The sequence below is a fragment of the Liolophura sinensis genome, unplaced genomic scaffold (assembly GCF_032854445.1).
Source record: "Liolophura sinensis isolate JHLJ2023 unplaced genomic scaffold, CUHK_Ljap_v2 scaffold_99, whole genome shotgun sequence".
Taxonomy (NCBI): Eukaryota; Metazoa; Mollusca; class Polyplacophora; order Chitonida; family Chitonidae; genus Liolophura; species Liolophura sinensis.
The window spans coordinates 1-108,685 of NW_027018038.1; the positions used below are offsets into that span (position 1 = coordinate 1).

At 30.1% G+C, this 108,685-nt stretch overlaps 23 protein-coding genes and 16 pseudogenes across 23 annotated transcripts; 17 read left to right on the plus strand and 22 right to left on the minus strand.

Annotated features, from left to right (window-relative positions):
* Positions 1-191: 191 nt before the first annotated feature.
* On the plus strand, positions 192-1,220 carry LOC135481442 (NADH-ubiquinone oxidoreductase chain 1-like). The gene is given in 1 exon segment (XM_064761262.1): positions 192-1,220. A coding segment is annotated over 1 exon segment (756 nt). The 5' UTR covers positions 192-229; the 3' UTR covers positions 986-1,220.
* A 594-nt stretch (positions 1,221-1,814) lies between these two features.
* LOC135481457 (cytochrome b-like) lies at positions 1,815-2,866 on the plus strand (the record flags this gene model as incomplete). Its single annotated transcript, XM_064761274.1, is given in 1 exon segment — positions 1,815-2,866. A coding segment is annotated over 1 exon segment (723 nt), but the record flags the coding sequence as incomplete, so codon positions are not given.
* A 654-nt stretch (positions 2,867-3,520) lies between these two features.
* On the plus strand, positions 3,521-4,655 carry LOC135481465 (NADH-ubiquinone oxidoreductase chain 4-like; the record flags this gene model as incomplete). Its single annotated transcript, XM_064761280.1, is given in 1 exon segment — positions 3,521-4,655. A coding segment is annotated over 1 exon segment (1,092 nt), but the record flags the coding sequence as incomplete, so codon positions are not given.
* Positions 4,656-4,715: 60 nt separating this feature from the next.
* Positions 4,716-6,436, plus strand: LOC135481435 (NADH-ubiquinone oxidoreductase chain 5-like). Its single transcript, XM_064761259.1, is given in 1 exon segment — positions 4,716-6,436. A coding segment is annotated over 1 exon segment (1,206 nt). The 5' UTR covers positions 4,716-4,718; the 3' UTR covers positions 5,925-6,436.
* Positions 6,437-8,176: 1,740 nt separating this feature from the next.
* Positions 8,177-8,854, minus strand: LOC135481446 (cytochrome c oxidase subunit 1-like; annotated as a pseudogene).
* LOC135481450 (cytochrome c oxidase subunit 1-like) lies at positions 8,177-9,718 on the minus strand. The gene is given in 1 exon segment (XM_064761264.1): positions 8,177-9,718. A coding segment is annotated over 1 exon segment (855 nt). The 3' UTR covers positions 8,177-8,863.
* On the minus strand, positions 8,177-10,642 carry LOC135481466 (NADH-ubiquinone oxidoreductase chain 2-like). Its single transcript, XM_064761281.1, has 2 exons — positions 10,181-10,642; positions 8,177-9,895 (listed from the first exon to the last, which is right to left on the minus strand). The coding sequence occupies exons 1-2, from the start codon at positions 10,272-10,274 to the stop codon at positions 9,819-9,821; spliced, it is 171 nt and encodes a 56-aa protein (XP_064617351.1). The 5' UTR covers positions 10,275-10,642; the 3' UTR covers positions 8,177-9,818.
* An 866-nt stretch (positions 10,643-11,508) lies between these two features.
* Positions 11,509-12,330, minus strand: LOC135481440 (cytochrome c oxidase subunit 3-like; annotated as a pseudogene).
* A 3,397-nt stretch (positions 12,331-15,727) lies between these two features.
* LOC135481441 (NADH-ubiquinone oxidoreductase chain 1-like) lies at positions 15,728-18,403 on the plus strand. The gene is given in 1 exon segment (XM_064761261.1): positions 15,728-18,403. A coding segment is annotated over 1 exon segment (756 nt). The 5' UTR covers positions 15,728-15,766; the 3' UTR covers positions 16,523-18,403.
* LOC135481456 (cytochrome b-like) lies at positions 17,352-18,403 on the plus strand (the record flags this gene model as incomplete). Its single annotated transcript, XM_064761271.1, is given in 1 exon segment — positions 17,352-18,403. A coding segment is annotated over 1 exon segment (723 nt), but the record flags the coding sequence as incomplete, so codon positions are not given.
* Positions 18,404-20,252: 1,849 nt separating this feature from the next.
* On the plus strand, positions 20,253-21,973 carry LOC135481434 (NADH-ubiquinone oxidoreductase chain 5-like). The gene is given in 1 exon segment (XM_064761258.1): positions 20,253-21,973. A coding segment is annotated over 1 exon segment (1,206 nt). The 5' UTR covers positions 20,253-20,255; the 3' UTR covers positions 21,462-21,973.
* A 1,740-nt stretch (positions 21,974-23,713) lies between these two features.
* On the minus strand, positions 23,714-24,391 carry LOC135481445 (cytochrome c oxidase subunit 1-like; annotated as a pseudogene).
* LOC135481452 (cytochrome c oxidase subunit 1-like) lies at positions 23,714-25,255 on the minus strand. The gene is given in 1 exon segment (XM_064761267.1): positions 23,714-25,255. A coding segment is annotated over 1 exon segment (855 nt). The 3' UTR covers positions 23,714-24,400.
* Positions 25,256-27,045: 1,790 nt separating this feature from the next.
* LOC135481438 (cytochrome c oxidase subunit 3-like) lies at positions 27,046-27,867 on the minus strand (annotated as a pseudogene).
* Positions 27,868-28,697: 830 nt separating this feature from the next.
* LOC135481467 (NADH-ubiquinone oxidoreductase chain 1-like) lies at positions 28,698-33,920 on the plus strand (annotated as a pseudogene).
* On the plus strand, positions 32,869-33,920 carry LOC135481455 (cytochrome b-like; the record flags this gene model as incomplete). The annotated part of the gene is given in 1 exon segment (XM_064761270.1): positions 32,869-33,920. A coding segment is annotated over 1 exon segment (723 nt), but the record flags the coding sequence as incomplete, so codon positions are not given.
* Positions 33,921-35,769: 1,849 nt separating this feature from the next.
* Positions 35,770-37,490, plus strand: LOC135481432 (NADH-ubiquinone oxidoreductase chain 5-like). The gene is given in 1 exon segment (XM_064761255.1): positions 35,770-37,490. A coding segment is annotated over 1 exon segment (1,206 nt). The 5' UTR covers positions 35,770-35,772; the 3' UTR covers positions 36,979-37,490.
* Positions 37,491-38,535: 1,045 nt separating this feature from the next.
* Positions 38,536-39,900, minus strand: LOC135481448 (cytochrome c oxidase subunit 1-like; annotated as a pseudogene).
* LOC135481453 (cytochrome c oxidase subunit 1-like) lies at positions 39,231-40,764 on the minus strand. The gene is given in 1 exon segment (XM_064761268.1): positions 39,231-40,764. A coding segment is annotated over 1 exon segment (855 nt). The 3' UTR covers positions 39,231-39,909.
* A 1,790-nt stretch (positions 40,765-42,554) lies between these two features.
* Positions 42,555-43,376, minus strand: LOC135481439 (cytochrome c oxidase subunit 3-like; annotated as a pseudogene).
* Positions 43,377-44,224: 848 nt separating this feature from the next.
* On the plus strand, positions 44,225-49,447 carry LOC135481468 (NADH-ubiquinone oxidoreductase chain 1-like; annotated as a pseudogene).
* Positions 48,396-49,447, plus strand: LOC135481454 (cytochrome b-like; the record flags this gene model as incomplete). The annotated part of the gene is given in 1 exon segment (XM_064761269.1): positions 48,396-49,447. A coding segment is annotated over 1 exon segment (723 nt), but the record flags the coding sequence as incomplete, so codon positions are not given.
* A 1,849-nt stretch (positions 49,448-51,296) lies between these two features.
* Positions 51,297-53,017, plus strand: LOC135481431 (NADH-ubiquinone oxidoreductase chain 5-like). Its single transcript, XM_064761254.1, is given in 1 exon segment — positions 51,297-53,017. A coding segment is annotated over 1 exon segment (1,206 nt). The 5' UTR covers positions 51,297-51,299; the 3' UTR covers positions 52,506-53,017.
* Positions 53,018-54,757: 1,740 nt separating this feature from the next.
* Positions 54,758-55,435, minus strand: LOC135481444 (cytochrome c oxidase subunit 1-like; annotated as a pseudogene).
* LOC135481451 (cytochrome c oxidase subunit 1-like) lies at positions 54,758-56,299 on the minus strand. Its single transcript, XM_064761266.1, is given in 1 exon segment — positions 54,758-56,299. A coding segment is annotated over 1 exon segment (855 nt). The 3' UTR covers positions 54,758-55,444.
* A 1,790-nt stretch (positions 56,300-58,089) lies between these two features.
* LOC135481436 (cytochrome c oxidase subunit 3-like) lies at positions 58,090-58,911 on the minus strand (annotated as a pseudogene).
* Positions 58,912-59,745: 834 nt separating this feature from the next.
* On the plus strand, positions 59,746-63,821 carry LOC135481469 (NADH-ubiquinone oxidoreductase chain 1-like; annotated as a pseudogene).
* Positions 63,822-66,817: 2,996 nt separating this feature from the next.
* On the plus strand, positions 66,818-68,538 carry LOC135481433 (NADH-ubiquinone oxidoreductase chain 5-like). Its single transcript, XM_064761257.1, is given in 1 exon segment — positions 66,818-68,538. A coding segment is annotated over 1 exon segment (1,206 nt). The 5' UTR covers positions 66,818-66,820; the 3' UTR covers positions 68,027-68,538.
* A 1,740-nt stretch (positions 68,539-70,278) lies between these two features.
* Positions 70,279-70,956, minus strand: LOC135481443 (cytochrome c oxidase subunit 1-like; annotated as a pseudogene).
* LOC135481449 (cytochrome c oxidase subunit 1-like) lies at positions 70,279-71,820 on the minus strand. The gene is given in 1 exon segment (XM_064761263.1): positions 70,279-71,820. A coding segment is annotated over 1 exon segment (855 nt). The 3' UTR covers positions 70,279-70,965.
* Positions 71,821-73,610: 1,790 nt separating this feature from the next.
* On the minus strand, positions 73,611-74,432 carry LOC135481437 (cytochrome c oxidase subunit 3-like; annotated as a pseudogene).
* A 7,910-nt stretch (positions 74,433-82,342) lies between these two features.
* On the plus strand, positions 82,343-84,063 carry LOC135481458 (NADH-ubiquinone oxidoreductase chain 5-like). Its single transcript, XM_064761275.1, is given in 1 exon segment — positions 82,343-84,063. A coding segment is annotated over 1 exon segment (1,206 nt). The 5' UTR covers positions 82,343-82,345; the 3' UTR covers positions 83,552-84,063.
* Positions 84,064-85,803: 1,740 nt separating this feature from the next.
* LOC135481460 (cytochrome c oxidase subunit 1-like) lies at positions 85,804-86,481 on the minus strand (annotated as a pseudogene).
* Positions 85,804-87,345, minus strand: LOC135481461 (cytochrome c oxidase subunit 1-like). Its single transcript, XM_064761276.1, is given in 1 exon segment — positions 85,804-87,345. A coding segment is annotated over 1 exon segment (855 nt). The 3' UTR covers positions 85,804-86,490.
* Positions 87,346-89,135: 1,790 nt separating this feature from the next.
* Positions 89,136-89,957, minus strand: LOC135481459 (cytochrome c oxidase subunit 3-like; annotated as a pseudogene).
* A 7,914-nt stretch (positions 89,958-97,871) lies between these two features.
* Positions 97,872-99,592, plus strand: LOC135481462 (NADH-ubiquinone oxidoreductase chain 5-like). The gene is given in 1 exon segment (XM_064761277.1): positions 97,872-99,592. A coding segment is annotated over 1 exon segment (1,206 nt). The 5' UTR covers positions 97,872-97,874; the 3' UTR covers positions 99,081-99,592.
* A 1,740-nt stretch (positions 99,593-101,332) lies between these two features.
* On the minus strand, positions 101,333-102,010 carry LOC135481463 (cytochrome c oxidase subunit 1-like; annotated as a pseudogene).
* Positions 101,333-102,874, minus strand: LOC135481464 (cytochrome c oxidase subunit 1-like). The gene is given in 1 exon segment (XM_064761279.1): positions 101,333-102,874. A coding segment is annotated over 1 exon segment (855 nt). The 3' UTR covers positions 101,333-102,019.
* Positions 102,875-104,703: 1,829 nt separating this feature from the next.
* On the minus strand, positions 104,704-105,235 carry LOC135481470 (cytochrome c oxidase subunit 3-like; the record flags this gene model as incomplete). The annotated part of the gene is given in 2 exon segments (XM_064761282.1): positions 104,704-104,958; positions 104,961-105,235. Coding segments are annotated over 2 exon segments (530 nt in total), but the record flags the coding sequence as incomplete, so codon positions are not given.
* Between the last annotated feature and the right edge of the window lie 3,450 nt (positions 105,236-108,685).

Consider the following 108,685-nt stretch of genomic DNA (forward strand, 5'->3'; position numbering starts at 1 on the left):
TTTGATAAAATATTATTGGTTTTAGTACGAAAGGATTAAGCTGATAAAAATTTTTTATAGATGTCAAGTTAGCAAAATAGTGCAAATAGTTTAGAACTATTATATGAAGGTTAAAATCCATCATTTGATATATTGTTTTATGAACTAAAGTGGCAGAGTAGTGCAATAGAGTTAAGTTCTATAAATAGATTGGGAGATCTCTTTAGTTGTGAAGGTTAGTTTTGTATGAATGGTTGTTTCTTATGTTTGTATTCTTTTAAGTGTAGCTTTTTTTACTCTTTTTGAGCGTAAGGGGTTAGGGTATGTTCAAATTCGCAAAGGGCCTAATAAAGTAGGATATATAGGAGTAATTCAGCCTTTAGCTGATGCTTTGAAGTTATTTTTGAAAGAGGAAAGGGGAATTAGAGTATCAAATAAAGGACCTTATTATGTGGGGCCGGGGTTGAGTTTAGTTTTATCTTTATGTCTTTGATCTTTATATTGAACTAATTTTAGGGTATGGAGGATAGAGCTTAGAGTTATGTTTTTTTTGTGTGTTTCTGCTCTTAATGTTTATGGTACTATGGTTAGGGGGTGAGCTTCTAATTCTAAGTATTCGCTTCTTGGGGCTCTTCGAGCAGTGGCACAGACAATTTCTTATGAAGTGAGGTTATTTTTACTTTTATTATCCGTTATTAGCTTAAGAGGTAGATTAAGTTTTAGTAAGATTGGCTTATTTCAATATTCATTTTGGAACATAGTAATTTTGTTTCCTGTTTTTTTTATATGGCTTGTTGTTTGTGTGGCGGAGACTAATCGGGCTCCTTTTGACTTTGCTGAAGGAGAATCAGAGCTAGTCTCTGGGTTTAATGTAGAATATGGTGGAGGTGTTTTTGCTCTAATTTTTCTTGCTGAATATGCAAGAATTTTGTTTATAAGAATAATAACTTCCATTATTTTTCTAGGGGAACAAAATATAAGGATTTTTAGTCTTTTTTTTTTCTGAAGTAAGGTGGTGATTGTTAGATTTTTCTTTATTTGAATTCGAGGGACTTACCCCCGTTTTCGTTATGATCTTCTAATGAAATTGACTTGGCTGAGTTTGTTGCCAGTTTCTTTGTTTGTGTTAGTTTGAGGAGTTGCTTTTAAATTTTTAGTTGTAGTTTTTGGGATCAGATAGCAAGATATCTTGTTTTTTGACTTCCAATGCCAATGTTTTGTTTTAAACTACTATCTGGACATGACTATGCTATCTTTGTTTTCTTTAATTTTAAGAATTGGATTTATCTTACCCATAGTGTCGCAGCCTTTGTCAATGGGAAGTTTAATTTTGATTAATAGGTTTATAATTAGGATCTGTGTTTTTTTCGAGAGGGGGAGTTGGTTTGGATTTATTTTATTTTTAATTTATATTGGAGGCCTATTAGTAATATTTGCCTATGTCACAGCATTAACTCCTAACTTAGTATTTAAGAAAGGAAGTTTAAAGTTTGGGTTTTTTTTGATATATTTTTTTTGAGTTAGTTTATTCTTATGTAGTAGTGTTGTTGGGATCCCTGGGGAAGTAGAAAGACTTTCACTTCTATGGGAAGGAGGATATCATAAGCAAGGGATATCCTTATTCTCTTTTTTTGGGGGAATGACTGCAAGGGGGTTAGTTCTTATTCTGTTGTTTATTTTGCTATGTGTAGTTAAAGTTTGCTATAAAAGCAAGGGAGCCTTACGTCCTTATAAGTAATATGCTTAAACCTTTGCGTTCTAGTCACCCTATTTTGAAGATTTTTAATGGATCTTTGGTGGACCTTCCTTCTCCTCCTAATCTGTCTATTTGATGAAATTTTGGTTCTTTATTAGGATTTTGTTTAGTTTTACAAATTTTAACTGGGCTGTTTTTAGCAATACATTATGCTACTAGAGTAGATTTAGCTTTTTCATCAGTAGCTCATATTGGTCGGGATGTTAATTTTGGGTGGGTTATTCGAAGGGCTCATGCTAATGGGGCTTCTTGGTTTTTTATTTGTATTTACTTTCATATTGCTCGAGGGCTTTATTATGGTTCTTATGTTAATATTCACACTTGAAATTTAGGAGTGATTCTTTTTTTCCTAACAATAGGAGCAGCTTTTATTGGATATGTCTTACCGTGAGGGCAGATATCTTTTTGAGGAGCTACTGTTATTACTAATCTAGTTTCTGCATTACCCTATATTGGTAAAGATGTAGTACAATGAATTTGGGGGGGATTTGCTGTTGATAATGCTACATTAACTCGATTTTTTACTCTTCATTATTTGGTTCCTTTTATTATTATATTATTTAGAGTATTGCATTTATTGTTTTTGCATGAAACGGGATCTAATAACCCTTTAGGATTAAACAGAGACATGGAAAAGGTTAGTTTGCATTCTTACTACTTATTAAAAGACTTAATTGGATTTCTTTTAGTTAGTTTTTTTCTTGTTATACTTGTCTTATTGGAACCTAATCTATTAACAGACCCGGAGAATTTTATCCCTGCTAACCCCTTGGTTACTCCAGTTCATATTCAGCCGGAATGATATTTTCTTTTTGCTTATGCTATTTTACGATCTATCCCTAATAAGCTAGGAGGAGTTCTTGGGTTACTAATGTCCATTGTAGTTCTTTTTTTTGTTCCCTTACTTCACTTAGGTGAATTTCGTTCATTAAGTTTTTATTTTTTAAATCAAGGGTTATTTTGATCTTTTGTTTCAGTCTTTTTTCTATTAACATGGATTGGTAGTCAGCCCGTGGAAGATCCTTTCATTACGATGGGGCAAATTTTGACTTTATTATATTTTTCTTTTTTTATTTTGAACCCAGTCTTCCAATGAAGAAGAGATTATGTTTTAAAAAAATAATTATTGATTACTATTCTCTTGGGAGTCAGTGTTTTGAAAACACGAAAGAAGTGTTCGAATCACTTAATAGTTTACTAAAAGAATATAATGTATTCAGTCTTTGGTTTACAAGACCAATGCTTATTAAAGCTTTTTTAGCGGATTTATTAAGATATGATAAGACTTTTTAATTCTATTTTTAGTGTTGGGGTAGTAATGAGGATTCTTTCTTTAATAGTTTTTTGTCTACAGCGAAAACACTTACTAAACTCTCTTTTAGCATTAGAAATAATAATGTTATCGATTTTTTTGGTTGTACTAGCTTCTAGCGCTAATATTAGGAGAGAAGGAATTATAGTTTTTGTAATATTAACTTTGGCTGCTTCAGAAGCAGCTTTGGGGTTAAGTTTATTAGTAATTTTAATTCGTAGACATGGGAATGACTACGTTTCTTCTTTATCAATACATAAGTGTTAGCTTCCTTAATTCTATCTTTCTTAGCTGTGTTTTTAACGAGAAATAAAAAGTGGAAGTGATACTATAGGAGATGAAGATTTTTATTGATGTTTCTTTTTATTTTGTTTTATTTTTACTCTTCTATAGGGGTTCCTAAAATTATTGGATTCTTGTTTGCGGATTCTTTATCTATTGTTTTGATTTTACTAAGGTGTTGAATTTCTTCTTTGATAATTTTGAGCAGAGGAGCAATTTTGTTTAAAAATTTTAGTAGTGGGGTTTTCTGTAATTCTGTAATTATTTTAAATCTAATAATTATTTTAGTTTTTATACAAGAAAATTTTATTTTATTTTATATCTTTTTCGAAGGCTCTTTAGTACCTACGCTTTTGTTAATTTTAATTTGAGGGTATCAGCCGGAGCGCCTTCAGGCTGGAATATATATAGTAATTTATACAGTAGCGGGAGCATTGCCTTTCTTGCTTAATTTGGTTTTTTTGTTCAAAGCTAATGGGTCTCTTTCTTTATTAATAAAATGAGGCTTGCCTTTTTTTATAAGAGATTTAATATTTTTTCTATGATGATTCTTTATAATTTTGGTTTTTCTTGTTAAACTTCCTTTATTTGGGGTTCACTTGTGATTACCTAAAGCCCATGTAGAAGCTCCAGTTGCTGGTTCTATAATTTTAGCAGCTCTTTTATTAAAGCTGGGGGGCTACGGCTTAACTCGAATTGTTATAATTTTTCCTAAAATTAATATAACTTTAAGAAGATCTTTATTGATTTTTAGAATTATAGGAGGGGTTTTAAGAAGAATGGTGTGTATTCGTCAAATCGATATAAAAAGGTTAATTGCCTATTCTTCTATTGGTCATATGGGCTTGATGGCTGGGAGAATCTTGAGTGGTAGATTTTGAGGATTATCTGGGGGAGTAATAATAATGGTTGGTCATGCTTTTTCTTCGTCGGGCCTTTTTTTCATAGCCAATATTTTTTATAATAAAAGAGGATCTCGAAGAATCCTAATTTGTAAAGGATTTATTTGTATTTTACCGATTTTAAGACTATCTTTATTTCTATTATGTTCTGCTAATATAGCTGCTCCGCCTTCGTTAAACTTATTGAGAGAAATTATAATAATTATTAGGATTTTAAAAGTATCTCCTTTTCTTTTCTTTCCTTTAGCAATCCTAAGATTTTTAGTAGCTGTTTATAGTTTATTTTTGTACACTAACACTCAGCACGGACAGTTCTCAAGTTTTATTAACCCTTTCAATGGGGTAGGGATTTTAACTTATTTAGTTATCTTTATACATTGAATTCCTGTTCAATTAACTTTATTAATCGGAGGATTATTTTTTTGTTAACTTAGTTTATAAAAACATTAGATTGTGATTCTAAAATAAAGGCTTTACTTAGTTAACAATGAAATTTATTATGAATAGCAGGTTATTTGCTTCGTTATTTCTTTTTTTTTATGTATTTTTAGGGGTAAAGGCGGTAGCTATACTTATATATTACCATAAGAGAGTTTTATTACATATTATTTTTTTCGAATTAAATTCTGTTTTTATAACCTTTCCTGTTATCTTTGATTGAAAAAGAATTATATTTAGAGTTCTAGTTTGTTTTATTTCTAGCTGCGTAATATTTTTCTCTAAAAGTTACATATCTAATGATATTTTTTTATCTCGGTTTGTTTGAATTGTTATATTATTTGTTTTATCCATAAATTTTTTGATTTTTATTCCAAATTTAATTTCTTTATTATTAGGCTGAGATGGGCTAGGGTTAGTTTCATTTTGTTTGGTGATTTATTATCAAAATCCTAAATCATTAGGGGCCGGATTAATAACCGCTTTTATAAATCGGATTGGAGATGTTGGGATTTTAATAAGAGCTGGTTGAATGTTTAGCCAAGGGCATTGAGATGGTACTTTTATTTGAAATTTTGATATAAGATATATAAGAGCTTTTATAATTCTTCTAGCAGGTATAACTAAAAGTGCTCAAATTCCTTTTTGCAGATGACTTCCAGCTGCTATGGCGGCTCCAACCCCTGTCTCAGCTTTAGTTCATTCCTCTACCTTGGTCACAGCCGGGGTTTTTCTTTTAATTCGATTTTTTTCTTTCTTAGACCAGCTTGTATGGTTTAAACCAGCAGTTTTATTCATTTCAGTAAGAACTATATTAATAGCAGGAATTGCAGCCAACTTTGAAATAGATTTAAAAAAAATCATTGCCTTGTCTACTTTAAGCCAGCTAGGAGTAATGATAATAAGGATTGGAATTGGTTATCCTGAGTTAGCTTTGATTCATTTATTTACTCATGCTTTATTCAAGGCCCTTCTCTTCTTGTGTGCCGGAAATATTATTCATCTCCATAATAATAATCAAGACATTCGAAAAATAAGACAGCTTTGGAAACATTTGCCTGTAACTAGAACTTGTTTTAATATTGCTAACCTAGCTTTATGTGGAATTCCATTTTTCGCAGGATTTTATTCTAAAGATTACATTATTGAGATAATAATTTTTGATCAAATAAACTTGGTTACAAGAATAATAGTTTTCTTGGCTACTTTTTTAACTGTAATATACTCTGTCCGTTTGTCAATTCTTGTTTTCTGAAGTTCTATAACTCAAAATCCCTATCTATGCAATAGAGATGAAGATATTTATATTCTTATGCCTCTATTAATATTAACAAGAGGGGCTATCTTAAGAGGGGCGGCTTTTTCTTGATTGATAATAAGACCTGCGCTTATTCCTTTTATTAGTATATTTGACAAAATATTAGTTTTATCTCTAACAGTGGTCAGAGGGGCTATAGGAGGAATTTTATTTAGAAATGCTTTTCACAAAAAAAAGATAATAATCAATGATTTTTTTTCATACATATGATTTATATCTCTTTTAAGCAATAACTTTGTTAGTATTCCGGTTCTAAAGTCAGGACAAATAGCCCTTAAAGTTTTAGACTTAGGTTGGTTAGAAAACATCAGGGGAGAAGGAATTTTTAGATTTTTAATCAACTGTTCTAGTAATAACCAAAAAAGTCAAGGAAATTTATTTAACTCTATTGTTAGATTAAGTCTAATCACTTTAAGATTTTTTCCTCTTTTTTTCTATTTTTTCTAATAGGATATGTAGCTTATTGATAAGAGCGTAGCAGTGAAGTTGCTAAGGAATTATGTTTTAATTATATCTATTAGCGTTATATAACTATATAAATCTAATTATTTATCTATAGTTCAGGGTGATCGTCTGAGTAAAGAGTAATTAATAATGAAAAAATATAAGCTTGAATTAAGCTAACTCCAACTTCGAACATAAAATAAAAAATCTCAATAAAAATTAAAAGTAAAATGATGATTGAAGAGTATCTAAAAATACCTGCTCTTAAATAAGCCCCAATAAGACCTAAAATAATATGGCCAGCTCTTATATTTGCGGTTAACCGAATTGATAAAGTAATAGGTCGAACAGAAATACTAACTGTCTCAACTAGAACTAGAAATGGATTTAAAACCCTAGGGGCTCCTCTTGGTAAAAAATGAGAAATTACTCTTTTTAAATTAAAAAATACTCCCGATAGGATCAAAGCAAATCAAAGAGGAAGCCCAAAAGAAAAAGCAAAGACTAAGTGACTAGTGATTCTAAAAACATAAGGAGATAGGCCCAGAAGATTTATAATAATTAATATTATAAAAATAGAAATAACGGCATTGTTAAAACCACTTATTCTTCCTCCTTTTGTCCGTATTGCCTGTATTATCATAAATCCCTTAATCTTAATTACAAAAGCAGCTCAACGCGAAGATCCTCTTCAATAAAGCCTTTGGATATAATATAACGGCAATGCTCTTATTATTCAAATTAAAGGAATTTTTTTCAGAATAGTAAAGTTTTGTTCATCAAATCTAGAGAAGATATCTATTAACATTTTATTAAAACATATTAAATTATCATATTCAACTTTTATTTTTAGTTTTTCTGGATTTTCTTTCTTTCTTAACATAGTATTCTTTCTTTTTTATTCATCAGATTGAAATTATAATAAAAAAAACTATAGATCAAAAGAGAAAAATCAACAATAATCAATTTAAAGGGGCTAGCTGAGGCATAAAGAAATACTAACTTAGTAGTAACTAAAACTTGACAAGTTTTTATTATGAATTAACTAACTTCTTAATTATCAGAAGTAAATCTTAAAATTCAATTGATAAATGAATTTGTATCTACCACTTCCAATACAATTGGTATAAAAGAATGATTAGCCCCACAAATCTCAGAACACTGTCCATAAAATACTCCGGGGATCTTAGAAATAAATCTGAGTTGATTAAGACGCCCAGGAACAGCATCAGCTTTTATTCCTATTGAAGGAACTGTTCAGGAATGAAGAACGTCAGCTGCTGTAACTAATACCCGAACTTTAGAATTTATAGGAACCACTCTTCGATGATCTACTTCTAATAATCGATAATCCCCCCTATTCAATTCTTCAGTCGGAAGTATATAAGAATCAAATTCCACTGTCAGAAAGTCCGAGTATTCATATCTTCAATATCATTGATGTCCAATAGCTTTTACAGTTAAAACAGGAGATTCAACTTCATCTAGCAGATATAATAATCGTAAAGAAGGAAAAGCTAAAAAAATTAAAATAACCGCTGGAAGAATAGTTCAAATAGTTTCAATTTCCTGCCTTTCTAAAGTAAACCGAGATGTTATTTTGTTAGACATTAATGAAATAGCAGCATATATTAAGAGTCTAATAATTATAATTAGTACTAATATTGCATGATCATGAAAAAAAATTAGTTGCTCCATTATAGGAGATGCCGCATCTTGAAATCCTCATTGTCCTCAAAAAGCCATATCTTAACTTAAGTTACAATCGCCCCTGTTTCATCACTACCATGGAAATCTAAAGGGACAGTGTTATCTCATTCTAAAGCAGAGGACAAATGTCTTCTTCAAATAACTCCTCGCTGAGAAATTAATCTTTCTCAGACAATAAATATGAAAAACAGCACTGCAATAAATGAAATTAAAGAGCCAATAGAAGATACTACATTTCATTTTATATAAGCGTCTGGATAATCTGAATATCGCCGAGGTATTCCTCTTAACCCCAGGAAATGTTGAGGAAAAAAAGTCAAATTTACTCCGATGAACATAATAAAAAAATGGGACTTAGTCCATCGTTCATGTAAAACAAGGCCAGATATTAGTGGATATCAGTAATTAAAAGCTCCGAAGAGAGCAAATACAGCTCCTATTGACAAGACATAGTGAAAATGTGCTACTACATAATAACTGTCATGTAACATAATATCTAAAGAAGAATTAGATAGGACGATTCCTGTTAATCCTCCTACAGTAAATAAGAAAATAAATCCGAGCGCTCATAATATAGCCCTTTCATACTTAATTCGGGAACCATGAACCGTAGCTAATCATCTAAAAATCTTAATTCCGGTTGGAACTGCAATAATTATAGTCGCTGCAGTAAAGTAAGCACGAGTATCTACGTCCATACCAACTACAAACATATGATGAGCTCAAACGATAAATCCTAATAATCCAATAGCTAATATCGCATAAATTATTCCTAGGGTGCCAAAAGTTTCCTTTTTAGACGTATAATGTATTACAATATGGGAGATCATTCCAAATCCTGGAAGGATTAAAATATACACTTCTGGGTGTCCAAAAAACCAAAATAAATGTTGATATAAAATTGGGTCACCGCCTCCTGCTGGGTCAAAAAATGCTGTGTTAAAATTTCGGTCTGTTAACAATATTGTGATTCCCCCTGCTAAAACTGGGAGAGATAGAAGTAAAAGAATAGCTGTGATTTTTACTGACCAAACGAATAGAGGAAGTCGTTCCAGCTGTATTCCTTTTCAACGTATATTAAAAACAGTAGTGATAAAATTTACAGCTCCCAAGATAGAAGAAACTCCAGCTAGATGGAGAGAAAAAATAGCCAAATCAACCGATCCTCCTGCATGGGCGATATTTCCAGCCAAAGGAGGATAAACGGTCCATCCGGTTCCCACACCTCTTTCAACAGCAGCAGAACCTAATAATAGGCATAAAGCAGGAGGAAGAAGTCAAAATCTCATATTATTAAGCCGAGGAAAAGCTATATCTGGAGCACCTAATATTAAAGGAACTAACCAATTACCAAATCCCCCAATCATTATAGGTATTACTAGAAAAAAAATTATTACAAAAGCATGAGCTGTAACAATAACATTATATAATTGGTCATCCCCTAGTAAAGCCCCAGGCTGTCCTAACTCAGCACGAATTAGAAGACTTAGTGCAGTTCCCACTAGCCCTGATCAAATTCCAAATAAAATATATAAAGTTCCAATATCTTTATGATTAGTAGAAAAAAATCATCGCATACTAAATTAAAGCTCCCAAATAATTAATAAAACAAATACCTCCTAAATTTAATACTAAAAATATGCTAATAAAAAAAAATTCTTTTTTATTCATTTTTTTTCAAGAAACAGAACTCCTTAAAATTACAGAGAACCCTAGAATTAAATAATAATATAATCTAATTATTGATCCTAAAATTAAAATAAAAGGCAAAAAAAGAATATTTATAACAATTAGCTTCCTAAGAACCAATCACTTAGAAAAAAATCCTAATAAAGGGGGTATTCCCCCGAGTGAAATAATAGTTACGCAAAAGCACGCTCGTGAGAATTTTCTTCATATAAAAATACTTAAGAATTGTTGACTATTTTTAACTTCCTCTGTTAAAAATAAACTTAGTGCGGAAAATAAGATTAAAGAATACAGAAAAAGGTAAATAAAAGATATTTCTACTCTGATTAAAGATGCAGAGATCATTCAACCATTATGAAGAATTGAAGAATAGGCTAATAATCCTCGAATAGAAGTTTGATTAAGTCCACCAACCCCTCCAAAGAATCTTGATATTAATACCATTATAATTGCTTGGATAGACGAGATATAGAAAAAAAAACAAATGAGAAATAAAGGAGCAACTTTCTGTCAAGTTATTAATAAAGAATTAGATACCCAAGACAAACCGCTGATTACTCCTGGAAGTCAAAAGTGAAAAGGTGCTATCCCCATTTTTAATAGAAGACTTATTATAATAAAACTTCTACTAAAAATTTTCCTTCTTACTATAGATCAATCTCCTTGCTCTCAAAATACTATAGAAGCTAATAAAAGCAGTAAAGCTGAAGCTACTGCTTGAATCAAGAAATACTTAATTGCAGATTCAACCTCTTCACTTAATCCTTTCTGCACTATTATTGGAATAAAACTTATTAAATTTACTTCCAAACCGAGTCAAGCCCCGAATCAATGCGTAGAACACAAGGAAAAAATTCTACTAGAAAACATAATAAGTATAAATATTGTAACAAATGGAAAATTTAACAACTTAAAAAATAAAATGGAGTTGAACCACTTAAGTTATAGTTAGCAGCTACAGCTTGTTCCGAACTATTTTTAACTATTTACCCATTTTAACCTTCCCTGAGCTCATTCATATAAAGTTCCTCCCAATAAAACTAAAATAATAAGAATAGCTGTAATTAACGAAAAAACGTCTGAACTTATGTTACTAGAGATTAAATATGGTAATAAAAGAATAATTTCAACATCAAAAATTAAAAAAATAACAGTAATTAAAAAAAATCGCAGAGAAAAAGGAAGCCGAGAATTTCTTTTTGGGTCAAATCCACATTCAAAAGCTGATCTCTTTTCTCGATTTTCCTTCTTCTTTTTTGTCATAAATAAAGCTACATAAGAAAGAATAAAACTAAGAATTAAATTAAATCTAAAAAATCTTAACAGTAACATCATAAGGCATTAAAGATTATTAATCTTTTAATTTACAACATCAATGTAATCCGTTCTTCCGGCGTAATACCTGAATAGATAATATTTTTATTCCTTTTTAGTTAACAGCTAAATGCTTCATCAGAGCTTCTATTCAGTATATTCAATAATCTTAGAACAGTTCTATTTGTTATTTTATGAGCCGAAATCATAAGGGTTAGCTAAGACAGACAATAGAATGGGATAGAGGATAAAATTCCTATTATTTAAATGCAAATTAAATCTTTTTTTTAAAGTACTGTCCCTAAGGATATAATATTATCATAACTAAATTAAAAGTTTAGTACCTTTCTTAGGTTACTTAGAGTAAATTATTTATCAATATTTTGTTAACTTACGATCCTCATCAGTAAATCGAAATGTAAAGAAATAGTCATACTACATCAACAAAGTGTCAATACCAAGCTGCTGCTTCAAACCCAAAATGATGATTAGCAGAAAAATGATACATCATATTTCGTACTAAGGTAATCAACAAGAATGTACTTCCAATTAAAACATGGAGTCCATGAAATCCTGTAGCAACAAAAAAAGTTGACCCATAACACCTATCTGCAATTGTAAATGAAGTCTCTATGTATTCCCCTGCTTGTAAGAAAGTAAAATAAATACCTAAAAGAACTGTGACCGTCAAAGCATAGTTTGTTCTTTTTCAATTACCCTCAAGTAATCTATGATGAGCCCAAGTTACTCTTACTCCAGAAGCTAATAAGACAGCTGTATTTAATAAAGGGACTTGAAAAGGATTAAGCGGAACGATTCCTCTTGGAGGTCAATTTATACCAATTTCTGGAGTGGGGGCTAGTCTTGAATGAAAATAAGCCCAAAAAAAAGCAAAAAAGAAAAGTACTTCGGAAGTAATAAATAAAATTATTCCTCATCGCAATCCCTGAGATACTTTTAAGGTATGATACCCTTGAAAAGTGCTCTCCCGAATAACATCACGTCATCATTGGATTATCGTTAGTATAATAAGAAGAATTCCTAGAGAGTAAAGTAACACAGAATGCCCGTGAAACCATCTTGCTAATCCTACAGTAAGACAAAAAGCCCCCATTGATCCTGTTAAAGGCCAGGGACTAAACTCAACCAAATGAAATGGGTTTCGAATCATGGCTTGCTAACACTTTGAAACTTTATATCTTCTCTAGAGAAGAAGGAGTGTTTCATGTACTTTTATATAGTTATTTCTATAGTATATATATACATGTGTATATTCATACATACATACATATATACATATATATATATATATATATATATATATATATATACATATATATATATATATATATATATATATATATATATATATATATATATATATATATATATATATATATATATATATATATATATATATATATATATATATATATATATATATATATATATATATATATATATATATATATATATATATATATATATATATATATATATATATATATATATATATATATATATATATATATATATATATATATATATATATATATATATATATATACATATATATATATATATATATATATATATATATATATATATAGATAGATATAAGTAATTAATCAATCTAGGTTTTGCTACAATAGGTTAATCTAATAATTCTACAAAGTAAAAACCTAAGATTAAAGAGATTGTAGTGTAATTTTGCACAATTGATTTTCATTCAATTAGTATATATCTGTTATCTTTCTTATTATGTTTTACTTGTTATCTTAGTATATATAAGTACAGCTATTTTCCACATAGTAAGGTTAACAAAGATGTTAAAGATAATATAAATAGACCACACAAGTAAAATAAAACCCTATATTTTAAATCAAATTAAAAAGTGGTGTAGAGAAAAGCCCGTAGGATTTTGATTCCTAAAGAAAAAATTAAATATTTTTCTTTTTAAAACACTAAGTTAAAAAACTACAGGTCTTCAAAACCTGAAATGAGATATTGATTCTCGTGTTTTGTTATAAAGCAAGATGGCTGAATTGAAGGCGGTAAATTGTAGCTTTGCTAATGAAATATATTTCTCTTGTTGGTTTCGTAGTTGAATTACAATAGTGAATTGCAGGTTCATTGGTGCCTTGCGGCTGAAACTTTAGAATTATTTATTAAAATAGTAAGATAAGCTAAGTTAAGCTATTGGGTTCATACCTCAATTATGAGATAAATCTCTCTTATTAGGAGAATTTGGTTTTGGTTTTGATTTGGCTTGTGCTAGCGATAACACATGATAGTTTTGTTTGAAACTGTAAGTTATGTATCTATCTTTTTGGCTCTTAAAGAGGTTAGTCAGATGGGTTTGTTATTATCAAAGATATTGATGACAGAAATATTTACAACATCAGTGTAGAATATTAATCAAAAAGGGAACTTTGTATTAGGCAGGGCTAATAAAGGTAGCTAAATTTGTGCCAGCAGCTGCGGTTAAACAATAAGCTTAAGTCAAATAAAGGCGGTAAAAAATAGTTATGTGATTAAAAGTCATTTTTTGTATTATATAAAGGTAGAATTTTAATATAAATGCAGAGTTAATTTGTGGCTATGTGCAGAATCTGTGAAGCTTTTAGTTAAAACTGGGATTAGATACCCCATTATTAGGAAATTAAATTTGTTTACCTGGGGATTACGAGCTATAGCTTAAAATCCAAAAGACTTGGCGGTACTTTAATTTCCGTCCAGGGGAGCCTGTCCTTTAAATCGATAATCCACGTTAAACCTTACTTTACTTATTTATTTAATTAGCTTGTATACTGCCGTCATCAGCTTACGCTTGAGGCTAATAAAGTTGGCTTTTTAATTTAGTATTTTTATGTCAGGTCAAAGTGCAGCTTATGGTAAAGTAGTGATGGGTTACAATTTAAATTCGAATTTCTGTAGTTTTATTGCAATAAAGAATGAACGGTGGACTTGGAAGTAATATTTATTTAGAATAATAATATGAATGTGGTTACTAAAGTGTGTACATATCGCCCGTCGCTCTCTTAAAAATAAGAGATAAGTCGTAACATAGTAGGGGTAGCTGAAGCTGTTCCTTAGGATATAGCATAGTAAAATGTTTTTTATTTACACTGAAAAGAGGGTTGATTAAACCTATCCTAAATAGCTAAAAATTTATTTAAATGATATTTGTTAAAAATATTAAAGTTTTTGCGGGCTAGTAGTTTAAACGAAAGTCATAGAGAAAACGAAAGTACTGTAAAGGAAAATATTAAATATATATGATAGTATAAATTAATTTTAGTACCTTTTGCATTATGGTTTAACGAGAAATAAGCTTGTTTTAATGTTTTCTAGAAAGAAGAAGAGTTATATTCAGACGAATGAATAGTGTAGCATAACTATTTTTAGATCTGTTTATGGTAGTGAAACGCTAACGGATTTTCTGATAGCTAGTTGGAAGAGAAAAGCATTTGAGTGCGATTTATAAATGAAAAATAAAGTGTGATTTAGCTTGATTTTTATTTGTAAGTTTTTGTTTTTTAGGTTGAGCTAAAAAATTGATGAAAATTTATGGTTAAATTTAATGTAATGTAGGTTTAATAGTTTCTATCATTTTTACGGTTTTATAACGAAGTTTTATTAGGATTGTATGATTAAAATTTTCTGTTTATATTTTCCCTTAATTTGTAATTATGTTGAATTTAATATTTATGTTGAAATTAGTATTGGTTTATTTCTTGCTTGATGGTTTTGAACTTAAAGCTGAAACTTTTTATATATATTGAAATGAGAAAAAGGAACTCGGCAAATATGAATTTCGCCTGTTTATCAAAAACATCGCTCTTTGTAAATATAAAATAAGGAGTCGTACCTGCCCGGTGAAAAATTTAACGGCCGCAGTACCCTGACTGTGCAAAGGTAGCATAATCATTTGCCTTTTAATTGAAGGCTGGAATGAATGGTTTGACGAAATTCTTCTGTCTCTATCTTATTAAATAGAATTTAATTTTTAGGTGAAGAAGCCTGAATGAAGTCAAAAGACGAAAAGACCCTGTCGAACTTTAGAGTAATTATAAAATTATATGCTTTTTAGAATAAATGTTTTTTAGAATTTCTCTTTTGTTGGGGTGACAGAAGAACAGATAAAGCTTCTTTTAGTTGAGGAAACTTATATGTTGAAAAGATCCATAAAAATTTATGATAGTAAGATAAGTTACCGCAGGGATAACAGCGTTATTTTTCTGGAGAGTTCAAATTGAAGGAAAAGATTGCGACCTCGATGTTGGATTGGAATACCTAATAGGCGGAGAAGCTTGTTGTTGGGGGTCTGTTCGACCTTTAAATTTCCACATGATCTGAGTTCAAACCGGTGTAAGCCAGGTTGGTTTCTATCTTTGATAAAATATTATTGGTTTTAGTACGAAAGGATTAAGCTGATAAAAATTTTTTATAGATGTCAAGTTAGCAAAATAGTGCAAATAGTTTAGAACTATTATATGAAGGTTAAAATCCATCATTTGATATATTGTTTTATGAACTAAAGTGGCAGAGTAGTGCAATAGAGTTAAGTTCTATAAATAGATTGGGAGATCTCTTTAGTTGTGAAGGTTAGTTTTGTATGAATGGTTGTTTCTTATGTTTGTATTCTTTTAAGTGTAGCTTTTTTTACTCTTTTTGAGCGTAAGGGGTTAGGGTATGTTCAAATTCGCAAAGGGCCTAATAAAGTAGGATATATAGGAGTAATTCAGCCTTTAGCTGATGCTTTGAAGTTATTTTTGAAAGAGGAAAGGGGAATTAGAGTATCAAATAAAGGACCTTATTATGTGGGGCCGGGGTTGAGTTTAGTTTTATCTTTATGTCTTTGATCTTTATATTGAACTAATTTTAGGGTATGGAGGATAGAGCTTAGAGTTATGTTTTTTTTGTGTGTTTCTGCTCTTAATGTTTATGGTACTATGGTTAGGGGGTGAGCTTCTAATTCTAAGTATTCGCTTCTTGGGGCTCTTCGAGCAGTGGCACAGACAATTTCTTATGAAGTGAGGTTATTTTTACTTTTATTATCCGTTATTAGCTTAAGAGGTAGATTAAGTTTTAGTAAGATTGGCTTATTTCAATATTCATTTTGGAACATAGTAATTTTGTTTCCTGTTTTTTTTATATGGCTTGTTGTTTGTGTGGCGGAGACTAATCGGGCTCCTTTTGACTTTGCTGAAGGAGAATCAGAGCTAGTCTCTGGGTTTAATGTAGAATATGGTGGAGGTGTTTTTGCTCTAATTTTTCTTGCTGAATATGCAAGAATTTTGTTTATAAGAATAATAACTTCCATTATTTTTCTAGGGGAACAAAATATAAGGATTTTTAGTCTTTTTTTTTTCTGAAGTAAGGTGGTGATTGTTAGATTTTTCTTTATTTGAATTCGAGGGACTTACCCCCGTTTTCGTTATGATCTTCTAATGAAATTGACTTGGCTGAGTTTGTTGCCAGTTTCTTTGTTTGTGTTAGTTTGAGGAGTTGCTTTTAAATTTTTAGTTGTAGTTTTTGGGATCAGATAGCAAGATATCTTGTTTTTTGACTTCCAATGCCAATGTTTTGTTTTAAACTACTATCTGGACATGACTATGCTATCTTTGTTTTCTTTAATTTTAAGAATTGGATTTATCTTACCCATAGTGTCGCAGCCTTTGTCAATGGGAAGTTTAATTTTGATTAATAGGTTTATAATTAGGATCTGTGTTTTTTTCGAGAGGGGGAGTTGGTTTGGATTTATTTTATTTTTAATTTATATTGGAGGCCTATTAGTAATATTTGCCTATGTCACAGCATTAACTCCTAACTTAGTATTTAAGAAAGGAAGTTTAAAGTTTGGGTTTTTTTTGATATATTTTTTTTGAGTTAGTTTATTCTTATGTAGTAGTGTTGTTGGGATCCCTGGGGAAGTAGAAAGACTTTCACTTCTATGGGAAGGAGGATATCATAAGCAAGGGATATCCTTATTCTCTTTTTTTGGGGGAATGACTGCAAGGGGGTTAGTTCTTATTCTGTTGTTTATTTTGCTATGTGTAGTTAAAGTTTGCTATAAAAGCAAGGGAGCCTTACGTCCTTATAAGTAATATGCTTAAACCTTTGCGTTCTAGTCACCCTATTTTGAAGATTTTTAATGGATCTTTGGTGGACCTTCCTTCTCCTCCTAATCTGTCTATTTGATGAAATTTTGGTTCTTTATTAGGATTTTGTTTAGTTTTACAAATTTTAACTGGGCTGTTTTTAGCAATACATTATGCTACTAGAGTAGATTTAGCTTTTTCATCAGTAGCTCATATTGGTCGGGATGTTAATTTTGGGTGGGTTATTCGAAGGGCTCATGCTAATGGGGCTTCTTGGTTTTTTATTTGTATTTACTTTCATATTGCTCGAGGGCTTTATTATGGTTCTTATGTTAATATTCACACTTGAAATTTAGGAGTGATTCTTTTTTTCCTAACAATAGGAGCAGCTTTTATTGGATATGTCTTACCGTGAGGGCAGATATCTTTTTGAGGAGCTACTGTTATTACTAATCTAGTTTCTGCATTACCCTATATTGGTAAAGATGTAGTACAATGAATTTGGGGGGGATTTGCTGTTGATAATGCTACATTAACTCGATTTTTTACTCTTCATTATTTGGTTCCTTTTATTATTATATTATTTAGAGTATTGCATTTATTGTTTTTGCATGAAACGGGATCTAATAACCCTTTAGGATTAAACAGAGACATGGAAAAGGTTAGTTTGCATTCTTACTACTTATTAAAAGACTTAATTGGATTTCTTTTAGTTAGTTTTTTTCTTGTTATACTTGTCTTATTGGAACCTAATCTATTAACAGACCCGGAGAATTTTATCCCTGCTAACCCCTTGGTTACTCCAGTTCATATTCAGCCGGAATGATATTTTCTTTTTGCTTATGCTATTTTACGATCTATCCCTAATAAGCTAGGAGGAGTTCTTGGGTTACTAATGTCCATTGTAGTTCTTTTTTTTGTTCCCTTACTTCACTTAGGTGAATTTCGTTCATTAAGTTTTTATTTTTTAAATCAAGGGTTATTTTGATCTTTTGTTTCAGTCTTTTTTCTATTAACATGGATTGGTAGTCAGCCCGTGGAAGATCCTTTCATTACGATGGGGCAAATTTTGACTTTATTATATTTTTCTTTTTTTATTTTGAACCCAGTCTTCCAATGAAGAAGAGATTATGTTTTAAAAAAATAATTATTGATTACTATTCTCTTGGGAGTCAGTGTTTTGAAAACACGAAAGAAGTGTTCGAATCACTTAATAGTTTACTAAAAGAATATAATGTATTCAGTCTTTGGTTTACAAGACCAATGCTTATTAAAGCTTTTTTAGCGGATTTATTAAGATATGATAAGACTTTTTAATTCTATTTTTAGTGTTGGGGTAGTAATGAGGATTCTTTCTTTAATAGTTTTTTGTCTACAGCGAAAACACTTACTAAACTCTCTTTTAGCATTAGAAATAATAATGTTATCGATTTTTTTGGTTGTACTAGCTTCTAGCGCTAATATTAGGAGAGAAGGAATTATAGTTTTTGTAATATTAACTTTGGCTGCTTCAGAAGCAGCTTTGGGGTTAAGTTTATTAGTAATTTTAATTCGTAGACATGGGAATGACTACGTTTCTTCTTTATCAATACATAAGTGTTAGCTTCCTTAATTCTATCTTTCTTAGCTGTGTTTTTAACGAGAAATAAAAAGTGGAAGTGATACTATAGGAGATGAAGATTTTTATTGATGTTTCTTTTTATTTTGTTTTATTTTTACTCTTCTATAGGGGTTCCTAAAATTATTGGATTCTTGTTTGCGGATTCTTTATCTATTGTTTTGATTTTACTAAGGTGTTGAATTTCTTCTTTGATAATTTTGAGCAGAGGAGCAATTTTGTTTAAAAATTTTAGTAGTGGGGTTTTCTGTAATTCTGTAATTATTTTAAATCTAATAATTATTTTAGTTTTTATACAAGAAAATTTTATTTTATTTTATATCTTTTTCGAAGGCTCTTTAGTACCTACGCTTTTGTTAATTTTAATTTGAGGGTATCAGCCGGAGCGCCTTCAGGCTGGAATATATATAGTAATTTATACAGTAGCGGGAGCATTGCCTTTCTTGCTTAATTTGGTTTTTTTGTTCAAAGCTAATGGGTCTCTTTCTTTATTAATAAAATGAGGCTTGCCTTTTTTTATAAGAGATTTAATATTTTTTCTATGATGATTCTTTATAATTTTGGTTTTTCTTGTTAAACTTCCTTTATTTGGGGTTCACTTGTGATTACCTAAAGCCCATGTAGAAGCTCCAGTTGCTGGTTCTATAATTTTAGCAGCTCTTTTATTAAAGCTGGGGGGCTACGGCTTAACTCGAATTGTTATAATTTTTCCTAAAATTAATATAACTTTAAGAAGATCTTTATTGATTTTTAGAATTATAGGAGGGGTTTTAAGAAGAATGGTGTGTATTCGTCAAATCGATATAAAAAGGTTAATTGCCTATTCTTCTATTGGTCATATGGGCTTGATGGCTGGGAGAATCTTGAGTGGTAGATTTTGAGGATTATCTGGGGGAGTAATAATAATGGTTGGTCATGCTTTTTCTTCGTCGGGCCTTTTTTTCATAGCCAATATTTTTTATAATAAAAGAGGATCTCGAAGAATCCTAATTTGTAAAGGATTTATTTGTATTTTACCGATTTTAAGACTATCTTTATTTCTATTATGTTCTGCTAATATAGCTGCTCCGCCTTCGTTAAACTTATTGAGAGAAATTATAATAATTATTAGGATTTTAAAAGTATCTCCTTTTCTTTTCTTTCCTTTAGCAATCCTAAGATTTTTAGTAGCTGTTTATAGTTTATTTTTGTACACTAACACTCAGCACGGACAGTTCTCAAGTTTTATTAACCCTTTCAATGGGGTAGGGATTTTAACTTATTTAGTTATCTTTATACATTGAATTCCTGTTCAATTAACTTTATTAATCGGAGGATTATTTTTTTGTTAACTTAGTTTATAAAAACATTAGATTGTGATTCTAAAATAAAGGCTTTACTTAGTTAACAATGAAATTTATTATGAATAGCAGGTTATTTGCTTCGTTATTTCTTTTTTTTTATGTATTTTTAGGGGTAAAGGCGGTAGCTATACTTATATATTACCATAAGAGAGTTTTATTACATATTATTTTTTTCGAATTAAATTCTGTTTTTATAACCTTTCCTGTTATCTTTGATTGAAAAAGAATTATATTTAGAGTTCTAGTTTGTTTTATTTCTAGCTGCGTAATATTTTTCTCTAAAAGTTACATATCTAATGATATTTTTTTATCTCGGTTTGTTTGAATTGTTATATTATTTGTTTTATCCATAAATTTTTTGATTTTTATTCCAAATTTAATTTCTTTATTATTAGGCTGAGATGGGCTAGGGTTAGTTTCATTTTGTTTGGTGATTTATTATCAAAATCCTAAATCATTAGGGGCCGGATTAATAACCGCTTTTATAAATCGGATTGGAGATGTTGGGATTTTAATAAGAGCTGGTTGAATGTTTAGCCAAGGGCATTGAGATGGTACTTTTATTTGAAATTTTGATATAAGATATATAAGAGCTTTTATAATTCTTCTAGCAGGTATAACTAAAAGTGCTCAAATTCCTTTTTGCAGATGACTTCCAGCTGCTATGGCGGCTCCAACCCCTGTCTCAGCTTTAGTTCATTCCTCTACCTTGGTCACAGCCGGGGTTTTTCTTTTAATTCGATTTTTTTCTTTCTTAGACCAGCTTGTATGGTTTAAACCAGCAGTTTTATTCATTTCAGTAAGAACTATATTAATAGCAGGAATTGCAGCCAACTTTGAAATAGATTTAAAAAAAATCATTGCCTTGTCTACTTTAAGCCAGCTAGGAGTAATGATAATAAGGATTGGAATTGGTTATCCTGAGTTAGCTTTGATTCATTTATTTACTCATGCTTTATTCAAGGCCCTTCTCTTCTTGTGTGCCGGAAATATTATTCATCTCCATAATAATAATCAAGACATTCGAAAAATAAGACAGCTTTGGAAACATTTGCCTGTAACTAGAACTTGTTTTAATATTGCTAACCTAGCTTTATGTGGAATTCCATTTTTCGCAGGATTTTATTCTAAAGATTACATTATTGAGATAATAATTTTTGATCAAATAAACTTGGTTACAAGAATAATAGTTTTCTTGGCTACTTTTTTAACTGTAATATACTCTGTCCGTTTGTCAATTCTTGTTTTCTGAAGTTCTATAACTCAAAATCCCTATCTATGCAATAGAGATGAAGATATTTATATTCTTATGCCTCTATTAATATTAACAAGAGGGGCTATCTTAAGAGGGGCGGCTTTTTCTTGATTGATAATAAGACCTGCGCTTATTCCTTTTATTAGTATATTTGACAAAATATTAGTTTTATCTCTAACAGTGGTCAGAGGGGCTATAGGAGGAATTTTATTTAGAAATGCTTTTCACAAAAAAAAGATAATAATCAATGATTTTTTTTCATACATATGATTTATATCTCTTTTAAGCAATAACTTTGTTAGTATTCCGGTTCTAAAGTCAGGACAAATAGCCCTTAAAGTTTTAGACTTAGGTTGGTTAGAAAACATCAGGGGAGAAGGAATTTTTAGATTTTTAATCAACTGTTCTAGTAATAACCAAAAAAGTCAAGGAAATTTATTTAACTCTATTGTTAGATTAAGTCTAATCACTTTAAGATTTTTTCCTCTTTTTTTCTATTTTTTCTAATAGGATATGTAGCTTATTGATAAGAGCGTAGCAGTGAAGTTGCTAAGGAATTATGTTTTAATTATATCTATTAGCGTTATATAACTATATAAATCTAATTATTTATCTATAGTTCAGGGTGATCGTCTGAGTAAAGAGTAATTAATAATGAAAAAATATAAGCTTGAATTAAGCTAACTCCAACTTCGAACATAAAATAAAAAATCTCAATAAAAATTAAAAGTAAAATGATGATTGAAGAGTATCTAAAAATACCTGCTCTTAAATAAGCCCCAATAAGACCTAAAATAATATGGCCAGCTCTTATATTTGCGGTTAACCGAATTGATAAAGTAATAGGTCGAACAGAAATACTAACTGTCTCAACTAGAACTAGAAATGGATTTAAAACCCTAGGGGCTCCTCTTGGTAAAAAATGAGAAATTACTCTTTTTAAATTAAAAAATACTCCCGATAGGATCAAAGCAAATCAAAGAGGAAGCCCAAAAGAAAAAGCAAAGACTAAGTGACTAGTGATTCTAAAAACATAAGGAGATAGGCCCAGAAGATTTATAATAATTAATATTATAAAAATAGAAATAACGGCATTGTTAAAACCACTTATTCTTCCTCCTTTTGTCCGTATTGCCTGTATTATCATAAATCCCTTAATCTTAATTACAAAAGCAGCTCAACGCGAAGATCCTCTTCAATAAAGCCTTTGGATATAATATAACGGCAATGCTCTTATTATTCAAATTAAAGGAATTTTTTTCAGAATAGTAAAGTTTTGTTCATCAAATCTAGAGAAGATATCTATTAACATTTTATTAAAACATATTAAATTATCATATTCAACTTTTATTTTTAGTTTTTCTGGATTTTCTTTCTTTCTTAACATAGTATTCTTTCTTTTTTATTCATCAGATTGAAATTATAATAAAAAAAACTATAGATCAAAAGAGAAAAATCAACAATAATCAATTTAAAGGGGCTAGCTGAGGCATAAAGAAATACTAACTTAGTAGTAACTAAAACTTGACAAGTTTTTATTATGAATTAACTAACTTCTTAATTATCAGAAGTAAATCTTAAAATTCAATTGATAAATGAATTTGTATCTACCACTTCCAATACAATTGGTATAAAAGAATGATTAGCCCCACAAATCTCAGAACACTGTCCATAAAATACTCCGGGGATCTTAGAAATAAATCTGAGTTGATTAAGACGCCCAGGAACAGCATCAGCTTTTATTCCTATTGAAGGAACTGTTCAGGAATGAAGAACGTCAGCTGCTGTAACTAATACCCGAACTTTAGAATTTATAGGAACCACTCTTCGATGATCTACTTCTAATAATCGATAATCCCCCCTATTCAATTCTTCAGTCGGAAGTATATAAGAATCAAATTCCACTGTCAGAAAGTCCGAGTATTCATATCTTCAATATCATTGATGTCCAATAGCTTTTACAGTTAAAACAGGAGATTCAACTTCATCTAGCAGATATAATAATCGTAAAGAAGGAAAAGCTAAAAAAATTAAAATAACCGCTGGAAGAATAGTTCAAATAGTTTCAATTTCCTGCCTTTCTAAAGTAAACCGAGATGTTATTTTGTTAGACATTAATGAAATAGCAGCATATATTAAGAGTCTAATAATTATAATTAGTACTAATATTGCATGATCATGAAAAAAAATTAGTTGCTCCATTATAGGAGATGCCGCATCTTGAAATCCTCATTGTCCTCAAAAAGCCATATCTTAACTTAAGTTACAATCGCCCCTGTTTCATCACTACCATGGAAATCTAAAGGGACAGTGTTATCTCATTCTAAAGCAGAGGACAAATGTCTTCTTCAAATAACTCCTCGCTGAGAAATTAATCTTTCTCAGACAATAAATATGAAAAACAGCACTGCAATAAATGAAATTAAAGAGCCAATAGAAGATACTACATTTCATTTTATATAAGCGTCTGGATAATCTGAATATCGCCGAGGTATTCCTCTTAACCCCAGGAAATGTTGAGGAAAAAAAGTCAAATTTACTCCGATGAACATAATAAAAAAATGGGACTTAGTCCATCGTTCATGTAAAACAAGGCCAGATATTAGTGGATATCAGTAATTAAAAGCTCCGAAGAGAGCAAATACAGCTCCTATTGACAAGACATAGTGAAAATGTGCTACTACATAATAACTGTCATGTAACATAATATCTAAAGAAGAATTAGATAGGACGATTCCTGTTAATCCTCCTACAGTAAATAAGAAAATAAATCCGAGCGCTCATAATATAGCCCTTTCATACTTAATTCGGGAACCATGAACCGTAGCTAATCATCTAAAAATCTTAATTCCGGTTGGAACTGCAATAATTATAGTCGCTGCAGTAAAGTAAGCACGAGTATCTACGTCCATACCAACTACAAACATATGATGAGCTCAAACGATAAATCCTAATAATCCAATAGCTAATATCGCATAAATTATTCCTAGGGTGCCAAAAGTTTCCTTTTTAGACGTATAATGTATTACAATATGGGAGATCATTCCAAATCCTGGAAGGATTAAAATATACACTTCTGGGTGTCCAAAAAACCAAAATAAATGTTGATATAAAATTGGGTCACCGCCTCCTGCTGGGTCAAAAAATGCTGTGTTAAAATTTCGGTCTGTTAACAATATTGTGATTCCCCCTGCTAAAACTGGGAGAGATAGAAGTAAAAGAATAGCTGTGATTTTTACTGACCAAACGAATAGAGGAAGTCGTTCCAGCTGTATTCCTTTTCAACGTATATTAAAAACAGTAGTGATAAAATTTACAGCTCCCAAGATAGAAGAAACTCCAGCTAGATGGAGAGAAAAAATAGCCAAATCAACCGATCCTCCTGCATGGGCGATATTTCCAGCCAAAGGAGGATAAACGGTCCATCCGGTTCCCACACCTCTTTCAACAGCAGCAGAACCTAATAATAGGCATAAAGCAGGAGGAAGAAGTCAAAATCTCATATTATTAAGCCGAGGAAAAGCTATATCTGGAGCACCTAATATTAAAGGAACTAACCAATTACCAAATCCCCCAATCATTATAGGTATTACTAGAAAAAAAATTATTACAAAAGCATGAGCTGTAACAATAACATTATATAATTGGTCATCCCCTAGTAAAGCCCCAGGCTGTCCTAACTCAGCACGAATTAGAAGACTTAGTGCAGTTCCCACTAGCCCTGATCAAATTCCAAATAAAATATATAAAGTTCCAATATCTTTATGATTAGTAGAAAAAAATCATCGCATACTAAATTAAAGCTCCCAAATAATTAATAAAACAAATACCTCCTAAATTTAATACTAAAAATATGCTAATAAAAAAAAATTCTTTTTTATTCATTTTTTTTCAAGAAACAGAACTCCTTAAAATTACAGAGAACCCTAGAATTAAATAATAATATAATCTAATTATTGATCCTAAAATTAAAATAAAAGGCAAAAAAAGAATATTTATAACAATTAGCTTCCTAAGAACCAATCACTTAGAAAAAAATCCTAATAAAGGGGGTATTCCCCCGAGTGAAATAATAGTTACGCAAAAGCACGCTCGTGAGAATTTTCTTCATATAAAAATACTTAAGAATTGTTGACTATTTTTAACTTCCTCTGTTAAAAATAAACTTAGTGCGGAAAATAAGATTAAAGAATACAGAAAAAGGTAAATAAAAGATATTTCTACTCTGATTAAAGATGCAGAGATCATTCAACCATTATGAAGAATTGAAGAATAGGCTAATAATCCTCGAATAGAAGTTTGATTAAGTCCACCAACCCCTCCAAAGAATCTTGATATTAATACCATTATAATTGCTTGGATAGACGAGATATAGAAAAAAAAACAAATGAGAAATAAAGGAGCAACTTTCTGTCAAGTTATTAATAAAGAATTAGATACCCAAGACAAACCGCTGATTACTCCTGGAAGTCAAAAGTGAAAAGGTGCTATCCCCATTTTTAATAGAAGACTTATTATAATAAAACTTCTACTAAAAATTTTCCTTCTTACTATAGATCAATCTCCTTGCTCTCAAAATACTATAGAAGCTAATAAAAGCAGTAAAGCTGAAGCTACTGCTTGAATCAAGAAATACTTAATTGCAGATTCAACCTCTTCACTTAATCCTTTCTGCACTATTATTGGAATAAAACTTATTAAATTTACTTCCAAACCGAGTCAAGCCCCGAATCAATGCGTAGAACACAAGGAAAAAATTCTACTAGAAAACATAATAAGTATAAATATTGTAACAAATGGAAAATTTAACAACTTAAAAAATAAAATGGAGTTGAACCACTTAAGTTATAGTTAGCAGCTACAGCTTGTTCCGAACTATTTTTAACTATTTACCCATTTTAACCTTCCCTGAGCTCATTCATATAAAGTTCCTCCCAATAAAACTAAAATAATAAGAATAGCTGTAATTAACGAAAAAACGTCTGAACTTATGTTACTAGAGATTAAATATGGTAATAAAAGAATAATTTCAACATCAAAAATTAAAAAAATAACAGTAATTAAAAAAAATCGCAGAGAAAAAGGAAGCCGAGAATTTCTTTTTGGGTCAAATCCACATTCAAAAGCTGATCTCTTTTCTCGATTTTCCTTCTTCTTTTTTGTCATAAATAAAGCTACATAAGAAAGAATAAAACTAAGAATTAAATTAAATCTAAAAAATCTTAACAGTAACATCATAAGGCATTAAAGATTATTAATCTTTTAATTTACAACATCAATGTAATCCGTTCTTCCGGCGTAATACCTGAATAGATAATATTTTTATTCCTTTTTAGTTAACAGCTAAATGCTTCATCAGAGCTTCTATTCAGTATATTCAATAATCTTAGAACAGTTCTATTTGTTATTTTATGAGCCGAAATCATAAGGGTTAGCTAAGACAGACAATAGAATGGGATAGAGGATAAAATTCCTATTATTTAAATGCAAATTAAATCTTTTTTTTAAAGTACTGTCCCTAAGGATATAATATTATCATAACTAAATTAAAAGTTTAGTACCTTTCTTAGGTTACTTAGAGTAAATTATTTATCAATATTTTGTTAACTTACGATCCTCATCAGTAAATCGAAATGTAAAGAAATAGTCATACTACATCAACAAAGTGTCAATACCAAGCTGCTGCTTCAAACCCAAAATGATGATTAGCAGAAAAATGATACATCATATTTCGTACTAAGGTAATCAACAAGAATGTACTTCCAATTAAAACATGGAGTCCATGAAATCCTGTAGCAACAAAAAAAGTTGACCCATAACACCTATCTGCAATTGTAAATGAAGTCTCTATGTATTCCCCTGCTTGTAAGAAAGTAAAATAAATACCTAAAAGAACTGTGACCGTCAAAGCATAGTTTGTTCTTTTTCAATTACCCTCAAGTAATCTATGATGAGCCCAAGTTACTCTTACTCCAGAAGCTAATAAGACAGCTGTATTTAATAAAGGGACTTGAAAAGGATTAAGCGGAACGATTCCTCTTGGAGGTCAATTTATACCAATTTCTGGAGTGGGGGCTAGTCTTGAATGAAAATAAGCCCAAAAAAAAGCAAAAAAGAAAAGTACTTCGGAAGTAATAAATAAAATTATTCCTCATCGCAATCCCTGAGATACTTTTAAGGTATGATACCCTTGAAAAGTGCTCTCCCGAATAACATCACGTCATCATTGGATTATCGTTAGTATAATAAGAAGAATTCCTAGAGAGTAAAGTAACACAGAATGCCCGTGAAACCATCTTGCTAATCCTACAGTAAGACAAAAAGCCCCCATTGATCCTGTTAAAGGCCAGGGACTAAACTCAACCAAATGAAATGGGTTTCGAATCATGGCTTGCTAACACTTTGAAACTTTATATCTTCTCTAGAGAAGAAGGAGTGTTTCATGTACTTTTATATAGTTATTTCTATAGTATATATATACATGTGTATATTCATACATACATACATATATACATATATATATATATATATATATATATATATATATATACATATATATATATATATATATATATATATATATATATATATATATATATATATATATATATATATATATATATATATATATATATATATATATATATATATATATATATATATATATATATATATATATATATATATACATATATATATATATATATATATATATATATATATATATATATATATATATATATATATATATATATATATATATATACATATATATATATATATATATATATATATATATATATATAGATAGATATAAGTAATTAATCAATCTAGGTTTTGCTACAATAGGTTAATCTAATAATTCTACAAAGTAAAAACCTAAGATTAAAGAGATTGTAGTGTAATTTTGCACAATTGATTTTCATTCAATTAGTATATATCTGTTATCTTTCTTATTATGTTTTACTTGTTATCTTAGTATATATAAGTACAGCTATTTTCCACATAGTAAGGTTAACAAAGATGTTAAAGATAATATAAATAGACCACACAAGTAAAATAAAACCCTATATTTTAAATCAAATTAAAAAGTGGTGTAGAGAAAAGCCCGTAGGATTTTGATTCCTAAAGAAAAAATTAAATATTTTTCTTTTTAAAACACTAAGTTAAAAAACTACAGGTCTTCAAAACCTGAAATGAGATATTGATTCTCGTGTTTTGTTATAAAGCAAGATGGCTGAATTGAAGGCGGTAAATTGTAGCTTTGCTAATGAAATATATTTCTCTTGTTGGTTTCGTAGTTGAATTACAATAGTGAATTGCAGGTTCATTGGTGCCTTGCGGCTGAAACTTTAGAATTATTTATTAAAATAGTAAGATAAGCTAAGTTAAGCTATTGGGTTCATACCTCAATTATGAGATAAATCTCTCTTATTAGGAGAATTTGGTTTTGGTTTTGATTTGGCTTGTGCTAGCGATAACACATGATAGTTTTGTTTGAAACTGTAAGTTATGTATCTATCTTTTTGGCTCTTAAAGAGGTTAGTCAGATGGGTTTGTTATTATCAAAGATATTGATGACAGAAATATTTACAACATCAGTGTAGAATATTAATCAAAAAGGGAACTTTGTATTAGGCAGGGCTAATAAAGGTAGCTAAATTTGTGCCAGCAGCTGCGGTTAAACAATAAGCTTAAGTCAAATAAAGGCGGTAAAAAATAGTTATGTGATTAAAAGTCATTTTTTGTATTATATAAAGGTAGAATTTTAATATAAATGCAGAGTTAATTTGTGGCTATGTGCAGAATCTGTGAAGCTTTTAGTTAAAACTGGGATTAGATACCCCATTATTAGGAAATTAAATTTGTTTACCTGGGGATTACGAGCTATAGCTTAAAATCCAAAAGACTTGGCGGTACTTTAATTTCCGTCCAGGGGAGCCTGTCCTTTAAATCGATAATCCACGTTAAACCTTACTTTACTTATTTATTTAATTAGCTTGTATACTGCCGTCATCAGCTTACGCTTGAGGCTAATAAAGTTGGCTTTTTAATTTAGTATTTTTATGTCAGGTCAAAGTGCAGCTTATGGTAAAGTAGTGATGGGTTACAATTTAAATTCGAATTTCTGTAGTTTTATTGCAATAAAGAATGAACGGTGGACTTGGAAGTAATATTTATTTAGAATAATAATATGAATGTGGTTACTAAAGTGTGTACATATCGCCCGTCGCTCTCTTAAAAATAAGAGATAAGTCGTAACATAGTAGGGGTAGCTGAAGCTGTTCCTTAGGATATAGCATAGTAAAATGTTTTTTATTTACACTGAAAAGAGGGTTGATTAAACCTATCCTAAATAGCTAAAAATTTATTTAAATGATATTTGTTAAAAATATTAAAGTTTTTGCGGGCTAGTAGTTTAAACGAAAGTCATAGAGAAAACGAAAGTACTGTAAAGGAAAATATTAAATATATATGATAGTATAAATTAATTTTAGTACCTTTTGCATTATGGTTTAACGAGAAATAAGCTTGTTTTAATGTTTTCTAGAAAGAAGAAGAGTTATATTCAGACGAATGAATAGTGTAGCATAACTATTTTTAGATCTGTTTATGGTAGTGAAACGCTAACGGATTTTCTGATAGCTAGTTGGAAGAGAAAAGCATTTGAGTGCGATTTATAAATGAAAAATAAAGTGTGATTTAGCTTGATTTTTATTTGTAAGTTTTTGTTTTTTAGGTTGAGCTAAAAAATTGATGAAAATTTATGGTTAAATTTAATGTAATGTAGGTTTAATAGTTTCTATCATTTTTACGGTTTTATAACGAAGTTTTATTAGGATTGTATGATTAAAATTTTCTGTTTATATTTTCCCTTAATTTGTAATTATGTTGAATTTAATATTTATGTTGAAATTAGTATTGGTTTATTTCTTGCTTGATGGTTTTGAACTTAAAGCTGAAACTTTTTATATATATTGAAATGAGAAAAAGGAACTCGGCAAATATGAATTTCGCCTGTTTATCAAAAACATCGCTCTTTGTAAATATAAAATAAGGAGTCGTACCTGCCCGGTGAAAAATTTAACGGCCGCAGTACCCTGACTGTGCAAAGGTAGCATAATCATTTGCCTTTTAATTGAAGGCTGGAATGAATGGTTTGACGAAATTCTTCTGTCTCTATCTTATTAAATAGAATTTAATTTTTAGGTGAAGAAGCCTGAATGAAGTCAAAAGACGAAAAGACCCTGTCGAACTTTAGAGTAATTATAAAATTATATGCTTTTTAGAATAAATGTTTTTTAGAATTTCTCTTTTGTTGGGGTGACAGAAGAACAGATAAAGCTTCTTTTAGTTGAGGAAACTTATATGTTGAAAAGATCCATAAAAATTTATGATAGTAAGATAAGTTACCGCAGGGATAACAGCGTTATTTTTCTGGAGAGTTCAAATTGAAGGAAAAGATTGCGACCTCGATGTTGGATTGGAATACCTAATAGGCGGAGAAGCTTGTTGTTGGGGGTCTGTTCGACCTTTAAATTTCCACATGATCTGAGTTCAAACCGGTGTAAGCCAGGTTGGTTTCTATCTTTGATAAAATATTATTGGTTTTAGTACGAAAGGATTAAGCTGATAAAAATTTTTTATAGATGTCAAGTTAGCAAAATAGTGCAAATAGTTTAGAACTATTATATGAAGGTTAAAATCCATCATTTGATATATTGTTTTATGAACTAAAGTGGCAGAGTAGTGCAATAGAGTTAAGTTCTATAAATAGATTGGGAGATCTCTTTAGTTGTGAAGGTTAGTTTTGTATGAATGGTTGTTTCTTATGTTTGTATTCTTTTAAGTGTAGCTTTTTTTACTCTTTTTGAGCGTAAGGGGTTAGGGTATGTTCAAATTCGCAAAGGGCCTAATAAAGTAGGATATATAGGAGTAATTCAGCCTTTAGCTGATGCTTTGAAGTTATTTTTGAAAGAGGAAAGGGGAATTAGAGTATCAAATAAAGGACCTTATTATGTGGGGCCGGGGTTGAGTTTAGTTTTATCTTTATGTCTTTGATCTTTATATTGAACTAATTTTAGGGTATGGAGGATAGAGCTTAGAGTTATGTTTTTTTTGTGTGTTTCTGCTCTTAATGTTTATGGTACTATGGTTAGGGGGTGAGCTTCTAATTCTAAGTATTCGCTTCTTGGGGCTCTTCGAGCAGTGGCACAGACAATTTCTTATGAAGTGAGGTTATTTTTACTTTTATTATCCGTTATTAGCTTAAGAGGTAGATTAAGTTTTAGTAAGATTGGCTTATTTCAATATTCATTTTGGAACATAGTAATTTTGTTTCCTGTTTTTTTTATATGGCTTGTTGTTTGTGTGGCGGAGACTAATCGGGCTCCTTTTGACTTTGCTGAAGGAGAATCAGAGCTAGTCTCTGGGTTTAATGTAGAATATGGTGGAGGTGTTTTTGCTCTAATTTTTCTTGCTGAATATGCAAGAATTTTGTTTATAAGAATAATAACTTCCATTATTTTTCTAGGGGAACAAAATATAAGGATTTTTAGTCTTTTTTTTTTCTGAAGTAAGGTGGTGATTGTTAGATTTTTCTTTATTTGAATTCGAGGGACTTACCCCCGTTTTCGTTATGATCTTCTAATGAAATTGACTTGGCTGAGTTTGTTGCCAGTTTCTTTGTTTGTGTTAGTTTGAGGAGTTGCTTTTAAATTTTTAGTTGTAGTTTTTGGGATCAGATAGCAAGATATCTTGTTTTTTGACTTCCAATGCCAATGTTTTGTTTTAAACTACTATCTGGACATGACTATGCTATCTTTGTTTTCTTTAATTTTAAGAATTGGATTTATCTTACCCATAGTGTCGCAGCCTTTGTCAATGGGAAGTTTAATTTTGATTAATAGGTTTATAATTAGGATCTGTGTTTTTTTCGAGAGGGGGAGTTGGTTTGGATTTATTTTATTTTTAATTTATATTGGAGGCCTATTAGTAATATTTGCCTATGTCACAGCATTAACTCCTAACTTAGTATTTAAGAAAGGAAGTTTAAAGTTTGGGTTTTTTTTGATATATTTTTTTTGAGTTAGTTTATTCTTATGTAGTAGTGTTGTTGGGATCCCTGGGGAAGTAGAAAGACTTTCACTTCTATGGGAAGGAGGATATCATAAGCAAGGGATATCCTTATTCTCTTTTTTTGGGGGAATGACTGCAAGGGGGTTAGTTCTTATTCTGTTGTTTATTTTGCTATGTGTAGTTAAAGTTTGCTATAAAAGCAAGGGAGCCTTACGTCCTTATAAGTAATATGCTTAAACCTTTGCGTTCTAGTCACCCTATTTTGAAGATTTTTAATGGATCTTTGGTGGACCTTCCTTCTCCTCCTAATCTGTCTATTTGATGAAATTTTGGTTCTTTATTAGGATTTTGTTTAGTTTTACAAATTTTAACTGGGCTGTTTTTAGCAATACATTATGCTACTAGAGTAGATTTAGCTTTTTCATCAGTAGCTCATATTGGTCGGGATGTTAATTTTGGGTGGGTTATTCGAAGGGCTCATGCTAATGGGGCTTCTTGGTTTTTTATTTGTATTTACTTTCATATTGCTCGAGGGCTTTATTATGGTTCTTATGTTAATATTCACACTTGAAATTTAGGAGTGATTCTTTTTTTCCTAACAATAGGAGCAGCTTTTATTGGATATGTCTTACCGTGAGGGCAGATATCTTTTTGAGGAGCTACTGTTATTACTAATCTAGTTTCTGCATTACCCTATATTGGTAAAGATGTAGTACAATGAATTTGGGGGGGATTTGCTGTTGATAATGCTACATTAACTCGATTTTTTACTCTTCATTATTTGGTTCCTTTTATTATTATATTATTTAGAGTATTGCATTTATTGTTTTTGCATGAAACGGGATCTAATAACCCTTTAGGATTAAACAGAGACATGGAAAAGGTTAGTTTGCATTCTTACTACTTATTAAAAGACTTAATTGGATTTCTTTTAGTTAGTTTTTTTCTTGTTATACTTGTCTTATTGGAACCTAATCTATTAACAGACCCGGAGAATTTTATCCCTGCTAACCCCTTGGTTACTCCAGTTCATATTCAGCCGGAATGATATTTTCTTTTTGCTTATGCTATTTTACGATCTATCCCTAATAAGCTAGGAGGAGTTCTTGGGTTACTAATGTCCATTGTAGTTCTTTTTTTTGTTCCCTTACTTCACTTAGGTGAATTTCGTTCATTAAGTTTTTATTTTTTAAATCAAGGGTTATTTTGATCTTTTGTTTCAGTCTTTTTTCTATTAACATGGATTGGTAGTCAGCCCGTGGAAGATCCTTTCATTACGATGGGGCAAATTTTGACTTTATTATATTTTTCTTTTTTTATTTTGAACCCAGTCTTCCAATGAAGAAGAGATTATGTTTTAAAAAAATAATTATTGATTACTATTCTCTTGGGAGTCAGTGTTTTGAAAACACGAAAGAAGTGTTCGAATCACTTAATAGTTTACTAAAAGAATATAATGTATTCAGTCTTTGGTTTACAAGACCAATGCTTATTAAAGCTTTTTTAGCGGATTTATTAAGATATGATAAGACTTTTTAATTCTATTTTTAGTGTTGGGGTAGTAATGAGGATTCTTTCTTTAATAGTTTTTTGTCTACAGCGAAAACACTTACTAAACTCTCTTTTAGCATTAGAAATAATAATGTTATCGATTTTTTTGGTTGTACTAGCTTCTAGCGCTAATATTAGGAGAGAAGGAATTATAGTTTTTGTAATATTAACTTTGGCTGCTTCAGAAGCAGCTTTGGGGTTAAGTTTATTAGTAATTTTAATTCGTAGACATGGGAATGACTACGTTTCTTCTTTATCAATACATAAGTGTTAGCTTCCTTAATTCTATCTTTCTTAGCTGTGTTTTTAACGAGAAATAAAAAGTGGAAGTGATACTATAGGAGATGAAGATTTTTATTGATGTTTCTTTTTATTTTGTTTTATTTTTACTCTTCTATAGGGGTTCCTAAAATTATTGGATTCTTGTTTGCGGATTCTTTATCTATTGTTTTGATTTTACTAAGGTGTTGAATTTCTTCTTTGATAATTTTGAGCAGAGGAGCAATTTTGTTTAAAAATTTTAGTAGTGGGGTTTTCTGTAATTCTGTAATTATTTTAAATCTAATAATTATTTTAGTTTTTATACAAGAAAATTTTATTTTATTTTATATCTTTTTCGAAGGCTCTTTAGTACCTACGCTTTTGTTAATTTTAATTTGAGGGTATCAGCCGGAGCGCCTTCAGGCTGGAATATATATAGTAATTTATACAGTAGCGGGAGCATTGCCTTTCTTGCTTAATTTGGTTTTTTTGTTCAAAGCTAATGGGTCTCTTTCTTTATTAATAAAATGAGGCTTGCCTTTTTTTATAAGAGATTTAATATTTTTTCTATGATGATTCTTTATAATTTTGGTTTTTCTTGTTAAACTTCCTTTATTTGGGGTTCACTTGTGATTACCTAAAGCCCATGTAGAAGCTCCAGTTGCTGGTTCTATAATTTTAGCAGCTCTTTTATTAAAGCTGGGGGGCTACGGCTTAACTCGAATTGTTATAATTTTTCCTAAAATTAATATAACTTTAAGAAGATCTTTATTGATTTTTAGAATTATAGGAGGGGTTTTAAGAAGAATGGTGTGTATTCGTCAAATCGATATAAAAAGGTTAATTGCCTATTCTTCTATTGGTCATATGGGCTTGATGGCTGGGAGAATCTTGAGTGGTAGATTTTGAGGATTATCTGGGGGAGTAATAATAATGGTTGGTCATGCTTTTTCTTCGTCGGGCCTTTTTTTCATAGCCAATATTTTTTATAATAAAAGAGGATCTCGAAGAATCCTAATTTGTAAAGGATTTATTTGTATTTTACCGATTTTAAGACTATCTTTATTTCTATTATGTTCTGCTAATATAGCTGCTCCGCCTTCGTTAAACTTATTGAGAGAAATTATAATAATTATTAGGATTTTAAAAGTATCTCCTTTTCTTTTCTTTCCTTTAGCAATCCTAAGATTTTTAGTAGCTGTTTATAGTTTATTTTTGTACACTAACACTCAGCACGGACAGTTCTCAAGTTTTATTAACCCTTTCAATGGGGTAGGGATTTTAACTTATTTAGTTATCTTTATACATTGAATTCCTGTTCAATTAACTTTATTAATCGGAGGATTATTTTTTTGTTAACTTAGTTTATAAAAACATTAGATTGTGATTCTAAAATAAAGGCTTTACTTAGTTAACAATGAAATTTATTATGAATAGCAGGTTATTTGCTTCGTTATTTCTTTTTTTTTATGTATTTTTAGGGGTAAAGGCGGTAGCTATACTTATATATTACCATAAGAGAGTTTTATTACATATTATTTTTTTCGAATTAAATTCTGTTTTTATAACCTTTCCTGTTATCTTTGATTGAAAAAGAATTATATTTAGAGTTCTAGTTTGTTTTATTTCTAGCTGCGTAATATTTTTCTCTAAAAGTTACATATCTAATGATATTTTTTTATCTCGGTTTGTTTGAATTGTTATATTATTTGTTTTATCCATAAATTTTTTGATTTTTATTCCAAATTTAATTTCTTTATTATTAGGCTGAGATGGGCTAGGGTTAGTTTCATTTTGTTTGGTGATTTATTATCAAAATCCTAAATCATTAGGGGCCGGATTAATAACCGCTTTTATAAATCGGATTGGAGATGTTGGGATTTTAATAAGAGCTGGTTGAATGTTTAGCCAAGGGCATTGAGATGGTACTTTTATTTGAAATTTTGATATAAGATATATAAGAGCTTTTATAATTCTTCTAGCAGGTATAACTAAAAGTGCTCAAATTCCTTTTTGCAGATGACTTCCAGCTGCTATGGCGGCTCCAACCCCTGTCTCAGCTTTAGTTCATTCCTCTACCTTGGTCACAGCCGGGGTTTTTCTTTTAATTCGATTTTTTTCTTTCTTAGACCAGCTTGTATGGTTTAAACCAGCAGTTTTATTCATTTCAGTAAGAACTATATTAATAGCAGGAATTGCAGCCAACTTTGAAATAGATTTAAAAAAAATCATTGCCTTGTCTACTTTAAGCCAGCTAGGAGTAATGATAATAAGGATTGGAATTGGTTATCCTGAGTTAGCTTTGATTCATTTATTTACTCATGCTTTATTCAAGGCCCTTCTCTTCTTGTGTGCCGGAAATATTATTCATCTCCATAATAATAATCAAGACATTCGAAAAATAAGACAGCTTTGGAAACATTTGCCTGTAACTAGAACTTGTTTTAATATTGCTAACCTAGCTTTATGTGGAATTCCATTTTTCGCAGGATTTTATTCTAAAGATTACATTATTGAGATAATAATTTTTGATCAAATAAACTTGGTTACAAGAATAATAGTTTTCTTGGCTACTTTTTTAACTGTAATATACTCTGTCCGTTTGTCAATTCTTGTTTTCTGAAGTTCTATAACTCAAAATCCCTATCTATGCAATAGAGATGAAGATATTTATATTCTTATGCCTCTATTAATATTAACAAGAGGGGCTATCTTAAGAGGGGCGGCTTTTTCTTGATTGATAATAAGACCTGCGCTTATTCCTTTTATTAGTATATTTGACAAAATATTAGTTTTATCTCTAACAGTGGTCAGAGGGGCTATAGGAGGAATTTTATTTAGAAATGCTTTTCACAAAAAAAAGATAATAATCAATGATTTTTTTTCATACATATGATTTATATCTCTTTTAAGCAATAACTTTGTTAGTATTCCGGTTCTAAAGTCAGGACAAATAGCCCTTAAAGTTTTAGACTTAGGTTGGTTAGAAAACATCAGGGGAGAAGGAATTTTTAGATTTTTAATCAACTGTTCTAGTAATAACCAAAAAAGTCAAGGAAATTTATTTAACTCTATTGTTAGATTAAGTCTAATCACTTTAAGATTTTTTCCTCTTTTTTTCTATTTTTTCTAATAGGATATGTAGCTTATTGATAAGAGCGTAGCAGTGAAGTTGCTAAGGAATTATGTTTTAATTATATCTATTAGCGTTATATAACTATATAAATCTAATTATTTATCTATAGTTCAGGGTGATCGTCTGAGTAAAGAGTAATTAATAATGAAAAAATATAAGCTTGAATTAAGCTAACTCCAACTTCGAACATAAAATAAAAAATCTCAATAAAAATTAAAAGTAAAATGATGATTGAAGAGTATCTAAAAATACCTGCTCTTAAATAAGCCCCAATAAGACCTAAAATAATATGGCCAGCTCTTATATTTGCGGTTAACCGAATTGATAAAGTAATAGGTCGAACAGAAATACTAACTGTCTCAACTAGAACTAGAAATGGATTTAAAACCCTAGGGGCTCCTCTTGGTAAAAAATGAGAAATTACTCTTTTTAAATTAAAAAATACTCCCGATAGGATCAAAGCAAATCAAAGAGGAAGCCCAAAAGAAAAAGCAAAGACTAAGTGACTAGTGATTCTAAAAACATAAGGAGATAGGCCCAGAAGATTTATAATAATTAATATTATAAAAATAGAAATAACGGCATTGTTAAAACCACTTATTCTTCCTCCTTTTGTCCGTATTGCCTGTATTATCATAAATCCCTTAATCTTAATTACAAAAGCAGCTCAACGCGAAGATCCTCTTCAATAAAGCCTTTGGATATAATATAACGGCAATGCTCTTATTATTCAAATTAAAGGAATTTTTTTCAGAATAGTAAAGTTTTGTTCATCAAATCTAGAGAAGATATCTATTAACATTTTATTAAAACATATTAAATTATCATATTCAACTTTTATTTTTAGTTTTTCTGGATTTTCTTTCTTTCTTAACATAGTATTCTTTCTTTTTTATTCATCAGATTGAAATTATAATAAAAAAAACTATAGATCAAAAGAGAAAAATCAACAATAATCAATTTAAAGGGGCTAGCTGAGGCATAAAGAAATACTAACTTAGTAGTAACTAAAACTTGACAAGTTTTTATTATGAATTAACTAACTTCTTAATTATCAGAAGTAAATCTTAAAATTCAATTGATAAATGAATTTGTATCTACCACTTCCAATACAATTGGTATAAAAGAATGATTAGCCCCACAAATCTCAGAACACTGTCCATAAAATACTCCGGGGATCTTAGAAATAAATCTGAGTTGATTAAGACGCCCAGGAACAGCATCAGCTTTTATTCCTATTGAAGGAACTGTTCAGGAATGAAGAACGTCAGCTGCTGTAACTAATACCCGAACTTTAGAATTTATAGGAACCACTCTTCGATGATCTACTTCTAATAATCGATAATCCCCCCTATTCAATTCTTCAGTCGGAAGTATATAAGAATCAAATTCCACTGTCAGAAAGTCCGAGTATTCATATCTTCAATATCATTGATGTCCAATAGCTTTTACAGTTAAAACAGGAGATTCAACTTCATCTAGCAGATATAATAATCGTAAAGAAGGAAAAGCTAAAAAAATTAAAATAACCGCTGGAAGAATAGTTCAAATAGTTTCAATTTCCTGCCTTTCTAAAGTAAACCGAGATGTTATTTTGTTAGACATTAATGAAATAGCAGCATATATTAAGAGTCTAATAATTATAATTAGTACTAATATTGCATGATCATGAAAAAAAATTAGTTGCTCCATTATAGGAGATGCCGCATCTTGAAATCCTCATTGTCCTCAAAAAGCCATATCTTAACTTAAGTTACAATCGCCCCTGTTTCATCACTACCATGGAAATCTAAAGGGACAGTGTTATCTCATTCTAAAGCAGAGGACAAATGTCTTCTTCAAATAACTCCTCGCTGAGAAATTAATCTTTCTCAGACAATAAATATGAAAAACAGCACTGCAATAAATGAAATTAAAGAGCCAATAGAAGATACTACATTTCATTTTATATAAGCGTCTGGATAATCTGAATATCGCCGAGGTATTCCTCTTAACCCCAGGAAATGAAAAAGTCAAATTTACTCCGATGAACATAATAAAAAAATGGGACTTAGTCCATCGTTCATGTAAAACAAGGCCAGATATTAGTGGATATCAGTAATTAAAAGCTCCGAAGAGAGCAAATACAGCTCCTATTGACAAGACATAGTGAAAATGTGCTACTACATAATAACTGTCATGTAACATAATATCTAAAGAAGAATTAGATAGGACGATTCCTGTTAATCCTCCTACAGTAAATAAGAAAATAAATCCGAGCGCTCATAATATAGCCCTTTCATACTTAATTCGGGAACCATGAACCGTAGCTAATCATCTAAAAATCTTAATTCCGGTTGGAACTGCAATAATTATAGTCGCTGCAGTAAAGTAAGCACGAGTATCTACGTCCATACCAACTACAAACATATGATGAGCTCAAACGATAAATCCTAATAATCCAATAGCTAATATCGCATAAATTATTCCTAGGGTGCCAAAAGTTTCCTTTTTAGACGTATAATGTATTACAATATGGGAGATCATTCCAAATCCTGGAAGGATTAAAATATACACTTCTGGGTGTCCAAAAAACCAAAATAAATGTTGATATAAAATTGGGTCACCGCCTCCTGCTGGGTCAAAAAATGCTGTGTTAAAATTTCGGTCTGTTAACAATATTGTGATTCCCCCTGCTAAAACTGGGAGAGATAGAAGTAAAAGAATAGCTGTGATTTTTACTGACCAAACGAATAGAGGAAGTCGTTCCAGCTGTATTCCTTTTCAACGTATATTAAAAACAGTAGTGATAAAATTTACAGCTCCCAAGATAGAAGAAACTCCAGCTAGATGGAGAGAAAAAATAGCCAAATCAACCGATCCTCCTGCATGGGCGATATTTCCAGCCAAAGGAGGATAAACGGTCCATCCGGTTCCCACACCTCTTTCAACAGCAGCAGAACCTAATAATAGGCATAAAGCAGGAGGAAGAAGTCAAAATCTCATATTATTAAGCCGAGGAAAAGCTATATCTGGAGCACCTAATATTAAAGGAACTAACCAATTACCAAATCCCCCAATCATTATAGGTATTACTAGAAAAAAAATTATTACAAAAGCATGAGCTGTAACAATAACATTATATAATTGGTCATCCCCTAGTAAAGCCCCAGGCTGTCCTAACTCAGCACGAATTAGAAGACTTAGTGCAGTTCCCACTAGCCCTGATCAAATTCCAAATAAAATATATAAAGTTCCAATATCTTTATGATTAGTAGAAAAAAATCATCGCATACTAAATTAAAGCTCCCAAATAATTAATAAAACAAATACCTCCTAAATTTAATACTAAAAATATGCTAATAAAAAAAAATTCTTTTTTATTCATTTTTTTTCAAGAAACAGAACTCCTTAAAATTACAGAGAACCCTAGAATTAAATAATAATATAATCTAATTATTGATCCTAAAATTAAAATAAAAGGCAAAAAAAGAATATTTATAACAATTAGCTTCCTAAGAACCAATCACTTAGAAAAAAATCCTAATAAAGGGGGTATTCCCCCGAGTGAAATAATAGTTACGCAAAAGCACGCTCGTGAGAATTTTCTTCATATAAAAATACTTAAGAATTGTTGACTATTTTTAACTTCCTCTGTTAAAAATAAACTTAGTGCGGAAAATAAGATTAAAGAATACAGAAAAAGGTAAATAAAAGATATTTCTACTCTGATTAAAGATGCAGAGATCATTCAACCATTATGAAGAATTGAAGAATAGGCTAATAATCCTCGAATAGAAGTTTGATTAAGTCCACCAACCCCTCCAAAGAATCTTGATATTAATACCATTATAATTGCTTGGATAGACGAGATATAGAAAAAAAAACAAATGAGAAATAAAGGAGCAACTTTCTGTCAAGTTATTAATAAAGAATTAGATACCCAAGACAAACCGCTGATTACTCCTGGAAGTCAAAAGTGAAAAGGTGCTATCCCCATTTTTAATAGAAGACTTATTATAATAAAACTTCTACTAAAAATTTTCCTTCTTACTATAGATCAATCTCCTTGCTCTCAAAATACTATAGAAGCTAATAAAAGCAGTAAAGCTGAAGCTACTGCTTGAATCAAGAAATACTTAATTGCAGATTCAACCTCTTCACTTAATCCTTTCTGCACTATTATTGGAATAAAACTTATTAAATTTACTTCCAAACCGAGTCAAGCCCCGAATCAATGCGTAGAACACAAGGAAAAAATTCTACTAGAAAACATAATAAGTATAAATATTGTAACAAATGGAAAATTTAACAACTTAAAAAATAAAATGGAGTTGAACCACTTAAGTTATAGTTAGCAGCTACAGCTTGTTCCGAACTATTTTTAACTATTTACCCATTTTAACCTTCCCTGAGCTCATTCATATAAAGTTCCTCCCAATAAAACTAAAATAATAAGAATAGCTGTAATTAACGAAAAAACGTCTGAACTTATGTTACTAGAGATTAAATATGGTAATAAAAGAATAATTTCAACATCAAAAATTAAAAAAATAACAGTAATTAAAAAAAATCGCAGAGAAAAAGGAAGCCGAGAATTTCTTTTTGGGTCAAATCCACATTCAAAAGCTGATCTCTTTTCTCGATTTTCCTTCTTCTTTTTTGTCATAAATAAAGCTACATAAGAAAGAATAAAACTAAGAATTAAATTAAATCTAAAAAATCTTAACAGTAACATCATAAGGCATTAAAGATTATTAATCTTTTAATTTACAACATCAATGTAATCCGTTCTTCCGGCGTAATACCTGAATAGATAATATTTTTATTCCTTTTTAGTTAACAGCTAAATGCTTCATCAGAGCTTCTATTCAGTATATTCAATAATCTTAGAACAGTTCTATTTGTTATTTTATGAGCCGAAATCATAAGGGTTAGCTAAGACAGACAATAGAATGGGATAGAGGATAAAATTCCTATTATTTAAATGCAAATTAAATCTTTTTTTTAAAGTACTGTCCCTAAGGATATAATATTATCATAACTAAATTAAAAGTTTAGTACCTTTCTTAGGTTACTTAGAGTAAATTATTTATCAATATTTTGTTAACTTACGATCCTCATCAGTAAATCGAAATGTAAAGAAATAGTCATACTACATCAACAAAGTGTCAATACCAAGCTGCTGCTTCAAACCCAAAATGATGATTAGCAGAAAAATGATACATCATATTTCGTACTAAGGTAATCAACAAGAATGTACTTCCAATTAAAACATGGAGTCCATGAAATCCTGTAGCAACAAAAAAAGTTGACCCATAACACCTATCTGCAATTGTAAATGAAGTCTCTATGTATTCCCCTGCTTGTAAGAAAGTAAAATAAATACCTAAAAGAACTGTGACCGTCAAAGCATAGTTTGTTCTTTTTCAATTACCCTCAAGTAATCTATGATGAGCCCAAGTTACTCTTACTCCAGAAGCTAATAAGACAGCTGTATTTAATAAAGGGACTTGAAAAGGATTAAGCGGAACGATTCCTCTTGGAGGTCAATTTATACCAATTTCTGGAGTGGGGGCTAGTCTTGAATGAAAATAAGCCCAAAAAAAAGCAAAAAAGAAAAGTACTTCGGAAGTAATAAATAAAATTATTCCTCATCGCAATCCCTGAGATACTTTTAAGGTATGATACCCTTGAAAAGTGCTCTCCCGAATAACATCACGTCATCATTGGATTATCGTTAGTATAATAAGAAGAATTCCTAGAGAGTAAAGTAACACAGAATGCCCGTGAAACCATCTTGCTAATCCTACAGTAAGACAAAAAGCCCCCATTGATCCTGTTAAAGGCCAGGGACTAAACTCAACCAAATGAAATGGGTTTCGAATCATGGCTTGCTAACACTTTGAAACTTTATATCTTCTCTAGAGAAGAAGGAGTGTTTCATGTACTTTTATATAGTTATTTCTATAGTATATATATACATGTGTATATTCATACATACATACATATATACATATATATATATATATATATATATATATATATATATACATATATATATATATATATATATATATATATATATATATATATATATATATATATATATATATATATATATATATATATATATATATATATATATATATATATATATATATATATATATATATATATATATATATATATATATATACATATATATATATATATATATATATATATATATATATATATATATATATATATATATATATATATATATATATATATATATATATATACATATATATATATATATATATATATATATATATATATATAGATAGATATAAGTAATTAATCAATCTAGGTTTTGCTACAATAGGTTAATCTAATAATTCTACAAAGTAAAAACCTAAGATTAAAGAGATTGTAGTGTAATTTTGCACAATTGATTTTCATTCAATTAGTATATATCTGTTATCTTTCTTATTATGTTTTACTTGTTATCTTAGTATATATAAGTACAGCTATTTTCCACATAGTAAGGTTAACAAAGATGTTAAAGATAATATAAATAGACCACACAAGTAAAATAAAACCCTATATTTTAAATCAAATTAAAAAGTGGTGTAGAGAAAAGCCCGTAGGATTTTGATTCCTAAAGAAAAAATTAAATATTTTTCTTTTTAAAACACTAAGTTAAAAAACTACAGGTCTTCAAAACCTGAAATGAGATATTGATTCTCGTGTTTTGTTATAAAGCAAGATGGCTGAATTGAAGGCGGTAAATTGTAGCTTTGCTAATGAAATATATTTCTCTTGTTGGTTTCGTAGTTGAATTACAATAGTGAATTGCAGGTTCATTGGTGCCTTGCGGCTGAAACTTTAGAATTATTTATTAAAATAGTAAGATAAGCTAAGTTAAGCTATTGGGTTCATACCTCAATTATGAGATAAATCTCTCTTATTAGGAGAATTTGGTTTTGGTTTTGATTTGGCTTGTGCTAGCGATAACACATGATAGTTTTGTTTGAAACTGTAAGTTATGTATCTATCTTTTTGGCTCTTAAAGAGGTTAGTCAGATGGGTTTGTTATTATCAAAGATATTGATGACAGAAATATTTACAACATCAGTGTAGAATATTAATCAAAAAGGGAACTTTGTATTAGGCAGGGCTAATAAAGGTAGCTAAATTTGTGCCAGCAGCTGCGGTTAAACAATAAGCTTAAGTCAAATAAAGGCGGTAAAAAATAGTTATGTGATTAAAAGTCATTTTTTGTATTATATAAAGGTAGAATTTTAATATAAATGCAGAGTTAATTTGTGGCTATGTGCAGAATCTGTGAAGCTTTTAGTTAAAACTGGGATTAGATACCCCATTATTAGGAAATTAAATTTGTTTACCTGGGGATTACGAGCTATAGCTTAAAATCCAAAAGACTTGGCGGTACTTTAATTTCCGTCCAGGGGAGCCTGTCCTTTAAATCGATAATCCACGTTAAACCTTACTTTACTTATTTATTTAATTAGCTTGTATACTGCCGTCATCAGCTTACGCTTGAGGCTAATAAAGTTGGCTTTTTAATTTAGTATTTTTATGTCAGGTCAAAGTGCAGCTTATGGTAAAGTAGTGATGGGTTACAATTTAAATTCGAATTTCTGTAGTTTTATTGCAATAAAGAATGAACGGTGGACTTGGAAGTAATATTTATTTAGAATAATAATATGAATGTGGTTACTAAAGTGTGTACATATCGCCCGTCGCTCTCTTAAAAATAAGAGATAAGTCGTAACATAGTAGGGGTAGCTGAAGCTGTTCCTTAGGATATAGCATAGTAAAATGTTTTTTATTTACACTGAAAAGAGGGTTGATTAAACCTATCCTAAATAGCTAAAAATTTATTTAAATGATATTTGTTAAAAATATTAAAGTTTTTGCGGGCTAGTAGTTTAAACGAAAGTCATAGAGAAAACGAAAGTACTGTAAAGGAAAATATTAAATATATATGATAGTATAAATTAATTTTAGTACCTTTTGCATTATGGTTTAACGAGAAATAAGCTTGTTTTAATGTTTTCTAGAAAGAAGAAGAGTTATATTCAGACGAATGAATAGTGTAGCATAACTATTTTTAGATCTGTTTATGGTAGTGAAACGCTAACGGATTTTCTGATAGCTAGTTGGAAGAGAAAAGCATTTGAGTGCGATTTATAAATGAAAAATAAAGTGTGATTTAGCTTGATTTTTATTTGTAAGTTTTTGTTTTTTAGGTTGAGCTAAAAAATTGATGAAAATTTATGGTTAAATTTAATGTAATGTAGGTTTAATAGTTTCTATCATTTTTACGGTTTTATAACGAAGTTTTATTAGGATTGTATGATTAAAATTTTCTGTTTATATTTTCCCTTAATTTGTAATTATGTTGAATTTAATATTTATGTTGAAATTAGTATTGGTTTATTTCTTGCTTGATGGTTTTGAACTTAAAGCTGAAACTTTTTATATATATTGAAATGAGAAAAAGGAACTCGGCAAATATGAATTTCGCCTGTTTATCAAAAACATCGCTCTTTGTAAATATAAAATAAGGAGTCGTACCTGCCCGGTGAAAAATTTAACGGCCGCAGTACCCTGACTGTGCAAAGGTAGCATAATCATTTGCCTTTTAATTGAAGGCTGGAATGAATGGTTTGACGAAATTCTTCTGTCTCTATCTTATTAAATAGAATTTAATTTTTAGGTGAAGAAGCCTGAATGAAGTCAAAAGACGAAAAGACCCTGTCGAACTTTAGAGTAATTATAAAATTATATGCTTTTTAGAATAAATGTTTTTTAGAATTTCTCTTTTGTTGGGGTGACAGAAGAACAGATAAAGCTTCTTTTAGTTGAGGAAACTTATATGTTGAAAAGATCCATAAAAATTTATGATAGTAAGATAAGTTACCGCAGGGATAACAGCGTTATTTTTCTGGAGAGTTCAAATTGAAGGAAAAGATTGCGACCTCGATGTTGGATTGGAATACCTAATAGGCGGAGAAGCTTGTTGTTGGGGGTCTGTTCGACCTTTAAATTTCCACATGATCTGAGTTCAAACCGGTGTAAGCCAGGTTGGTTTCTATCTTTGATAAAATATTATTGGTTTTAGTACGAAAGGATTAAGCTGATAAAAATTTTTTATAGATGTCAAGTTAGCAAAATAGTGCAAATAGTTTAGAACTATTATATGAAGGTTAAAATCCATCATTTGATATATTGTTTTATGAACTAAAGTGGCAGAGTAGTGCAATAGAGTTAAGTTCTATAAATAGATTGGGAGATCTCTTTAGTTGTGAAGGTTAGTTTTGTATGAATGGTTGTTTCTTATGTTTGTATTCTTTTAAGTGTAGCTTTTTTTACTCTTTTTGAGCGTAAGGGGTTAGGGTATGTTCAAATTCGCAAAGGGCCTAATAAAGTAGGATATATAGGAGTAATTCAGCCTTTAGCTGATGCTTTGAAGTTATTTTTGAAAGAGGAAAGGGGAATTAGAGTATCAAATAAAGGACCTTATTATGTGGGGCCGGGGTTGAGTTTAGTTTTATCTTTATGTCTTTGATCTTTATATTGAACTAATTTTAGGGTATGGAGGATAGAGCTTAGAGTTATGTTTTTTTTGTGTGTTTCTGCTCTTAATGTTTATGGTACTATGGTTAGGGGGTGAGCTTCTAATTCTAAGTATTCGCTTCTTGGGGCTCTTCGAGCAGTGGCACAGACAATTTCTTATGAAGTGAGGTTATTTTTACTTTTATTATCCGTTATTAGCTTAAGAGGTAGATTAAGTTTTAGTAAGATTGGCTTATTTCAATATTCATTTTGGAACATAGTAATTTTGTTTCCTGTTTTTTTTATATGGCTTGTTGTTTGTGTGGCGGAGACTAATCGGGCTCCTTTTGACTTTGCTGAAGGAGAATCAGAGCTAGTCTCTGGGTTTAATGTAGAATATGGTGGAGGTGTTTTTGCTCTAATTTTTCTTGCTGAATATGCAAGAATTTTGTTTATAAGAATAATAACTTCCATTATTTTTCTAGGGGAACAAAATATAAGGATTTTTAGTCTTTTTTTTTTCTGAAGTAAGGTGGTGATTGTTAGATTTTTCTTTATTTGAATTCGAGGGACTTACCCCCGTTTTCGTTATGATCTTCTAATGAAATTGACTTGGCTGAGTTTGTTGCCAGTTTCTTTGTTTGTGTTAGTTTGAGGAGTTGCTTTTAAATTTTTAGTTGTAGTTTTTGGGATCAGATAGCAAGATATCTTGTTTTTTGACTTCCAATGCCAATGTTTTGTTTTAAACTACTATCTGGACATGACTATGCTATCTTTGTTTTCTTTAATTTTAAGAATTGGATTTATCTTACCCATAGTGTCGCAGCCTTTGTCAATGGGAAGTTTAATTTTGATTAATAGGTTTATAATTAGGATCTGTGTTTTTTTCGAGAGGGGGAGTTGGTTTGGATTTATTTTATTTTTAATTTATATTGGAGGCCTATTAGTAATATTTGCCTATGTCACAGCATTAACTCCTAACTTAGTATTTAAGAAAGGAAGTTTAAAGTTTGGGTTTTTTTTGATATATTTTTTTTGAGTTAGTTTATTCTTATGTAGTAGTGTTGTTGGGATCCCTGGGGAAGTAGAAAGACTTTCACTTCTATGGGAAGGAGGATATCATAAGCAAGGGATATCCTTATTCTCTTTTTTTGGGGGAATGACTGCAAGGGGGTTAGTTCTTATTCTGTTGTTTATTTTGCTATGTGTAGTTAAAGTTTGCTATAAAAGCAAGGGAGCCTTACGTCCTTATAAGTAATATGCTTAAACCTTTGCGTTCTAGTCACCCTATTTTGAAGATTTTTAATGGATCTTTGGTGGACCTTCCTTCTCCTCCTAATCTGTCTATTTGATGAAATTTTGGTTCTTTATTAGGATTTTGTTTAGTTTTACAAATTTTAACTGGGCTGTTTTTAGCAATACATTATGCTACTAGAGTAGATTTAGCTTTTTCATCAGTAGCTCATATTGGTCGGGATGTTAATTTTGGGTGGGTTATTCGAAGGGCTCATGCTAATGGGGCTTCTTGGTTTTTTATTTGTATTTACTTTCATATTGCTCGAGGGCTTTATTATGGTTCTTATGTTAATATTCACACTTGAAATTTAGGAGTGATTCTTTTTTTCCTAACAATAGGAGCAGCTTTTATTGGATATGTCTTACCGTGAGGGCAGATATCTTTTTGAGGAGCTACTGTTATTACTAATCTAGTTTCTGCATTACCCTATATTGGTAAAGATGTAGTACAATGAATTTGGGGGGGATTTGCTGTTGATAATGCTACATTAACTCGATTTTTTACTCTTCATTATTTGGTTCCTTTTATTATTATATTATTTAGAGTATTGCATTTATTGTTTTTGCATGAAACGGGATCTAATAACCCTTTAGGATTAAACAGAGACATGGAAAAGGTTAGTTTGCATTCTTACTACTTATTAAAAGACTTAATTGGATTTCTTTTAGTTAGTTTTTTTCTTGTTATACTTGTCTTATTGGAACCTAATCTATTAACAGACCCGGAGAATTTTATCCCTGCTAACCCCTTGGTTACTCCAGTTCATATTCAGCCGGAATGATATTTTCTTTTTGCTTATGCTATTTTACGATCTATCCCTAATAAGCTAGGAGGAGTTCTTGGGTTACTAATGTCCATTGTAGTTCTTTTTTTTGTTCCCTTACTTCACTTAGGTGAATTTCGTTCATTAAGTTTTTATTTTTTAAATCAAGGGTTATTTTGATCTTTTGTTTCAGTCTTTTTTCTATTAACATGGATTGGTAGTCAGCCCGTGGAAGATCCTTTCATTACGATGGGGCAAATTTTGACTTTATTATATTTTTCTTTTTTTATTTTGAACCCAGTCTTCCAATGAAGAAGAGATTATGTTTTAAAAAAATAATTATTGATTACTATTCTCTTGGGAGTCAGTGTTTTGAAAACACGAAAGAAGTGTTCGAATCACTTAATAGTTTACTAAAAGAATATAATGTATTCAGTCTTTGGTTTACAAGACCAATGCTTATTAAAGCTTTTTTAGCGGATTTATTAAGATATGATAAGACTTTTTAATTCTATTTTTAGTGTTGGGGTAGTAATGAGGATTCTTTCTTTAATAGTTTTTTGTCTACAGCGAAAACACTTACTAAACTCTCTTTTAGCATTAGAAATAATAATGTTATCGATTTTTTTGGTTGTACTAGCTTCTAGCGCTAATATTAGGAGAGAAGGAATTATAGTTTTTGTAATATTAACTTTGGCTGCTTCAGAAGCAGCTTTGGGGTTAAGTTTATTAGTAATTTTAATTCGTAGACATGGGAATGACTACGTTTCTTCTTTATCAATACATAAGTGTTAGCTTCCTTAATTCTATCTTTCTTAGCTGTGTTTTTAACGAGAAATAAAAAGTGGAAGTGATACTATAGGAGATGAAGATTTTTATTGATGTTTCTTTTTATTTTGTTTTATTTTTACTCTTCTATAGGGGTTCCTAAAATTATTGGATTCTTGTTTGCGGATTCTTTATCTATTGTTTTGATTTTACTAAGGTGTTGAATTTCTTCTTTGATAATTTTGAGCAGAGGAGCAATTTTGTTTAAAAATTTTAGTAGTGGGGTTTTCTGTAATTCTGTAATTATTTTAAATCTAATAATTATTTTAGTTTTTATACAAGAAAATTTTATTTTATTTTATATCTTTTTCGAAGGCTCTTTAGTACCTACGCTTTTGTTAATTTTAATTTGAGGGTATCAGCCGGAGCGCCTTCAGGCTGGAATATATATAGTAATTTATACAGTAGCGGGAGCATTGCCTTTCTTGCTTAATTTGGTTTTTTTGTTCAAAGCTAATGGGTCTCTTTCTTTATTAATAAAATGAGGCTTGCCTTTTTTTATAAGAGATTTAATATTTTTTCTATGATGATTCTTTATAATTTTGGTTTTTCTTGTTAAACTTCCTTTATTTGGGGTTCACTTGTGATTACCTAAAGCCCATGTAGAAGCTCCAGTTGCTGGTTCTATAATTTTAGCAGCTCTTTTATTAAAGCTGGGGGGCTACGGCTTAACTCGAATTGTTATAATTTTTCCTAAAATTAATATAACTTTAAGAAGATCTTTATTGATTTTTAGAATTATAGGAGGGGTTTTAAGAAGAATGGTGTGTATTCGTCAAATCGATATAAAAAGGTTAATTGCCTATTCTTCTATTGGTCATATGGGCTTGATGGCTGGGAGAATCTTGAGTGGTAGATTTTGAGGATTATCTGGGGGAGTAATAATAATGGTTGGTCATGCTTTTTCTTCGTCGGGCCTTTTTTTCATAGCCAATATTTTTTATAATAAAAGAGGATCTCGAAGAATCCTAATTTGTAAAGGATTTATTTGTATTTTACCGATTTTAAGACTATCTTTATTTCTATTATGTTCTGCTAATATAGCTGCTCCGCCTTCGTTAAACTTATTGAGAGAAATTATAATAATTATTAGGATTTTAAAAGTATCTCCTTTTCTTTTCTTTCCTTTAGCAATCCTAAGATTTTTAGTAGCTGTTTATAGTTTATTTTTGTACACTAACACTCAGCACGGACAGTTCTCAAGTTTTATTAACCCTTTCAATGGGGTAGGGATTTTAACTTATTTAGTTATCTTTATACATTGAATTCCTGTTCAATTAACTTTATTAATCGGAGGATTATTTTTTTGTTAACTTAGTTTATAAAAACATTAGATTGTGATTCTAAAATAAAGGCTTTACTTAGTTAACAATGAAATTTATTATGAATAGCAGGTTATTTGCTTCGTTATTTCTTTTTTTTTATGTATTTTTAGGGGTAAAGGCGGTAGCTATACTTATATATTACCATAAGAGAGTTTTATTACATATTATTTTTTTCGAATTAAATTCTGTTTTTATAACCTTTCCTGTTATCTTTGATTGAAAAAGAATTATATTTAGAGTTCTAGTTTGTTTTATTTCTAGCTGCGTAATATTTTTCTCTAAAAGTTACATATCTAATGATATTTTTTTATCTCGGTTTGTTTGAATTGTTATATTATTTGTTTTATCCATAAATTTTTTGATTTTTATTCCAAATTTAATTTCTTTATTATTAGGCTGAGATGGGCTAGGGTTAGTTTCATTTTGTTTGGTGATTTATTATCAAAATCCTAAATCATTAGGGGCCGGATTAATAACCGCTTTTATAAATCGGATTGGAGATGTTGGGATTTTAATAAGAGCTGGTTGAATGTTTAGCCAAGGGCATTGAGATGGTACTTTTATTTGAAATTTTGATATAAGATATATAAGAGCTTTTATAATTCTTCTAGCAGGTATAACTAAAAGTGCTCAAATTCCTTTTTGCAGATGACTTCCAGCTGCTATGGCGGCTCCAACCCCTGTCTCAGCTTTAGTTCATTCCTCTACCTTGGTCACAGCCGGGGTTTTTCTTTTAATTCGATTTTTTTCTTTCTTAGACCAGCTTGTATGGTTTAAACCAGCAGTTTTATTCATTTCAGTAAGAACTATATTAATAGCAGGAATTGCAGCCAACTTTGAAATAGATTTAAAAAAAATCATTGCCTTGTCTACTTTAAGCCAGCTAGGAGTAATGATAATAAGGATTGGAATTGGTTATCCTGAGTTAGCTTTGATTCATTTATTTACTCATGCTTTATTCAAGGCCCTTCTCTTCTTGTGTGCCGGAAATATTATTCATCTCCATAATAATAATCAAGACATTCGAAAAATAAGACAGCTTTGGAAACATTTGCCTGTAACTAGAACTTGTTTTAATATTGCTAACCTAGCTTTATGTGGAATTCCATTTTTCGCAGGATTTTATTCTAAAGATTACATTATTGAGATAATAATTTTTGATCAAATAAACTTGGTTACAAGAATAATAGTTTTCTTGGCTACTTTTTTAACTGTAATATACTCTGTCCGTTTGTCAATTCTTGTTTTCTGAAGTTCTATAACTCAAAATCCCTATCTATGCAATAGAGATGAAGATATTTATATTCTTATGCCTCTATTAATATTAACAAGAGGGGCTATCTTAAGAGGGGCGGCTTTTTCTTGATTGATAATAAGACCTGCGCTTATTCCTTTTATTAGTATATTTGACAAAATATTAGTTTTATCTCTAACAGTGGTCAGAGGGGCTATAGGAGGAATTTTATTTAGAAATGCTTTTCACAAAAAAAAGATAATAATCAATGATTTTTTTTCATACATATGATTTATATCTCTTTTAAGCAATAACTTTGTTAGTATTCCGGTTCTAAAGTCAGGACAAATAGCCCTTAAAGTTTTAGACTTAGGTTGGTTAGAAAACATCAGGGGAGAAGGAATTTTTAGATTTTTAATCAACTGTTCTAGTAATAACCAAAAAAGTCAAGGAAATTTATTTAACTCTATTGTTAGATTAAGTCTAATCACTTTAAGATTTTTTCCTCTTTTTTTCTATTTTTTCTAATAGGATATGTAGCTTATTGATAAGAGCGTAGCAGTGAAGTTGCTAAGGAATTATGTTTTAATTATATCTATTAGCGTTATATAACTATATAAATCTAATTATTTATCTATAGTTCAGGGTGATCGTCTGAGTAAAGAGTAATTAATAATGAAAAAATATAAGCTTGAATTAAGCTAACTCCAACTTCGAACATAAAATAAAAAATCTCAATAAAAATTAAAAGTAAAATGATGATTGAAGAGTATCTAAAAATACCTGCTCTTAAATAAGCCCCAATAAGACCTAAAATAATATGGCCAGCTCTTATATTTGCGGTTAACCGAATTGATAAAGTAATAGGTCGAACAGAAATACTAACTGTCTCAACTAGAACTAGAAATGGATTTAAAACCCTAGGGGCTCCTCTTGGTAAAAAATGAGAAATTACTCTTTTTAAATTAAAAAATACTCCCGATAGGATCAAAGCAAATCAAAGAGGAAGCCCAAAAGAAAAAGCAAAGACTAAGTGACTAGTGATTCTAAAAACATAAGGAGATAGGCCCAGAAGATTTATAATAATTAATATTATAAAAATAGAAATAACGGCATTGTTAAAACCACTTATTCTTCCTCCTTTTGTCCGTATTGCCTGTATTATCATAAATCCCTTAATCTTAATTACAAAAGCAGCTCAACGCGAAGATCCTCTTCAATAAAGCCTTTGGATATAATATAACGGCAATGCTCTTATTATTCAAATTAAAGGAATTTTTTTCAGAATAGTAAAGTTTTGTTCATCAAATCTAGAGAAGATATCTATTAACATTTTATTAAAACATATTAAATTATCATATTCAACTTTTATTTTTAGTTTTTCTGGATTTTCTTTCTTTCTTAACATAGTATTCTTTCTTTTTTATTCATCAGATTGAAATTATAATAAAAAAAACTATAGATCAAAAGAGAAAAATCAACAATAATCAATTTAAAGGGGCTAGCTGAGGCATAAAGAAATACTAACTTAGTAGTAACTAAAACTTGACAAGTTTTTATTATGAATTAACTAACTTCTTAATTATCAGAAGTAAATCTTAAAATTCAATTGATAAATGAATTTGTATCTACCACTTCCAATACAATTGGTATAAAAGAATGATTAGCCCCACAAATCTCAGAACACTGTCCATAAAATACTCCGGGGATCTTAGAAATAAATCTGAGTTGATTAAGACGCCCAGGAACAGCATCAGCTTTTATTCCTATTGAAGGAACTGTTCAGGAATGAAGAACGTCAGCTGCTGTAACTAATACCCGAACTTTAGAATTTATAGGAACCACTCTTCGATGATCTACTTCTAATAATCGATAATCCCCCCTATTCAATTCTTCAGTCGGAAGTATATAAGAATCAAATTCCACTGTCAGAAAGTCCGAGTATTCATATCTTCAATATCATTGATGTCCAATAGCTTTTACAGTTAAAACAGGAGATTCAACTTCATCTAGCAGATATAATAATCGTAAAGAAGGAAAAGCTAAAAAAATTAAAATAACCGCTGGAAGAATAGTTCAAATAGTTTCAATTTCCTGCCTTTCTAAAGTAAACCGAGATGTTATTTTGTTAGACATTAATGAAATAGCAGCATATATTAAGAGTCTAATAATTATAATTAGTACTAATATTGCATGATCATGAAAAAAAATTAGTTGCTCCATTATAGGAGATGCCGCATCTTGAAATCCTCATTGTCCTCAAAAAGCCATATCTTAACTTAAGTTACAATCGCCCCTGTTTCATCACTACCATGGAAATCTAAAGGGACAGTGTTATCTCATTCTAAAGCAGAGGACAAATGTCTTCTTCAAATAACTCCTCGCTGAGAAATTAATCTTTCTCAGACAATAAATATGAAAAACAGCACTGCAATAAATGAAATTAAAGAGCCAATAGAAGATACTACATTTCATTTTATATAAGCGTCTGGATAATCTGAATATCGCCGAGGTATTCCTCTTAACCCCAGGAAATGTTGAGGAAAAAAAGTCAAATTTACTCCGATGAACATAATAAAAAAATGGGACTTAGTCCATCGTTCATGTAAAACAAGGCCAGATATTAGTGGATATCAGTAATTAAAAGCTCCGAAGAGAGCAAATACAGCTCCTATTGACAAGACATAGTGAAAATGTGCTACTACATAATAACTGTCATGTAACATAATATCTAAAGAAGAATTAGATAGGACGATTCCTGTTAATCCTCCTACAGTAAATAAGAAAATAAATCCGAGCGCTCATAATATAGCCCTTTCATACTTAATTCGGGAACCATGAACCGTAGCTAATCATCTAAAAATCTTAATTCCGGTTGGAACTGCAATAATTATAGTCGCTGCAGTAAAGTAAGCACGAGTATCTACGTCCATACCAACTACAAACATATGATGAGCTCAAACGATAAATCCTAATAATCCAATAGCTAATATCGCATAAATTATTCCTAGGGTGCCAAAAGTTTCCTTTTTAGACGTATAATGTATTACAATATGGGAGATCATTCCAAATCCTGGAAGGATTAAAATATACACTTCTGGGTGTCCAAAAAACCAAAATAAATGTTGATATAAAATTGGGTCACCGCCTCCTGCTGGGTCAAAAAATGCTGTGTTAAAATTTCGGTCTGTTAACAATATTGTGATTCCCCCTGCTAAAACTGGGAGAGATAGAAGTAAAAGAATAGCTGTGATTTTTACTGACCAAACGAATAGAGGAAGTCGTTCCAGCTGTATTCCTTTTCAACGTATATTAAAAACAGTAGTGATAAAATTTACAGCTCCCAAGATAGAAGAAACTCCAGCTAGATGGAGAGAAAAAATAGCCAAATCAACCGATCCTCCTGCATGGGCGATATTTCCAGCCAAAGGAGGATAAACGGTCCATCCGGTTCCCACACCTCTTTCAACAGCAGCAGAACCTAATAATAGGCATAAAGCAGGAGGAAGAAGTCAAAATCTCATATTATTAAGCCGAGGAAAAGCTATATCTGGAGCACCTAATATTAAAGGAACTAACCAATTACCAAATCCCCCAATCATTATAGGTATTACTAGAAAAAAAATTATTACAAAAGCATGAGCTGTAACAATAACATTATATAATTGGTCATCCCCTAGTAAAGCCCCAGGCTGTCCTAACTCAGCACGAATTAGAAGACTTAGTGCAGTTCCCACTAGCCCTGATCAAATTCCAAATAAAATATATAAAGTTCCAATATCTTTATGATTAGTAGAAAAAAATCATCGCATACTAAATTAAAGCTCCCAAATAATTAATAAAACAAATACCTCCTAAATTTAATACTAAAAATATGCTAATAAAAAAAAATTCTTTTTTATTCATTTTTTTTCAAGAAACAGAACTCCTTAAAATTACAGAGAACCCTAGAATTAAATAATAATATAATCTAATTATTGATCCTAAAATTAAAATAAAAGGCAAAAAAAGAATATTTATAACAATTAGCTTCCTAAGAACCAATCACTTAGAAAAAAATCCTAATAAAGGGGGTATTCCCCCGAGTGAAATAATAGTTACGCAAAAGCACGCTCGTGAGAATTTTCTTCATATAAAAATACTTAAGAATTGTTGACTATTTTTAACTTCCTCTGTTAAAAATAAACTTAGTGCGGAAAATAAGATTAAAGAATACAGAAAAAGGTAAATAAAAGATATTTCTACTCTGATTAAAGATGCAGAGATCATTCAACCATTATGAAGAATTGAAGAATAGGCTAATAATCCTCGAATAGAAGTTTGATTAAGTCCACCAACCCCTCCAAAGAATCTTGATATTAATACCATTATAATTGCTTGGATAGACGAGATATAGAAAAAAAAACAAATGAGAAATAAAGGAGCAACTTTCTGTCAAGTTATTAATAAAGAATTAGATACCCAAGACAAACCGCTGATTACTCCTGGAAGTCAAAAGTGAAAAGGTGCTATCCCCATTTTTAATAGAAGACTTATTATAATAAAACTTCTACTAAAAATTTTCCTTCTTACTATAGATCAATCTCCTTGCTCTCAAAATACTATAGAAGCTAATAAAAGCAGTAAAGCTGAAGCTACTGCTTGAATCAAGAAATACTTAATTGCAGATTCAACCTCTTCACTTAATCCTTTCTGCACTATTATTGGAATAAAACTTATTAAATTTACTTCCAAACCGAGTCAAGCCCCGAATCAATGCGTAGAACACAAGGAAAAAATTCTACTAGAAAACATAATAAGTATAAATATTGTAACAAATGGAAAATTTAACAACTTAAAAAATAAAATGGAGTTGAACCACTTAAGTTATAGTTAGCAGCTACAGCTTGTTCCGAACTATTTTTAACTATTTACCCATTTTAACCTTCCCTGAGCTCATTCATATAAAGTTCCTCCCAATAAAACTAAAATAATAAGAATAGCTGTAATTAACGAAAAAACGTCTGAACTTATGTTACTAGAGATTAAATATGGTAATAAAAGAATAATTTCAACATCAAAAATTAAAAAAATAACAGTAATTAAAAAAAATCGCAGAGAAAAAGGAAGCCGAGAATTTCTTTTTGGGTCAAATCCACATTCAAAAGCTGATCTCTTTTCTCGATTTTCCTTCTTCTTTTTTGTCATAAATAAAGCTACATAAGAAAGAATAAAACTAAGAATTAAATTAAATCTAAAAAATCTTAACAGTAACATCATAAGGCATTAAAGATTATTAATCTTTTAATTTACAACATCAATGTAATCCGTTCTTCCGGCGTAATACCTGAATAGATAATATTTTTATTCCTTTTTAGTTAACAGCTAAATGCTTCATCAGAGCTTCTATTCAGTATATTCAATAATCTTAGAACAGTTCTATTTGTTATTTTATGAGCCGAAATCATAAGGGTTAGCTAAGACAGACAATAGAATGGGATAGAGGATAAAATTCCTATTATTTAAATGCAAATTAAATCTTTTTTTTAAAGTACTGTCCCTAAGGATATAATATTATCATAACTAAATTAAAAGTTTAGTACCTTTCTTAGGTTACTTAGAGTAAATTATTTATCAATATTTTGTTAACTTACGATCCTCATCAGTAAATCGAAATGTAAAGAAATAGTCATACTACATCAACAAAGTGTCAATACCAAGCTGCTGCTTCAAACCCAAAATGATGATTAGCAGAAAAATGATACATCATATTTCGTACTAAGGTAATCAACAAGAATGTACTTCCAATTAAAACATGGAGTCCATGAAATCCTGTAGCAACAAAAAAAGTTGACCCATAACACCTATCTGCAATTGTAAATGAAGTCTCTATGTATTCCCCTGCTTGTAAGAAAGTAAAATAAATACCTAAAAGAACTGTGACCGTCAAAGCATAGTTTGTTCTTTTTCAATTACCCTCAAGTAATCTATGATGAGCCCAAGTTACTCTTACTCCAGAAGCTAATAAGACAGCTGTATTTAATAAAGGGACTTGAAAAGGATTAAGCGGAACGATTCCTCTTGGAGGTCAATTTATACCAATTTCTGGAGTGGGGGCTAGTCTTGAATGAAAATAAGCCCAAAAAAAAGCAAAAAAGAAAAGTACTTCGGAAGTAATAAATAAAATTATTCCTCATCGCAATCCCTGAGATACTTTTAAGGTATGATACCCTTGAAAAGTGCTCTCCCGAATAACATCACGTCATCATTGGATTATCGTTAGTATAATAAGAAGAATTCCTAGAGAGTAAAGTAACACAGAATGCCCGTGAAACCATCTTGCTAATCCTACAGTAAGACAAAAAGCCCCCATTGATCCTGTTAAAGGCCAGGGACTAAACTCAACCAAATGAAATGGGTTTCGAATCATGGCTTGCTAACACTTTGAAACTTTATATCTTCTCTAGAGAAGAAGGAGTGTTTCATGTACTTTTATATAGTTATTTCTATAGTATATATATACATGTGTATATTCATACATACATACATATATACATATATATATATATATATATATATATATATATATACATATATATATATATATATATATATATATATATATATATATATATATATATATATATATATATATATATATATATATATATATATATATATATATATATATATATATATATATATATATATATATATATATATATATATACATATATATATATATATATATATATATATATATATATATATATATATATATATATATATATATATATATATATATATATATACATATATATATATATATATATATATATATATATATATATAGATAGATATAAGTAATTAATCAATCTAGGTTTTGCTACAATAGGTTAATCTAATAATTCTACAAAGTAAAAACCTAAGATTAAAGAGATTGTAGTGTAATTTTGCACAATTGATTTTCATTCAATTAGTATATATCTGTTATCTTTCTTATTATGTTTTACTTGTTATCTTAGTATATATAAGTACAGCTATTTTCCACATAGTAAGGTTAACAAAGATGTTAAAGATAATATAAATAGACCACACAAGTAAAATAAAACCCTATATTTTAAATCAAATTAAAAAGTGGTGTAGAGAAAAGCCCGTAGGATTTTGATTCCTAAAGAAAAAATTAAATATTTTTCTTTTTAAAACACTAAGTTAAAAAACTACAGGTCTTCAAAACCTGAAATGAGATATTGATTCTCGTGTTTTGTTATAAAGCAAGATGGCTGAATTGAAGGCGGTAAATTGTAGCTTTGCTAATGAAATATATTTCTCTTGTTGGTTTCGTAGTTGAATTACAATAGTGAATTGCAGGTTCATTGGTGCCTTGCGGCTGAAACTTTAGAATTATTTATTAAAATAGTAAGATAAGCTAAGTTAAGCTATTGGGTTCATACCTCAATTATGAGATAAATCTCTCTTATTAGGAGAATTTGGTTTTGGTTTTGATTTGGCTTGTGCTAGCGATAACACATGATAGTTTTGTTTGAAACTGTAAGTTATGTATCTATCTTTTTGGCTCTTAAAGAGGTTAGTCAGATGGGTTTGTTATTATCAAAGATATTGATGACAGAAATATTTACAACATCAGTGTAGAATATTAATCAAAAAGGGAACTTTGTATTAGGCAGGGCTAATAAAGGTAGCTAAATTTGTGCCAGCAGCTGCGGTTAAACAATAAGCTTAAGTCAAATAAAGGCGGTAAAAAATAGTTATGTGATTAAAAGTCATTTTTTGTATTATATAAAGGTAGAATTTTAATATAAATGCAGAGTTAATTTGTGGCTATGTGCAGAATCTGTGAAGCTTTTAGTTAAAACTGGGATTAGATACCCCATTATTAGGAAATTAAATTTGTTTACCTGGGGATTACGAGCTATAGCTTAAAATCCAAAAGACTTGGCGGTACTTTAATTTCCGTCCAGGGGAGCCTGTCCTTTAAATCGATAATCCACGTTAAACCTTACTTTACTTATTTATTTAATTAGCTTGTATACTGCCGTCATCAGCTTACGCTTGAGGCTAATAAAGTTGGCTTTTTAATTTAGTATTTTTATGTCAGGTCAAAGTGCAGCTTATGGTAAAGTAGTGATGGGTTACAATTTAAATTCGAATTTCTGTAGTTTTATTGCAATAAAGAATGAACGGTGGACTTGGAAGTAATATTTATTTAGAATAATAATATGAATGTGGTTACTAAAGTGTGTACATATCGCCCGTCGCTCTCTTAAAAATAAGAGATAAGTCGTAACATAGTAGGGGTAGCTGAAGCTGTTCCTTAGGATATAGCATAGTAAAATGTTTTTTATTTACACTGAAAAGAGGGTTGATTAAACCTATCCTAAATAGCTAAAAATTTATTTAAATGATATTTGTTAAAAATATTAAAGTTTTTGCGGGCTAGTAGTTTAAACGAAAGTCATAGAGAAAACGAAAGTACTGTAAAGGAAAATATTAAATATATATGATAGTATAAATTAATTTTAGTACCTTTTGCATTATGGTTTAACGAGAAATAAGCTTGTTTTAATGTTTTCTAGAAAGAAGAAGAGTTATATTCAGACGAATGAATAGTGTAGCATAACTATTTTTAGATCTGTTTATGGTAGTGAAACGCTAACGGATTTTCTGATAGCTAGTTGGAAGAGAAAAGCATTTGAGTGCGATTTATAAATGAAAAATAAAGTGTGATTTAGCTTGATTTTTATTTGTAAGTTTTTGTTTTTTAGGTTGAGCTAAAAAATTGATGAAAATTTATGGTTAAATTTAATGTAATGTAGGTTTAATAGTTTCTATCATTTTTACGGTTTTATAACGAAGTTTTATTAGGATTGTATGATTAAAATTTTCTGTTTATATTTTCCCTTAATTTGTAATTATGTTGAATTTAATATTTATGTTGAAATTAGTATTGGTTTATTTCTTGCTTGATGGTTTTGAACTTAAAGCTGAAACTTTTTATATATATTGAAATGAGAAAAAGGAACTCGGCAAATATGAATTTCGCCTGTTTATCAAAAACATCGCTCTTTGTAAATATAAAATAAGGAGTCGTACCTGCCCGGTGAAAAATTTAACGGCCGCAGTACCCTGACTGTGCAAAGGTAGCATAATCATTTGCCTTTTAATTGAAGGCTGGAATGAATGGTTTGACGAAATTCTTCTGTCTCTATCTTATTAAATAGAATTTAATTTTTAGGTGAAGAAGCCTGAATGAAGTCAAAAGACGAAAAGACCCTGTCGAACTTTAGAGTAATTATAAAATTATATGCTTTTTAGAATAAATGTTTTTTAGAATTTCTCTTTTGTTGGGGTGACAGAAGAACAGATAAAGCTTCTTTTAGTTGAGGAAACTTATATGTTGAAAAGATCCATAAAAATTTATGATAGTAAGATAAGTTACCGCAGGGATAACAGCGTTATTTTTCTGGAGAGTTCAAATTGAAGGAAAAGATTGCGACCTCGATGTTGGATTGGAATACCTAATAGGCGGAGAAGCTTGTTGTTGGGGGTCTGTTCGACCTTTAAATTTCCACATGATCTGAGTTCAAACCGGTGTAAGCCAGGTTGGTTTCTATCTTTGATAAAATATTATTGGTTTTAGTACGAAAGGATTAAGCTGATAAAAATTTTTTATAGATGTCAAGTTAGCAAAATAGTGCAAATAGTTTAGAACTATTATATGAAGGTTAAAATCCATCATTTGATATATTGTTTTATGAACTAAAGTGGCAGAGTAGTGCAATAGAGTTAAGTTCTATAAATAGATTGGGAGATCTCTTTAGTTGTGAAGGTTAGTTTTGTATGAATGGTTGTTTCTTATGTTTGTATTCTTTTAAGTGTAGCTTTTTTTACTCTTTTTGAGCGTAAGGGGTTAGGGTATGTTCAAATTCGCAAAGGGCCTAATAAAGTAGGATATATAGGAGTAATTCAGCCTTTAGCTGATGCTTTGAAGTTATTTTTGAAAGAGGAAAGGGGAATTAGAGTATCAAATAAAGGACCTTATTATGTGGGGCCGGGGTTGAGTTTAGTTTTATCTTTATGTCTTTGATCTTTATATTGAACTAATTTTAGGGTATGGAGGATAGAGCTTAGAGTTATGTTTTTTTTGTGTGTTTCTGCTCTTAATGTTTATGGTACTATGGTTAGGGGGTGAGCTTCTAATTCTAAGTATTCGCTTCTTGGGGCTCTTCGAGCAGTGGCACAGACAATTTCTTATGAAGTGAGGTTATTTTTACTTTTATTATCCGTTATTAGCTTAAGAGGTAGATTAAGTTTTAGTAAGATTGGCTTATTTCAATATTCATTTTGGAACATAGTAATTTTGTTTCCTGTTTTTTTTATATGGCTTGTTGTTTGTGTGGCGGAGACTAATCGGGCTCCTTTTGACTTTGCTGAAGGAGAATCAGAGCTAGTCTCTGGGTTTAATGTAGAATATGGTGGAGGTGTTTTTGCTCTAATTTTTCTTGCTGAATATGCAAGAATTTTGTTTATAAGAATAATAACTTCCATTATTTTTCTAGGGGAACAAAATATAAGGATTTTTAGTCTTTTTTTTTTCTGAAGTAAGGTGGTGATTGTTAGATTTTTCTTTATTTGAATTCGAGGGACTTACCCCCGTTTTCGTTATGATCTTCTAATGAAATTGACTTGGCTGAGTTTGTTGCCAGTTTCTTTGTTTGTGTTAGTTTGAGGAGTTGCTTTTAAATTTTTAGTTGTAGTTTTTGGGATCAGATAGCAAGATATCTTGTTTTTTGACTTCCAATGCCAATGTTTTGTTTTAAACTACTATCTGGACATGACTATGCTATCTTTGTTTTCTTTAATTTTAAGAATTGGATTTATCTTACCCATAGTGTCGCAGCCTTTGTCAATGGGAAGTTTAATTTTGATTAATAGGTTTATAATTAGGATCTGTGTTTTTTTCGAGAGGGGGAGTTGGTTTGGATTTATTTTATTTTTAATTTATATTGGAGGCCTATTAGTAATATTTGCCTATGTCACAGCATTAACTCCTAACTTAGTATTTAAGAAAGGAAGTTTAAAGTTTGGGTTTTTTTTGATATATTTTTTTTGAGTTAGTTTATTCTTATGTAGTAGTGTTGTTGGGATCCCTGGGGAAGTAGAAAGACTTTCACTTCTATGGGAAGGAGGATATCATAAGCAAGGGATATCCTTATTCTCTTTTTTTGGGGGAATGACTGCAAGGGGGTTAGTTCTTATTCTGTTGTTTATTTTGCTATGTGTAGTTAAAGTTTGCTATAAAAGCAAGGGAGCCTTACGTCCTTATAAGTAATATGCTTAAACCTTTGCGTTCTAGTCACCCTATTTTGAAGATTTTTAATGGATCTTTGGTGGACCTTCCTTCTCCTCCTAATCTGTCTATTTGATGAAATTTTGGTTCTTTATTAGGATTTTGTTTAGTTTTACAAATTTTAACTGGGCTGTTTTTAGCAATACATTATGCTACTAGAGTAGATTTAGCTTTTTCATCAGTAGCTCATATTGGTCGGGATGTTAATTTTGGGTGGGTTATTCGAAGGGCTCATGCTAATGGGGCTTCTTGGTTTTTTATTTGTATTTACTTTCATATTGCTCGAGGGCTTTATTATGGTTCTTATGTTAATATTCACACTTGAAATTTAGGAGTGATTCTTTTTTTCCTAACAATAGGAGCAGCTTTTATTGGATATGTCTTACCGTGAGGGCAGATATCTTTTTGAGGAGCTACTGTTATTACTAATCTAGTTTCTGCATTACCCTATATTGGTAAAGATGTAGTACAATGAATTTGGGGGGGATTTGCTGTTGATAATGCTACATTAACTCGATTTTTTACTCTTCATTATTTGGTTCCTTTTATTATTATATTATTTAGAGTATTGCATTTATTGTTTTTGCATGAAACGGGATCTAATAACCCTTTAGGATTAAACAGAGACATGGAAAAGGTTAGTTTGCATTCTTACTACTTATTAAAAGACTTAATTGGATTTCTTTTAGTTAGTTTTTTTCTTGTTATACTTGTCTTATTGGAACCTAATCTATTAACAGACCCGGAGAATTTTATCCCTGCTAACCCCTTGGTTACTCCAGTTCATATTCAGCCGGAATGATATTTTCTTTTTGCTTATGCTATTTTACGATCTATCCCTAATAAGCTAGGAGGAGTTCTTGGGTTACTAATGTCCATTGTAGTTCTTTTTTTTGTTCCCTTACTTCACTTAGGTGAATTTCGTTCATTAAGTTTTTATTTTTTAAATCAAGGGTTATTTTGATCTTTTGTTTCAGTCTTTTTTCTATTAACATGGATTGGTAGTCAGCCCGTGGAAGATCCTTTCATTACGATGGGGCAAATTTTGACTTTATTATATTTTTCTTTTTTTATTTTGAACCCAGTCTTCCAATGAAGAAGAGATTATGTTTTAAAAAAATAATTATTGATTACTATTCTCTTGGGAGTCAGTGTTTTGAAAACACGAAAGAAGTGTTCGAATCACTTAATAGTTTACTAAAAGAATATAATGTATTCAGTCTTTGGTTTACAAGACCAATGCTTATTAAAGCTTTTTTAGCGGATTTATTAAGATATGATAAGACTTTTTAATTCTATTTTTAGTGTTGGGGTAGTAATGAGGATTCTTTCTTTAATAGTTTTTTGTCTACAGCGAAAACACTTACTAAACTCTCTTTTAGCATTAGAAATAATAATGTTATCGATTTTTTTGGTTGTACTAGCTTCTAGCGCTAATATTAGGAGAGAAGGAATTATAGTTTTTGTAATATTAACTTTGGCTGCTTCAGAAGCAGCTTTGGGGTTAAGTTTATTAGTAATTTTAATTCGTAGACATGGGAATGACTACGTTTCTTCTTTATCAATACATAAGTGTTAGCTTCCTTAATTCTATCTTTCTTAGCTGTGTTTTTAACGAGAAATAAAAAGTGGAAGTGATACTATAGGAGATGAAGATTTTTATTGATGTTTCTTTTTATTTTGTTTTATTTTTACTCTTCTATAGGGGTTCCTAAAATTATTGGATTCTTGTTTGCGGATTCTTTATCTATTGTTTTGATTTTACTAAGGTGTTGAATTTCTTCTTTGATAATTTTGAGCAGAGGAGCAATTTTGTTTAAAAATTTTAGTAGTGGGGTTTTCTGTAATTCTGTAATTATTTTAAATCTAATAATTATTTTAGTTTTTATACAAGAAAATTTTATTTTATTTTATATCTTTTTCGAAGGCTCTTTAGTACCTACGCTTTTGTTAATTTTAATTTGAGGGTATCAGCCGGAGCGCCTTCAGGCTGGAATATATATAGTAATTTATACAGTAGCGGGAGCATTGCCTTTCTTGCTTAATTTGGTTTTTTTGTTCAAAGCTAATGGGTCTCTTTCTTTATTAATAAAATGAGGCTTGCCTTTTTTTATAAGAGATTTAATATTTTTTCTATGATGATTCTTTATAATTTTGGTTTTTCTTGTTAAACTTCCTTTATTTGGGGTTCACTTGTGATTACCTAAAGCCCATGTAGAAGCTCCAGTTGCTGGTTCTATAATTTTAGCAGCTCTTTTATTAAAGCTGGGGGGCTACGGCTTAACTCGAATTGTTATAATTTTTCCTAAAATTAATATAACTTTAAGAAGATCTTTATTGATTTTTAGAATTATAGGAGGGGTTTTAAGAAGAATGGTGTGTATTCGTCAAATCGATATAAAAAGGTTAATTGCCTATTCTTCTATTGGTCATATGGGCTTGATGGCTGGGAGAATCTTGAGTGGTAGATTTTGAGGATTATCTGGGGGAGTAATAATAATGGTTGGTCATGCTTTTTCTTCGTCGGGCCTTTTTTTCATAGCCAATATTTTTTATAATAAAAGAGGATCTCGAAGAATCCTAATTTGTAAAGGATTTATTTGTATTTTACCGATTTTAAGACTATCTTTATTTCTATTATGTTCTGCTAATATAGCTGCTCCGCCTTCGTTAAACTTATTGAGAGAAATTATAATAATTATTAGGATTTTAAAAGTATCTCCTTTTCTTTTCTTTCCTTTAGCAATCCTAAGATTTTTAGTAGCTGTTTATAGTTTATTTTTGTACACTAACACTCAGCACGGACAGTTCTCAAGTTTTATTAACCCTTTCAATGGGGTAGGGATTTTAACTTATTTAGTTATCTTTATACATTGAATTCCTGTTCAATTAACTTTATTAATCGGAGGATTATTTTTTTGTTAACTTAGTTTATAAAAACATTAGATTGTGATTCTAAAATAAAGGCTTTACTTAGTTAACAATGAAATTTATTATGAATAGCAGGTTATTTGCTTCGTTATTTCTTTTTTTTTATGTATTTTTAGGGGTAAAGGCGGTAGCTATACTTATATATTACCATAAGAGAGTTTTATTACATATTATTTTTTTCGAATTAAATTCTGTTTTTATAACCTTTCCTGTTATCTTTGATTGAAAAAGAATTATATTTAGAGTTCTAGTTTGTTTTATTTCTAGCTGCGTAATATTTTTCTCTAAAAGTTACATATCTAATGATATTTTTTTATCTCGGTTTGTTTGAATTGTTATATTATTTGTTTTATCCATAAATTTTTTGATTTTTATTCCAAATTTAATTTCTTTATTATTAGGCTGAGATGGGCTAGGGTTAGTTTCATTTTGTTTGGTGATTTATTATCAAAATCCTAAATCATTAGGGGCCGGATTAATAACCGCTTTTATAAATCGGATTGGAGATGTTGGGATTTTAATAAGAGCTGGTTGAATGTTTAGCCAAGGGCATTGAGATGGTACTTTTATTTGAAATTTTGATATAAGATATATAAGAGCTTTTATAATTCTTCTAGCAGGTATAACTAAAAGTGCTCAAATTCCTTTTTGCAGATGACTTCCAGCTGCTATGGCGGCTCCAACCCCTGTCTCAGCTTTAGTTCATTCCTCTACCTTGGTCACAGCCGGGGTTTTTCTTTTAATTCGATTTTTTTCTTTCTTAGACCAGCTTGTATGGTTTAAACCAGCAGTTTTATTCATTTCAGTAAGAACTATATTAATAGCAGGAATTGCAGCCAACTTTGAAATAGATTTAAAAAAAATCATTGCCTTGTCTACTTTAAGCCAGCTAGGAGTAATGATAATAAGGATTGGAATTGGTTATCCTGAGTTAGCTTTGATTCATTTATTTACTCATGCTTTATTCAAGGCCCTTCTCTTCTTGTGTGCCGGAAATATTATTCATCTCCATAATAATAATCAAGACATTCGAAAAATAAGACAGCTTTGGAAACATTTGCCTGTAACTAGAACTTGTTTTAATATTGCTAACCTAGCTTTATGTGGAATTCCATTTTTCGCAGGATTTTATTCTAAAGATTACATTATTGAGATAATAATTTTTGATCAAATAAACTTGGTTACAAGAATAATAGTTTTCTTGGCTACTTTTTTAACTGTAATATACTCTGTCCGTTTGTCAATTCTTGTTTTCTGAAGTTCTATAACTCAAAATCCCTATCTATGCAATAGAGATGAAGATATTTATATTCTTATGCCTCTATTAATATTAACAAGAGGGGCTATCTTAAGAGGGGCGGCTTTTTCTTGATTGATAATAAGACCTGCGCTTATTCCTTTTATTAGTATATTTGACAAAATATTAGTTTTATCTCTAACAGTGGTCAGAGGGGCTATAGGAGGAATTTTATTTAGAAATGCTTTTCACAAAAAAAAGATAATAATCAATGATTTTTTTTCATACATATGATTTATATCTCTTTTAAGCAATAACTTTGTTAGTATTCCGGTTCTAAAGTCAGGACAAATAGCCCTTAAAGTTTTAGACTTAGGTTGGTTAGAAAACATCAGGGGAGAAGGAATTTTTAGATTTTTAATCAACTGTTCTAGTAATAACCAAAAAAGTCAAGGAAATTTATTTAACTCTATTGTTAGATTAAGTCTAATCACTTTAAGATTTTTTCCTCTTTTTTTCTATTTTTTCTAATAGGATATGTAGCTTATTGATAAGAGCGTAGCAGTGAAGTTGCTAAGGAATTATGTTTTAATTATATCTATTAGCGTTATATAACTATATAAATCTAATTATTTATCTATAGTTCAGGGTGATCGTCTGAGTAAAGAGTAATTAATAATGAAAAAATATAAGCTTGAATTAAGCTAACTCCAACTTCGAACATAAAATAAAAAATCTCAATAAAAATTAAAAGTAAAATGATGATTGAAGAGTATCTAAAAATACCTGCTCTTAAATAAGCCCCAATAAGACCTAAAATAATATGGCCAGCTCTTATATTTGCGGTTAACCGAATTGATAAAGTAATAGGTCGAACAGAAATACTAACTGTCTCAACTAGAACTAGAAATGGATTTAAAACCCTAGGGGCTCCTCTTGGTAAAAAATGAGAAATTACTCTTTTTAAATTAAAAAATACTCCCGATAGGATCAAAGCAAATCAAAGAGGAAGCCCAAAAGAAAAAGCAAAGACTAAGTGACTAGTGATTCTAAAAACATAAGGAGATAGGCCCAGAAGATTTATAATAATTAATATTATAAAAATAGAAATAACGGCATTGTTAAAACCACTTATTCTTCCTCCTTTTGTCCGTATTGCCTGTATTATCATAAATCCCTTAATCTTAATTACAAAAGCAGCTCAACGCGAAGATCCTCTTCAATAAAGCCTTTGGATATAATATAACGGCAATGCTCTTATTATTCAAATTAAAGGAATTTTTTTCAGAATAGTAAAGTTTTGTTCATCAAATCTAGAGAAGATATCTATTAACATTTTATTAAAACATATTAAATTATCATATTCAACTTTTATTTTTAGTTTTTCTGGATTTTCTTTCTTTCTTAACATAGTATTCTTTCTTTTTTATTCATCAGATTGAAATTATAATAAAAAAAACTATAGATCAAAAGAGAAAAATCAACAATAATCAATTTAAAGGGGCTAGCTGAGGCATAAAGAAATACTAACTTAGTAGTAACTAAAACTTGACAAGTTTTTATTATGAATTAACTAACTTCTTAATTATCAGAAGTAAATCTTAAAATTCAATTGATAAATGAATTTGTATCTACCACTTCCAATACAATTGGTATAAAAGAATGATTAGCCCCACAAATCTCAGAACACTGTCCATAAAATACTCCGGGGATCTTAGAAATAAATCTGAGTTGATTAAGACGCCCAGGAACAGCATCAGCTTTTATTCCTATTGAAGGAACTGTTCAGGAATGAAGAACGTCAGCTGCTGTAACTAATACCCGAACTTTAGAATTTATAGGAACCACTCTTCGATGATCTACTTCTAATAATCGATAATCCCCCCTATTCAATTCTTCAGTCGGAAGTATATAAGAATCAAATTCCACTGTCAGAAAGTCCGAGTATTCATATCTTCAATATCATTGATGTCCAATAGCTTTTACAGTTAAAACAGGAGATTCAACTTCATCTAGCAGATATAATAATCGTAAAGAAGGAAAAGCTAAAAAAATTAAAATAACCGCTGGAAGAATAGTTCAAATAGTTTCAATTTCCTGCCTTTCTAAAGTAAACCGAGATGTTATTTTGTTAGACATTAATGAAATAGCAGCATATATTAAGAGTCTAATAATTATAATTAGTACTAATATTGCATGATCATGAAAAAAAATTAGTTGCTCCATTATAGGAGATGCCGCATCTTGAAATCCTCATTGTCCTCAAAAAGCCATATCTTAACTTAAGTTACAATCGCCCCTGTTTCATCACTACCATGGAAATCTAAAGGGACAGTGTTATCTCATTCTAAAGCAGAGGACAAATGTCTTCTTCAAATAACTCCTCGCTGAGAAATTAATCTTTCTCAGACAATAAATATGAAAAACAGCACTGCAATAAATGAAATTAAAGAGCCAATAGAAGATACTACATTTCATTTTATATAAGCGTCTGGATAATCTGAATATCGCCGAGGTATTCCTCTTAACCCCAGGAAATGTTGAGGAAAAAAAGTCAAATTTACTCCGATGAACATAATAAAAAAATGGGACTTAGTCCATCGTTCATGTAAAACAAGGCCAGATATTAGTGGATATCAGTAATTAAAAGCTCCGAAGAGAGCAAATACAGCTCCTATTGACAAGACATAGTGAAAATGTGCTACTACATAATAACTGTCATGTAACATAATATCTAAAGAAGAATTAGATAGGACGATTCCTGTTAATCCTCCTACAGTAAATAAGAAAATAAATCCGAGCGCTCATAATATAGCCCTTTCATACTTAATTCGGGAACCATGAACCGTAGCTAATCATCTAAAAATCTTAATTCCGGTTGGAACTGCAATAATTATAGTCGCTGCAGTAAAGTAAGCACGAGTATCTACGTCCATACCAACTACAAACATATGATGAGCTCAAACGATAAATCCTAATAATCCAATAGCTAATATCGCATAAATTATTCCTAGGGTGCCAAAAGTTTCCTTTTTAGACGTATAATGTATTACAATATGGGAGATCATTCCAAATCCTGGAAGGATTAAAATATACACTTCTGGGTGTCCAAAAAACCAAAATAAATGTTGATATAAAATTGGGTCACCGCCTCCTGCTGGGTCAAAAAATGCTGTGTTAAAATTTCGGTCTGTTAACAATATTGTGATTCCCCCTGCTAAAACTGGGAGAGATAGAAGTAAAAGAATAGCTGTGATTTTTACTGACCAAACGAATAGAGGAAGTCGTTCCAGCTGTATTCCTTTTCAACGTATATTAAAAACAGTAGTGATAAAATTTACAGCTCCCAAGATAGAAGAAACTCCAGCTAGATGGAGAGAAAAAATAGCCAAATCAACCGATCCTCCTGCATGGGCGATATTTCCAGCCAAAGGAGGATAAACGGTCCATCCGGTTCCCACACCTCTTTCAACAGCAGCAGAACCTAATAATAGGCATAAAGCAGGAGGAAGAAGTCAAAATCTCATATTATTAAGCCGAGGAAAAGCTATATCTGGAGCACCTAATATTAAAGGAACTAACCAATTACCAAATCCCCCAATCATTATAGGTATTACTAGAAAAAAAATTATTACAAAAGCATGAGCTGTAACAATAACATTATATAATTGGTCATCCCCTAGTAAAGCCCCAGGCTGTCCTAACTCAGCACGAATTAGAAGACTTAGTGCAGTTCCCACTAGCCCTGATCAAATTCCAAATAAAATATATAAAGTTCCAATATCTTTATGATTAGTAGAAAAAAATCATCGCATACTAAATTAAAGCTCCCAAATAATTAATAAAACAAATACCTCCTAAATTTAATACTAAAAATATGCTAATAAAAAAAAATTCTTTTTTATTCATTTTTTTTCAAGAAACAGAACTCCTTAAAATTACAGAGAACCCTAGAATTAAATAATAATATAATCTAATTATTGATCCTAAAATTAAAATAAAAGGCAAAAAAAGAATATTTATAACAATTAGCTTCCTAAGAACCAATCACTTAGAAAAAAATCCTAATAAAGGGGGTATTCCCCCGAGTGAAATAATAGTTACGCAAAAGCACGCTCGTGAGAATTTTCTTCATATAAAAATACTTAAGAATTGTTGACTATTTTTAACTTCCTCTGTTAAAAATAAACTTAGTGCGGAAAATAAGATTAAAGAATACAGAAAAAGGTAAATAAAAGATATTTCTACTCTGATTAAAGATGCAGAGATCATTCAACCATTATGAAGAATTGAAGAATAGGCTAATAATCCTCGAATAGAAGTTTGATTAAGTCCACCAACCCCTCCAAAGAATCTTGATATTAATACCATTATAATTGCTTGGATAGACGAGATATAGAAAAAAAAACAAATGAGAAATAAAGGAGCAACTTTCTGTCAAGTTATTAATAAAGAATTAGATACCCAAGACAAACCGCTGATTACTCCTGGAAGTCAAAAGTGAAAAGGTGCTATCCCCATTTTTAATAGAAGACTTATTATAATAAAACTTCTACTAAAAATTTTCCTTCTTACTATAGATCAATCTCCTTGCTCTCAAAATACTATAGAAGCTAATAAAAGCAGTAAAGCTGAAGCTACTGCTTGAATCAAGAAATACTTAATTGCAGATTCAACCTCTTCACTTAATCCTTTCTGCACTATTATTGGAATAAAACTTATTAAATTTACTTCCAAACCGAGTCAAGCCCCGAATCAATGCGTAGAACACAAGGAAAAAATTCTACTAGAAAACATAATAAGTATAAATATTGTAACAAATGGAAAATTTAACAACTTAAAAAATAAAATGGAGTTGAACCACTTAAGTTATAGTTAGCAGCTACAGCTTGTTCCGAACTATTTTTAACTATTTACCCATTTTAACCTTCCCTGAGCTCATTCATATAAAGTTCCTCCCAATAAAACTAAAATAATAAGAATAGCTGTAATTAACGAAAAAACGTCTGAACTTATGTTACTAGAGATTAAATATGGTAATAAAAGAATAATTTCAACATCAAAAATTAAAAAAATAACAGTAATTAAAAAAAATCGCAGAGAAAAAGGAAGCCGAGAATTTCTTTTTGGGTCAAATCCACATTCAAAAGCTGATCTCTTTTCTCGATTTTCCTTCTTCTTTTTTGTCATAAATAAAGCTACATAAGAAAGAATAAAACTAAGAATTAAATTAAATCTAAAAAATCTTAACAGTAACATCATAAGGCATTAAAGATTATTAATCTTTTAATTTACAACATCAATGTAATCCGTTCTTCCGGCGTAATACCTGAATAGATAATATTTTTATTCCTTTTTAGTTAACAGCTAAATGCTTCATCAGAGCTTCTATTCAGTATATTCAATAATCTTAGAACAGTTCTATTTGTTATTTTATGAGCCGAAATCATAAGGGTTAGCTAAGACAGACAATAGAATGGGATAGAGGATAAAATTCCTATTATTTAAATGCAAATTAAATCTTTTTTTTAAAGTACTGTCCCTAAGGATATAATATTATCATAACTAAATTAAAAGTTTAGTACCTTTCTTAGGTTACTTAGAGTAAATTATTTATCAATATTTTGTTAACTTACGATCCTCATCAGTAAATCGAAATGTAAAGAAATAGTCATACTACATCAACAAAGTGTCAATACCAAGCTGCTGCTTCAAACCCAAAATGATGATTAGCAGAAAAATGATACATCATATTTCGTACTAAGGTAATCAACAAGAATGTACTTCCAATTAAAACATGGAGTCCATGAAATCCTGTAGCAACAAAAAAAGTTGACCCATAACACCTATCTGCAATTGTAAATGAAGTCTCTATGTATTCCCCTGCTTGTAAGAAAGTAAAATAAATACCTAAAAGAACTGTGACCGTCAAAGCATAGTTTGTTCTTTTTCAATTACCCTCAAGTAATCTATGATGAGCCCAAGTTACTCTTACTCCAGAAGCTAATAAGACAGCTGTATTTAATAAAGGGACTTGAAAAGGATTAAGCGGAACGATTCCTCTTGGAGGTCAATTTATACCAATTTCTGGAGTGGGGGCTAGTCTTGAATGAAAATAAGCCCAAAAAAAAGCAAAAAAGAAAAGTACTTCGGAAGTAATAAATAAAATTATTCCTCATCGCAATCCCTGAGATACTTTTAAGGTATGATACCCTTGAAAAGTGCTCTCCCGAATAACATCACGTCATCATTGGATTATCGTTAGTATAATAAGAAGAATTCCTAGAGAGTAAAGTAACACAGAATGCCCGTGAAACCATCTTGCTAATCCTACAGTAAGACAAAAAGCCCCCATTGATCCTGTTAAAGGCCAGGGACTAAACTCAACCAAATGAAATGGGTTTCGAATCATGGCTTGCTAACACTTTGAAACTTTATATCTTCTCTAGAGAAGAAGGAGTGTTTCATGTACTTTTATATAGTTATTTCTATAGTATATATATACATGTGTATATTCATACATACATACATATATACATATATATATATATATATATATATATATATATATATACATATATATATATATATATATATATATATATATATATATATATATATATATATATATATATATATATATATATATATATATATATATATATATATATATATATATATATATATATATATATATATATATATATATATATATATATATATATATATATATATATATATATATATATATATATATATATATATATATATATATATATATATATATATATATATATATATATATATATATATATATATATATATATATATATATATAGATAGATATAAGTAATTAATCAATCTAGGTTTTGCTACAATAGGTTAATCTAATAATTCTACAAAGTAAAAACCTAAGATTAAAGAGATTGTAGTGTAATTTTGCACAATTGATTTTCATTCAATTAGTATATATCTGTTATCTTTCTTATTATGTTTTACTTGTTATCTTAGTATATATAAGTACAGCTATTTTCCACATAGTAAGGTTAACAAAGATGTTAAAGATAATATAAATAGACCACACAAGTAAAATAAAACCCTATATTTTAAATCAAATTAAAAAGTGGTGTAGAGAAAAGCCCGTAGGATTTTGATTCCTAAAGAAAAAATTAAATATTTTTCTTTTTAAAACACTAAGTTAAAAAACTACAGGTCTTCAAAACCTGAAATGAGATATTGATTCTCGTGTTTTGTTATAAAGCAAGATGGCTGAATTGAAGGCGGTAAATTGTAGCTTTGCTAATGAAATATATTTCTCTTGTTGGTTTCGTAGTTGAATTACAATAGTGAATTGCAGGTTCATTGGTGCCTTGCGGCTGAAACTTTAGAATTATTTATTAAAATAGTAAGATAAGCTAAGTTAAGCTATTGGGTTCATACCTCAATTATGAGATAAATCTCTCTTATTAGGAGAATTTGGTTTTGGTTTTGATTTGGCTTGTGCTAGCGATAACACATGATAGTTTTGTTTGAAACTGTAAGTTATGTATCTATCTTTTTGGCTCTTAAAGAGGTTAGTCAGATGGGTTTGTTATTATCAAAGATATTGATGACAGAAATATTTACAACATCAGTGTAGAATATTAATCAAAAAGGGAACTTTGTATTAGGCAGGGCTAATAAAGGTAGCTAAATTTGTGCCAGCAGCTGCGGTTAAACAATAAGCTTAAGTCAAATAAAGGCGGTAAAAAATAGTTATGTGATTAAAAGTCATTTTTTGTATTATATAAAGGTAGAATTTTAATATAAATGCAGAGTTAATTTGTGGCTATGTGCAGAATCTGTGAAGCTTTTAGTTAAAACTGGGATTAGATACCCCATTATTAGGAAATTAAATTTGTTTACCTGGGGATTACGAGCTATAGCTTAAAATCCAAAAGACTTGGCGGTACTTTAATTTCCGTCCAGGGGAGCCTGTCCTTTAAATCGATAATCCACGTTAAACCTTACTTTACTTATTTATTTAATTAGCTTGTATACTGCCGTCATCAGCTTACGCTTGAGGCTAATAAAGTTGGCTTTTTAATTTAGTATTTTTATGTCAGGTCAAAGTGCAGCTTATGGTAAAGTAGTGATGGGTTACAATTTAAATTCGAATTTCTGTAGTTTTATTGCAATAAAGAATGAACGGTGGACTTGGAAGTAATATTTATTTAGAATAATAATATGAATGTGGTTACTAAAGTGTGTACATATCGCCCGTCGCTCTCTTAAAAATAAGAGATAAGTCGTAACATAGTAGGGGTAGCTGAAGCTGTTCCTTAGGATATAGCATAGTAAAATGTTTTTTATTTACACTGAAAAGAGGGTTGATTAAACCTATCCTAAATAGCTAAAAATTTATTTAAATGATATTTGTTAAAAATATTAAAGTTTTTGCGGGCTAGTAGTTTAAACGAAAGTCATAGAGAAAACGAAAGTACTGTAAAGGAAAATATTAAATATATATGATAGTATAAATTAATTTTAGTACCTTTTGCATTATGGTTTAACGAGAAATAAGCTTGTTTTAATGTTTTCTAGAAAGAAGAAGAGTTATATTCAGACGAATGAATAGTGTAGCATAACTATTTTTAGATCTGTTTATGGTAGTGAAACGCTAACGGATTTTCTGATAGCTAGTTGGAAGAGAAAAGCATTTGAGTGCGATTTATAAATGAAAAATAAAGTGTGATTTAGCTTGATTTTTATTTGTAAGTTTTTGTTTTTTAGGTTGAGCTAAAAAATTGATGAAAATTTATGGTTAAATTTAATGTAATGTAGGTTTAATAGTTTCTATCATTTTTACGGTTTTATAACGAAGTTTTATTAGGATTGTATGATTAAAATTTTCTGTTTATATTTTCCCTTAATTTGTAATTATGTTGAATTTAATATTTATGTTGAAATTAGTATTGGTTTATTTCTTGCTTGATGGTTTTGAACTTAAAGCTGAAACTTTTTATATATATTGAAATGAGAAAAAGGAACTCGGCAAATATGAATTTCGCCTGTTTATCAAAAACATCGCTCTTTGTAAATATAAAATAAGGAGTCGTACCTGCCCGGTGAAAAATTTAACGGCCGCAGTACCCTGACTGTGCAAAGGTAGCATAATCATTTGCCTTTTAATTGAAGGCTGGAATGAATGGTTTGACGAAATTCTTCTGTCTCTATCTTATTAAATAGAATTTAATTTTTAGGTGAAGAAGCCTGAATGAAGTCAAAAGACGAAAAGACCCTGTCGAACTTTAGAGTAATTATAAAATTATATGCTTTTTAGAATAAATGTTTTTTAGAATTTCTCTTTTGTTGGGGTGACAGAAGAACAGATAAAGCTTCTTTTAGTTGAGGAAACTTATATGTTGAAAAGATCCATAAAAATTTATGATAGTAAGATAAGTTACCGCAGGGATAACAGCGTTATTTTTCTGGAGAGTTCAAATTGAAGGAAAAGATTGCGACCTCGATGTTGGATTGGAATACCTAATAGGCGGAGAAGCTTGTTGTTGGGGGTCTGTTCGACCTTTAAATTTCCACATGATCTGAGTTCAAACCGGTGTAAGCCAGGTTGGTTTCTATCTTTGATAAAATATTATTGGTTTTAGTACGAAAGGATTAAGCTGATAAAAATTTTTTATAGATGTCAAGTTAGCAAAATAGTGCAAATAGTTTAGAACTATTATATGAAGGTTAAAATCCATCATTTGATATATTGTTTTATGAACTAAAGTGGCAGAGTAGTGCAATAGAGTTAAGTTCTATAAATAGATTGGGAGATCTCTTTAGTTGTGAAGGTTAGTTTTGTATGAATGGTTGTTTCTTATGTTTGTATTCTTTTAAGTGTAGCTTTTTTTACTCTTTTTGAGCGTAAGGGGTTAGGGTATGTTCAAATTCGCAAAGGGCCTAATAAAGTAGGATATATAGGAGTAATTCAGCCTTTAGCTGATGCTTTGAAGTTATTTTTGAAAGAGGAAAGGGGAATTAGAGTATCAAATAAAGGACCTTATTATGTGGGGCCGGGGTTGAGTTTAGTTTTATCTTTATGTCTTTGATCTTTATATTGAACTAATTTTAGGGTATGGAGGATAGAGCTTAGAGTTATGTTTTTTTTGTGTGTTTCTGCTCTTAATGTTTATGGTACTATGGTTAGGGGGTGAGCTTCTAATTCTAAGTATTCGCTTCTTGGGGCTCTTCGAGCAGTGGCACAGACAATTTCTTATGAAGTGAGGTTATTTTTACTTTTATTATCCGTTATTAGCTTAAGAGGTAGATTAAGTTTTAGTAAGATTGGCTTATTTCAATATTCATTTTGGAACATAGTAATTTTGTTTCCTGTTTTTTTTATATGGCTTGTTGTTTGTGTGGCGGAGACTAATCGGGCTCCTTTTGACTTTGCTGAAGGAGAATCAGAGCTAGTCTCTGGGTTTAATGTAGAATATGGTGGAGGTGTTTTTGCTCTAATTTTTCTTGCTGAATATGCAAGAATTTTGTTTATAAGAATAATAACTTCCATTATTTTTCTAGGGGAACAAAATATAAGGATTTTTAGTCTTTTTTTTTTCTGAAGTAAGGTGGTGATTGTTAGATTTTTCTTTATTTGAATTCGAGGGACTTACCCCCGTTTTCGTTATGATCTTCTAATGAAATTGACTTGGCTGAGTTTGTTGCCAGTTTCTTTGTTTGTGTTAGTTTGAGGAGTTGCTTTTAAATTTTTAGTTGTAGTTTTTGGGATCAGATAGCAAGATATCTTGTTTTTTGACTTCCAATGCCAATGTTTTGTTTTAAACTACTATCTGGACATGACTATGCTATCTTTGTTTTCTTTAATTTTAAGAATTGGATTTATCTTACCCATAGTGTCGCAGCCTTTGTCAATGGGAAGTTTAATTTTGATTAATAGGTTTATAATTAGGATCTGTGTTTTTTTCGAGAGGGGGAGTTGGTTTGGATTTATTTTATTTTTAATTTATATTGGAGGCCTATTAGTAATATTTGCCTATGTCACAGCATTAACTCCTAACTTAGTATTTAAGAAAGGAAGTTTAAAGTTTGGGTTTTTTTTGATATATTTTTTTTGAGTTAGTTTATTCTTATGTAGTAGTGTTGTTGGGATCCCTGGGGAAGTAGAAAGACTTTCACTTCTATGGGAAGGAGGATATCATAAGCAAGGGATATCCTTATTCTCTTTTTTTGGGGGAATGACTGCAAGGGGGTTAGTTCTTATTCTGTTGTTTATTTTGCTATGTGTAGTTAAAGTTTGCTATAAAAGCAAGGGAGCCTTACGTCCTTATAAGTAATATGCTTAAACCTTTGCGTTCTAGTCACCCTATTTTGAAGATTTTTAATGGATCTTTGGTGGACCTTCCTTCTCCTCCTAATCTGTCTATTTGATGAAATTTTGGTTCTTTATTAGGATTTTGTTTAGTTTTACAAATTTTAACTGGGCTGTTTTTAGCAATACATTATGCTACTAGAGTAGATTTAGCTTTTTCATCAGTAGCTCATATTGGTCGGGATGTTAATTTTGGGTGGGTTATTCGAAGGGCTCATGCTAATGGGGCTTCTTGGTTTTTTATTTGTATTTACTTTCATATTGCTCGAGGGCTTTATTATGGTTCTTATGTTAATATTCACACTTGAAATTTAGGAGTGATTCTTTTTTTCCTAACAATAGGAGCAGCTTTTATTGGATATGTCTTACCGTGAGGGCAGATATCTTTTTGAGGAGCTACTGTTATTACTAATCTAGTTTCTGCATTACCCTATATTGGTAAAGATGTAGTACAATGAATTTGGGGGGGATTTGCTGTTGATAATGCTACATTAACTCGATTTTTTACTCTTCATTATTTGGTTCCTTTTATTATTATATTATTTAGAGTATTGCATTTATTGTTTTTGCATGAAACGGGATCTAATAACCCTTTAGGATTAAACAGAGACATGGAAAAGGTTAGTTTGCATTCTTACTACTTATTAAAAGACTTAATTGGATTTCTTTTAGTTAGTTTTTTTCTTGTTATACTTGTCTTATTGGAACCTAATCTATTAACAGACCCGGAGAATTTTATCCCTGCTAACCCCTTGGTTACTCCAGTTCATATTCAGCCGGAATGATATTTTCTTTTTGCTTATGCTATTTTACGATCTATCCCTAATAAGCTAGGAGGAGTTCTTGGGTTACTAATGTCCATTGTAGTTCTTTTTTTTGTTCCCTTACTTCACTTAGGTGAATTTCGTTCATTAAGTTTTTATTTTTTAAATCAAGGGTTATTTTGATCTTTTGTTTCAGTCTTTTTTCTATTAACATGGATTGGTAGTCAGCCCGTGGAAGATCCTTTCATTACGATGGGGCAAATTTTGACTTTATTATATTTTTCTTTTTTTATTTTGAACCCAGTCTTCCAATGAAGAAGAGATTATGTTTTAAAAAAATAATTATTGATTACTATTCTCTTGGGAGTCAGTGTTTTGAAAACACGAAAGAAGTGTTCGAATCACTTAATAGTTTACTAAAAGAATATAATGTATTCAGTCTTTGGTTTACAAGACCAATGCTTATTAAAGCTTTTTTAGCGGATTTATTAAGATATGATAAGACTTTTTAATTCTATTTTTAGTGTTGGGGTAGTAATGAGGATTCTTTCTTTAATAGTTTTTTGTCTACAGCGAAAACACTTACTAAACTCTCTTTTAGCATTAGAAATAATAATGTTATCGATTTTTTTGGTTGTACTAGCTTCTAGCGCTAATATTAGGAGAGAAGGAATTATAGTTTTTGTAATATTAACTTTGGCTGCTTCAGAAGCAGCTTTGGGGTTAAGTTTATTAGTAATTTTAATTCGTAGACATGGGAATGACTACGTTTCTTCTTTATCAATACATAAGTGTTAGCTTCCTTAATTCTATCTTTCTTAGCTGTGTTTTTAACGAGAAATAAAAAGTGGAAGTGATACTATAGGAGATGAAGATTTTTATTGATGTTTCTTTTTATTTTGTTTTATTTTTACTCTTCTATAGGGGTTCCTAAAATTATTGGATTCTTGTTTGCGGATTCTTTATCTATTGTTTTGATTTTACTAAGGTGTTGAATTTCTTCTTTGATAATTTTGAGCAGAGGAGCAATTTTGTTTAAAAATTTTAGTAGTGGGGTTTTCTGTAATTCTGTAATTATTTTAAATCTAATAATTATTTTAGTTTTTATACAAGAAAATTTTATTTTATTTTATATCTTTTTCGAAGGCTCTTTAGTACCTACGCTTTTGTTAATTTTAATTTGAGGGTATCAGCCGGAGCGCCTTCAGGCTGGAATATATATAGTAATTTATACAGTAGCGGGAGCATTGCCTTTCTTGCTTAATTTGGTTTTTTTGTTCAAAGCTAATGGGTCTCTTTCTTTATTAATAAAATGAGGCTTGCCTTTTTTTATAAGAGATTTAATATTTTTTCTATGATGATTCTTTATAATTTTGGTTTTTCTTGTTAAACTTCCTTTATTTGGGGTTCACTTGTGATTACCTAAAGCCCATGTAGAAGCTCCAGTTGCTGGTTCTATAATTTTAGCAGCTCTTTTATTAAAGCTGGGGGGCTACGGCTTAACTCGAATTGTTATAATTTTTCCTAAAATTAATATAACTTTAAGAAGATCTTTATTGATTTTTAGAATTATAGGAGGGGTTTTAAGAAGAATGGTGTGTATTCGTCAAATCGATATAAAAAGGTTAATTGCCTATTCTTCTATTGGTCATATGGGCTTGATGGCTGGGAGAATCTTGAGTGGTAGATTTTGAGGATTATCTGGGGGAGTAATAATAATGGTTGGTCATGCTTTTTCTTCGTCGGGCCTTTTTTTCATAGCCAATATTTTTTATAATAAAAGAGGATCTCGAAGAATCCTAATTTGTAAAGGATTTATTTGTATTTTACCGATTTTAAGACTATCTTTATTTCTATTATGTTCTGCTAATATAGCTGCTCCGCCTTCGTTAAACTTATTGAGAGAAATTATAATAATTATTAGGATTTTAAAAGTATCTCCTTTTCTTTTCTTTCCTTTAGCAATCCTAAGATTTTTAGTAGCTGTTTATAGTTTATTTTTGTACACTAACACTCAGCACGGACAGTTCTCAAGTTTTATTAACCCTTTCAATGGGGTAGGGATTTTAACTTATTTAGTTATCTTTATACATTGAATTCCTGTTCAATTAACTTTATTAATCGGAGGATTATTTTTTTGTTAACTTAGTTTATAAAAACATTAGATTGTGATTCTAAAATAAAGGCTTTACTTAGTTAACAATGAAATTTATTATGAATAGCAGGTTATTTGCTTCGTTATTTCTTTTTTTTTATGTATTTTTAGGGGTAAAGGCGGTAGCTATACTTATATATTACCATAAGAGAGTTTTATTACATATTATTTTTTTCGAATTAAATTCTGTTTTTATAACCTTTCCTGTTATCTTTGATTGAAAAAGAATTATATTTAGAGTTCTAGTTTGTTTTATTTCTAGCTGCGTAATATTTTTCTCTAAAAGTTACATATCTAATGATATTTTTTTATCTCGGTTTGTTTGAATTGTTATATTATTTGTTTTATCCATAAATTTTTTGATTTTTATTCCAAATTTAATTTCTTTATTATTAGGCTGAGATGGGCTAGGGTTAGTTTCATTTTGTTTGGTGATTTATTATCAAAATCCTAAATCATTAGGGGCCGGATTAATAACCGCTTTTATAAATCGGATTGGAGATGTTGGGATTTTAATAAGAGCTGGTTGAATGTTTAGCCAAGGGCATTGAGATGGTACTTTTATTTGAAATTTTGATATAAGATATATAAGAGCTTTTATAATTCTTCTAGCAGGTATAACTAAAAGTGCTCAAATTCCTTTTTGCAGATGACTTCCAGCTGCTATGGCGGCTCCAACCCCTGTCTCAGCTTTAGTTCATTCCTCTACCTTGGTCACAGCCGGGGTTTTTCTTTTAATTCGATTTTTTTCTTTCTTAGACCAGCTTGTATGGTTTAAACCAGCAGTTTTATTCATTTCAGTAAGAACTATATTAATAGCAGGAATTGCAGCCAACTTTGAAATAGATTTAAAAAAAATCATTGCCTTGTCTACTTTAAGCCAGCTAGGAGTAATGATAATAAGGATTGGAATTGGTTATCCTGAGTTAGCTTTGATTCATTTATTTACTCATGCTTTATTCAAGGCCCTTCTCTTCTTGTGTGCCGGAAATATTATTCATCTCCATAATAATAATCAAGACATTCGAAAAATAAGACAGCTTTGGAAACATTTGCCTGTAACTAGAACTTGTTTTAATATTGCTAACCTAGCTTTATGTGGAATTCCATTTTTCGCAGGATTTTATTCTAAAGATTACATTATTGAGATAATAATTTTTGATCAAATAAACTTGGTTACAAGAATAATAGTTTTCTTGGCTACTTTTTTAACTGTAATATACTCTGTCCGTTTGTCAATTCTTGTTTTCTGAAGTTCTATAACTCAAAATCCCTATCTATGCAATAGAGATGAAGATATTTATATTCTTATGCCTCTATTAATATTAACAAGAGGGGCTATCTTAAGAGGGGCGGCTTTTTCTTGATTGATAATAAGACCTGCGCTTATTCCTTTTATTAGTATATTTGACAAAATATTAGTTTTATCTCTAACAGTGGTCAGAGGGGCTATAGGAGGAATTTTATTTAGAAATGCTTTTCACAAAAAAAAGATAATAATCAATGATTTTTTTTCATACATATGATTTATATCTCTTTTAAGCAATAACTTTGTTAGTATTCCGGTTCTAAAGTCAGGACAAATAGCCCTTAAAGTTTTAGACTTAGGTTGGTTAGAAAACATCAGGGGAGAAGGAATTTTTAGATTTTTAATCAACTGTTCTAGTAATAACCAAAAAAGTCAAGGAAATTTATTTAACTCTATTGTTAGATTAAGTCTAATCACTTTAAGATTTTTTCCTCTTTTTTTCTATTTTTTCTAATAGGATATGTAGCTTATTGATAAGAGCGTAGCAGTGAAGTTGCTAAGGAATTATGTTTTAATTATATCTATTAGCGTTATATAACTATATAAATCTAATTATTTATCTATAGTTCAGGGTGATCGTCTGAGTAAAGAGTAATTAATAATGAAAAAATATAAGCTTGAATTAAGCTAACTCCAACTTCGAACATAAAATAAAAAATCTCAATAAAAATTAAAAGTAAAATGATGATTGAAGAGTATCTAAAAATACCTGCTCTTAAATAAGCCCCAATAAGACCTAAAATAATATGGCCAGCTCTTATATTTGCGGTTAACCGAATTGATAAAGTAATAGGTCGAACAGAAATACTAACTGTCTCAACTAGAACTAGAAATGGATTTAAAACCCTAGGGGCTCCTCTTGGTAAAAAATGAGAAATTACTCTTTTTAAATTAAAAAATACTCCCGATAGGATCAAAGCAAATCAAAGAGGAAGCCCAAAAGAAAAAGCAAAGACTAAGTGACTAGTGATTCTAAAAACATAAGGAGATAGGCCCAGAAGATTTATAATAATTAATATTATAAAAATAGAAATAACGGCATTGTTAAAACCACTTATTCTTCCTCCTTTTGTCCGTATTGCCTGTATTATCATAAATCCCTTAATCTTAATTACAAAAGCAGCTCAACGCGAAGATCCTCTTCAATAAAGCCTTTGGATATAATATAACGGCAATGCTCTTATTATTCAAATTAAAGGAATTTTTTTCAGAATAGTAAAGTTTTGTTCATCAAATCTAGAGAAGATATCTATTAACATTTTATTAAAACATATTAAATTATCATATTCAACTTTTATTTTTAGTTTTTCTGGATTTTCTTTCTTTCTTAACATAGTATTCTTTCTTTTTTATTCATCAGATTGAAATTATAATAAAAAAAACTATAGATCAAAAGAGAAAAATCAACAATAATCAATTTAAAGGGGCTAGCTGAGGCATAAAGAAATACTAACTTAGTAGTAACTAAAACTTGACAAGTTTTTATTATGAATTAACTAACTTCTTAATTATCAGAAGTAAATCTTAAAATTCAATTGATAAATGAATTTGTATCTACCACTTCCAATACAATTGGTATAAAAGAATGATTAGCCCCACAAATCTCAGAACACTGTCCATAAAATACTCCGGGGATCTTAGAAATAAATCTGAGTTGATTAAGACGCCCAGGAACAGCATCAGCTTTTATTCCTATTGAAGGAACTGTTCAGGAATGAAGAACGTCAGCTGCTGTAACTAATACCCGAACTTTAGAATTTATAGGAACCACTCTTCGATGATCTACTTCTAATAATCGATAATCCCCCCTATTCAATTCTTCAGTCGGAAGTATATAAGAATCAAATTCCACTGTCAGAAAGTCCGAGTATTCATATCTTCAATATCATTGATGTCCAATAGCTTTTACAGTTAAAACAGGAGATTCAACTTCATCTAGCAGATATAATAATCGTAAAGAAGGAAAAGCTAAAAAAATTAAAATAACCGCTGGAAGAATAGTTCAAATAGTTTCAATTTCCTGCCTTTCTAAAGTAAACCGAGATGTTATTTTGTTAGACATTAATGAAATAGCAGCATATATTAAGAGTCTAATAATTATAATTAGTACTAATATTGCATGATCATGAAAAAAAATTAGTTGCTCCATTATAGGAGATGCCGCATCTTGAAATCCTCATTGTCCTCAAAAAGCCATATCTTAACTTAAGTTACAATCGCCCCTGTTTCATCACTACCATGGAAATCTAAAGGGACAGTGTTATCTCATTCTAAAGCAGAGGACAAATGTCTTCTTCAAATAACTCCTCGCTGAGAAATTAATCTTTCTCAGACAATAAATATGAAAAACAGCACTGCAATAAATGAAATTAAAGAGCCAATAGAAGATACTACATTTCATTTTATATAAGCGTCTGGATAATCTGAATATCGCCGAGGTATTCCTCTTAACCCCAGGAAATGTTGAGGAAAAAAAGTCAAATTTACTCCGATGAACATAATAAAAAAATGGGACTTAGTCCATCGTTCATGTAAAACAAGGCCAGATATTAGTGGATATCAGTAATTAAAAGCTCCGAAGAGAGCAAATACAGCTCCTATTGACAAGACATAGTGAAAATGTGCTACTACATAATAACTGTCATGTAACATAATATCTAAAGAAGAATTAGATAGGACGATTCCTGTTAATCCTCCTACAGTAAATAAGAAAATAAATCCGAGCGCTCATAATATAGCCCTTTCATACTTAATTCGGGAACCATGAACCGTAGCTAATCATCTAAAAATCTTAATTCCGGTTGGAACTGCAATAATTATAGTCGCTGCAGTAAAGTAAGCACGAGTATCTACGTCCATACCAACTACAAACATATGATGAGCTCAAACGATAAATCCTAATAATCCAATAGCTAATATCGCATAAATTATTCCTAGGGTGCCAAAAGTTTCCTTTTTAGACGTATAATGTATTACAATATGGGAGATCATTCCAAATCCTGGAAGGATTAAAATATACACTTCTGGGTGTCCAAAAAACCAAAATAAATGTTGATATAAAATTGGGTCACCGCCTCCTGCTGGGTCAAAAAATGCTGTGTTAAAATTTCGGTCTGTTAACAATATTGTGATTCCCCCTGCTAAAACTGGGAGAGATAGAAGTAAAAGAATAGCTGTGATTTTTACTGACCAAACGAATAGAGGAAGTCGTTCCAGCTGTATTCCTTTTCAACGTATATTAAAAACAGTAGTGATAAAATTTACAGCTCCCAAGATAGAAGAAACTCCAGCTAGATGGAGAGAAAAAATAGCCAAATCAACCGATCCTCCTGCATGGGCGATATTTCCAGCCAAAGGAGGATAAACGGTCCATCCGGTTCCCACACCTCTTTCAACAGCAGCAGAACCTAATAATAGGCATAAAGCAGGAGGAAGAAGTCAAAATCTCATATTATTAAGCCGAGGAAAAGCTATATCTGGAGCACCTAATATTAAAGGAACTAACCAATTACCAAATCCCCCAATCATTATAGGTATTACTAGAAAAAAAATTATTACAAAAGCATGAGCTGTAACAATAACATTATATAATTGGTCATCCCCTAGTAAAGCCCCAGGCTGTCCTAACTCAGCACGAATTAGAAGACTTAGTGCAGTTCCCACTAGCCCTGATCAAATTCCAAATAAAATATATAAAGTTCCAATATCTTTATGATTAGTAGAAAAAAATCATCGCATACTAAATTAAAGCTCCCAAATAATTAATAAAACAAATACCTCCTAAATTTAATACTAAAAATATGCTAATAAAAAAAAATTCTTTTTTATTCATTTTTTTTCAAGAAACAGAACTCCTTAAAATTACAGAGAACCCTAGAATTAAATAATAATATAATCTAATTATTGATCCTAAAATTAAAATAAAAGGCAAAAAAAGAATATTTATAACAATTAGCTTCCTAAGAACCAATCACTTAGAAAAAAATCCTAATAAAGGGGGTATTCCCCCGAGTGAAATAATAGTTACGCAAAAGCACGCTCGTGAGAATTTTCTTCATATAAAAATACTTAAGAATTGTTGACTATTTTTAACTTCCTCTGTTAAAAATAAACTTAGTGCGGAAAATAAGATTAAAGAATACAGAAAAAGGTAAATAAAAGATATTTCTACTCTGATTAAAGATGCAGAGATCATTCAACCATTATGAAGAATTGAAGAATAGGCTAATAATCCTCGAATAGAAGTTTGATTAAGTCCACCAACCCCTCCAAAGAATCTTGATATTAATACCATTATAATTGCTTGGATAGACGAGATATAGAAAAAAAAACAAATGAGAAATAAAGGAGCAACTTTCTGTCAAGTTATTAATAAAGAATTAGATACCCAAGACAAACCGCTGATTACTCCTGGAAGTCAAAAGTGAAAAGGTGCTATCCCCATTTTTAATAGAAGACTTATTATAATAAAACTTCTACTAAAAATTTTCCTTCTTACTATAGATCAATCTCCTTGCTCTCAAAATACTATAGAAGCTAATAAAAGCAGTAAAGCTGAAGCTACTGCTTGAATCAAGAAATACTTAATTGCAGATTCAACCTCTTCACTTAATCCTTTCTGCACTATTATTGGAATAAAACTTATTAAATTTACTTCCAAACCGAGTCAAGCCCCGAATCAATGCGTAGAACACAAGGAAAAAATTCTACTAGAAAACATAATAAGTATAAATATTGTAACAAATGGAAAATTTAACAACTTAAAAAATAAAATGGAGTTGAACCACTTAAGTTATAGTTAGCAGCTACAGCTTGTTCCGAACTATTTTTAACTATTTACCCATTTTAACCTTCCCTGAGCTCATTCATATAAAGTTCCTCCCAATAAAACTAAAATAATAAGAATAGCTGTAATTAACGAAAAAACGTCTGAACTTATGTTACTAGAGATTAAATATGGTAATAAAAGAATAATTTCAACATCAAAAATTAAAAAAATAACAGTAATTAAAAAAAATCGCAGAGAAAAAGGAAGCCGAGAATTTCTTTTTGGGTCAAATCCACATTCAAAAGCTGATCTCTTTTCTCGATTTTCCTTCTTCTTTTTTGTCATAAATAAAGCTACATAAGAAAGAATAAAACTAAGAATTAAATTAAATCTAAAAAATCTTAACAGTAACATCATAAGGCATTAAAGATTATTAATCTTTTAATTTACAACATCAATGTAATCCGTTCTTCCGGCGTAATACCTGAATAGATAATATTTTTATTCCTTTTTAGTTAACAGCTAAATGCTTCATCAGAGCTTCTATTCAGTATATTCAATAATCTTAGAACAGTTCTATTTGTTATTTTATGAGCCGAAATCATAAGGGTTAGCTAAGACAGACAATAGAATGGGATAGAGGATAAAATTCCTATTATTTAAATGCAAATTAAATCTTTTTTTTAAAGTACTGTCCCTAAGGATATAATATTATCATAACTAAATTAAAAGTTTAGTACCTTTCTTAGGTTACTTAGAGTAAATTATTTATCAATATTTTGTTAACTTACGATCCTCATCAGTAAATCGAAATGTAAAGAAATAGTCATACTACATCAACAAAGTGTCAATACCAAGCTGCTGCTTCAAACCCAAAATGATGATTAGCAGAAAAATGATACATCATATTTCGTACTAAGGTAATCAACAAGAATGTACTTCCAATTAAAACATGGAGTCCATGAAATCCTGTAGCAACAAAAAAAGTTGACCCATAACACCTATCTGCAATTGTAAATGAAGTCTCTATGTATTCCCCTGCTTGTAAGAAAGTAAAATAAATACCTAAAAGAACTGTGACCGTCAAAGCATAGTTTGTTCTTTTTCAATTACCCTCAAGTAATCTATGATGAGCCCAAGTTACTCTTACTCCAGAAGCTAATAAGACAGCTGTATTTAATAAAGGGACTTGAAAAGGATTAAGCGGAACGATTCCTCTTGGAGGTCAATTTATACCAATTTCTGGAGTGGGGGCTAGTCTTGAATGAAAATAAGCCCAAAAAAAAGCAAAAAAGAAAAGTACTTCGGAAGTAATAAATAAAATTATTCCTCATCGCAATCCCTGAGATACTTTTAAGGTATGATACCCTTGAAAAGTGCTCTCCCGAATAACATCACGTCATCATTGGATTATCGTTAGTATAATAAGAAGAATTCCTAGAGAGTAAAGTAACACAGAATGCCCGTGAAACCATCTTGCTAATCCTACAGTAAGACAAAAAGCCCCCATTGATCCTGTTAAAGGCCAGGGACTAAACTCAACCAAATGAAATGGGTTTCGAATCATGGCTTGCTAACACTTTGAAACTTTATATCTTCTCTAGAGAAGAAGGAGTGTTTCATGTACTTTTATATAGTTATTTCTATAGTATATATATACATGTGTATATTCATACATACATACATATATACATATATATATATATATATATATATATATATATATATACATATATATATATATATATATATATATATATATATATATATATATATATATATATATATATATATATATATATATATATATATATATATATATATATATATATATATATATATATATATATATATATATATATATATATATATATATATATATATATATATATATATATATATATATATATATATATATATATATATATATATATATATATATATATATATATATATACATATATATATATATATATATATATATATATATATATATAGATAGATATAAGTAATTAATCAATCTAGGTTTTGCTACAATAGGTTAATCTAATAATTCTACAAAGTAAAAACCTAAGATTAAAGAGATTGTAGTGTAATTTTGCACAATTGATTTTCATTCAATTAGTATATATCTGTTATCTTTCTTATTATGTTTTACTTGTTATCTTAGTATATATAAGTACAGCTATTTTCCACATAGTAAGGTTAACAAAGATGTTAAAGATAATATAAATAGACCACACAAGTAAAATAAAACCCTATATTTTAAATCAAATTAAAAAGTGGTGTAGAGAAAAGCCCGTAGGATTTTGATTCCTAAAGAAAAAATTAAATATTTTTCTTTTTAAAACACTAAGTTAAAAAACTACAGGTCTTCAAAACCTGAAATGAGATATTGATTCTCGTGTTTTGTTATAAAGCAAGATGGCTGAATTGAAGGCGGTAAATTGTAGCTTTGCTAATGAAATATATTTCTCTTGTTGGTTTCGTAGTTGAATTACAATAGTGAATTGCAGGTTCATTGGTGCCTTGCGGCTGAAACTTTAGAATTATTTATTAAAATAGTAAGATAAGCTAAGTTAAGCTATTGGGTTCATACCTCAATTATGAGATAAATCTCTCTTATTAGGAGAATTTGGTTTTGGTTTTGATTTGGCTTGTGCTAGCGATAACACATGATAGTTTTGTTTGAAACTGTAAGTTATGTATCTATCTTTTTGGCTCTTAAAGAGGTTAGTCAGATGGGTTTGTTATTATCAAAGATATTGATGACAGAAATATTTACAACATCAGTGTAGAATATTAATCAAAAAGGGAACTTTGTATTAGGCAGGGCTAATAAAGGTAGCTAAATTTGTGCCAGCAGCTGCGGTTAAACAATAAGCTTAAGTCAAATAAAGGCGGTAAAAAATAGTTATGTGATTAAAAGTCATTTTTTGTATTATATAAAGGTAGAATTTTAATATAAATGCAGAGTTAATTTGTGGCTATGTGCAGAATCTGTGAAGCTTTTAGTTAAAACTGGGATTAGATACCCCATTATTAGGAAATTAAATTTGTTTACCTGGGGATTACGAGCTATAGCTTAAAATCCAAAAGACTTGGCGGTACTTTAATTTCCGTCCAGGGGAGCCTGTCCTTTAAATCGATAATCCACGTTAAACCTTACTTTACTTATTTATTTAATTAGCTTGTATACTGCCGTCATCAGCTTACGCTTGAGGCTAATAAAGTTGGCTTTTTAATTTAGTATTTTTATGTCAGGTCAAAGTGCAGCTTATGGTAAAGTAGTGATGGGTTACAATTTAAATTCGAATTTCTGTAGTTTTATTGCAATAAAGAATGAACGGTGGACTTGGAAGTAATATTTATTTAGAATAATAATATGAATGTGGTTACTAAAGTGTGTACATATCGCCCGTCGCTCTCTTAAAAATAAGAGATAAGTCGTAACATAGTAGGGGTAGCTGAAGCTGTTCCTTAGGATATAGCATAGTAAAATGTTTTTTATTTACACTGAAAAGAGGGTTGATTAAACCTATCCTAAATAGCTAAAAATTTATTTAAATGATATTTGTTAAAAATATTAAAGTTTTTGCGGGCTAGTAGTTTAAACGAAAGTCATAGAGAAAACGAAAGTACTGTAAAGGAAAATATTAAATATATATGATAGTATAAATTAATTTTAGTACCTTTTGCATTATGGTTTAACGAGAAATAAGCTTGTTTTAATGTTTTCTAGAAAGAAGAAGAGTTATATTCAGACGAATGAATAGTGTAGCATAACTATTTTTAGATCTGTTTATGGTAGTGAAACGCTAACGGATTTTCTGATAGCTAGTTGGAAGAGAAAAGCATTTGAGTGCGATTTATAAATGAAAAATAAAGTGTGATTTAGCTTGATTTTTATTTGTAAGTTTTTGTTTTTTAGGTTGAGCTAAAAAATTGATGAAAATTTATGGTTAAATTTAATGTAATGTAGGTTTAATAGTTTCTATCATTTTTACGGTTTTATAACGAAGTTTTATTAGGATTGTATGATTAAAATTTTCTGTTTATATTTTCCCTTAATTTGTAATTATGTTGAATTTAATATTTATGTTGAAATTAGTATTGGTTTATTTCTTGCTTGATGGTTTTGAACTTAAAGCTGAAACTTTTTATATATATTGAAATGAGAAAAAGGAACTCGGCAAATATGAATTTCGCCTGTTTATCAAAAACATCGCTCTTTGTAAATATAAAATAAGGAGTCGTACCTGCCCGGTGAAAAATTTAACGGCCGCAGTACCCTGACTGTGCAAAGGTAGCATAATCATTTGCCTTTTAATTGAAGGCTGGAATGAATGGTTTGACGAAATTCTTCTGTCTCTATCTTATTAAATAGAATTTAATTTTTAGGTGAAGAAGCCTGAATGAAGTCAAAAGACGAAAAGACCCTGTCGAACTTTAGAGTAATTATAAAATTATATGCTTTTTAGAATAAATGTTTTTTAGAATTTCTCTTTTGTTGGGGTGACAGAAGAACAGATAAAGCTTCTTTTAGTTGAGGAAACTTATATGTTGAAAAGATCCATAAAAATTTATGATAGTAAGATAAGTTACCGCAGGGATAACAGCGTTATTTTTCTGGAGAGTTCAAATTGAAGGAAAAGATTGCGACCTCGATGTTGGATTGGAATACCTAATAGGCGGAGAAGCTTGTTGTTGGGGGTCTGTTCGACCTTTAAATTTCCACATGATCTGAGTTCAAACCGGTGTAAGCCAGGTTGGTTTCTATCTTTGATAAAATATTATTGGTTTTAGTACGAAAGGATTAAGCTGATAAAAATTTTTTATAGATGTCAAGTTAGCAAAATAGTGCAAATAGTTTAGAACTATTATATGAAGGTTAAAATCCATCATTTGATATATTGTTTTATGAACTAAAGTGGCAGAGTAGTGCAATAGAGTTAAGTTCTATAAATAGATTGGGAGATCTCTTTAGTTGTGAAGGTTAGTTTTGTATGAATGGTTGTTTCTTATGTTTGTATTCTTTTAAGTGTAGCTTTTTTTACTCTTTTTGAGCGTAAGGGGTTAGGGTATGTTCAAATTCGCAAAGGGCCTAATAAAGTAGGATATATAGGAGTAATTCAGCCTTTAGCTGATGCTTTGAAGTTATTTTTGAAAGAGGAAAGGGGAATTAGAGTATCAAATAAAGGACCTTATTATGTGGGGCCGGGGTTGAGTTTAGTTTTATCTTTATGTCTTTGATCTTTATATTGAACTAATTTTAGGGTATGGAGGATAGAGCTTAGAGTTATGTTTTTTTTGTGTGTTTCTGCTCTTAATGTTTATGGTACTATGGTTAGGGGGTGAGCTTCTAATTCTAAGTATTCGCTTCTTGGGGCTCTTCGAGCAGTGGCACAGACAATTTCTTATGAAGTGAGGTTATTTTTACTTTTATTATCCGTTATTAGCTTAAGAGGTAGATTAAGTTTTAGTAAGATTGGCTTATTTCAATATTCATTTTGGAACATAGTAATTTTGTTTCCTGTTTTTTTTATATGGCTTGTTGTTTGTGTGGCGGAGACTAATCGGGCTCCTTTTGACTTTGCTGAAGGAGAATCAGAGCTAGTCTCTGGGTTTAATGTAGAATATGGTGGAGGTGTTTTTGCTCTAATTTTTCTTGCTGAATATGCAAGAATTTTGTTTATAAGAATAATAACTTCCATTATTTTTCTAGGGGAACAAAATATAAGGATTTTTAGTCTTTTTTTTTTCTGAAGTAAGGTGGTGATTGTTAGATTTTTCTTTATTTGAATTCGAGGGACTTACCCCCGTTTTCGTTATGATCTTCTAATGAAATTGACTTGGCTGAGTTTGTTGCCAGTTTCTTTGTTTGTGTTAGTTTGAGGAGTTGCTTTTAAATTTTTAGTTGTAGTTTTTGGGATCAGATAGCAAGATATCTTGTTTTTTGACTTCCAATGCCAATGTTTTGTTTTAAACTACTATCTGGACATGACTATGCTATCTTTGTTTTCTTTAATTTTAAGAATTGGATTTATCTTACCCATAGTGTCGCAGCCTTTGTCAATGGGAAGTTTAATTTTGATTAATAGGTTTATAATTAGGATCTGTGTTTTTTTCGAGAGGGGGAGTTGGTTTGGATTTATTTTATTTTTAATTTATATTGGAGGCCTATTAGTAATATTTGCCTATGTCACAGCATTAACTCCTAACTTAGTATTTAAGAAAGGAAGTTTAAAGTTTGGGTTTTTTTTGATATATTTTTTTTGAGTTAGTTTATTCTTATGTAGTAGTGTTGTTGGGATCCCTGGGGAAGTAGAAAGACTTTCACTTCTATGGGAAGGAGGATATCATAAGCAAGGGATATCCTTATTCTCTTTTTTTGGGGGAATGACTGCAAGGGGGTTAGTTCTTATTCTGTTGTTTATTTTGCTATGTGTAGTTAAAGTTTGCTATAAAAGCAAGGGAGCCTTACGTCCTTATAAGTAATATGCTTAAACCTTTGCGTTCTAGTCACCCTATTTTGAAGATTTTTAATGGATCTTTGGTGGACCTTCCTTCTCCTCCTAATCTGTCTATTTGATGAAATTTTGGTTCTTTATTAGGATTTTGTTTAGTTTTACAAATTTTAACTGGGCTGTTTTTAGCAATACATTATGCTACTAGAGTAGATTTAGCTTTTTCATCAGTAGCTCATATTGGTCGGGATGTTAATTTTGGGTGGGTTATTCGAAGGGCTCATGCTAATGGGGCTTCTTGGTTTTTTATTTGTATTTACTTTCATATTGCTCGAGGGCTTTATTATGGTTCTTATGTTAATATTCACACTTGAAATTTAGGAGTGATTCTTTTTTTCCTAACAATAGGAGCAGCTTTTATTGGATATGTCTTACCGTGAGGGCAGATATCTTTTTGAGGAGCTACTGTTATTACTAATCTAGTTTCTGCATTACCCTATATTGGTAAAGATGTAGTACAATGAATTTGGGGGGGATTTGCTGTTGATAATGCTACATTAACTCGATTTTTTACTCTTCATTATTTGGTTCCTTTTATTATTATATTATTTAGAGTATTGCATTTATTGTTTTTGCATGAAACGGGATCTAATAACCCTTTAGGATTAAACAGAGACATGGAAAAGGTTAGTTTGCATTCTTACTACTTATTAAAAGACTTAATTGGATTTCTTTTAGTTAGTTTTTTTCTTGTTATACTTGTCTTATTGGAACCTAATCTATTAACAGACCCGGAGAATTTTATCCCTGCTAACCCCTTGGTTACTCCAGTTCATATTCAGCCGGAATGATATTTTCTTTTTGCTTATGCTATTTTACGATCTATCCCTAATAAGCTAGGAGGAGTTCTTGGGTTACTAATGTCCATTGTAGTTCTTTTTTTTGTTCCCTTACTTCACTTAGGTGAATTTCGTTCATTAAGTTTTTATTTTTTAAATCAAGGGTTATTTTGATCTTTTGTTTCAGTCTTTTTTCTATTAACATGGATTGGTAGTCAGCCCGTGGAAGATCCTTTCATTACGATGGGGCAAATTTTGACTTTATTATATTTTTCTTTTTTTATTTTGAACCCAGTCTTCCAATGAAGAAGAGATTATGTTTTAAAAAAATAATTATTGATTACTATTCTCTTGGGAGTCAGTGTTTTGAAAACACGAAAGAAGTGTTCGAATCACTTAATAGTTTACTAAAAGAATATAATGTATTCAGTCTTTGGTTTACAAGACCAATGCTTATTAAAGCTTTTTTAGCGGATTTATTAAGATATGATAAGACTTTTTAATTCTATTTTTAGTGTTGGGGTAGTAATGAGGATTCTTTCTTTAATAGTTTTTTGTCTACAGCGAAAACACTTACTAAACTCTCTTTTAGCATTAGAAATAATAATGTTATCGATTTTTTTGGTTGTACTAGCTTCTAGCGCTAATATTAGGAGAGAAGGAATTATAGTTTTTGTAATATTAACTTTGGCTGCTTCAGAAGCAGCTTTGGGGTTAAGTTTATTAGTAATTTTAATTCGTAGACATGGGAATGACTACGTTTCTTCTTTATCAATACATAAGTGTTAGCTTCCTTAATTCTATCTTTCTTAGCTGTGTTTTTAACGAGAAATAAAAAGTGGAAGTGATACTATAGGAGATGAAGATTTTTATTGATGTTTCTTTTTATTTTGTTTTATTTTTACTCTTCTATAGGGGTTCCTAAAATTATTGGATTCTTGTTTGCGGATTCTTTATCTATTGTTTTGATTTTACTAAGGTGTTGAATTTCTTCTTTGATAATTTTGAGCAGAGGAGCAATTTTGTTTAAAAATTTTAGTAGTGGGGTTTTCTGTAATTCTGTAATTATTTTAAATCTAATAATTATTTTAGTTTTTATACAAGAAAATTTTATTTTATTTTATATCTTTTTCGAAGGCTCTTTAGTACCTACGCTTTTGTTAATTTTAATTTGAGGGTATCAGCCGGAGCGCCTTCAGGCTGGAATATATATAGTAATTTATACAGTAGCGGGAGCATTGCCTTTCTTGCTTAATTTGGTTTTTTTGTTCAAAGCTAATGGGTCTCTTTCTTTATTAATAAAATGAGGCTTGCCTTTTTTTATAAGAGATTTAATATTTTTTCTATGATGATTCTTTATAATTTTGGTTTTTCTTGTTAAACTTCCTTTATTTGGGGTTCACTTGTGATTACCTAAAGCCCATGTAGAAGCTCCAGTTGCTGGTTCTATAATTTTAGCAGCTCTTTTATTAAAGCTGGGGGGCTACGGCTTAACTCGAATTGTTATAATTTTTCCTAAAATTAATATAACTTTAAGAAGATCTTTATTGATTTTTAGAATTATAGGAGGGGTTTTAAGAAGAATGGTGTGTATTCGTCAAATCGATATAAAAAGGTTAATTGCCTATTCTTCTATTGGTCATATGGGCTTGATGGCTGGGAGAATCTTGAGTGGTAGATTTTGAGGATTATCTGGGGGAGTAATAATAATGGTTGGTCATGCTTTTTCTTCGTCGGGCCTTTTTTTCATAGCCAATATTTTTTATAATAAAAGAGGATCTCGAAGAATCCTAATTTGTAAAGGATTTATTTGTATTTTACCGATTTTAAGACTATCTTTATTTCTATTATGTTCTGCTAATATAGCTGCTCCGCCTTCGTTAAACTTATTGAGAGAAATTATAATAATTATTAGGATTTTAAAAGTATCTCCTTTTCTTTTCTTTCCTTTAGCAATCCTAAGATTTTTAGTAGCTGTTTATAGTTTATTTTTGTACACTAACACTCAGCACGGACAGTTCTCAAGTTTTATTAACCCTTTCAATGGGGTAGGGATTTTAACTTATTTAGTTATCTTTATACATTGAATTCCTGTTCAATTAACTTTATTAATCGGAGGATTATTTTTTTGTTAACTTAGTTTATAAAAACATTAGATTGTGATTCTAAAATAAAGGCTTTACTTAGTTAACAATGAAATTTATTATGAATAGCAGGTTATTTGCTTCGTTATTTCTTTTTTTTTATGTATTTTTAGGGGTAAAGGCGGTAGCTATACTTATATATTACCATAAGAGAGTTTTATTACATATTATTTTTTTCGAATTAAATTCTGTTTTTATAACCTTTCCTGTTATCTTTGATTGAAAAAGAATTATATTTAGAGTTCTAGTTTGTTTTATTTCTAGCTGCGTAATATTTTTCTCTAAAAGTTACATATCTAATGATATTTTTTTATCTCGGTTTGTTTGAATTGTTATATTATTTGTTTTATCCATAAATTTTTTGATTTTTATTCCAAATTTAATTTCTTTATTATTAGGCTGAGATGGGCTAGGGTTAGTTTCATTTTGTTTGGTGATTTATTATCAAAATCCTAAATCATTAGGGGCCGGATTAATAACCGCTTTTATAAATCGGATTGGAGATGTTGGGATTTTAATAAGAGCTGGTTGAATGTTTAGCCAAGGGCATTGAGATGGTACTTTTATTTGAAATTTTGATATAAGATATATAAGAGCTTTTATAATTCTTCTAGCAGGTATAACTAAAAGTGCTCAAATTCCTTTTTGCAGATGACTTCCAGCTGCTATGGCGGCTCCAACCCCTGTCTCAGCTTTAGTTCATTCCTCTACCTTGGTCACAGCCGGGGTTTTTCTTTTAATTCGATTTTTTTCTTTCTTAGACCAGCTTGTATGGTTTAAACCAGCAGTTTTATTCATTTCAGTAAGAACTATATTAATAGCAGGAATTGCAGCCAACTTTGAAATAGATTTAAAAAAAATCATTGCCTTGTCTACTTTAAGCCAGCTAGGAGTAATGATAATAAGGATTGGAATTGGTTATCCTGAGTTAGCTTTGATTCATTTATTTACTCATGCTTTATTCAAGGCCCTTCTCTTCTTGTGTGCCGGAAATATTATTCATCTCCATAATAATAATCAAGACATTCGAAAAATAAGACAGCTTTGGAAACATTTGCCTGTAACTAGAACTTGTTTTAATATTGCTAACCTAGCTTTATGTGGAATTCCATTTTTCGCAGGATTTTATTCTAAAGATTACATTATTGAGATAATAATTTTTGATCAAATAAACTTGGTTACAAGAATAATAGTTTTCTTGGCTACTTTTTTAACTGTAATATACTCTGTCCGTTTGTCAATTCTTGTTTTCTGAAGTTCTATAACTCAAAATCCCTATCTATGCAATAGAGATGAAGATATTTATATTCTTATGCCTCTATTAATATTAACAAGAGGGGCTATCTTAAGAGGGGCGGCTTTTTCTTGATTGATAATAAGACCTGCGCTTATTCCTTTTATTAGTATATTTGACAAAATATTAGTTTTATCTCTAACAGTGGTCAGAGGGGCTATAGGAGGAATTTTATTTAGAAATGCTTTTCACAAAAAAAAGATAATAATCAATGATTTTTTTTCATACATATGATTTATATCTCTTTTAAGCAATAACTTTGTTAGTATTCCGGTTCTAAAGTCAGGACAAATAGCCCTTAAAGTTTTAGACTTAGGTTGGTTAGAAAACATCAGGGGAGAAGGAATTTTTAGATTTTTAATCAACTGTTCTAGTAATAACCAAAAAAGTCAAGGAAATTTATTTAACTCTATTGTTAGATTAAGTCTAATCACTTTAAGATTTTTTCCTCTTTTTTTCTATTTTTTCTAATAGGATATGTAGCTTATTGATAAGAGCGTAGCAGTGAAGTTGCTAAGGAATTATGTTTTAATTATATCTATTAGCGTTATATAACTATATAAATCTAATTATTTATCTATAGTTCAGGGTGATCGTCTGAGTAAAGAGTAATTAATAATGAAAAAATATAAGCTTGAATTAAGCTAACTCCAACTTCGAACATAAAATAAAAAATCTCAATAAAAATTAAAAGTAAAATGATGATTGAAGAGTATCTAAAAATACCTGCTCTTAAATAAGCCCCAATAAGACCTAAAATAATATGGCCAGCTCTTATATTTGCGGTTAACCGAATTGATAAAGTAATAGGTCGAACAGAAATACTAACTGTCTCAACTAGAACTAGAAATGGATTTAAAACCCTAGGGGCTCCTCTTGGTAAAAAATGAGAAATTACTCTTTTTAAATTAAAAAATACTCCCGATAGGATCAAAGCAAATCAAAGAGGAAGCCCAAAAGAAAAAGCAAAGACTAAGTGACTAGTGATTCTAAAAACATAAGGAGATAGGCCCAGAAGATTTATAATAATTAATATTATAAAAATAGAAATAACGGCATTGTTAAAACCACTTATTCTTCCTCCTTTTGTCCGTATTGCCTGTATTATCATAAATCCCTTAATCTTAATTACAAAAGCAGCTCAACGCGAAGATCCTCTTCAATAAAGCCTTTGGATATAATATAACGGCAATGCTCTTATTATTCAAATTAAAGGAATTTTTTTCAGAATAGTAAAGTTTTGTTCATCAAATCTAGAGAAGATATCTATTAACATTTTATTAAAACATATTAAATTATCATATTCAACTTTTATTTTTAGTTTTTCTGGATTTTCTTTCTTTCTTAACATAGTATTCTTTCTTTTTTATTCATCAGATTGAAATTATAATAAAAAAAACTATAGATCAAAAGAGAAAAATCAACAATAATCAATTTAAAGGGGCTAGCTGAGGCATAAAGAAATACTAACTTAGTAGTAACTAAAACTTGACAAGTTTTTATTATGAATTAACTAACTTCTTAATTATCAGAAGTAAATCTTAAAATTCAATTGATAAATGAATTTGTATCTACCACTTCCAATACAATTGGTATAAAAGAATGATTAGCCCCACAAATCTCAGAACACTGTCCATAAAATACTCCGGGGATCTTAGAAATAAATCTGAGTTGATTAAGACGCCCAGGAACAGCATCAGCTTTTATTCCTATTGAAGGAACTGTTCAGGAATGAAGAACGTCAGCTGCTGTAACTAATACCCGAACTTTAGAATTTATAGGAACCACTCTTCGATGATCTACTTCTAATAATCGATAATCCCCCCTATTCAATTCTTCAGTCGGAAGTATATAAGAATCAAATTCCACTGTCAGAAAGTCCGAGTATTCATATCTTCAATATCATTGATGTCCAATAGCTTTTACAGTTAAAACAGGAGATTCAACTTCATCTAGCAGATATAATAATCGTAAAGAAGGAAAAGCTAAAAAAATTAAAATAACCGCTGGAAGAATAGTTCAAATAGTTTCAATTTCCTGCCTTTCTAAAGTAAACCGAGATGTTATTTTGTTAGACATTAATGAAATAGCAGCATATATTAAGAGTCTAATAATTATAATTAGTACTAATATTGCATGATCATGAAAAAAAATTAGTTGCTCCATTATAGGAGATGCCGCATCTTGAAATCCTCATTGTCCTCAAAAAGCCATATCTTAACTTAAGTTACAATCGCCCCTGTTTCATCACTACCATGGAAATCTAAAGGGACAGTGTTATCTCATTCTAAAGCAGAGGACAAATGTCTTCTTCAAATAACTCCTCGCTGAGAAATTAATCTTTCTCAGACAATAAATATGAAAAACAGCACTGCAATAAATGAAATTAAAGAGCCAATAGAAGATACTACATTTCATTTTATATAAGCGTCTGGATAATCTGAATATCGCCGAGGTATTCCTCTTAACCCCAGGAAATGTTGAGGAAAAAAAGTCAAATTTACTCCGATGAACATAATAAAAAAATGGGACTTAGTCCATCGTTCATGTAAAACAAGGCCAGATATTAGTGGATATCAGTAATTAAAAGCTCCGAAGAGAGCAAATACAGCTCCTATTGACAAGACATAGTGAAAATGTGCTACTACATAATAACTGTCATGTAACATAATATCTAAAGAAGAATTAGATAGGACGATTCCTGTTAATCCTCCTACAGTAAATAAGAAAATAAATCCGAGCGCTCATAATATAGCCCTTTCATACTTAATTCGGGAACCATGAACCGTAGCTAATCATCTAAAAATCTTAATTCCGGTTGGAACTGCAATAATTATAGTCGCTGCAGTAAAGTAAGCACGAGTATCTACGTCCATACCAACTACAAACATATGATGAGCTCAAACGATAAATCCTAATAATCCAATAGCTAATATCGCATAAATTATTCCTAGGGTGCCAAAAGTTTCCTTTTTAGACGTATAATGTATTACAATATGGGAGATCATTCCAAATCCTGGAAGGATTAAAATATACACTTCTGGGTGTCCAAAAAACCAAAATAAATGTTGATATAAAATTGGGTCACCGCCTCCTGCTGGGTCAAAAAATGCTGTGTTAAAATTTCGGTCTGTTAACAATATTGTGATTCCCCCTGCTAAAACTGGGAGAGATAGAAGTAAAAGAATAGCTGTGATTTTTACTGACCAAACGAATAGAGGAAGTCGTTCCAGCTGTATTCCTTTTCAACGTATATTAAAAACAGTAGTGATAAAATTTACAGCTCCCAAGATAGAAGAAACTCCAGCTAGATGGAGAGAAAAAATAGCCAAATCAACCGATCCTCCTGCATGGGCGATATTTCCAGCCAAAGGAGGATAAACGGTCCATCCGGTTCCCACACCTCTTTCAACAGCAGCAGAACCTAATAATAGGCATAAAGCAGGAGGAAGAAGTCAAAATCTCATATTATTAAGCCGAGGAAAAGCTATATCTGGAGCACCTAATATTAAAGGAACTAACCAATTACCAAATCCCCCAATCATTATAGGTATTACTAGAAAAAAAATTATTACAAAAGCATGAGCTGTAACAATAACATTATATAATTGGTCATCCCCTAGTAAAGCCCCAGGCTGTCCTAACTCAGCACGAATTAGAAGACTTAGTGCAGTTCCCACTAGCCCTGATCAAATTCCAAATAAAATATATAAAGTTCCAATATCTTTATGATTAGTAGAAAAAAATCATCGCATACTAAATTAAAGCTCCCAAATAATTAATAAAACAAATACCTCCTAAATTTAATACTAAAAATATGCTAATAAAAAAAAATTCTTTTTTATTCATTTTTTTTCAAGAAACAGAACTCCTTAAAATTACAGAGAACCCTAGAATTAAATAATAATATAATCTAATTATTGATCCTAAAATTAAAATAAAAGGCAAAAAAAGAATATTTATAACAATTAGCTTCCTAAGAACCAATCACTTAGAAAAAAATCCTAATAAAGGGGGTATTCCCCCGAGTGAAATAATAGTTACGCAAAAGCACGCTCGTGAGAATTTTCTTCATATAAAAATACTTAAGAATTGTTGACTATTTTTAACTTCCTCTGTTAAAAATAAACTTAGTGCGGAAAATAAGATTAAAGAATACAGAAAAAGGTAAATAAAAGATATTTCTACTCTGATTAAAGATGCAGAGATCATTCAACCATTATGAAGAATTGAAGAATAGGCTAATAATCCTCGAATAGAAGTTTGATTAAGTCCACCAACCCCTCCAAAGAATCTTGATATTAATACCATTATAATTGCTTGGATAGACGAGATATAGAAAAAAAAACAAATGAGAAATAAAGGAGCAACTTTCTGTCAAGTTATTAATAAAGAATTAGATACCCAAGACAAACCGCTGATTACTCCTGGAAGTCAAAAGTGAAAAGGTGCTATCCCCATTTTTAATAGAAGACTTATTATAATAAAACTTCTACTAAAAATTTTCCTTCTTACTATAGATCAATCTCCTTGCTCTCAAAATACTATAGAAGCTAATAAAAGCAGTAAAGCTGAAGCTACTGCTTGAATCAAGAAATACTTAATTGCAGATTCAACCTCTTCACTTAATCCTTTCTGCACTATTATTGGAATAAAACTTATTAAATTTACTTCCAAACCGAGTCAAGCCCCGAATCAATGCGTAGAACACAAGGAAAAAATTCTACTAGAAAACATAATAAGTATAAATATTGTAACAAATGGAAAATTTAACAACTTAAAAAATAAAATGGAGTTGAACCACTTAAGTTATAGTTAGCAGCTACAGCTTGTTCCGAACTATTTTTAACTATTTACCCATTTTAACCTTCCCTGAGCTCATTCATATAAAGTTCCTCCCAATAAAACTAAAATAATAAGAATAGCTGTAATTAACGAAAAAACGTCTGAACTTATGTTACTAGAGATTAAATATGGTAATAAAAGAATAATTTCAACATCAAAAATTAAAAAAATAACAGTAATTAAAAAAAATCGCAGAGAAAAAGGAAGCCGAGAATTTCTTTTTGGGTCAAATCCACATTCAAAAGCTGATCTCTTTTCTCGATTTTCCTTCTTCTTTTTTGTCATAAATAAAGCTACATAAGAAAGAATAAAACTAAGAATTAAATTAAATCTAAAAAATCTTAACAGTAACATCATAAGGCATTAAAGATTATTAATCTTTTAATTTACAACATCAATGTAATCCGTTCTTCCGGCGTAATACCTGAATAGATAATATTTTTATTCCTTTTTAGTTAACAGCTAAATGCTTCATCAGAGCTTCTATTCAGTATATTCAATAATCTTAGAACAGTTCTATTTGTTATTTTATGAGCCGAAATCATAAGGGTTAGCTAAGACAGACAATAGAATGGGATAGAGGATAAAATTCCTATTATTTAAATGCAAATTAAATCTTTTTTTTAAAGTACTGTCCCTAAGGATATAATATTATCATAACTAAATTAAAAGTTTAGTACCTTTCTTAGGTTACTTAGAGTAAATTATTTATCAATATTTTGTTAACTTACGATCCTCATCAGTAAATCGAAATGTAAAGAAATAGTCATACTACATCAACAAAGTGTCAATACCAAGCTGCTGCTTCAAACCCAAAATGATGATTAGCAGAAAAATGATACATCATATTTCGTACTAAGGTAATCAACAAGAATGTACTTCCAATTAAAACATGGAGTCCATGAAATCCTGTAGCAACAAAAAAAGTTGACCCATAACACCTATCTGCAATTGTAAATGAAGTCTCTATGTATTCCCCTGCTTGTAAGAGAAAGTAAAATAAATACCTAAAAGAACTGTGACCGTCAAAGCATAGTTTGTTCTTTTTCAATTACCCTCAAGTAATCTATGATGAGCCCAAGTTACTCTTACTCCAGAAGCTAATAAGACAGCTGTATTTAATAAAGGGACTTGAAAAGGATTAAGCGGAACGATTCCTCTTGGAGGTCAATTTATACCAATTTCTGGAGTGGGGGCTAGTCTTGAATGAAAATAAGCCCAAAAAAAAGCAAAAAAGAAAAGTACTTCGGAAGTAATAAATAAAATTATTCCTCATCGCAATCCCTGAGATACTTTTAAGGTATGATACCCTTGAAAAGTGCTCTCCCGAATAACATCACGTCATCATTGGATTATCGTTAGTATAATAAGAAGAATTCCTAGAGAGTAAAGTAACACAGAATGCCCGTGAAACCATCTTGCTAATCCTACAGTAAGACAAAAAGCCCCCATTGATCCTGTTAAAGGCCAGGGACTAAACTCAACCAAATGAAATGGGTTTCGAATCATGGCTTGCTAACACTTTGAAACTTTATATCTTCTCTAGAGAAGAAGGAGTGTTTCATGTACTTTTATATAGTTATTTCTATAGTATATATATACATGTGTATATTCATACATACATACATATATACATATATATATATATATATATATATATATATATATACATATATATATATATATATATATATATATATATATATATATATATATATATATATATATATATATATATATATATATATATATATATATATATATATATATATATATATATATATATATATATATATATATATATATATATATATACATATATATATATATATATATATATATATATATATATATATATATATATATATATATATATATATATATATATATATATATATACATATATATATATATATATATATATATATATATATATAGATAGATATAAGTAATTAATCAATCTAGGTTTTGCTACAATAGGTTAATCTAATAATTCTACAAAGTAAAAACCTAAGATTAAAGAGATTGTAGTGTAATTTTGCACAATTGATTTTCATTCAATTAGTATATATCTGTTATCTTTCTTATTATGTTTTACTTGTTATCTTAGTATATATAAGTACAGCTATTTTCCACATAGTAAGGTTAACAAAGATGTTAAAGATAATATAAATAGACCACACAAGTAAAATAAAACCCTATATTTTAAATCAAATTAAAAAGTGGTGTAGAGAAAAGCCCGTAGGATTTTGATTCCTAAAGAAAAAATTAAATATTTTTCTTTTTAAAACACTAAGTTAAAAAACTACAGGTCTTCAAAACCTGAAATGAGATATTGATTCTCGTGTTTTGTTATAAAGCAAGATGGCTGAATTGAAGGCGGTAAATTGTAGCTTTGCTAATGAAATATATTTCTCTTGTTGGTTTCGTAGTTGAATTACAATAGTGAATTGCAGGTTCATTGGTGCCTTGCGGCTGAAACTTTAGAATTATTTATTAAAATAGTAAGATAAGCTAAGTTAAGCTATTGGGTTCATACCTCAATTATGAGATAAATCTCTCTTATTAGGAGAATTTGGTTTTGGTTTTGATTTGGCTTGTGCTAGCGATAACACATGATAGTTTTGTTTGAAACTGTAAGTTATGTATCTATCTTTTTGGCTCTTAAAGAGGTTAGTCAGATGGGTTTGTTATTATCAAAGATATTGATGACAGAAATATTTACAACATCAGTGTAGAATATTAATCAAAAAGGGAACTTTGTATTAGGCAGGGCTAATAAAGGTAGCTAAATTTGTGCCAGCAGCTGCGGTTAAACAATAAGCTTAAGTCAAATAAAGGCGGTAAAAAATAGTTATGTGATTAAAAGTCATTTTTTGTATTATATAAAGGTAGAATTTTAATATAAATGCAGAGTTAATTTGTGGCTATGTGCAGAATCTGTGAAGCTTTTAGTTAAAACTGGGATTAGATACCCCATTATTAGGAAATTAAATTTGTTTACCTGGGGATTACGAGCTATAGCTTAAAATCCAAAAGACTTGGCGGTACTTTAATTTCCGTCCAGGGGAGCCTGTCCTTTAAATCGATAATCCACGTTAAACCTTACTTTACTTATTTATTTAATTAGCTTGTATACTGCCGTCATCAGCTTACGCTTGAGGCTAATAAAGTTGGCTTTTTAATTTAGTATTTTTATGTCAGGTCAAAGTGCAGCTTATGGTAAAGTAGTGATGGGTTACAATTTAAATTCGAATTTCTGTAGTTTTATTGCAATAAAGAATGAACGGTGGACTTGGAAGTAATATTTATTTAGAATAATAATATGAATGTGGTTACTAAAGTGTGTACATATCGCCCGTCGCTCTCTTAAAAATAAGAGATAAGTCGTAACATAGTAGGGGTAGCTGAAGCTGTTCCTTAGGATATAGCATAGTAAAATGTTTTTTATTTACACTGAAAAGAGGGTTGATTAAACCTATCCTAAATAGCTAAAAATTTATTTAAATGATATTTGTTAAAAATATTAAAGTTTTTGCGGGCTAGTAGTTTAAACGAAAGTCATAGAGAAAACGAAAGTACTGTAAAGGAAAATATTAAATATATATGATAGTATAAATTAATTTTAGTACCTTTTGCATTATGGTTTAACGAGAAATAAGCTTGTTTTAATGTTTTCTAGAAAGAAGAAGAGTTATATTCAGACGAATGAATAGTGTAGCATAACTATTTTTAGATCTGTTTATGGTAGTGAAACGCTAACGGATTTTCTGATAGCTAGTTGGAAGAGAAAAGCATTTGAGTGCGATTTATAAATGAAAAATAAAGTGTGATTTAGCTTGATTTTTATTTGTAAGTTTTTGTTTTTTAGGTTGAGCTAAAAAATTGATGAAAATTTATGGTTAAATTTAATGTAATGTAGGTTTAATAGTTTCTATCATTTTTACGGTTTTATAACGAAGTTTTATTAGGATTGTATGATTAAAATTTTCTGTTTATATTTTCCCTTAATTTGTAATTATGTTGAATTTAATATTTATGTTGAAATTAGTATTGGTTTATTTCTTGCTTGATGGTTTTGAACTTAAAGCTGAAACTTTTTATATATATTGAAATGAGAAAAAGGAACTCGGCAAATATGAATTTCGCCTGTTTATCAAAAACATCGCTCTTTGTAAATATAAAATAAGGAGTCGTACCTGCCCGGTGAAAAATTTAACGGCCGCAGTACCCTGACTGTGCAAAGGTAGCATAATCATTTGCCTTTTAATTGAAGGCTGGAATGAATGGTTTGACGAAATTCTTCTGTCTCTATCTTATTAAATAGAATTTAATTTTTAGGTGAAGAAGCCTGAATGAAGTCAAAAGACGAAAAGACCCTGTCGAACTTTAGAGTAATTATAAAATTATATGCTTTTTAGAATAAATGTTTTTTAGAATTTCTCTTTTGTTGGGGTGACAGAAGAACAGATAAAGCTTCTTTTAGTTGAGGAAACTTATATGTTGAAAAGATCCATAAAAATTTATGATAGTAAGATAAGTTACCGCAGGGATAACAGCGTTATTTTTCTGGAGAGTTCAAATTGAAGGAAAAGATTGCGACCTCGATGTTGGATTGGAATACCTAATAGGCGGAGAAGCTTGTTGTTGGGGGTCTGTTCGACCTTTAAATTTCCACATGATCTGAGTTCAAACCGGTGTAAGCCAGGTTGGTTTCTATC

Bases quoted from the DNA above. Each gene is read 5' to 3' on its own strand.
- LOC135481466 (XM_064761281.1), bottom strand. From the start codon at position 10,274: ATGGTATTAATATCAAGATTCTTTGGAGGGGTTGGTGGACTTAATCAA. The intron at 9,896-10,180 runs GTTGAATGATCT...CTTTTATTTTAA, and splicing joins TTCTTCAATTCTTCATAATG to TTTTAGGATCAATAATTAGA.